Source organism: Xyrauchen texanus, chromosome 28 (assembly GCF_025860055.1).
Source record: "Xyrauchen texanus isolate HMW12.3.18 chromosome 28, RBS_HiC_50CHRs, whole genome shotgun sequence".
Lineage (NCBI taxonomy): Eukaryota > Metazoa > Chordata > Actinopteri > Cypriniformes > Catostomidae > Xyrauchen > Xyrauchen texanus.
In genome coordinates this window covers 16706150-16850328 of record NC_068303.1, presented here as the reverse complement: position 1 = coordinate 16850328, position 144179 = coordinate 16706150, and the positions used below count along the sequence as shown (strand labels likewise).

Sequence of the window (144179 nt, the reverse complement as noted above, 5' to 3'; positions counted from 1 at the left end):
GAGTTTTAGATGAATGAATCAGAGGGGAGGGTAGCTTTAGAGCTCTGTAAACAATTTAAGCAGGCATGACCTTGCTTTTAACATGAGCAGGATGTAAGCAATCATGTTTCCATCTTTTTATTGTAAGATGTTGTACTACCTCAAAATGTGATTCATGGAAATACATACAATCAACTGATTTTAGATACTATATATTTATTTGGATACAGGGGAAGGGGAAGTTTTGTTACATAGGCAGTTGTTTAGTCATTTAAGATGCTTGCGCTTAAGTCCTGGGCCTGTGGCATAGCTGAAGGGCTTATCACAGTATGGGGCCATACCTTCAGTAAACAACAGAACAACATTCTGAACATTCTGGGCCTTTGATGAAAGTTTAACATTTGTTTCAAATTCATTCAACAGGAGCAAGATTGAGAAAGAAAAGCGGGAGCATGCCAAACAACACGGGCTGATCAGGACAGAGATCAGTGGAGGAGAGATTGCGGAAGAGATGGAGAAAGAGAGACGCCTCTTTCAGCTTCAGATGTGTGAGGTGAGGAATATACTTTATTTCTCTACAACCCTGGTCAGTGTGCTTTTAGTAAAGCTTAGTGTCATCAGCGGCATTACTAAGGCAGTCAGACTAGTGGGTTCTCCTTCATAATTATGGTTTGTTTTGGTCCGGAGAGGCGTCAGTAGTTTCAGGGTTGTGGGGAGTGTGGGTGTTACAAGGACAATCTAGGGAAGGATGGACGCATAGATGATAGAAGGGTGGATGGATGGAAGATAGAAATAAATAAAGAAAGAAATGTTTTGTTTCAGATTAGGGATTTTGAAAACCCCTAACCCAAGATTGTACAATAAAAGTGTACAAGGTGTTTCATGCTGTATTTGACTTTTTTTTTCACAGTATCTGATTAAAGTGAATGAAATTAAAGTCAAGAAGGGGGTTGATCTGCTCCACAACCTCATCAAATACTTTCATGCCCAGTGCAAGTATGTTTGTTCATGATATTTTCCTAGTAACGATACTTAATTTCAAGTGAATTTCAAAAATAGTGTCCTATATTTTTTTTTATCTCCTTACAGTTTCTTTCAGGATGGGTTAAAAGTTGTGGACAATCTTAAACCTTTCATGGAAAAACTTGCTACGGACTTGACAACAGTGAGTGTCTTATATTACTCTTTTAAAAAAATTTGCTATGAGGGTCTTTAAAGACTGGCAGGTTCCAATGGGCCTCGCAGGACCATGATCCGGCCCTGTGTATTATGTTTATTTATTTATTTAGACAAAGCACTATAGTTAATTTCCCCTGTTTGTCTGTTTATGTGAATGGCAGAACAAGCAGACTCAGGATGTAGAGAGGAAACAGCTGCTGCAGCTCAGAGATATTCTGAAATCTGCCTTACAGTCAGAATCTAAGGAGGTGAGCCATGACTGGAAATTGACAAGAATTACACATTTCTCCAAGCAATTCAAAATTGTTTTTTAGTCATGCAGTACTATCTTTCATGCAATACTATTGGTTAATCCAACTGTTGTTTGCTTGTATTTTTATTACAAAATTATGACATATTATTTTAAAAGTTTGGCAACAATTTACAATAAGATTGTATTCGGTTTTTAAACCGTACTATGAACAATCATTTTTTACAGCATTTATTAATCTTGAATGCTATATGAAGTATTGTCCATTGTTAGTCAATGTAAACTAATGCTTTATCAAATGTTAACAAATGCAACTTTACTGTAAGGTGTTACCAAAATTGTAATGAATTATTTCTGTGAGTGTAATCAAAACACTTAAAACAATTATTAATTACAATTCGAAATATTACACATTTTTTAGATTAATACGCTGATTGCTTCATTATTATATGGTAACTCTTGATGTGCACTGAAAAAATGTTAACCTAAAAAATATGCTTTATGTCGTAACATCTAAATATCTAAAATCACTGAATCAACCTGAATACATAAAATTTCTATACAACAATTGTAATCACTTTTTTACAGTGTGTTTTTTATTATTATTTTGGTGAAAGGATTGTCAGTCAAAACAGAATCCAGGCTACAGTCTCCACCAGCTACAGGGCAATAAAGCTCACGGCACCGAGCGCTCTGGAATGCTCCTCAAACGCAGTGAGGGGTGAGCTTGCCTAGTGCTTAAATGATGTTCACATCTGTAAACAGTCCAACACTTCTTTCATAACAACCAGACATCTGTCCCAGTATGCCTTTTGAATCATGATTTGGGCATTGTAAATGTATGTAAAGTTATATTTAAATAAAATAAAGCTTCTATCCTCATGGTGGTTTCAGGCTGAGGAAGGTCTGGCTGAAAAGAAAGTGCTCTGTGAAAAATGGATTATTGACCATTTCTCATGGAATGGTAAGGAACGACCAAAACAGCCACAGTGTTGCAATCATTTCTTTTAGAATTATGTTTTAGTTGCCCCAAATTCCTCTCTCCATTTCTCTTGTCCTTCTAGGCCAATGCTCCTCCTGCAAACCTCAACCTCTTAACTTGCCAAGTGAAGCGCAACCCTGATGAGAAAAAATGCTTTGATCTCATTTCTCGTAATATTCTTAATTATACTCTCGCAATTTCAAAACCCAAGTCATGTTGCATATGGTTGGTTGGCCATCTAGATTTGCTAATTGTTTTTTTCTGTCTTCTAGATGACCGAACGTATCACTTTCAGGCAGAGGACGAGGCAGAGTGTCAAATGTGAGTGTGGATGTGCTCTTATGTTAAGAATCATTTTAATTGATGTCAGTGACCTCTTCTCTTTTCATCTTTTCATGCAAATCTCTCCATGTCAGCTGGGTGTCTGTGCTCCAGAACTGTAAAGACGAGGCATTGAACAACGCCTTTAAGGATGATCAGAATGAGGGCGAGAACAACATTGTACGGGAGTTGACTAAGGCCATTGTGGGAGAGGTGAAGAAGATGAGCGGCAATGATGTGTGCTGTGACTGTGGAGCTTCCAGTAAGTAATATGGAAGAGGTGTAATCTTGTTGTGGTCAAAGGTTGCTGGTGATTGGAAGGTTGCAAGTTTGAATCCCACAAGGGCTGATCCTTGAGCTATCGTTATTGTGCACTTGGGCAAGGCAATGTCACTGCAATTAACATGGCAAAGTCACAGTTCTTTGGTGATTCTAAATATAAAGATTATATTCTGTTCAGTTACACTCTCTTGGCTCAAAAATGTGATGCTCAGTGGGAATGTGGCTTATGGTACACCCTGTGCTTCCTGTGTGTCAACATCTCTTTATACATTCTATGAGACAGTTATTCCAGTAGAACTTGTTTTATTGTTATTTAGAAGAGCTATTCTGGGTGTAATTCAGATTACATGTCATTTGTTGCCACTGCAGATCCAACTTGGCTCTCCACAAACCTGGGTGTGTTAATTTGCATTGAATGTTCTGGAATCCATCGGGAAATGGGTGTGCACTACTCCAGAATACAGTCTCTAACACTGGATGTCTTGGGCACATCAGAACTTCTGGTAAACTCTCATGTCAACTCTGTCTTAGTCCATAATCCAGCAAAAAAATGTAACATACAGGTTGTGACATTATTTAATCTCTTGCAGCTTGCTAACAGTGTGGGCAATGCAGGTTTCAATGAAATCATGGAGGCAAACCTGTCAGCAGAGATACCCAAACCAAACCCTTCTAGTGACATGTGAGTGACAGATCTTTGTACAAGTGTTTACTAATTGTGCCTTGAATTAAAAGTGTCATGTACGGTGGCCGAGTGGTGCACAGCACAACCAAATTAGCAAAGCAAATAAAAGCTGAAAACACGATGGGTTAGGCCACAACACAACTAAACTAATCCACAACACAATTAAATTAAACTACAACACCATGAAATTAAACTACAACACAATGAAATTAAACTACAACACAATGAAATTAAGTCAAAACACAACAGAAAAATCACAACAGAAATAAGTCTCAAAATAACAGAAATAAGCCACAATACAACTAAATTAAAGAAGACCTATTATGCCCCTTTTTACAAGATGTAATATAAGTCTCGGGTGTCCCCAGAATGTGTCTGTGAAGTTTCAGCACAAAATACCCCCCAGATAATTTATTATACCATGTTATAAATGCCTCTTTTTGGGTGGAATCAAAAACACACTGTTTTCGTGTGTGTCTCTTTAAACGCAAATGAGCTGCTGCTCCCCGCCGACATAGCTCTGTTCTCTGAGAATACAATCAGATACAGTGGTATCTTTAGCTGCATTAGCCGTGGAATCAGCTAACAATGTAGTGGTGGTGGCATAGTGGGCTAAAGCACTAAACTGTTAAGCAGAAGGTTGTCGGTTCAATCCCCACAGCCACCACCATTGTGTCCTTGAGTAAGGCACTAAACTCCAGGTTGCTCCAGGGGGATTGTCCCTGTAATTAATGCACTGTAAGTCGCTTTGGATAAAAGCGTCTGCCAAATGCATAAATGTAACAAGCACATTCAGAAAGGCGATTTGCAAACATTCACAAAATATAAAGTATGATACTTACATCTTCAGGATATAAAGCTGGAATATGAACAGTTGGTACTGATCCATGCTTGAGAATAAAACAAATGGAAAATTCTGCTTTATATTGACACATTCACAAAGCAGTCCGGTGTAAAATGATTTGCACAAACATACACACATTTTTTTTGTGTTTTGTGGCACATTTCCTTCAAAAACAAAACTTGTCCTCTGCGTCTTCAGTGGCACTGATGTCTGGAGTACATGAAGATTCTTATGTTCACTTTTACAGCCAACAACAAGAACACTTATGATGCTTACAAAGCTGAAACATTATTCTTCTCACTGCATCTGCTCCAGCGCAGAAAAAAATGGTGACCTGTGTGTAGATCACTCAGGGGAGGATCTAGGATAATAGGGTAGAGTCCCTCACTAATCGTGGGTGAGGCCTGCTCTAACATGACGCCATGTTAGAGCCATTCAAACCATTAAATTTGACACAATGTTTTTGATTAATAGAAATATAAGAAAGAGGATTGGGTGGACTTTTAACATTGTAGGGTGGTTGTGTACACACATTGCCAACTCACATTTATGTACAAACTATGAATTTTGCATAATAGGTCCCCTTTAAGTCAAAACACAATGGAAATGAGCCACAACACAGTGAAATTAAGTCACAACACAATGGAAAAATCACAACACAACAAATATGCCACAAAATAACGGAAATGAGCCACAACACCGAAATTAAGTCACAACACAACGGAAAAGTCACAACTCAACAGAATTAAGTCACAACAAAACGGAAAAAACACTACAAAATGGAAATGACAGAGCACAATGGGAAATAAGCCACAACACAGTGAAATGATTAAGCCTCAATATGAAGAAATCAATAAATTACAACATTGTGTTTCTACAAGAACTTAATGCACATTAATTCATCAACATTTGCTTGAATCCTTGCAATGATGTGAAAATAACTTCACAGTATCTGCAGCTATTCTTGCATACAAGCAGCTCTTACAAGGTGTCCGGCTCTCACGAAAATGGGCTGTATGCAGGCTGTAGCCACCCTTCGGATGCCGGAGCACTCAGGGGAAATGCTCAGTTCCCCGGTCAACGCTCTCTTGTGATGAGTTGACCGGGGATAAGCAGCTCTCTGCATCTTCTTAGCAGCTGTAATGATCTTACATGTATTAAGTCAGACTGCCACACTGCATAAAATACAGTGCTTAAATAATAGTTAATTTCATGGTGTTGTGGCTTAATTCCATTGTGGTATGGCTTTTCCGTTGTGTTTTTTAGATTTTATTTCTCTCTCAATTGTCCTTTAGGCAGGTACGAAAAGACTTCATCACAGCCAAATACACAGAGAAACGCTTTGCACAGCGGAAGTATGCAGACAATGCAGCCCGCCTACGCACACTGTGTGATGCGATAAAGACCCGGGATATTTTCACCTTGATCCAGGTGTATGCTGAAGGTGTGGACCTTATGGAAACCATTCACCAGACTAATGAACATGTAAGTTGTGTTTTGGAGTAGCTGTGATATCTTGCGCTTAATAGTGCACTTTACACGTTTATGTAAAATTGACATATATTGCAATTCTATTTCTATGCATATCTTAGATCTTCAATATGTATTTTTATTCATCTCCCCTTCCATAAATAAAGTAGACTATATGTTACAAATAAACAGTTGTGCTGACTTAGTGTGCCAGACCTTTTGGCTTTGCAAATTTACTTCTTTGATTCTGGCTTCCACTGACAGGAACCAGGTGAGACAGCGCTCCACCTTGCAGTACGAATGGTGGACCGGAACTCACTTCATATTGTGGATTTCCTCGTACAAAACAGGTGCTCAATTAAAAACATTTTTTTCTATATCCATCTAAAATACAGAATCTCATCAAACATATATATATAATTTTTTATTTTTGCTTTTTACTTGAGACATTTTTATATGCATTTGTGTGTGCCTGTGTTTGTGTGTGTGTAGTGGGAATTTAGACAAACAGACTGCCAAAGGAAGCACAGCTCTGCACTACTGCTGCTTGACTGACAATAGTGAATGCATGAAGCTGCTACTACGGGGAAAGGTGTCAGTGACCATTTGTAAGAATTTATATAATCTGCTGCTTTAGAATCTCTGACAGTCTACATGAAATACTGCATTGTGTGTGGATGAACCAAGTAAAATCCAGATCAAAGTATACCTTAACATTCTTAACCTCCTTTGAATTGTAACTAGTAGCACCTAATAAATAAGCCAAAGAAATAAACAAATAAAATAAAATTCTAGAGCAAATAGTTTTCCTAAAAACACATATATGTGGACAGTGGGACAATAATACCAATCTATAGAAAGTCTGTTTCCACGTATGTGGACATCATTTTTATCAGGACGCTGACATGTGAAAAATGTATGGAATTTTTAAAGCAGCATATCAAACTAAACTAGAGACTCTACTCTTTACACCCAAATAGGTTTCAGTGAAAAACTTAAAGAGATTTCTTACCAGTGGCACTTTTGTTGGCGCTGCATCCATAGAAGTGCTTCAAGGAAATCGACTTAATGCTTTTGTATCATGTGACTCAGTCCGGCAGAAGTTAACCCTTTAAAACAGTTTTTATTAATTTAAATTAGGCATTTCATATATTGAAGCCAAATTACAAAATCTATGCATGTGGATGCAGGATCCACAAGGTTAAAAAGGCAAATTGTTGCTGTATACATTCCTTATTTGTCTCATGTCCTGTTTTCTCCAGCTAATGATGCAGGAGAAACTCCCCTGGATCTGGCCCGGCGTCTCAGACACTCCAAATGTGAAGAGCTGGTGGGTATATTTGTCATCTCCAGCTCTGTGTTTAATACTAACAGCAATCCTGAAGTTCTGCTTTTTGAACTTACACTGTCTCTAAATGTGTGCAAGCTAATCCCCTCCATTGTGTTTTTCTGTGTTGTGTGATTGCAGCTGACCCAGGCACAGACAGGGAAGTTTAATGTCCATGTGCATGTGGAGTATGACTGGCGTCTCCATAACGATGATCTGGATGAGAGTGAGGATGAGATGGAGGACAAGGTTATAATTATTTATACATGTACACAAAGACACCTGGTATTAAGATACGTCAAGAGTGACCTTTTTATGCTTTATCAACATGCAGTGGCATTGTACTGTGCAAAAGTTTGATGTTTCACAAAAACATTTGCCTTAAGATTTGATATCTTCTGCTTTACTGTTTCAATAGGCAATATCAATTTTAGACTGCCAAACATTCCTTTTGCAAATAGAATAGAATGGAACAAGAAGTCCTGAAAAAGATTGCATGGCCCCCACAGAGCCTTGATCTCAACATTATTGAGTCCGTCTTGGATTGCATGAAGTGACAGAATTAATTGAGACAGCCTAAATACATAGAACTGTGGAAGTTTTCCAAGAGGCTTGGAACAGCCTATCTGCCAACTACCTTGAAAAACTGTGCGCATGTGTATCTAGGAGAATTTGTGCTGTTTTAACCTAATGTCAAATAATCTTTACTGTTTTGATATAGAGTCATTCTTAATGACCAATTCAAGTGCTCCTATAAATATTTCACATAATAAATTTGATAACTTGATCCATACATCTAATACTGTCAGTACTGGGGTTTTCTTAGTTAGTGGATAAATACATGGATCAGTAACATTTCAGCTAAACATTTTAGTACTGTTTGGTCTCATGGTAAAGTTTTTGCCTCTAGTACAAGACGTTCTGGGATCAAATCCGCCCTAATATAACTATTTAATTGAATAAACGAAGATTACATCTGTACGTCAATGGATGTATATCATGAGCACATCTGGACACATCTGTTTGCATTTGGTTTTGCGATTTAACTGGAAAGCTGCCACTCAACACCCCTGATAACAGTCGCAACGGGGTCTAATCATGAAATTAAAAATAACAAAATCCAGTGCTGGATCAGCTCTTATTATAAAACACATAAAAAATATTAAACTCATGTCCAAGAACTGGTGATGTTTCTTCTACATTAGACACTTACCTGACGAAAGCTATTTCAAAAAGTGGTGGGGACAAAATTGGCACAGGCAAAAAGTGGTAGGAACATGTAACACCCATCCCACCCATCAATGACACCTATGCATCTCTCTGACCTGTCCACTTGTGATCACATCACCCAAGACAGCTCATAATATCAGGTGTAAACTGGGCCAAAAGGTCCAGTTATATAAAATATTGGTAAAACTAGACAATAAGGGTCCATTTGTTAACATTAGTTAACATTAACCAAGATTAATAAATGCTATAGAAGGATTCTTCATTGTTAGTTCATGTTAATTTCAACATAAAGTAATACATTTTTTGGATCAAACATTTTATGTTAACATTAGTTATTGCACTATGAACTAACATGAACTAACTATGAACAATTCTATTTTTATTATGCAACATTAAAAAAGATTAATAAATGCTGGTAAATAGATATTGTTCATTGTTAGTTTATTATGGCTATTGCATTAATTATAACTAATGGAACCTTATTGTAAAGTGTTACTAAAATATTATTACTATATACTGTATACAGTACATTGATGGAATGCAATTATAACCACACAAATGACCACATTTAAAGTTCCTCAAAGGCTCATTTTGACCACAAATGTCTTTCCAAGATTATCGGAACAGATACAGTCTGGCTCATTGTCATTATCTGTGATTTTGTCTTTTAGCCCATCCCCACCAGGCGAGATGAACGTCCAATTAGCTGCATTGTTCCAGGCAGTGGCTCCATGATGCCCAACATGAGTGCACTGGCACGGGATGTGGTTAACGCCATCAAAGACAAGCAGAGGCCTTTCATTTCTAGCATGATTTGCAATGAGACTTACGGAACCATGCTTGACATTAGTTCTCCGCCACTAGGTTTACCAGGAATTCCCACACTGCCCCCTCGTACCTTGGGAAGGGGTGAGCACCATCCCGCACTAATGAGATGTCTCTGATTTTCTCAAATGGAATTCTGAAAGATTTAATCCCAAAGTAGCTTGCTGACAAATGTACGATAGATTCAGTATGAAGTTTTTGTTTACACTGACTGTATGTGTTTGTGTGTGTTTACATGTTTTTTTGTTGAGAAATTGCATGATATGAAACTATGTTAAGTGCAGTTTTCTACACATTTTACTACAAAGCAAAAAAAAAAACACAGAGAGAAAAACAAAACAAGGAATGTATATAAAGAGACAGTAAAATAAAATGCCTGTAAATACTGCCAAACATTCCTCCTACCCATAACCCACTCAAACCCACATAAAGAATGCTATCTATTCATGTAGAATGAAGCATATATAAAATTAGTCACCATGTTTATCAAAATATAAAAGGATACAAAATATCTTCAAATGCAGAGAGCGTGTCCTTCAGGGTATACCTAATCCTTTCTAGATGTAAAGTACTGGTCAGTTCAGTGAGCCATACTTTTACTGGTGGGACTTCTACCTTCTTCCAAAACATAAGAATAATTTTTTTAGCTGTAATTATCGCATAGGAGACAAATTGTTGCTGAGCCAGTCTAAATCTCATATGCTTTTTGGAATCTCCAAATATGAATAGAATTTGATCCGGTTCAAGATGATTGTCAAGGGCTCCTGACGAAATGTGAAGTATATTTATTTATGCGTGTTTGTGATGTCAGGGTGGAGTCCTCCTATGGAAGTGGTGGGTAGGCAGAGATCTTCTTCAGACCCTCAGACTCCAGAGAGAAACAGTTCAGTGTATGGTGAGTCTGAGTTCAGTAGAGCTCAACACAACAAGGGAATTTGTTGCTTTTTTTGTGTTTTTTTTATTTTTTTTTTTCTCAGTCAGAAAGCTTGGTCCCACATTAGATTAGGTATCTTTAACTACTATATACTATCATTAAAATCCATACTTATGTAAATGTACTTATTGTGTAACTACATGTATTTCTGCAGAATGTCTCACAAGATTTACATATTCTGCTACTGAGGTTGAGGCATGGGTAATTGTACGAGTAGGGGTAAGGGTAAGGGTTTAGAATTACGTTTAGGGTAAGTGTAATCAAATGCTTAATTGCATAGTAGTTAAAGACACCTAATAGTAAGTGGGGCAGAGAGCTTTAAAATGAACTAAATTGCAGTAGTTTTATAGTTAATACTGTTAATGAATTACTAATATTCTGTGCTATTATCTATCAAGCAAACAAGCTGTTAGTTGCTTTAGATGTATTTAGGTGAACAAAGGTGTATTTGTTGTATAATTAGGCTTCTAGCTGCTGGAAAATCCAACTAAAACCATTTTAAGGTGGCACTGTAGCTTGTTTTTGTAACTAACCTGTTTCTAGCTGGTCCAAACTAGTCATTGGTTGATCCAAAGGCCCAATCTGGTTACATGAATGATCAGCTGGACAAGTGGTCAAAGTTTTTGGAATTTGGTAGCTGATTTGTTGATTGACCGTTAAGGTCTACCAACTTCACCTGCTGATCATACAACTAAATCCAGTTTAGACCAGTTAACGAGATCCAAAAACTAGCACCTTAATGACCAATTCACCTTAATCTGGTTTTAGCTGGATTTTCCAGCATTTAGAAGATGTCTTGACTTAGAAGAGGTCTTGTCTCTCCTGTAGTGCTCCCCCCTGCTCCTCCGCCTCCTCCTCCTGTAAAGAGGCCACCGCCTTCAGATCCTAAAGCGACTCTACCCCAAGTGCCTCTAATCCCACCTGCACCCCCAATTATACCACCTGCCCCAGCTAGACCACCGCCTGCAGTGCCCCCAAATCTAGTGTTGCCCCCTTCATTTTCATATAAACTCACACCACCTCCACCTCCACCACAGCCAAAAGCCCCTGCACCCAAACCAACTAAAACCCCCTCTAGGTAAGACAGCACCACCCAGCTTCATTCAATATAACATTAAACTGAGATTATGTTTTTAAATTGACTTCTGTTGTTAAGATCAAGTAGTCCGCATTGGCTACACAGCTGAACTGTATTGTGTTTTTCTCAGGAATCCTGTTGGCCCTTTAAGTAAAGATATAAATTTAAATAAAGCAACACCCAGTGTGCCTCGCCCAAGTGACAATACAGGTGAAGCTCACATACATTATATAGATATGACCACTAAAGCCAGAAACAACTGCATGATATATTTTGTATTAATGAATCTAAAAGGTGATTTCATTAATGCATTTCTCCAGATTCTGGGCCATCAGTTGCCTCCGCCCCAGCTTCAGCTCCTGCTCCCAAACCCAGAATAGCCCCTACTGTAAGTGACCATGAAATTAGAATTTTTTGTTATCTCTAAAATATATTTAATGCTCTTACTAAATCAAATGGCAAAATTGGACACACGACTTTGTTTCGAAACGTAAAATTCCATGATCAAACAAGATTGAATGTGTACCATTGAGTATTTTTTGACAATGACTGTGTTCAGAATAGAATACCAGTTTTCTACTTACCGAATACACACACAAAAAACAGCTCTTTGGCTGAAATTTATTTAATCATTAATTCTTTACTTAAAATTCCTATGTAATCTCAACACAAAGACTTTGTGTAGAAAGAACCTAGTTGAATTGAGTAAACCCAACAAAATTAGACATGTCAGTGTAAATCAAATAAATCTCTTTACATACTAACTAGTGCTAAATACATGCTGGTCAGAAGCACTACAGAGTGTAGTTTAGTAACTGTGTAAAGGTAGTAAGAGTTGTACTGTATGTTAGTGTGCTTTTTTCAAACATAGCCAACTTTCAACTGGGTCTCATAGTGAAAAATGACGCCATATACATTCTTGTAAAACTTGTTATACGTCTCTCCAGGTACAATTCCCAGCAGTTTCCAGGTGAAATGAACACAAGAGGTGCTACAACTGTGTCTTTTATTCCGTTTAACTCATATCATGACTTCATTGCCTGATTATGACTTTCTATAACATTTATTTTTCTCTCTATTACTCAGACCCGCTATGTTATGATATCGAGACACTTTTACTCTAACGCATCTTTTGAAAAATTATGCATTTTAATGCTTGTATTACAGACCCACCTACATATGTACACTTATTCCAATATGATTAGCTTGTAGCAGTACTTAGCTGATTAGCAGTAGCGCACCTTATAGGTTGGACTTTGGACTCGGAGGAACCAAACAAGAAATCAAGCTGACACGTGACAGGACAAGAAACATAGAAGAGACACAATTGACGTGGCTGATCCAGAAAATTTGCATTTCATTTAGCTTCTGCCTTTAAAACACTATCAGTTAAGGTTAGGTGTTGGTTAAGGGTAAGGATGTCTGTTTTGTTAAACTCTTATTTCTCTTTTCGGATACTATTGGTTAATTTTTGGGTAAAGTTTTAGGTTAGGGTAGTACGTTTTATTAAAATCTCCATCTAAAATTCACCTTAAACTTTTATCTGATTAAAACCTCATTTCGCCCAGTTTTGGTGCCCTCCTGCTTGACATTTCACTTGAAAAGTGCAGCCAAACGTGTTATGAAGCACCTAATTTCAGTTTTCAAAAAACTTTGCAATGCTCGCATACATTATGTGATCAGACTGCAATGTTTGTCTTGTATGCATTTCAGAAACAGAGACATAAGAGGGTAAAGGCCCTCTATAACTGTCAGGCTGATAACCCAGATGAACTGTCCTTCTCTGAGGGAGAGGTGATAATAGTGGATGGAGAGGAGGACAAAGAGTGGTGGGTGAGTACAGCCTTTCTCATAAATGAACAGATCAACTGAATGAATCATGTGTGATCTAACAAAAAACTTTGATGACTCTGCCATCTGTCCTGCAGGTGGGCCACATTGACGGGGAGCCAAACAGGAAGGGAGTCTTCCCTGTCTCATTTGTTCACGTCAGCACTGACTGATGTAATACACAGCTGCTTTACTAAAGCCACAGGCTTATTAGACTTTTTGTTGGGCAAAAACACAGAGCCACACATTATTTAAGAATGGATTCATCATCCGCCATCTTCATGGATGAATGGACATTTTCCATTGTACATGTTTACTAAATGGTAGCAAATGGGACATTCAGAAAAACGCTATCTGAAAAATGCATTACACGCATTATATGATGAATGACCTCATGACTGCAATGCAATTATCTTGATCAATGTCATGTTTAAAGAGACCGTTCTCTCAAAAAAGAAAATTATATTGTCATTCACTCACCCTCATGACATTCTGAATAACATCTCCTTTTGTGTTTCATAAAAGAAAGTCAAATGGGTTTGGAACAAAATGAGGGTGAGTAAATAATAACAGAATTTTTTTTTTTTGGTGAACATAACCTATACATAACTAGATAGGAAAGAGTAAAGTTCACCTCTTGTTGACAGTCATCCAAATTCCAAGTGCAATAGACTCTAACGTGAATGCAGAAATCATATGTGAACTTTGATGAGTGCTATGTATTACACGGAACTGTTATTGATAAAGCTTAATATAGTTGGATTATTACTGCTGTTTTAATAGAGCATCAGATATTGTTTGCAGAGCAACTCTTACTACATTAAGCCTAGTGAAGTGACATGAGAAACCATGCAGCTCACATCCAGGTATTTTCACTGTGTTCTGGTACTGGACAAGCCATTAAACCTTTTATGCTATACTTTTGAAAAGGATGGGATTCATTTCTAGCATAGAAATATTTGTACAAATATAATTGTCAAAATATGTAAAAGTAGTAGCTCTGAAAAGGTTCACAGTAACGTCATTAATTTTAGTAATGTTACAAGTTACTTTAATTTAATGAATTTAATTTACACATCCTTATATCGTTTCAAACTTGTATGACTTTTTCTTATTCGGAACACAATAGGATGTTTTCATGAATATCGCATTCTTCCATTACAAAGGCAGTGTGAATTGTGTCTTACGAGAGAATTTGCATTGTTTTTTGCACCAAACAACACTAGTTCTTTGTAAGCAATGTTATTGCACTAAATCATTCTTACACGCATACTGTTTACATCTTTTAACTATACTTTTGAAACAGTGAGTATTTTAACGTTTATGGATTAGCTTCATTCACTTTCACTGTTAGTGCCTCACTGTAACCCAGATTTTCACTGTAACCCCTGTAAACTTCACTGTAAAAGGAAGAACAAGTAGAAATACATTTTTATGATAATAATCAATGTTACACCACAAATGCTGTCGATCTCGCTCTACTTCTATTGAACCTGGAATATTCCTTTAAACTTAATGCTTTGGAGAGTGAATGTGGACGATGGGCTCTCCAGGCCAGCAAAGTCTGTTGAGATGGGATAATTTGTCTCAAAGAAACAAAGGCTCTCCATGTATAGCTTCTGTCCTTATGCACTATGTACAGCTGCTACAGTGCTTGAAACATCTGATAAAAAAAGCAATAAGTATTACAGAGAATAAACAATATATTTTTACTATGTACAGTCAATCAGAAATCAAAATGCATTTCTCAAAAGCAATGATCCATAAAAATATTAAACAAATGTTATGTTTGTGGAAATTAGTATTTATAGAATTATAATTCCCATAATCTTTAATATCTATGTGAGCTAACCTGATATAAGTGGTTTTGTGTCTATACGGCCCTCCTCTAGCATTAGAAAGCAGCCAGGTCTGACAAGTTTTGATTCTGCGTTTGCTGGATTCACAGAATCACTAAGCCCCTCTGTCTCACAGGTCAGTATATGGATGGGGCCCCGGCAACCCTTCAAGTGGACCTTGATGAGTCCTAAAGCAGGACATAGGTGCACATAAACAGAAGGTCATATAATACATATTACACTCTTGATTTCTAGACACATAAAAAATCAGATTGGTGTTCAAAGATTCCTTATATTAAAGGACTGCAGCTTTCCATCATGTCTCTGAGTGGGCACCACTAGCTTGGTCTCGTCAGGGGCCCTGATGGCTATAATAGTCTGATACTTGATGACTCCAAACTGACAGATGTCCTCGTATGTGACATAAGCTGAAGTACAACTACAGTCAAGGCAAAAAACTTCTAAAAGAACAAACAGTCTTGAGGACTACCTAAACTACTACTTCCACATTTCTACACAGTGATCATGCTTGTTGATTCAGGGTTACAAAAACTGAATATATGCAGTAACCTAAATCATATCTTAGATTAGACACATCTTTAAACAGAGTAAAAGTCCTTTGATATAATACCATCTGTATAAAGGAAACTGTTAGAAATATGAGCGGATATTCAGCATTGTCTTTGAGGTCAGCCGGGGCAAAGAGCTGTTGGGCGCAGGCTTTGATGAGTCAAGGGCCTCCTCAGTTGATTTCAGATGAAGTATGTCAGCTTTTGTCTTGGTGGTCAACTGGCTTCCAGAGTTGCTAATTGGTGATGGACTCCTTGGAAATGTAGACAGATTTCAGAATGTGCAGCCAAGCCAACTGAGCCATAACTTTGAGAGTCTGTTGTTGTAAACTTACACCCATTGGATCTTGTTTTTGGATGTCTTTTTGATTAGATGGATGCTATTTAGCATGTTGGTGATATCATACACCTGCTTCTTTTGGGAGCCCAGTTTCTGTGAAGCCTCAATAAGGTCAAGGATTCCTTTTGGCACTGTGTGATGTAACTGCATGAAACCTTTGGTCAGCACAGAAGCCCAAGAGCTACGTTAAAGTGAGTCTTGACTGGAGACGAAAACGGATACATAAGGGTGCCTTGTCAACTTTTGTGAATGTACTATAAATGAATGATTCACATTTTATGTGCATCATCAGAACTGAAGCACTGACCATAAGTCTACTTATCAGAACCTCCTTGTTTGGTGAATGCACCTTTTGTTGCTTGACCTTATTGATGTTGTTATTTACAGTTAAAGCAAAAGAGAAACCAGTTGATATACCACATTCACAAAGCCAGATTCCTTAAATTTAAACCTAACTGTAAAGTATTTGCTTTAGATTTATGGCTACCATCTTCATCGCTTTAAAAAATCTTCAATTAAAAAAGCTTAAAGGGTAACTAAACCCTAAACCAACTTTTTTTAGTTAATGATCTGTAAGCATGGGGCTTTATTAGTACTGGTCATTGATTCAAGTAATTTTTTTTTACATTTGTGTATAAAGTGTTTTAATTCTACAATATATGGTGTAAAAACGTCTGAGTGCTGCCCTCTTCAGGTTGAACGGTGGATACTGCAGTTGAATTTTCCTATTGGCTGTTGTGGTACTTCGTGACGTAAGCGGTGACAGCTGACGTAAGCAGGTTCCAGCTCACCACGCCAGATTCATGTACATGTCGTCTTGCGACCGTGTGAGGAATAATAATAATAACATAGAGTCTGACAGCAGCTGTCAATTAATCCGTCACTACGAGTCTCAGGTGCCCCGCCCCGCACTCGGTTCGTTCCCTCTATCCCCGCCGGGGTCTGCCCACTTTTCCTGCATTTTCAAATATTTCTAGTGGGTGGAGTCAGACTCTGAGCAGGTGTTTAGTCACCCTTTAAAAAACATTCCGCATTATTGAACAATTTATTACAAATTGGAACAAATTTAAAACAAATTGTGTTTTTTCTTTCTTTCTTTCTCTCTCCGTAGTCCCCACTTGTTCTCTGTAATGTTACTGCTTTTGGAATTTAAGTCTTGCTAAATTAATAATATAATAAACCTATATATTTTTCACAGACTGTGATTATTATTTTCTAATATTGAGTGTAAGTTTATAACATAATGATTTGTGTTATATTACCCTGGAATTATTATTTTATATATATATATATATATATATATATATATATATATATATATATATATATATATATATATATATATATATATATATAAATTACAACAGCTGTGAGGGGGTTTCTAATATAGATGCTGAGAGAGTGACAGTAAACTTTTACTGTCTTAATCCACCACTCTCTATTTTTATTCCTTCCGGAAAGTCATTCAAATGTAATAGCGGATTTTTTTTTATTTTGCTCTTGGAGCAAATGGGTAAGTGAAAATAATATTTGCTGTGGTCTCTCATTCACCGCTGTCGAGGTTTATCCTGCAGTCGTTTACTTCCGCATTCCAAAAACCCGGGGTGTAAAAAAAAAAAGGTCTATTGGCTAATTGCACTTAGTGGCACCTAGTGGACTGGAAGAGTAAACGTGATAGTTTTCATTTCTTTGTTAAGCGATTTCAATGACGAATGAATGTGCTGGAGTGGATACCAGCACATAGCCTACATGAGTGAATGTGAATGAGGAGGCAGATCAGCTTGCCAAGAAGGCTGTTAGAAGAAGTGCAGAAGATATACAGGTGTCATTGGATAAAGGAGAAGAAAAATCAATAATAAAAAAGAGGTGATCAATGAATTTCAAATAAGATGGAATATATGTAAAAAGGGAAGACATTATTACAGGATTCAGCCAGCAGTGAGTAGAGTGCAAGGTAACATAGGACGTTATAGGAAAGAGGAATAATGATATCTAGAATGAGACTCGGACATACCCATCAGACACAAAGTAGTCTTAATACATATATGTGTATATTACATATACTATGCGTCACTTTACGGAGAGCTACAAGTTAAGTCTTGCCTAACAGGTAGTGCAGCCAAATTAAGCACTGAATTAGTTACAAATTAATTAGTAGTTACTAGCCCTTAGTGTGAACTTTACATCCTAACTTACGTGAGAACTTACGCACAGCTTGTAAAACCCTACCCAGGTCCCTGTTAGCACCTGTTGGTAGATGCTGGAACTGCAACACTCGATGGCAAAATAAAATATGTTTCGCATAGACAGCCATTCAAAAGTACCCGCGTTTTATGACGAAATAAAAATATTTCCAAGGACCATTTCAGTAAATAATATTTCATTACATTATAAAACATCGTCACCCGGTGACGGGTTGTTTTTAAAGGGCTCTTAAAAGCGTGAAATTGAAGTATATATTTTCCCTATCTATTCCCATTCACGAGTAATCAGTCACGTGTCATTAGATCCCGGAACTGAGCGCCCATGAGCAAAAATGGCAGCATCTATTTCGCTCGCTTTCTGGGAACCTTGCGCTAGCTGAGCACATTCATAGAGATGAATGGGAATGCTAACGAATAGCTTTCTACATGTATTTTATAGGTCCAAGGGATGAACATGCAGCCACCTAGGCCTCTTAAGGGATGTTTGGAATTTGGAATGTGTTAGACTACATTGCCCATGCTGAGTGCACTAAGCACGGTAGGTTGCGGTATACAACAACATTGTTATACGCATACAAACTACTGAAGAAGAATGACCGTCACTTTTTTTTTTAACAGCAATAAATCCTGATTTTGCTTGCACTGTCTTCGTTTTTGCCATACAGCTATCATTTATTCATAATAATATACGTAAAAGTTTGTATGTTTTATACATTTGTACTTGACATATCAGAAATATGAAAAATCAGAAATCAGAAAAAGCTTTATTGCCAAGTACTTTTTTTTTAGGCATACAAGGATAATATAAGCAATATAAATATGGAGTGGTGGTGGCGTAGTGGGCTAAAGCACATAACTGTTAATCAGAAGGTTGCTGGTTCGATCCCCACAGCCACCACCATTGTGTCCTTGAGCAAGGGATTTAACTCCAGGTTGTTCCAGGGGGATTGTCCTTGTTATATATGCACTGTAAGTCGCTTTGTATAAAAGCGTCTGCCAAATGCATAAATGTAAATATAAATATAAATATGTCCACACACAGTATAAATTAAAAGTAAGAATAAAATAAAAGAGAGCAGATAAGTACAGTGGAAATAACATATATACACATATAATATAAATATAAATATGTCCACACACAGTATAAATTAAAAGTAAGAATAAAATAAAAGAGAGCAGATAAGTACAGTGGAATGTAGAGCCAGAGGTGGAGTGTGGAGAGTGTCAGGGTGGGTACCGGGCCTTGTTGATAAGGCTAGTGGTGGATGGGAAGAAACTGTTCTTGTGGCGTGAGGTTTTTGTCTTGATGGACCTCAGCCTTCTGCCAGAGGGGAGTGACTAAAAGAGATTGTGGCCAGGGTGGGAGAGATCAGCCACAATCTTTCCAGCACGCTTCAGGGTCCTGGAGGCGTACAGGTCCTGGAGCGGCGGCAGATTGCAGCCAATCACCTTCTCTGCAGACTGGATGACACGCTGCAGTCTGCCCTTGTCCTTGGTAGTAGTAGCAGCGTACCAGATAGTGATGGAGGATGTGAAGATGGACTCGATGATGGCTGTGTAGAAGTGCACCATCATTGACTTTGGCAGGTAGAATTTCTTCAGCTGCCGCAGGAAGTACATTCTCTGTTGTGCTTTCTTGATGAGGGCACTGATGTTCAGCTCCCACTTAAGGTCCTGGCAGATGATAGTTCCCAGGAAGCGGAAAGACTCCACAGTGTCAATTGTGGAGTCGCAGAGGGTGATGGGGGTAGGTGCAGGTGAGGCTGAGTTCTTCCTGAAGTCCACAACCATCTCCACTGTCTTTAGCGCGTTGAGCTCAATAATATGTATGCAAGTGTTTCATTTATGTGTAATGAAACCTTGTTTTATGAGTACAAACATGCACAATCCATTTAGGAGGATCTGTGTTCTTACACTCAAAACACATTTTAGCCTAATTTTAAGATTCAAGTAACCGGTCCTGCTAGACATGAACCGGCGTCTCAGATATGAGAGGCGGGTGTGCTAAGAAGGAGGCTTGAGGCTACAGCCTCTAGCATCAGTCAGTGTGTGCCTCTTGAGGCCAAGGGAGTGATATTTACATACACTGAACATCACGTACCAGCTGGTTACTGTTACACACACACACACATTTCAATTTCATAACATATTTATGTGTTATGAGTAGCTTTAATACTGCAGTGTTTAATACCCGTCATTGGGTCTTCACCTCACCACTGGGTTACCACTTTGTTCCCTCTGGCAGTCTCTGAGAATTGGGTTTAATAAAGATATATTCTCTTTTGTTTCGGGGAGTATCACTTGAGAACCATCACCGCCAATGGAACCATCTACAACTGCTTAAATATGGAGACATTTCAAAACATGGAAGCTAACTCACTCTCTATCTTCAAAAAACGGCTAAAAACACATCTTTTCCAAAAGCACTTAACCGGTCACTAATAAAAAATTAAATAAAAAATAAATAAAATAAAATTTACATTTCTTGTTGCACTTAAATCTGTTTTGTATACTATTCTGATGATAGTGAAACTTTGTAATATGGCACTTTTTGTACCACTGTCTCCCTAAGATGATTCGCTGATGTTCTTCCTCTTTTGTAAGTCGCTTTGGATAAAAGCGTCTGCCAAATGAATAAATGTAAATGTAAATGTAAATTCACAAATCATCATTAAAAATAAAAAAAAACGTATTAAAAATTTCCAAAATAAAAGTGAAATAACAATGCTAAAATTGAACTCATTAACATTAATTTCCATTCAGGGCGTCTTTCTGCTACCTTCACTGGTCTTGTGTTTAGTGGATGCTTATCAAACTTAGATACACTGAGTGTGAGAGGGAGGGGAATATATTTTCCCCCACTCTCTCACTCTGTTTCTAATCGAAAAATGTAAAGCCTCAATTACTGTTGTTCCTTCTTTTCATTTTGTAATCTCACAATAATAAATTTAAGTTATACTTGAACACATAGGAAAATCAAAAACAACTAATTCTCTAAACAATTAAGCATTGTAACCTTCATTTAGATATCAAGACTTTGCAGGGTTTGATTTAAGATTACTAAATTCTGTCCTCAAAATGTCCAAAGTAAGGATCAATTTAATTTTGAAACAAAAATACTTTACTCAAATCTTTGCTAAACTCAAAATCGCTGGAATTTGACCAAACACCATTTCCATAATAAAGAGATAAATTATCATAAATAGTGTAATATAAACATCGTCAACATATAATGTTGACACTATGGATCCCATAAACTGGACAGACAGAACATACACCACAACAGACACATGAATGTGAAGTTTTCACATTAAGGTTTGCTTTTCATACTCGAGTTAAAAGATAGAATTGGGTCTAGACACATTTTTTTTTTTTTGTATAATTATTAGTTGGTTTCATTTAAAAATATATATATATTTTTTACTAGTTTCTCTTTTATGTCTTTCAGTTACACTGATGGGAGTTTTTTTTGATGAAGCACATATCTGTTGGCTCTTTCAACAGGATAAAGACAAGCACAGTAATTTTCATGAGCCATGGTTAGTTCCAGCTAAGTGAGCTGAAATTACTCTCGAACACATCCAATCTTTTTTTATTCTCCTACCAGCCTTTCTGTAATATGAGGGTACTCTCTGGAAAATTTGGGGAGTGACCAAGCCAATAGGTCACTGTGCTATTGCCGTCCAAACGATAATGTTTCTGTTTCCCATTAGGCCCTAGGAAAGATTGATATAGTGCTGGATTTAGTTTTAGACCCTCTTAAAAATTTAGTCATGGATATCTGACCTATGATGGATGGCTTTCTAAAACCTCACAGTCCCAATTCGCTGTAAATGCATGAAGTTGACCCGTCCAGAGAGAAATTTGAATCCACATGAGAAATGATAATGCAATCATGATTACCAGCACAAGTGAGAGTGGGATGACCAATCAGATAAAAGCCTGTCTTATTTTTTCAGCCTTCTTTCTCTTTGAACTTCTTGCAGGATTAGCAATTTCAGTAAGTCTTCTGAGTCAGCATCTGTATCAGTACAAGAGACTGGTTCCAGAATCAGATTAGTAAAACACCCAAATATAAGACACACGAATGCATTTTAACATTCAAGGCTGACTTATGAAGTATGGTAGATGTTTGGTTGTGACCTTTCTTGATAGGTTTCATCTGTGACCAATGTATCCACACTGTACTGTATTTATTGTCAATAACACCTGGTAAAGCCCATAAAAAATTTACTTAGAGGAGAGAACATTTCTTGTTGTAGCATCACAGTGTTTCCTACTTCAGGAAGGGCTGGCATGTTTAGGTAGCCTTTATTATTTTTGTCAGCTTGACACTGACACTAATGTCTTTTCAGGCAGTCATCTAACGCTCTTAAATAATTTTCCAATGGACCTGATGGTCCCTAATGCTGTAAAGGAGCATCCCTAGGTAGACACATGTATCTGTCAGTCATTCTCTAAAGGACTGATATGAGTTGTTTTGTTTGGGCTGGCTCTCATGCTAAAAAGAATCATGGGCATGGCCGAGTGCCATCCCCTCCCTTTTTGCTGATTAAAGAATAAGCACATATAGCTAGAAATTTTTATTTTTCTGACTCTTTCTTTCTTTGTGGCCAATCGAGTTGTTGTTCAACTTTCCAATCAGGACCCTGACTAACAATTCTTTTAATGAGCTCATAGATTTGCTTTGAGGTAAGAGCTTCAGAGCAGAACTGTTTACAGAGCTTGCTTTGCTCTGTTTCGTTACCTAGGTTCGGGCCGACATTGCTACCTATTTTGGCAGACATTCCTTAGTCACAGTTGAAACCCAGAAGAAATGACCAACACCAGAAGCAAAAAAGAAAATATGGCTCTAATCTTTAATAAACACCGCTTGACTTCTGCACAGTGAAAAAGCAAAGAACACAGCCATTTTCTGTACACTGGTCTGTTTGTATTAGGGCCAAATTTTACCTCAGGTCGTTCTTGATGTCTCAATGATCAATCATCCCTATCATATGTATTTTTGGTTTTGAGATAGGACATAATCCCTGAATGAATAATCACTAGATTCATGGCGCCCCTATCTGAGTGGAAGATTTTGAGGAGTTGACGGCAGCGGACATGCACCTGCAGGTGCCTTTAAGAGCTCTGAACACCCATGTTCCCTCGATAGTTAAGTGAATAACACTTATGAGTGGCATGGAACTTTCAGTTATAAGCTGAGAGCTGCACCCACTCCTGAAACGAATTACGACGGAAACAGAGCAACATCCACGTCCCCTGTAAAGTGAATTGAAAAAAACACATGTGAGCAGCGTGGGACTCTCTGTTTTTAGCTGAAAGCAGCACCCACCCCTGAAACAAATGACTACAAAATACGTACATCAGTGGGTCTGTTACTGTCCACACAACTTCCCATTCAACCTCTTCCACCAGATAGCATTAAGAATTAAAAATCTGCCTATATTGTTGGTTGATCAGAGGTTACACCAAAGAAGATGCCAGCACATCTCCACCATTTACTGTAGGGGAATGGTTCTTCTCATGTTCTTCAATCGATGGATAAAGACTCTATATTCTAAAGTAAACTAAAATGCTTCTATTTGTGATATTTGGCCATCATCCTCAAACCCGTAATCATTAACAGATAGGGGGGAAGAACAATATTGCCTCGCTATAATTCTGTGATCATTTGATCTCAAGTTTCTGTAATTTTTATTGCTGATAGTACATAACATAATGATTGTTTATGCTTAACCTGAAGTTCCACCCACATCGCCCGCAAGGCATCATGGGACTCAGATATATTGTGGATTGTTAAGACTGGTCCAGCTAATGTGCACGTGCTCTCTTAAGTTGACAGACAAGGCGATGACTGTCTCTAAAAGGTCACTTTTAACTGTAAGGCCATTTCTACATCCGCCATATTGGGCGTTTCGATTTCTCCAGTCATCTTAATTGAAGTGGTCCATCTCGCACTAAACAGTCTGTGATGAAACCCACTAAGCAAACGTGACGTCACGTTCCGTAATTCATGAGCCAAGCCTTCACTGTAGTAGGGTTCGCAAATCCGATTGGCAGACTGTGTCGTGTAGGTGTGTTGTAATGTCGCTTTTTTACCAGCAGTAGACAGCAGTAAGCAGCAACAGTCACTCTCCAGCGGTGAATGTGTTCTGTGTGTGGGGCGGATCGGGCTGCCACTGTTATAGCTATAGAGAACATTACCGAACTCATACAATAGCGAAACATGGCTACTGAGGCGCTATCAGCGTGCACTGGATCTAACTTACTCCAGCCCATAAGCGAGATAACCAACCTTCCGTTAGATCAGGTACATGCATGTGAAAGTCCTGTGTTTTTCTGTTATTTGTATGTTGTGAATTGAGAATTGGAGGCACAAAACCCTCATAACAGCTCTCATTGGCACCCAGGTCCTTCTGCCAATCCTTTGCGGGCTATGCTTAGAAATATTTGGTTAGGACCGTGAAAACGTTGTATTTTTAATGTTCTCCTCACGAAATTCATAATTTATAGCTTAATTCCGTCGGATACATTGTGATATCGTGTTATTTGCATGACAATTTTCGAGGATGTGCAAATATAAACATAGCGAAATTAATTTATATTAAAATGGGCATAGATCATCATGTTATGGAAGAGAAGAAATAGAAACGCTAGTTAGTGTCAGGCACTTTTTATTTTGGAAACGACCTGATTTGGATGCGGTTTGTCTTTTTACCTCATCTTTTTTCTCTCATAGCTACCACGTCATTTCAGACAAGGTCTCACAAATCTAGTGAGCTGTCTACCTAGACAGAATATTAGGGCATCCCATAATGATGTTTAGATATATAGGCAGTTCACTTTTCCATGGCACTGCATGTACCACAGAGAATGAGATTTCGGATAATTGTGATTGCCTTGTTTTGAATGTGTTTCCAAAGAGACTTGGGAGAATAGAATAAGTAAATCATACTCCACGGCCTACAGGCCATAGTATGAGTTTTACCCAAAAGTACTGGAGTAATCCTAAAATGATGCTCTGAGTGATATGATTTACTCTACATTAACAAAAATAATTTCAAAATATATCGGGTAGTTTAAATGTTTATTTTAATGATAGACATTGAAATAAAATTTCAAGAATGTTACACATATCTTCCACTGTGGTGATAATCTATAGCTATATCTTTATTGATTTGTAAATCACTATACCTGTTAAAGGGATAGGTCACCCACAAATACAAATTCTCTCATTGTTTAATCACCCTCATTCCATCCCAGATGTGTATGACTTTCTTTCTTCTATGATTGATCGAAGAATATTTCAGCTCTCTAGGTCCATACAATGCAAGTGAATGATGACCAACATTTTAAGACAAAATGCACAAAATGGCAGCATAAAAGTAATCCAATAGATACATTTTTAAGTCCTTTTCACTATAAATTCTCCTTCCTACCCAGTAGATGGCAATATGCACAAAGAATGTGAATAGTCATTAACAGAAGAAAAATGTGAAAGTGCAGATTTATAGTAAAAAAGGACTTATATATTTATCTGTTTCTCACCCACACCTATCATACCCCTTCTGAAGACATGAATTTAACCACTTGAGTCGTATGGTTTATTTTTATGCTGCTTAATGTGCTTTTTGGAGCTTCAAAATGTTGGTCACCATTCACTTGCATTGTGAGGAACAGAGCTGAAATATTCTTAAAAAAATTATTTGTTTGTGTTCAGCAGAAAAAATACAGCCATAGACATCTGGGATGGCATGAGGGTGAGTAAATGATGAGAGAATTTTCATTTTTGGGTGAACTATCCCTTTAATACTGTATATTAATATTTTAAGTGAGATCCCAAATAAATCAAAACCGTTGACATTAACCCTCCCATAAGTGAGACATTTTATGGAGGATAAGGTAATACCATGAAGTACTTATTGCCTTTGTTAATTAAATATTGTACAACAACTAGGTATGCACAAATGTTATATTAGGCTGTTCATTTTTTGAAGCCTCTCAGGTCAAAATGCTGTGGGTGAACACTAGGGATGTTCAAAACTACAATTTTTTTCTTAATCGACTAGTCAGTAGGTTGTTTGAACGATTAGTCGACTAGTCAGTGTTAAGAATAATGTTTAAATAGGCTCCATTATGTTCACATGACCCCAAACAGAAACCTCATTTTAGAGGGATGTACCAGGGCGATCCTGGCTGCGCATTCAAAAGCACAGAACTTTGTTATTATAAACACAGATAATATTGTGGGTATTAGTGTTGTCATGGTACCAAAATGTCTGTGGTCAGTACTGATACCAGTGAAATTTCACAGTTCTCGATACCAACTTCGATACCAGAGCAAAAATATGCTAATATTATAATGTGCTACTGAATACACCATTTTAGTTATTTTAAATTATTTAATAATTATTTTCCAAAACTTTCCAGATTTATTTTTAAAGATTTAATATATGTCATTGCCCCCCAACCTTTATTCAGCAGCTGTCTTGCTTGTGATATTTTGGTGAATTATTATTATTACTACTACAGTGAATATTACATTTTACTGTACAGTTGTAATATTGTTTTGTCACAATTTCTTCAATTTCAGTTTTGAATCGTGCTTTTATTATGTGTTTTTTGCCGGATGCTTCACTTTTCCAGATAAACCGTTTTCATCATGTTTGAAATCTCTTTACACTGGCCTTTGAGTTTGACAAATTAAATGTAGGACACAGTTTTGTAGTGTTTGTATTTTGTGTTTTAGATTACTGTTGTTTATGTATGTGAATGATTCTCAATGTCTGTGGAGTTTCTAGTGGATGAGTGGTCAGATTTATTTAAAGTACGCAGTTTATCCACAGTAAGATTGCAGCCTTTAGCAGTTTAATAAATCACACTAGGACATGTTACTATTTTAATTTGATTAATTGTCCATTTCAGAGTTAAAAGAGCACGTGTTCAAAATAAGGCTGTGAGCATTTTAAAGCAGTCGTGTGTCAGACATATTGGGCGATGGTACCGGATTGAGTCAGTGCTCGGTACTACTGGTACTGTAGAAACACTGGTATCGTTACATCTTTTTTATTTTAGTATCGACTTGGTACCGAAGTACTGGTACTTTTAACACTAGTGTGTAGACATGTAGTTCACAACATCAAGCAGTTAAAACCTTTTTTTTATTGCAACTATTTATTTAAGCAGTGTCAGACAGAATCAGCAAAAGACTTTAATCTCTCCACATCACCTCACAAATATGGTAACATCGCTCACAGCTGAGGATTTAATGTCCGACAGTAAGCTATAATCCAACAAAATATCTCTCTAAGAAGTCGTGCCTCCTATTAAAACCACCGGCACTAAAAATATGAATGTTAGTAGTCGACCCCCCCTAGTCGAATTGTCAGTGGTTGGGGACCCCGTCATGCTAAATATGGATATGTCTCCTTGTTTTCTCTTAATAAACTTCTGTGGTAGAATTTGACAAATTATTTCCAATTTTCTCAGTGAAATTTATAGAATTTCTGATTTTGAAAAATTACATGGCACATGTTAGACATGGAGATTATGTGGATTGTTCAGACACTGATTATGTGAATCCATGGAACAAAAATGGAACACAATTGGTGAAAGTAGTGATTTATTTGATGTCTGTATATAAACATCAGTTTTGAATTAGTAAAGACTAATATCAGTGTATTTGGTGTTGTCTGGGCCCATATTTTTTTATGTGAAAAGAAGGTTGTATGTTTTCATTTACTGACACAATAAATTTAGTTTTTGTAGAATTGTAAACTCTTCTGTCCTGTTGAAGGAGAATAACTCTTGAGGTGAGAAGACTGTAATGTGATCAGGACTTAGCAAGCATTGCCCTCCCTCTGCCAGACACTGGACTCTGGTTACACTTTTGCCAAAGTCTCTAATGCCTTTTGTCTCTTGCACCTTTTGTGGCTGGTGTGGATCAGACAGCTTTCCTTTTTCCCTCAGCGAAATAATGTCTTGTTCATTTTGTACTGTTTTGTTCAGATTATAACCACATTCTTCAAATGACAGTGCATTTCATCTGTGTTGTGAGGTCACAGGAGATGACCAGCTTCAGTGTTTTTAATATTCACACGAAGAACATGTCATTCCGTAGCCGTGTAAGGTCACAAAGGTCAAAGCCTGAAGCAAGAATCTGTTAAATAAGTGTTTTTTTGATGCTCTTTTGTAAAATATTTTTTTAAAATATAATATTTATTATTTATGTAACATGAGAGGATATTATTACATATAGGGCTGGGATAAACGATTATTTTTTAAACGATTAATCTAGCGATTTTTTTTTTTTCCGATGCATCGATTAATCTAACGATTCATTTTTTTCCAGTTCGATTCGATAAATCGACTTGTGACAACAAGTTTCATCGGGGGTGGGGGTGTATAAAATGTAAAAAAAAAAAAAAACATTTGCCGGGAGTTTGATTGACTGGCGATCTGATCAATCAATCATAATACGCCGTTTTTGTCCGACAAAGTAGTCAGGAGAGAGAAGATTAACGTCGGTGGATTTGAATTTGAATAATGGATTGTAGGCTACTGTACTGACATCTTTCCACGGTTAAAACAACAGTCCTTCTGATGTAGGCTACATTCATGTTTAGCCTATTTGATGCTATAAATTAACCAAGGAAAAGATGATCGGTTCACGAGCAGCTTTAACTGAGGCAATCTGTCACGACACATTAAAGAGCCACAAAATAGTAGGCCTATTTATGGTTTAATTTTCTTTGAATGACCAAATTTGAAAGTTGAGACTTTATTAAATGTTACCTGCTTGGTCCTGTCTGTCAGCGCATTGTCAGTGTCCTGTATGTAATTTTCACGACATTCATAGCTATAAGCGCATTATTAATAGCTATAAGCGAAAACTTTAGGTGTCGACAACGTATTATAGCCTACTCCAACATCGAGTGCAAAGTGGGGAGTTGAAAAAAAGCTTACGGTGCTCTGTCATCTGCAGCTGCAACCGGGTGGCTCCTCTTCAGATGCTGGTGCATTGCCGTGGTGCTAGAATGGAAGGCCATCTCCATTTTGCAAAGACGACATATCACGGAATTGTTTCCTTTTAAATTAAACAATTCCCATACTTTAGAGGAACGATTGCATGCCGCCTTGCACTTCTGATAGTCTGAGGAGCCACTCGTGTTTCTGCTACTCGCAGGCGCCGCCATCTTTGTTTTGGGTCCGACGAATCGACGCGCATATTTTGCATCCCAGCCCTAATTACATACATTTTATTTAACAGCTATAGCAGTATCATTTGTTCATGCGACTTTCGAATTGTAAAAAGAAATGGCTGTGTGCAAAACCACACCGTGGTCAATAAAAAAGGTGCAGACGTTCCTCTTGTTAGCCACTAATGAAACGTCACGAAACGAAAAAATCTTTCAGGAAGTGTCTCAGCTGTTGGCCCCACACAGCTACCAGCGGACCTACCAACAGTGTAGGGAAAAGTAAAAAAAAAAACCTTAAAAGTGACTACAGAACCATCAAGGAAAAGTGGAAGTGGCTCGACCAAATGGATGCTATCTAGACCCGCGAGCAATGGGAGGGAGAGTGCCCTGGACTCAGCCACGATGTTGTTGGATTCCACGACGGAGGATGGTACGTTAACTCTATACTCTGCTTGAAAGCTTCACTTTATTTAGTTGACCAGCTACTGGAAAGCTTGCTTCTAAAACAACCAGGACAATTTAACTGTTACACTTGTGTAAAATCACCATGCAACAACTGCTTTATGCAGCACAATGAGCTAGTAGCTAACAGCTAGCGGTCATGTTATTGTTTATGGTCAGTAATATTTGTGTTGCATTTAAAATGATGTCACGGCAGTAGAGGCGGAGCAACTATGACGATCAGCCTATAATCCCACCCACTCTGAGGCGGCACTAAACTGCAGTGGAAAAGCAAGCTCAGAAAAGTAATTTGAGTAGAGTCGAGTCGAACCGTAACGCGCAGTGGAAAAGTGCCATTTGATTGAGTTCTGGGCTTGAGTTCTGGGAATCTTGATCTCAGAGCATCACTCGCTACATGTGAAGTAAAATGGCTAGTCTGAGGGGCCGTTCACATGTAACAAATTTTTGCATCCGTCTGCACTGTTTTTCAATGGAAACAGTGCTAGATGGTTATCTTTTACCATTGCTCTTTGTCTTGCTGGGTTTTTGTTTTTTGTGCAGGAGTCTGATATTTTTTTAGACACTGTATCAAGCTAAATAGTCTATAACAGAATGCAGGTGTCTCGGGTCATGTATTTAAAGGTTAATGTTCATTTTAACTTGACACGGAATCTATACATTGCAGCAGTCCATTAAAAAAATTATACACGCACACACCCGTCCTCCAAAAGTCATATACTTTCATTAACATGTAAAATCTGTAAAAATATATATTTGTAATTTTTTTTTTAAATAAGAATTTAATATGGTCTGTTGTATTGTTTGTCCCATATGAACTTACTAAATGTTTGTCAGGGTAATACTTTAAGTTTCTTGATGGTATGGTGTATATTATAGTACTAAATACCATAGTAGGGTTACTTGATGTCACATACCTACTTAAAGTAATAGGATTTATTAACTGTTCTTTTTATTACTAGTAAAATGGGTAACACTTTATAATTATTCTAATTAATAGATTAAAACATACATAACCTAATTCAAAATAAATGTTAAGCATTAATGTTAAGCATTGTTTTGTTAAAACGAGTGTAGTAATGTTCACATTAACTTATATTACTATATACTAGAATTAATGACTATTTGTTTTATTTATGTACTACAATGTGCTTATATGTGTATAGTGAAATTGTTTTCCTAAGGAAATTATTTGATATCATGGGAAATAAAAGCACAACTGTTGGCAATGAAAGGCAGAAAAAAAGACATTTGATATAGGCTAATCAAATTATGGGACAACTCTGTTAACTTGTCCAGCATCTGTGACGAGCATTAAAAACTAGCACGGATGCTCGGACGCAAAGTAAATGTATTTATAATGCAAATTATAGTGACTTCATGGTTTCTGTGAATCAGCATTTCACTGTAGACACTAAAAATGTCAGGGTACTGAAATGGACAATATGATTGGTTTGCAAATATCTAATCGCAACTGAAACAAATGTCCTGATTGGTTCTTTAGCTGAGTAAGAATGTCTATCCGTGCCTTCAGTCAGAGGCTGTTTAGCAGAGATGGGCCACTTCTATTAAAAAGAATGGGAGAAATTGGAATGCCCAACGGTAAACAGATATAGAAAGGAAGTGTCACCTTACAGGTAAAAGAGCCAATCATCTTTTAGCTATAAAATTGGCTGTCAATCAACTAGAGTTTGCGCATGTTAGCTATACAAGCCAGGATTTTAGCGTAATCTGAGGTAAAGCACAATTTATGATTCCAGGGTTGGCAGATTTTACGGACCATTCCAACCATTTTGGAGATTTATCTGTTTTTCTCCATTCAAGTAAATATTGGAAATATTTCCCAGGAGCATTCCATTGGACTGACTTGCTAGAAAGACTTTGCTTCAGTTCAGCGCTTCCACCTCCTGTTGCTCCGTTCGCTTTAAGAGAGAATCTCTGTACACTTAAAAAATGTCACAATTCACTTAATGGTGCTGTGGCAACACTTCAGTGGATTGAAAAGTTATGGTTCAAAAGCCTGCTCATAATTCTTGCAGCCATACAGCTCATCAGTGTTGGTAAGTTACTCCAAAAAAGTTATTAATTACTACATTGTAATTAATCTACATTGTAATTAGATTACTTTATTATCACTCTCTGAAATGTAATTAAATTACTCATTACTAATTACTTTTCTAAAATCCTTATAGAGCGGCCCCTCAGCCAACCAGAGCAGAAGGGAAAAATATTGGCTTACTGTTTATCATGTCCTGAAACTTTATTTGGACTGAAACTTTACCATTTGGAATGATGTGAAACAGTCACATGAAGTCCTCTTTGACACCTGACACAATGTTTTGACAACTTCTTCAGAACATCGAATCTAAATGACAACTGTGTTAAAATCAAGATAGATGCAAAGGTGTATATCTCAAAGGTGTATATCTATGTTGTCGTGTCAAGTGCTTCGGATCTGCATTTGTCTTATCTACATTTGTCATAAACTCGTAGTAATGGGGATATTTCCATTTAGTAAACAGCGACTCATATCTTCTGACATCTTTTCACTTGAGTTATTTCTCAACATAGTGGCGCGAGCTCACGCGCACAGGCATATTGCCAATGCATTTAAAGGGGCAGCGTTGAATTCGAAAACAAATGTTTTCATTAGACGTTAAATAAAAATTTTCAATATTGTTTTATATAGAATTGTTGAAAGTCTATACAATATGTACCACAAGTACATCATAAGTAACTTTTAATTAAATTACGAAAAATGAAGAGTAATGCGTTACTTTACTTTTTCAAGGAAAAGTAATTTAATTACAGTAATACTTTGTAACGTGTTACACCCAACACTGCAATCATTATTCATTTTAGGTGAATATATGCAAAATCCTTAGAAAGATCGTTGGGCATACAATGCATGCTTGCATATGCATTATGCCCCCGTTCACACCGGAAGTGACACAGAGCTACAAAGAGACACAATCTCATACACTTACAAAGAGCGCAGAGTGACTTACTGCGACACGAGCAACAGTGACCGTGTTGTCAAATCTTGTGCAGCCACTTTGGAGCAACTGTGATGGCTGTGCCAGATGGCTGGTCTCGAAACACTCTTGCGGTACTTTGAAGGCACACGCCGTAAATTACATGCACAGCTTCAAGTCTGCTGCCGATTTGTCTACTCAGTGCTTCGTGAAGTTGAACACACCTGATAATTTCTCCTCTGTCTTGCGTGCAGTCCACACACCATTGTCCACTGCCTTCTCTCTCATTGGTTGTCACTCCCAAATGTCTCTCGTTATTTGCATTAAGTTAAACTTTTCTCAACTTTGTCTTGTCGCTTGCCACGCCCACATCTTGTTGATAACGGCTTCTTCACGATGAGCTAGACTCACAATGTGACAAAAGTGACATGTTTTTCATGGGCTGAGTTCTCAATTGCATAATACACATACTACTTTAACTACTTCCGCTGTGTCAGTTTATGGCAGAGATAAGAGTAGTATGCCATTACCAAAGTGTTTATTCTGATACCTTCTGTTCTGCTGAACTCTCTCAAATCTGTGTTCTTTTAACAGTAAATCATGTTTTATATTATCGTTACATGTTCACTCATTTGTTTAGCATTAGAATAATATAGTATTTTATTGGGCTTTCTACGTGTACACACAGTAGACACTGTATAAAGCAGCACATAACCTTTTCAAATGAATAATTTTTCTGGCGATTATATGTAAAATTCAAACCTGAAATCCACTAAGTCTGCAATAAAGAAAGCAAACATTGGTGACAAATGTTGGTATAGCACATGATGGGAAGTGCAAAGTGTCATGGCGCAATGGTCAAAGATGGCCGTCTAGAGCATGTTTACATAGAAAAACAATTCAAATACAGTGCAGACAGACACAAAAACATGTTCGGTGTGAACGGCTTCTTTAAGTTGAATTTGATTTTATGTGCTCCAGGGCACTACTTTAAATAGATGGCCCTGACAAAGAGCTTTATGAACAGTACTGCTTCTATGGGAGGTGAGACTGTATTTTGGTCTCCCAGAGGAAGAAGCATTAATGCATTTTGCTAATCAGGAGGAGAAAAATACTCCCATCCATTGGTGGCCTATTGATTTAAACCGATTAACTGATTTAGTGGTAGATTTCATTAGTTGTCAAGGTAGGAAACAAATAAGTTAAAGTTATTCAATTTTAGGCTATTGAGTGATATGTTTCTTTTGATCCGAAAAATGGCAATATGCTCACTCGATTTGGAATGTGCTATAATAGATCATTTTTCTTTGAGTAATGTGGTAGAGTAGGCTCTCTGTGGGCTAAGTCTCTCACATGAACATGCAGATTCATTTAACAAGTCTCCGGAGGATAATAATTCTAGTGAGGAAGTTAGGCTGTTACTCAGTTTTTTTTGCTTGTGCTGGAGGATAACAAATCACTACATTGCTGTATTATAGATTACATAACTTCAGGCTTCCACCGCGGCATCCACGCACAAAGCACCACACGCCCCACCGAGAGCAAACCACATTGTAGCGACCATAAGGAAGTTACCCCACGTGACTCTACCCTCACTAGCAACCAGATCTGGTTGGAGTCACTCAGCACGCCCTGGGATTCAACATTTTTCAGTGTTAAAATTCTTTCTCCTTTTCTAGTTTATTATGCAGTAAGCCACTTGTTGGTTGATTTCCGTGAAAATATTTCAAATGATTGCTCTGTTTATTTGAGCATCCTGACCAGCCCAACACAGCAACATTGTCTCAACTAATTACAGTTAGGGGAAAAAAAGTATTTGATCCTCTGCTGATATTGTACGTTTGCCCACTGACAAACAAATGATCAGTCTATAATTTTAATGGTAGGTTAATTTGAATAGTAAGAGACAGAATAACAACAAAAATGTTATAAATTGAATTGCATTTTAATGAGGGAAATAAGTATTCGACCCCTTTGCAAAACATGATTTAGTACTTTGTGGCAAAACCCTTGTTGGCAATCACAGAGGTCAGACGTTTCTTGTAGTTGGTCAACAGGTTTGCACACATCTCAGGAGGGATTTTGTCCCACTCCTCTTTGCAGATCTTCTCCAAGTCATTAAGGTTTCATGGCTAACGTTTGGCAACTCGAACCTTCAGCTCCCTCCACAGATTTTCTATGGGATTTAGGTCTGGAGACCGGATAGGCCAGTGCTTCTTTTTGAGCCACTCCTTTGTTGCCTTGGCCGTGTGTTTTGGGTCATTGTCATGCTGGAATACCCACCCCATTTTCAATGCCCTGGCCATTGGGTTCTCACCCAAGATTTGACGGTACGTGGCCCGTCCATTTGATGCGGTGAAGTTGTCCTGTCCCCTTAGCAGAAAAACACCCCCAAAGCATAATGTTTCCACCTCCATGTTTGATGGTGGGGATGGTGTTCTTTGGGTCGGATCTCATCAATCCCTGGGGCTTTGCCACTGCGGAGTTGTTTGACTACCTCAAGTGACCTCCCCCAGGGAAATAGAATCTGATCCCCCATCAGCCTACGGCTCTGTCTCTATTATAGAGGGCATGTTGGGATTTAGGAGTTCTTCAAAGTGTTCCTTCCACCGCCCAATAACCTCCTCGGTTGAGGTCAACAGCGTCCCACCTTTGCTGTATACAGCTTGGATGGTTCCCCCTTTCCCCGTCTTAAGGTGGTGGACGGTTTTCCAGAAGCACTTTGGTGCGGACCGAAAGTCCTTCTCCGAACTTTCCCCACACCCACTGCTTTGCCTCCCTCACGGATGAGGCCGCAGCCCTTCGGGCCTGTCGGTACCTTGCAACTGCCTACGGAGACCTCCGGGACAACAAACCCCGGAAGGCCTCTTTCTTCAGTCGGATGGCTTCCCTGACCACCAGTGTCCACCACGGTGTTTGAGGGTTACCACCCCTTGCGGCACCTAAAACCTTGAGGCCGCAGCTCTCCACCGCGGCTTCGGCAATGGAAGCTTTGAACATTGCCCACTCCAGTTCAATGTCCTCTACCTCCACAGGGATGCCTGAAAAGCTCAGCCGGAGTGTGTGAGTTGAAGATCTCGCGGACAGGGACCTCCTCCAAACATTCCCAGTTCACCCGCACTACTCGCTTGGGCTTCCCAGGTCTGTCCAGAGTCTTTCCCCACCCCCTTACCCAACTCACCACCAGATGGTGATCGGTTGACAGCTCTGCCCCTCTCTTCACCCGAGTGTGCAAAACATATGGCCTCAGATCCGACAACACGATTACAAAATCGATCATCGACCTTCAGCCTAGGGTGCTCTGGTACTATGTACACTTATGAGCATCCTTATGTTCGAACATGGTGTTTGTTATAGATAATCCATGACTAGCACAAAAGTCTAATAACAAACATCCACTTGAGTTCAGATCGGGGAGGCCGTTCCTCCCAATCACGCCTTTCCAGGTGTCCCTGTAATTTCCCACGTGTGCGTTGAAGTCATGCAGCATCACTATGGAGTCCCCTACTGGGGCCCTATTCAGGACTCCATTCAGGGTCTCCAAGAAGGCAGAATACTTTGAACTGCTGTTCAGTGCATATGCACAGACAACAGTCAGAGTTCCTCCCCCACAACCCGTAGGCGTAGGGAGGCGACCCTCTCGTCCACCGGGATAAACTCCAACGTAGCGGCTCTCAGCCGGGGGCTCGTGAGTATTCCCACACCCGCCCGTCGCCTCACAGCCTGGGAAACTCCAGAGAAGAGTAGAGTCCCTCCCCTATCCAGGAGTACGGATCCAGAGCCAAAACTGTGCGTCGAAGTAAGCCCCACCAGATCCAACTGGTAACGCTCCACCTCCCTCACCAGTTCCAGCTCCTTCCCCCCCAGTGAGGTGACATTCCATGTCCCTAGAGCTAGCCTTTGCTGCGTGGGTCTGGTCCGTCGAGGCCCACGGCCTTCACTGCCACCCATATGGCAGCGCACCCGACTCCTGGGGTTTCTCCAATGGGTGGTGGGCCCAAGGGATATTGCATATAGCACTTTTAATTCTTTGTGTAAGAGCAGAGGTTAAATTGTGGCAGAATGGTCTGGAACAAAATATTTGCTCAAATACCTTTAAAGTTCTTTAAAGTGAATTACATAAGCATTATGCTTCTTTCTACTTTATGTTGGACCCTGGTTCGCAATATTAGATGTTAGGGTTTCTTCTTCTCAAAAATCCCATTTAACCCCTGAGTAACAGGTAAAAATATTCTTCATCTTCAGAATTTGTATGAATTAATTTATTCAATTGATGTATATGACAATTGGATGAAATCGTTTATGTTTCAAATGATTAGAAAAAAATGCCGTAATAAAGGTTAAAAAAAATGCCCCTGAAAATCAAATCCAGGGGGAAATATTGCCCTTTAATAGGTTTGGTAAACCTATTTGAATTATCATTTTTGCAGTTCTGCTAGGTGGCATCGGTGGCGCTTCAATTTAGAGACATAAAGTAAAAAAAAAACTTTCACAAAAGTTTTTGTGGCCAATCCAGAATCCATCTAAATTTTATGAAAATATGATCTATTCTGATGCTAAGTGCAAGCAAGGATAACTGATATTCTATCAATTCCAGTCCATTTCTAGAAATAATTAACTACTGTCAACTTTTGCATGCCTTAGTCAGTATCTCAATTCAGTCTTCCTTTTACTTTGTTTTTTGAATTCTAATTTGAGTGATCCATCTCCTCCAGATTTTACTGTAGCATTAAGGGCTGAGTATTATTGGTTGTTATCCTTACCTGCTCCGTACATGAGTGCACCATGTGCATTAGCAGCAAAGATAAATAATTGAGTATCTAATGCACTGTTTGGAAGGAGCACTTAGTGCTCAAGAGTGATTTAATCATTGGCTAACTGCTCGGCATGTAATTCCAATGCCATAGCCAAGGTCGGCTTTGGTTTGGTCAGGGAGATTAATGGGTTAAGTGTTATAGAGCTGCTACAGATGTCTCTTACTCAGCTAGCATGGCCTTAGACCTTTATGGCTACGGAGCTGGTTTGATTGGGATAAAAAGGTGGATTGGGATGTTGGATCTGGATGATGGAGAGAAAGTGGAAATATGAAATCACAGCTGAAAGCACAAGAAAGAAAATCAAAAGTGTTATGTTTACTGTTTTGGAGGTTAACATGAGCGCATTTTACACCTGGTATTAAAATGTGTCTCGGGTGATCCAGTCACATGTGGTCAGGTGAGACACATCACTGTTACAACTGATCACTTAAATGTGTTGCCTGTGACCACTTGTGTTCGGATTTGGAGGGGAGGGTCTCAAGACGGCATACATCAATCACTATGTCAGAGATGCTGCATGATAATAAAGTGCATCAAAGTCATCAAGTATGATATTTTAAGTATTAAAGGTCATTATCCTCTTGAGGCCCAGCAATTAATTTTGTGTAGGACATTTGTTTTTTAAGTTTGTCTTACCCCATACATGCTACAGTTGTAAATCTTGTAGTATTATCAGAGGACTCCCTGGGGTTTTCAGAGATAACTAGGGCTCTATTTTTGTGAGTTTGCAAAGAGCAACACTTCAACCGAGCGCTAATGTGTGTGTAGGTTGGGAGTGTTTGCGCTACTGTGGGTGTAGGTTTGCAATATGTGGGTGTACTGGTGTAATAAAGTGGCGCAAAGAGCAATTCGCCATTTTCCTAAGAGTTTGGTTTGCGCTAAGACGTTTCAATATCATCTCTTTTCTCTGCGCAAAGTCCAAATTTAGTTCCTGCTTTTGCAGTTTGGAGATTGCACCAGCAGGTGGTAATAAAATGTATGTACAAATACTTAAAATATAGTGGAACATCAAATTAAGTCCCTGACAATCACTGTTGTAGCCATTTTGAGAAAGAAAAAATATTATGAGTTTGTGTTGAACTATCTTTGGTCATGGGTTATTTTTATATTTACATGGATTTGGTATGATTTTTTTTTGTTACCACTTATATTTTCATTTAGTTTGAAGTGTAATTTGAATTTAGAAATATATTTGGTTAACTTTTTCGTGTTTCAATAAATTAATGTGTTTTTCAAAATCGACCTGTAGAAGTGAAGTGTGTTCCAGTACGATCACTTTTAATATCAGCCATGATTTGTGTGTCAGTAGATGAAATTGATTAATAAAACTTTCATTCTCTATAATTTAAATGAGCATACATCCAAATTCTGACAGAAATCACATTTTCTATGCATTTAAAAGAAGTGTGTCGCTGTCATTGAAATATGCCTGGCGTTCACCAAGGACACAATTAATGCACAAGACAGTAAGTCTATATTTCTAATTCATTGCATACAGTTCATTTATTAATGTGCTGTCTTTGTTTAAATAATTGATGCTTGAGGGAGTGGACTATATAATAGAATACAGATGGCGTAATAACCAGAGAAGAACCTCAAAATTAAATTGCACTTTGTCCAGTGCTTTCGCATGTTGAGCGCTTGACCCACTTGCGCCTAGACTTAGTGCATGCTTGCATGAAAATACCAAAACTTCATGGCCATGCCCACTGACTTAAAATAGGGCCCCAAATGTTGGAGTTTAGCCATGACAAATTCCTCTGCTACATTTCAATCCATATCTATAGACCAAGCACAGTTCAGTTCAGTACATCAAATACAATATGAATAAAATTTAATTTTTTCAATAAAAAGTTTCATCATATGTATTTTATTCACCAAACACTGTATTGACATTTAAAAAAGGGAAATTGTAAAACTTTTTCACCTTGCCTCAGGACTTCTGATAACACCATAATAGCTTGTAATGTTAAATAATGAGATCTTTATAATAACAGAACAGACTGCATATATGAAAATACACAGAACTATTAGTTCACACTAAATATATCTTCTAAAATGTAAATGTCAGAATTTTCAAAACTCTACGATTTTTGTTGTTGTTTTTGTTTTGGGCATGAATGCAATGAAATGGGGATTGAGAGATATGCTTCAAAAGCTTACTGTATAGTATTTGATCCATGAATTTCAAAGGGGGGTTCTCAATAAAATAATATTCAATATTTTAGCCAACCACAAGTTGTTTATATTCAGCAAATACAAATTTTAAAGGTGAAGTATTTAAGATTCAGAAACCCTTGTTATTAATGACACTTGTGGCCGTTAAGTGAACTGCAGCCAGCTACCTGTTGCTCATGCTCATGCACACACTCAATAGGGACGCGAGCGAGCATCGACCAAAACAGTGACGTAACATACAGAGACAACGTGATTCACTGGCATCACGCTGACAGATGCATAATTAAAATTGCACAGTTATGATTGTTTTACTGCAAACTGTGAGACTGTATATTATATTTGACTCTCCAGTGCTGGAACTGGGCTAAAACAAAGTGTGTGTATAGGTCTGGCTATGCGAGACTGTAGTTTGAAGTAATCACTTTTCTTTGCATGATACAATAACTGCATTTATACAATAGCTAGGGCTGGCCAATAAAAAGATATCGATATTTATCACAATAAAACAAATCCACGATAAGCTTTTGAGGAATTATTATCGATATTTACTGCGTGTCGCTAAAACGCAAGCAGTTCAGTTTCTCAGGCAGCGTTCCCACTGGGGCGGACGAAATCCGCTCAAAGGCGCTCACAGCGCTAGGAGAGAGCTTGCTCCGCACCGCTGCCACTCCTACGATCCACCTTGTAAGCATGTCGCTCGGCTTTCATAGGAATTAAATTAAAACACTCTCAGCTTCACTCACAACGTGCCAATGGTAACGTAGGATCAGACTAGATAAACTTGCAAACACTAGCTGCCTTGCTAACAATTAGGTTACGTCGGACACCGGATTAATTCCATCCGCACCGCAAGACTTCATGACAACGGTCGCGCCCTCTCATCGTCTCTAGTGAAGAGTGCGACATAACAACAGTGATGTGGACAACAGCTCTGATCTTTCTGTGCTGTAATTTTGAATATTGTTCTCTGGCACAAAACATGCATCATTTATGCCCTGTCCCACTCCGCACGCGTTGCCTCTTTTCCCTGCATGTGTGTAGACATGAAGCACCGCATGAGTTAATGTGGTTTCAAAGCACCTTTTTAGACCAAAAATTTTTCCCCTTCTAAATGTATATTTATTAATCAGCATGTTACAAGCCTTTAATAATAAACAAAACAAATCAATTTCTGTTCTAATTTTGTGAAAATTTGATTTCAATTGATACACGGTTAAAGACGGTAAAATTGGTCAAAGATCCCGCAGACATCACTGCTTTGGCCATCTCTGGACCCCCTGGGCAGTTTTGTAGAGACTATTTTGACTGTTTCGAATTTATTTTTTCTTGTTTTCTTCCGTCAACTTTGAAATAAAAAAAAGAAAGTGCAATGTGTAAATGTATATCATGATAAATATCGATATCAAACAATATGAAAAAGATTATCGTGATAACAATTTTGGCCATATCGCCCAGCCCTAACAATAGCCTATGCCTGCGCTAGCTAGCTAGCCAGCTTTATCAATAGCTGTTAGCTAAATTAGGTGGAAGATGACAGTAGCTGTTTATAAAATAGACTGTACATTATAAATATGTTGACACAATTCAATACTGATGTGATTCCACCACAAATGTCATTTTGATATATTGATGCGCTATTGTTTTATAATAATAGATTGTATAAATTTTCTGTATAACAAAGTTACGTTACACTAATGAATGTTTCTTTTTGCATTATCTTGAACATTGTCAAGCATTCATTTAATGTTTAATGTAGTTTAGCAAAAATTATACAGATCAATCCTTATGGCACTATATTTCACATCCTTTGAAGTTATGTAAGCTTACCTGTCCAATAAGAAGAATGCCAATTCATGGTCTGTTTTGACCCCCAAAACCGAATGAAGGTCCCTCCTGGAATCAAATGCCCTGCCAATGTTCACTATAGTTATCGCTCCACCACGATCACGTTCCCGTTCCCGCTTAGCCAAATGGGATTCAGTAAATAAAGTTTTTTTTTTGTAGTTTGTGTAGGAGTCTGTGTTGTACTGGGAGCCGGACGTTTGCTGGATTCCATCTCTAAGATAATGTTACCTAGTGTTGCAGTTTGTTGTCGCTGTTCAATAGCAGAAGAGAAGCACTGAGGTAAGGCTCTCGGGAGCGCGCATAAACGTCACATACTTAAGATATTCCTGGAAAAAGCGACCCGCTCCCTTCGCATGAAAATCAGTCTACAGGCTTTAATAGGCAACCTAGGAAGTTCAGGAGGGGCTCATTTTTTAAGTTGCATTATAAGCCTTTCACACATTGGCCAAAAAAGGGTGAATATTACATGAAATTTGTTACATATTGCACCTTTAAAATATCAGTAAAAATAGAATAATTTGTCACTTTTACTTTATTAAAATAAGATGTAATTTATCCCAACATAAGTCACTTTTTGTGTAAGTCTACCACCAGTTTAAATAGATCGATATAAACATTGAAACCACTTTTTTCACAAATAACCACTAGATGGTGCCATAAACATGTGAAACGTACATACCATAAGTTGTTTGGCTTATCAGTAAGTACAAGTACAAATACAAGTAAATAAAGGCTGGTATATGTGACTGGGTTAGAGGGAAAAATGTCCTTGTTCTAATTCACATTATAGCCCATACAGAATTAAAAGGTAATTGGCTTTCAGCTGAAAGGTTCAATTGCATCTTACTGCAAGAAATATGAATAAAGTTACTTTGCTTTGATCTCTATAGAAGAGCTTGGATTGTAAAGCAAATCAGTCAGGCCAGGTGTGTGGCCTGTGACAGCTGAAAGGACTTATGACTGCACCTCCATTCTGCACCTCAGTGCACTCCTTTATTTTTAGGAGGGCTGTGTCCTAGCAACAGGCTTCTCAAGGATTGCCACTAAAAGCCAGAATTTAAACTGCTTTCTTATTGATTAGAAACATAGTATGCATAGTCCTGGTAATCTGGAGTTTTATGGGTGGATTTAACTTGATATTCAGTGAGATGCCTGGAAAGGAGCTTTCATTTGGAAGGCAACTGTATATTAGTATATTAAAGTATAGCTCTGTATGAAGGTTGTCATGGGATGAGCAGGAATATTATCCTTAACTTTTCCACTAATGCCCTTAAATGAAGTGATAATGCTTCCATTATTATAAAATGAACATTGATTTCTGTGCTTAGTTTCTCATTATCACATGCAGGCCACATGCAAAGAACATATAATTATGACTTGGGATGCAAAGCTTGGCTGACTGTAGTAATTTTACTTAACCATATTAAATTAGACATAGTTTTAAGATAAATGTGTGTCTTTGTAGGACCTAGTTTTAATCTACATACATACATACATCAGCCCATATGTTTTTGCCAAAGTGGATGTAGACATTTTTTTTATCATTATATTCTCTGCCAGTTAAATGCCTTTTAGTAATAGAGGGAAGTGCATTTTAATTACTTATAAATGGCGGCAGTGCTGTTACTGTAAGATCATCGCGTGACCTACTGTGGAACTGTGACACTGTTAGATACTTGTCAAAAACTCACTGTCTTGATTATCTGGAACTAAGTGATTTTGCAGTGGAGAGCAGGGAGGAATATTTAGGCCTAGCTTTGCCTTTCAGCAGTACTTTTTTTTACAAAACTAGTGACATTTTATGGATCACTGTTCTTTGCATAACTCTTATATGATGCAGAATACTTTGACACTACATTTGCTGTTTTGTTTGTTGAGTGGGAAGTAAAACAAGTGCAAGGTACTTATTTTTTAAGTCAATAAATCAAGAATGACCCTATTTACTTAAAGTTGTGCACACACTATTTTGTCATCAGATCAGTGTTTTGCCAGAAATTATGTTTTAAAAAATATACAAAGAGGTTAGTGCTGGACGACAGGACGATGTAATTGGATATCGACAATGTCTTACAAGGATCCCGATTGTGAACAGACGATGATCGAAAATATTGGGCAAAACCATGGATCTGGGAAGTCGACAAATATATTAAACAGTGGCCAGGGTGTGAAACTAGCATTAACCAAATATTTTCCATCATTTACCAAATTTTTTAAACATTGATGGATAATTCCAAATGCTGTCCATCATTTTGACCTATAAATAAGAAGATCGTTTTTGCCTAGAGCATACGTTTTGACTTCACTATCTCTTTCACGTACACTCCCACTGTGTGTGCACCCCGTTTATTGCCTGGTATTAAGATGTACATTTAGAGGGGCCATCACCATTAACACCTGCAATGTGCGGCGTCTCTTTTGACCAACGGATTGGCAGGTAGAACAAAAAAAAATATTATTTAAGCCTTTCCACTGTTATGTATATGCCATTATAATGGATTCTACGCCTCTGAACGTTGTAGACTCTGACGGGTAAAAATAGACCATGACGGAAATTTTACAACTCAACCCGTCGAAATGATGGATAAAGATTTTTTGCCACATGCAAAATGCAACGAGGCTGAATCCAGTTCGCAAGCAAATGCATTTCATGCACGGGTAATTTTGCTCATCTACTCGCAACAGGTGAGCACCCTTTAAGACGTCTCAAGAAATTCTGTAAGTCACAAACACATGCGCTTGAAGAAGCATATTATTGATTCAAAAATGGGATTACACAATGATCAAAAAATGGGATTACGCAAACAAAACATACACACACACACACACACACACACACACACACACACACACACACACGTTGTGTTTCCATGTTTTATGGGGACTTTCCATAGACATAATGGTTTTTATACTGTACAAACTTTATATTCTATCCCCTAAACCTAACCCTACCCCTAAACCTAACCCTCACAGAAAACATTCTGCATTTTTAAATTTTCAAAAAACATAATTTAGTATGATTTATAAGCTGTTTTCCTCATGGGGACCGACAAAATGTCCCCACAAGGTCAAAAATTTCGGGTTTTACTGTCCTTATGGGGACATTTGGTCCCCACAAAGTGATAAATACACGCTCACACACACACACACACACACACACACACACAATCAAATTATAAAATGATATGTCCTTCCCCCTGAACACCCCCCACTACAAACATCCAGTGGTCTGAAACAAAATGAAAGTAAATACACATACAAATACAAATTATTTTTTAAATAAAACGGACAAGAGGAAACACTTAAGAATATATATAAAAAAATTTAATTCAACAAATACATACCCAAACAAATATATACCCAAACAAAATGTCTCTCTCCACTGCCCGTCACTTGAGCACCCTCTAAAAAGGCCAAATACGTGGCCCATTTCTTGTCATATGACATCCCTTCAAATGATGCTACCTTGCCCAATTCAGTGCACCATTCATAAAATGAGGGAGCGCCTGCTGATTACCATCCCCTCAGAATTATCTGTCTCCCAATCATCATGCTGGTGAGCACCTTTTTACATATTTATTGGTCATATCAACAACCACCCCATCAACCCAACACACAAAGTCTGGGACAGAAAAGAATTTGAGTGCCCAGGACCTCACAAACAAAATTCTGGATTTTCCAAAACTCCTGAATCCAAGCACAAGACCAGAAAGCATGGGTTGTATCCCCATCCTCCAAATGGCATAGCTAGCAGGTGGGTGTATCTTTTAGACCAAGCCTAAATAATCTGGAAGGAGTCCAGTAGAAACTGTTTAATATCTTAAATTGCATAAGGCGAACCCTTGCATCTCTGGACATGATCTTAAAATTTTTCTTCCAATATCAAATTCAAATCTTTTTCCCATAACCTCTTAAGAGATGTTAGTGCCCCATCCCCAAGGCTCTGGATCAGTAAGGAATAATACACTGAAGCTTCGTGACCTTTTCTAAAAGCAGCAAGCACCACCTCAAGGGTATCTACCGCTTTAGGGGGCTGCATACTACTCCCAAAGGTGATACAGAGTAGATGGCACAACAGTAAGTTCCTGAAGAATTGAAATCTGGTAATCCCAAAATGTTGAACCATATTTTCAAAGGATCTCAACACTCCACTGTCATATAGGTCACAGAGAGTATTAACTAGGGATGCACTGATCCGATACCTGGATAGGTATTGGCCCTGATACTGAAGCTTTTAGACCGATTTGATATTGGTCTGACGAGCCCGATCCAAATCCGATACTGTGTGTTAGTCATGTTCGTTACTGTCACGCTCCAAAAATGACATAAAATAACCATAAAGACACCATTAAAGCAGTTTATATGACTCGTGCATTTTATTCTTGAAGACTTGCAATAGTACTATGAATCACAAAAGCCTGTGTTTAATAAGTAAATATATAGTATGCACAGCACCAGTGTGTTGGTGAATGGTGCTGCTCTATTGACACAAATTCACGCACAGGCTGGTGATGCACTCGCAACTATTTTTAGCCTTCACAGCAGTGAGCAATATTTGAGTGCTACTCAAGAACAGCATCTCAGATGTAGATGCTCAATAGTTTGTTTCACTTATAATATGCATTTAGAACGGCACCAGAGGTGCATTTGACCAGAATTTGAATAAGAAGCGAATTAAACTACTGTGAACTTGCCTACAAACAGACACATATAGGACTTCCTGGAGAGTTTAAAATGTCAAAATAAAAGCGAGAGGGTTTAAAAAGTGCACAATTTAAATATATTACTGTATTTAAAAGTCAATAATATTTATACAAATGTATTATTATTATTATTATTATTGTCATCATTAGTATTTGTTTACAATTTATAACATTATTTAAGTTGAATGGGTTCAAAAAAATAACTGTGGAATGTCCAGATGCATGTTGAAACAAAAGGCAAAAATGAAACTGGTTTATTTAAAACTGGAATTACTGTTAATTTTGTTGCTACTTTATCCAGTATACTAGTTAATAATTAAGTGTTTCTTAATAAGCTATACATTTATATTGAAATAATGTGTAGTTAATGGTTTGTGTTTTTTTATATATTAAAGAGTACTCGCAATTAGTTCCACACAATAATGTAAAGATATTCTAAACTGATTATGCAAAAAAACAACACTGTTATCGGCTTTGGATCAGTATCGGCTGATACTGAGATTGCAGATTTCGGATCGGAAGAGAAAAAGTGGTATCTGTGCAACCCTTGTACTAACCTCCCTCACAATCTACTCTGTCCAGCAGAAAGGGGACTTCTTAATACATAATTTTGGGTTCAGCCATATGCTCGAAGCAACATTTAAATAAATATCCGAATTAAACACTCGGATAAATTTTTGTCCATACCACATGCAAATGCGAGATAACGGGGTGCACCTTAACTTCTTTGATTAGTTTGATAGAAAGGCTTTGCAATGGTAAAATAGGGGCAAGAACTTCCTGTTCAATTCAAAACCAGGGAGGGGCTCTCTCAGGTGGAATCGACCAATGAGCCAAATGCATGGTAATAAAACCAAATCTTGGGTAGACTAGCCCATCTTTGTCAATCGGCCTATGTACTTTACTGAAGTGTAATCTGGGATGTTTAACATTCCAAATAAAGGACTTCCCTATGCTAAAAAATTGCTTGAAATTGGAGAGAGGGATGTCTACAGGGAGAGATTGTAGCAGGTAGTTGAATTTTGGAATACAGTTCATTTTAATAACATTAACCTTCCCAATCATAGATAAATGCCCACCTGCCTACATCACTCGAGAAATGTTTTATTAAAGGGTCAAAATTAACTCTTATATAAAACTTGCTGTGAATTAAATACCCAAATACCTAATGCCCTGTTTGGGCCACTGGAAGGCGCCCTGCTGAAAAGCCATTACTGGGCAGTATGCTGTCAGAGCCAAAGCTTTGGATTTAGACCAATTCACTCTGTATCCTGAGAATTTAGAAAAGGAATGAATAATTCTGTGGAGGAAAGACATAGATCTTGTAGGGTTGGAGACAAATAATAAAATATAATCTGCATAAAGTGAAAGCATATGCGCCATACCTCCCACCACCACCCCTGGAAAATCATTTTCCTTTCTTATCGCGGCTGCTAATGGTTCCAGGGCAAGAGAGACCAATAACGGGGAAAGAGGGCAACCCTGCCAGGTGCCCTTATCCAGAGTAAAATAATCTGAAAATAATCCATTCGTTTGCACCGCAGCTACCAGGTGTCTATAAAGTAACTTAATCCACCCAATAAAAGTATTCCCGAACCTATACATTTCCAAAATCTTAAAAAGATAATCCCATTCTACCATATCAAACGCCTTTTCGCCGTCAAGCGAGATGACAGCGACCATAGTCTGATCATTCGCAGGAGGAATAAGCACAAAGACAATGTAGATTCATCCATAAATCTGTCCTGAAGGTGTTTTATTCTACAAAATAAACTCCATCCGCTAGGCGGAACCAGTACCAAAAAAACGCTCATATTCCTCAAACAGTCAAGCAAACGTTCAGTGAGCTGGTCCACTCGGCTGCAATGTGAGAACAACGAGATGACTTACTCACTTCAATGACTTTATGAAGGACATTGCTTGCTGTGGGCATGTGAATGTTTTCCGGCCATCCTTAGCATCTATTCTCAATTTGGCCAAGAATATCAGTGCCAAAGCGACCTTCCATTGATGTAAAAGTTTCTTGCATTCCTGGAATTGATCATATTTCTCTCTTGTCAAATTCGCCAAGTCTGGGAACAAGAAAATGCTGAGGTTCTTCCAAGAATGCCTTCCTTTACTCCTCGCATCGCGTAGCACAATATCTTTATCGGATGATCTCAGAGCTCATTTGATTTCCAGCTTATGGCCTGCTATTTCAAGCAGATTCTGAAGGAGCCCATCCAGGAATTTCACCATATCCTGTCCCTCTTTGGCCTCAGGAACTCCAACGATACAGGCATTATTCTGCCAGCTACGGTTCTCCATGTCCTCCAACGTCTCCCAGACATGCTCCAAATCCACCTTGATCGCTAGCATATAATTCCCTCTCTGATGACTCCTGGTAATCGATCCGTTTCTTGACATCCCCACTCTTGAAACCACATCAGTGAACTTCGCCTCCATGGCAGTGATCACATATCACAGCAAGATCCAAGTCTGCAACGGACTTAGTCAGCATTGCTGACATGTTCACATCTCTCACCGCATTTCCTGCACCTCCCTGACTAGGTCGACTCCCAGGCTTGCGGCCTGCTTGGGGCATCAGCTTAAGCACGTAAGTGTCTTTTAATGTCTCCAGAGCCCAAGGATTTTTAATTCTTTGATATATTGTCCTCCTAGAACAGTTATGGGACAGAATGTATCGTATCTCACCGGTTTATGTCATTAAAAGTATTCAAACTAGCAAAGTGCACAAAGCTCGCTGTTCATACTTCTGATCCTCGCATGGCATCACGTAACTCAGAAACACACTTTATAATATTTTTAAGAACAGATAAAAGAAAAGTCACCAATGCTCATGTCTGATTCGCTGTTTGTTCAGAGGTGTGCAGCTCGAGCCTGTCATGTGGAACACATGCATGTCGGTGTGCAGCGCAAGCCTGTCTCGTTGAACGAGCATATGCAAAGAGTTTTTCCTCTTTTTCTTTTTTCTTTTTTTTCTTTTTCCTTCTTTTTTCTGTTTCATTTGTCTTGCAAGAATAATGGCATCTGTGAGAATGCTGCAAATTATCTCCAATTGTCTCGGGAGGTGCTAGTTTGCTTTATTTCCACATGGTTGGCATGCCTTGCGAAGTCATGCAGGTTCAGTAATATATATCTTTGTATTAAATAAACAAAGATGAAAGTGTTTAAATCATGAAATAATACAAGACACATTCACCTTGAAACTAAAATTTTGTTCTATGTCGTTTTCTTTAAGTAGCATTAACTGTATTACAAAAGCACAATGCAAACACAAATTCGATTAGAACACACATTTGGCAGCATTATTTTGGGAACACGAGGGAATTTATTAATCTTTATTATTATGATCATTATTATCTTTACATTTATGATTGTCTTTTAGGCTATTATTAATTTTCCATCTGGTGTCGTTCACGGATGCTTGCTTGATGGCAAATGGAGCCGTTGGAGACAGTAAATGTTTTTGTGGTTAAATAAGATTTTTTTGATCATTTTAGAAATGTCTTTTGTTTATGTTTTTTGTGTTTCAATAAAATAATTACATTTTTAAAGCAAAATCAATAAGGCAAAAAAAAAAAATTCACCTACCCTCGTCAGGGGGGCAGCCCTAAAAGAGGTACAAAAGGTTTTTATTGTTCTAAAAATAAATAATTTCCTTTGAACATGGATTGGATCTGTTGAACACATGATAGGCCAAACATTTGTTTAAGAGAGCCACAATGAAAGATTAATAAAAGATAAATATTGAACAATAACTAAATATCAAAGCATGATGATTGATGTGAGAAAATATTATTTTGTGCAGACATTTTTGAACGTTTTGTTTTGCAGTTTAAAACAACAGAACTAAAATTGTTCATGTTTGTACTGTCTATACTAGAACATCACAAATTCATGTTATGCATATGATAACCGGCATTTCCACAGAAATGTCACACATCATGGAAATGTCCACATCATGATGAATAAAAAGTTACCAAAGGAACAAAATGGCCTTTTAAGTTCTATTGTGGAATAATGGATAATGTCATACACACCTCTAGAGTGTGCCGCTTGCTTACACAATGCTGACTGAATTACTGAATGCAGACTATTTTTAAACTTTTAAGGTTTAGTAATTGTGCAAGACCAAATTGTGATTTCAGTCTTAACTCAGTCAATTGTGTAGCCTTAATAGATACCATACAAATGTGTAAGAAGTCAAAGTTTGCTGGTTTCAAAGCGTTTTGGATGGTTTTACATCACCATGTAGGTAAGTGCTGCTTCCACAACTGTCAAGTTGTTTTTTTCCTCATTAATGTGAGAACAAGAATAATTATACATTAAATATTGCATGTTCTTTGGCGTGCCAACCCCGCTACATTCTATGGCAGTACTTTTTTTCTGGGTTGTGCATTTGAGTTGAGTTTTACAAAGTGTGATGAAAGTGTTATAAATAAAACATTGGGGGTTTTTTATCAAGCGTTTTCATGGGCAATAAATATTGGCAGCCAATACATTGGTGCATCCCTTCTTTTCGTCATACCAATTCACAGGTTAAAAACTTGAACTTGCGTGTGCAGCAGGATGCAAAATTTCTTTGCATGAGCTTGCATTTCAGTTCTCTCACACATGGATTCCGTTCTCTCACATATGGGTTTGCATGTGAGTGAATAGAGTACAAAGTGTTGTGTGACCATGGCATAAAACAAATTCCTGGTCTTTATTGTGAACAATTCATTGGTGCATTTTATTCTAAATAAAATAAATAATTGTCTTGGTAATCTTTCATCAAAATATAAAAGCTTGCTCTGCCTCTGAAACACTTGCTGATGTCATCAAGCCTTCTTATATTTTTTAACCCCTTCCCTGTCCACCCACCTGTCACAGAGACCACACCAAGCTAGCTGCACTTGTCTGCTCTGGTATGTTTAATGCCCACTTTTCAGGATCCTGTCAATCTTTTTAATGGATAAAATCAAAGTCTTTCTAGCAAGTCAGTCTTCTCTGTGTTATCTTTGGAATGCTCCTGGGCAGCTATCTTTCTATGTAAACAAGCAGCATACAAGTCATCTCTTATTGCGTTCTCGAGTTGATTGACAGGCGATGTCTGTATCTAAAAGGTGATTGACTCTTTATCATGTAAGGCGGGACTTACTTTGTAAGTCCTTTGACCGTTAATTAATTTTACCAGAAGAGGCCCATCTCTGCTAAATAGTTTCTGATTAAATCAAGTCCTGCCCTACGTCCTTTAATAAATGAGCAATAGTAAGTACTCTTAAAAAAAAAAACCTTTGGCCTTTGTACTTTGAATAGCCATAATAAGCAGAATTTTTATCAACAAGCAAAGAGTTTGATATTCTTTTTTTTTTCATCATATTTTAGCTGTTCTGACAAATGCCGCATTTAACATTTTAGCGATGACATTCACCTGCTGATGAAGTGAAGTGGTCTTTCACTTTTTCCTGACTCAGCTGACCTTGATATATCTTTAGGGCATTTCAGCCAAGCCCCATCACTCCCTAGCCCGGACATGGTGCACTGCCTATGAGTCGCTCATCCAGAAAAAAATCTGATTTATCTGATGCTTCTCAGAATCTGTATGTTTGGCAAATTCTCAGATGTAGTTTTATGCCCAGCTCTTTGCAGCCAGGTTCAGTCTGAGCACTGTGGTGAAGGAAACCTCTGCTCAAGTTCCTCTGCTCTGACACAGGAGATGAAGCACCAGGTAACCTGGACATAAAGGAGACTTGGAATTTAATGAGACACATCAAGGATCATTAATTAAAGAAGATAAAGAGAGGGCAAGAAAGAAAGAGAGGCCCAACTTTGCTGGATAGCCTGCCTCACAGACACGTACACCTGCTGTGTAATTCAAAGTTGGTGAGCAAGTTCAAGGCTGTAATTTGAGTTCCTGATGTCACTTGGATACTGGATATATGCTATAATCTTCAGCCATAATTTCCCAAAATTACAAGATATACCAATACTGTAAATATTTGCTACAAGGTGGAAGTGATTGAGAATATACACCCACCGAGCACTTTATGAGGAACACTATGGTCCTATTAAAGTGCCTGATGTGGTCGTCTGCTGTTGTAGCCCATCTGCCTCAAGGTTCGACGTGTTGTGCATTCTGAGATGCTATTCTGCTCACTACAATTGTACAGGGAGGTTATCTGAGTTACCGTAGCCTTTCTGTCAGCTCGAACCAGTCTGGCCATTCTCCGCTGACCTCTCTCTTCAATGAGGCATTTCCATCTGCAGAACTGCTGCTCACTGGATGTTTTTTGTTTTTTGTGTGTGAAAATCCCAGAGAGCAGCAGTTACAGAAATACTCAAACCAGCCCGTCTGGCACCAACAATCATGCCACATTCGAAAATACTGAGATACATTTTTTCCTCATTCTGATGGTTGATGTGAACACTAATAAAGTGCTAAGTGAGTGTAGTGCTGAGTTTTGAGATATAACAAACAATAAAAACTCTTGATCGGTTCCCCATAACCTAAAAGGAAAAGGTAATTATTGTTTTCAACAACATGTTGGTCAAATGTCTCCACAAGAAGTTGTACAGTGTATTTGGGTTCAAGTCTTCAATTGAATTCCTCACAAATAATGTTTTGTTATTGAGTGGAGATTCATAAGCTTTCTACAAGTTTTATCTGGTAAATGTTTCATAAAACAGTAGTTTTTGTCATTCTGAATTACAGTATGTGTCATCAAATATTTCGAGATTGGTCTGCTTCATGACCACAATTAGACTGCTTGCTGACAGGTGGTTGCTTACATAAAAGCCCTGCTAAGTAAAATGTTTGCGTTTAAGAGCATTTTTATAACAAACATCCTGCTCATGCTATGTCTTCCTGCACACAAATGTCTTGCTCTTATTATGAGCACATGCTTTGTGATCTGACTGTATTGATGTATTGAGTTAGTATAACGTCTCATTGTATCTAAATCTCGGTTTATTGGTCAGTGAGAATCTGAACAAGATGGTAAAAGAGTAAAACTGACCTCTAAGGGGAACATATTGCAATCTTCTTCTGTAAAGTAAAGTGAAATGAAGATGAGCTTTCTTTTGGAGACACTAGATGAATAAATTGATTGTATTATCCTATTAATCCCATAAGATTCTCTGGTGTGCCTTGTGGCCTCCTGACATCATGATATCTGACACATGTGGGTTGTGTGGCACAGCAACTAAAGCTCAGGACAGGTGATAGACAAATATATTAGCAAAGCCAATTAATTGGCCAATATTTGGCCATTTTGCGATTTATTGTCACATTGGTCGGTTATTGTACCGCCTTGGCTGATTAACTAAAATGGTCATTCCACCAAGTGTCAGTTCCTATGGTCTTGCCAGCTTACAATGCTCATTTTCTATTTTTAATTATTATTATTATTATTTTAAATTGAGTAAATATTGTGTAAAATAAGTATTAAATGAATAGTTCACCCAAAAATGATAATTCTCTCATCATTTACTCACCCTTATGGCATCTCAAACTAGTATGACATTCGTTCTTCTGCAAAACATAAACAAGTATATTTCCATAGATCTTTGATGTGTCTATATCCATACAATGCAAGTGAAGACTTTCAAGCCTCAAAAAGAACAAATTCAGCATAAAAGTAATCCATATAACTCAAGTGGTTTAATCCACATCTTCTGAAGCAATATGGATGGATTTTGGGTGAGAAATAGACCAAAATCTAAATGTAGCTCCTTTTTCACATAGGAGAAAGTGTAATCAATTGCTTCAAATCACGATCGCACAAAGGAGACTGAAGATGTCAAGATATATAGTGAAAAATAAGTAACTTATGGTCTGATTATATCGCTTCAAAAGACATGAATTAAACTTGAGTCATGGATTACATTTATTCTGACTTTGTTCTTTTTGAGGCTTGAAAGTCTTGCATTGTATGGAATTGACAGCTTAAAAGTTTTTGCAGCTTAAAAGTGTTGGACCCTGTTGGCTTGCATTGTATGGATAGAAACACATACATTTATGAAAATATCTTTGTTTGTGTTCTGCAGAGGAAAGAAAGTTATTCAAGTTTGAGACAGCATAAGGAAGAGTATAGTTCTTTGGTTGAACTATTCCTTTAATGCTAATTTCAGCATTTTTTTTGTGTACTTATTTGCTTTCAGTAAATTATTATATATCAGAATGAATTTGGCCACCCTGCTCTTCAGATGTAAGTATTGGAACCAGTAACTGTTACTTACAGTCCTTGTAAAAAGTGTATTGTAAATCAGTAGAATAAAAGCACCTGCTAAGTTCTTACTAACAGCTAACACTTTGAGCTGAAATGGTCTGAGATGTTCCCTATAACAAATGAATCATACAGTTCGGTTGCATAACACTCAATACACATAAAGGTATTTATTTAGCAAAGATTTAGCTTTATGCATGCATCAAGCATTCAAAAGAAAAATAATGGGTATTTTCCTAACTTTCAGTAGCATTCAGTGTAACATTTAGATGTGTAGATATTTTCGTACTGCTTCACAGCTAAAAAAAATTATGACAGTGTTTTTTATGTGGTGTGCTAAGTGCTTTATGATTGCTGGAAGTGTTTAGGAAAGATTTAACTTTTTTTTTAATTGTGAGAGCAAGAGGAAGTCTGCAACGAAAGCGTTAGAGCCTTGCAAATGAGCCTCTGTCAAACCTGACTGATAATCTTTAATCTGTCTGTGATTATTTATGTTGTGACTGAGAACCATGCGGCTGGAGAAACATTATCTGAGCCTTCATAATTCTAGCCTAAACGTATGATGAGATCAGTGTTTCATAGTCTTAGACTGTTCAAGCCATGGACTGTTTGATGCATATTGCACACAAAAATGGCAATAAATTGATGTACTGTTATGGTGTTGTATTGTAGTATCATCAATTTCAGATGAACTTGACAATAAACTTCATGTAAATTGTGGTAGGATGTTTTGCATGTCAGTCAGATGAAACATGGGTATTTCTTGGCTGGAATAAGCTGCAAAGTGCACCAGACTTTATGCCAGTACACTGAACTGAAAATATGAGATGCAGAACAAGAAACCCGGTGTGAATGCCTTCTAATAGTTTTATTACTGTACCAAGCAAAGTTCTTTTTTGTGAACATGACAGGTCAGAATTGTCTTAATGTATCATTTCAAGTTCATCAGCTGCCCCTAATTTCTGGAACACACTTTGAAAAACTGCAGATGTAATGTTTATAGTTCCTTTGAATTGCTTGAGGGATTTTTAAAAGGCCAGTGTCTTGTGTTTTAGTGTAATTTTTTATTTTCATACTTTCGATTGTTTTCTATTTATTGTGTTCATTGTTGTAATGTTTTATGTCATTTTGACCAGGTCTCACTCTTAAAAAAAAGATTTAAATCATAAAGGACTAACCTGATAAAATAAATGTTCAGCTAATAAAAAGGAGCACCTCAAAATTAGTGATAAAACATTTCTTCTTACATTTCTTCTTTATTTTCTGCTTCACGACTTTATTCTCTCTTTTTCTGTCTCGTTTTCCTCATTCTTCATGGTCTTCTTTTAGCCAGACAACACACAGCCTGGGATGGAAGTGGTTGTTGAGCAGAGGGTTACAGCATGCTGCCAAAAATCTCCCATAATCCCCTTTGGTCTGGTCTGCAGGCCACACTGGGCACTTGACAGATGTATTGGATGTCACAAAACAAGTGGCTGCCTTATTGTGTTGGATTTATTAAGTGCTGCTACTCTACAGGCGTTGAATGCAGATGGGGTAGACATACTGTGAACTGAAGCAAGCATCCTCACACATTGTGAGAATTTTTTTTAATATTTGTTAATCCAGATTTACATTTTAGAAGACTTTCGAGATGGGCCCGCCTTAAACCACCCATGTTCGTTTCACTACAGGAAGCTTAGCAAAGTTATCTGTTTTTTTTCCCCCCTTTGATGTGCCTCATATGCCAAAATTGTATCTTTTCAACAGATTACTGATAAAGGCTGTTTGTATAAAGTGTTGAATAAAGTTGTTTAGAGATGTCAGACCTTTACAGTTTGGTTGAAGTTAAATTCCTGCCTTCAAATTACTTAAAGCTGAAATTCCGCAGCTGTGTCCATTCTAAAAACAAATTTATCAGGCAGAGTCATGATGTTCATGTCATTGGTTTTCAGAAGAAGCATGTCAGAGTGAAGCTCAGGACACCACTACCCCCCTCCCCTCCCTTTTGGGCAAGTTTCAATGGAAAATCCAGGGCTGATTTTTCTTCCCAGTCTGCCCCTGCTGAAGCTCAATGCATTGTCTTCTTAATAGGTCACAAGGCTTGAAAGGTTCCGAAACACTGCAGGAACCTCACCGGGAGTGCCTTCTGCTCTTCACTGTCTAACTCCTTGAATCGTGTCAAATCATTACTCTTTGACCCTGTTTGTTGTTTGTTTCATAGTATTTATCACTGCTTTATTCAGTGTTTAATTTCTCTGTGCACTATTAAACCTAGAGAGCTGCCTTGCTGTTTAGTGTTTACTGTACGGCGTACATGTTCAGCCGCCTTCTAAATAGGGATGCACTTTTTCTCTTCCGATTCCAATATTGGAAATCTCAGTATCGGCCGATACCAATCCCAAGCTGATAACAGTGTTGTTTTTTTTGCATAATCAGTTTACATTATTGTGTGGAACTAGTTGGGAGTACTCTTTAATATGTAAAAAAACACAAACCTCTTTCTTCCTCACTGCCGTCAGCGCTCACTCTCTCCTGAGTTCTGATTACATGCACCTGCATATCATTAGTGGCTAATCAAGGACTGCATTTATACCCCGCTTTCAACCATCTGTTCTCATTGATAGTATCTCTGAGACTCCACACCTTTCTACTATGTAAAACATACCTGTGTCTTCATTATTGCCTGCAAGTATCATAAGACTATTGTGAGTTATCTGTTCATCGCGTCAATACCCTGTCAGAATATTACTCACCTGCTGTTTGCTCAACTGGATTCACTCACAATGTTTACATCACTGTTTCAATCATCTGTTCGATAAACCCTGCTTCTGAGTTCATATCGCTGCCTCCGTGAGTCTCTCTGTGACACCTTTAACTTTTAAACCCTCACGCTTTTATTTAGAAATTCTCAACTCCCCAGGAAGTCATGAATGTGTCTGTCTGTAGGCAAGTTCACAGTAGTTTAATTCGCTTCTTATTCAAATTCTGGTAAAATGCACCTCTGGTGCCGTTCTAAATGCATATTATAAGTGAACCGAACTTTTGAGCATCTACATCTGAGATGTTGTTCGTGAGTACTGCTCAAATATTGCGCACCGCTGTGAAGGCTAAAAATAGGCAGGCGTGTGTGTAAACATACAGTATCGGATTTGGATCATAAAAATACATAGCTCACAATCATTTGGTAAAATTTTTTTAGGTAGATTGAATAGTTTTTTTTAATGGATAATTGTTTTATTATTTTTATTTTATGGATTGTACGTATAGGCTATTTATAATATTTTTTCTTGCTTTGTAGTTTGTCTTGGATATATGTTTTAGCTGCCTTAGAATTTAGCCAAAGCAAGGTATCTTTGAAGGCAGTGCCTAGGTTGCCTTAATATGCTATCTATGTAGGCAGCTCACAGTTTTGGCAGAGAGCAGTAGGGGTAAAGTGACAAGTGCTGAAACACAAGCAATCAGAATATATTTAAAGTTTAATTTACAACTATGTTGAGCAGTATTTGGGACAATGGGGATTAATTGGGGGCAGGCTACCCAGCATGAGACAACAGAATTAGAAACCAAACAACTAAAAACATATTTTGATGGTTGTCACTTTGTTGTTTTGTACATAGTTACTAGGCAACACACTGTATGGGTCTCATATTTATACTTTATGAATGCCTGTTATGTGATGTTGCTTTTGTTTTTTCAGCCAAAAGAATTATCAGGCCCAGATGGAATCAGTGTGCACATAACTCCTTTTTTGCAACATCTGTCAGTTGATTTCCCAATGCACCGCAATCTTCATTTGATCGATATTGATTGTGCAACCCTCTTATACAATGAGAGGAAATCAATTGCATTTGCAACCACATTTCACGCTATGCGACTAAAATGTATATATTTGTCAACTGGCTGGTAAATGTTTACATTTAATTTACCGGTAATTATGTAGTATAGTGGTGGAGATTTCAGCAGTAGGATCTTTTCACTGCGTTTTAAGAGGAAAAAGTTGTTCAGAATATTGTCTCTTTTTATACCCTTTCTGTTCTCCACAGTCAGTTGTTGATCAAAAACAGCAAAAAATAAACATTTAATTCTAATCTCTCTCGTCAACATGCACATATCTACAGATGTTTTGTACAGAAATTACGGTTTTATTAAAAGAGAGAGTACCGGTTTTACTTTCACTTTGGATCAATTCTCAAATGAGAATAATTTTTTCAAAACAAGTTCAAATCTCTGAACAATTAGTTTCTTGTTCACACCAGATTTGAATTTCTTAAGCAAATTGCACGTGTTTTGGCACATGTGTTCCAATGAGCAAGTACAATTGTCTACAATTTGCACAATAACTAATTGCACATGGCTTGCTGATCAAAACTGATGAGTTGATTCTCAGTGAAATAATCATACTCTTCAAAACTTCTAAACATTCTTTCATCGTGTGAGCCATCATATAAAAAAAAGATCCATTCAGTTACCAAAATCTGTCAGAAATACATGTATATTCCATAAATCCATTTTTATTTTTATTTTGCATGGATGTCATTTTGTGGCTATTTTCTATTCACTATATGACTTTACATGTAAGAATTTTCTGTTTACATGTAACACATTGCTACAAATATAAATTTACTGTATACATACAAAAGTGCATATCTTTCTTCTGTGTTCTACAGTATTGTACAGTATTGACTTTTACCTAGCGTTGAAATCGGTATCTAAAAATCTTATTTTACACAATATCATTCAGCTAGACAAAACTGATATTCTTGTACAGTACAGTAAGCAGTCAGTGTCAACAAAAAAGTAGAAGATTTTTTTTTTTTATATAACTACATGGTGAAAAAACGTCTAAACATTTTGACCAGTATGTCTCACACTGTGACATTTTGGTGGCATTGGCCAATCTACTGACACAATAACTTTCATTCTGGAGCATGAATTAAATATTTTGTTTGAGTTACTACATTTTGCAGACATGCAATAGAGTTGTGATGTCCCATAAAACAGTTGTAACAATTGCACTTACAGTTTAGAGAATGTGAAGACTGTTTAAAAAAATTAGCCAAAGCTACTGAGAAAAACTGTAAACAATAAACATGTAACAAAAAAAGAATGCATGCAGTATAATATAATTTATTGATTAAACATGGATTTGTTGGTTTTTAAAAAAAGCTAAATTGTTACCAAAATGATGAAAAACTAGGCCTGTCAGTTGCAAATGTTTTTTTAATTGCAATGAATAAAATTTTTCTTTTTGTGTGATCGCAAATTTTGAAATATGTATATATATACTTCTTTTCCTGTCAGAATGCATTTATTTACATCTTAGGAAAGAAAATAAAACGATATGTAAAAACCTTTTCCACACAAAACGTTCCATAGTATCAAGATAGAAATGCACTAAAATGGCTCCAATTCAAGGAACTTCATATGTTTTCCAAAGTCTAAATGGGAGGTTGACTTATTAAAATAATTAGTCCCCTTAGGTTGATTATTCATTCATATTTCATTCATTTAATATTTCTATATTCATAATTTTACATTTGAAAATATGAATCTCATAATATTATTTATGCATTTGCAACTGCATTGTAAATGGATTTATTCCTGCTCTGTGAAATAACACATTTCAGATGCTGCTTCTGTGCCACCTTTGCTGGGTAAAGATGACTTTAGTCCCCATAGGTTTAGTATTCATTGCAATGGGCATTAAATCTCTTAAACTCTCATCCTCCACAATATTAATCTGCCGGTAGACTGTGACTATCCACTTTCCTACAGCACTTCAGCGGTAATTCAAATGTATCTAGTCTAGTCTAAATCTAGTCCTAATAAGGCTTGTTTTGTACATGAAATAATTGCGCTAAGAGTTCCATTCTCCATCTTTTTATCACTGACAGGGAAGCGCTGTTGTGGTGTGTCCCTCACTGTAATGACTCTGGGCTGGACACATTACAATTACAATCAAGCATAGTACTCTCCATTTATCACATTTTAAAAATCCCTTCTGCTGAATTACCGCAGATTTTCCTTCAAAATGTGCGCAGTAAATGTGAAAAAGTCAACAGATTCTGTCTCTGCCTTGATGAGCTCTAAAGCAAATACATTATGCTTGATCAAAGTATTGGCCATAATGAGATGTTCATTAATGATTAGTTGTTTCTCTCTTTGTATCCCTTCCAGGTGAATTTTGTTGTATGTCAGCTGTGTGCCCTGCTTACAGCCGTGTGGTTCCGGCTTTATCTGCACCCCAGCAAGACCAGTCCGTTTGTGCGACACGTGGTAGCCACACTGCTGGGTATCTACTTTGCCCTCTTCTGCTTTGGCTGGTGAGTCTTTGCCATTGACATAATGAGTGCAAAATAAACTTTTTTTGCCCACCAGCCACAGTGGCTAGTGAATATTTATGGGAAATTAAACAAGCTTGCAAGAAGAAAAAAAAGTCCCTCTTTGCATTTACCCACCTTGACAGTGATCTCTTTTTGGTCCACTTTACTTTTTTATTACAAAAAATACCATTTGCCAAGTGGCAGATGTTCATTTCATACACAATTGTGATACATTCACCTCTGTGTCAACAAGGAAATCCAAACCCTTCTTTCCTTATACCACCCTGCTGCTGTACTGCAGGATATGTGCTGGTGTGACATTCCAGAAAGATACGATGAATGCCAGTCGATAGGAAATGTAGTAGTCTGTGAAACGACTGACACACACAGACATTTAATACAGAATAAACAAACAGCTTTTAGTGGGCAATAAAGGGAGCTGAAGCTGACATTGGTTTTATACTTGTGGTTTGTTGCAGTTGAAAATAAACTTGTATCACTTCCCCAAAACATTGCAAAGAGCACAACAGTGAATACCTGGTTTGTCAAAGGCCTTAGCTCTGAAAGTACTTTTGGCCCCACTTTATATTAGGTGTCTCTAACTACTATGTACTTACATTAAAATACGTATAATACAATATACTTATTTTGTATCTATATTTTTCTGCAACATTCTCACAAGATTCACATTTGGTGCTACTGAGGTTAAGGTACAGGCAAGTTTAGGGTTAGGGTATACATCAGGGTAGGGGTTGGGTTAGGGTAAATTTACAGATAAAATTAAATGCAGATACTTTAAATTAGTACAATGCAACAACACATATTTACATAATAAGTACATTGCATTAAATGCTTAAGTAACTAAGTAAAAAGTGGGTCCATACTTTTCCAATTCACTGTCAGTTCTGAGATAAATCACATTACGTTTGATTCCAAGGAAGAAAGGATTTCATCTCATAAAACATTTGTAATTATGTTACTGAAATGAAACTTTAAGATTTAAAAATGCAGTATATAAGAAGTTTATTACTAAGCATACAAATATATTCAAAAACTGTAGTTCTTGTGGAGATGGGCGACCTGAAAAGTTTATCAAGAGGCTTAATGGAAGTGGATGGTCCCAGTTGAGCTCTAATAACCCGTTTCCATGGTGGATTTTGATTCAGGATGTGGGTAGTGTAATACTTTATGGGTAATTGCTAAATCACACTGATTTATGTCTTGGACAGGTGCATATATTATCGCTTAACAAACTAGGAGCTCATGATAGGTCTTTCCTTTTGAAAAAAGTTTGTGTTTTACTACTGGATATTCATAGCTTCCTTCCTGCCCTTAAAATGCCCATGAATGACCAGTGATTTAAAAAGTCCAATAAAAGCTAAACTTCTCCATTTTAAAAAGGTTGTCTAAAGATCAGTTTTGCTTTTAAGCAGATATTGCCTCAGACAGGTATAGATCCTCTATTCCAGTGTACTTTGAGAAAACCTCCCAAGAGAGAGAACAAGTTTGCACACCAGCAATAAATTCCTAATGCTATTAATAGAATTTTAACAGTATTAACATAGTTTTAGATCCATTAGTGTTTGTTTTTTATTAGCTTGTATTGATGTGATGGCTGAAGTCTCAAACTCATTAGCATCTCTTTTAATAAGACAAAGAAATCAATAGGCCACTCTCATGATAATAAAAGACTAGATAGATATCTAGCTTCTTTGCTGTCTCTGCTAATTAGTGACATGTTTTCAAACCCTCATTAAAGTGACGTGTGTGTGTGTGTTATGCTTTTGAGCTTGATTTGGTGAAGATAAGGTAATATAGTTTACTCGGTTGCCATCTTGGTAACGTATATGGGCAGCTATGTTATAGCTAGGCATTGGGCATACAAGTATAGCTCCTAGCTACCTGAATGGGGAAAGACCAAAATGTCCAAAACTGTTTTTCAAGATAATGTTTCCATAACATGACAAATTAGCAAAAAAATTAAATATTATTTAAATCTAACAATGGTATTAAACATATTACAGCTTTAGTTCAAATCATGTAAACACATTTTTCAGGCTTATCCAACTAATGCACATTCTAGAGTAAACATACATGCGATGCCTCCTATTAAAAAGGTTGAAATGTGGGGCTTCCATTTCTAAAGCCACCCTATCCACCTTATTTTGCATCGCGGAAGCAAGCGGTTGCATTTCTGGCAAGTGTGACAAAGTTCCATTGTCATTAACCACAATGTAAATAACTAGAAGGATTATGACACCAGACTTTAGTGATGCGTGCTTCTAAACTATCACACATCCACAGGATGTACAGCAGACTAATATGCTAATGTAGGATAATTTTCTAATGTCTGCATTTATTATAAAACGGTAAGTAGATAATTCACTTGTTGCTATGTGTTGTATTGTTGAGACAATCATAAAATATGTTTCTAACTTTATCGAGAGTGTGACGCTGCAGTATTTTCATGTAAGGCTGGGTATTGATAAATATTTTCTGATTCGTTTTGAATCCGATTCAGAGCTCTCGTTTCGATTCTGATTCGATATTGATTAATATGGTATACACCAGGGGTCGGCAACCTTTTTGACACGGAGTGCCATTTTTTAAATTCTCTTGTCAATGGCTGTGCCTAAGCCTATTGAACACAAATTAAACATGGAATATAGGCTGTCATCAGTGCAGCCTGACCGAAGGAAAGCAGGTGCATTTACTTGCGCGATTAACCAAACGTAATTCGCTGATCGCTTGCAAGCCTTGCACGAGTCTGTTGGGTAAACTGCAGTCACTACCCATTTAACTTTTTGTTTAGCCTCCCATTCAGCTTATGAAAACACACTGTGTGATCATGAGGGCGCTTGACACCAAGTTGTAGATTGGAATGCAGGTGCGAGGAACTTCATATAATTTAAATAGTCTATTCCTCTCTCGTCGTTTCTGGCATGCCAGTGATTACACCTCCGTGTTCCAATGTTGGCACGCATGCCGTAGGTTGCCGACACCTGGTGTACACTCACTGAGCACTTTATTAGGAACTCTATTTTATTCCAGCTGCTCTCTGGTCTCTTTCTCCCTCTCTCTCTCTCTCTCTCCTGGTTGTGTAGTTTTTGTTTAGGTGTTGTTTTGGTTGTGGAGGTTTGTGTTAGCTGTAATACTAGACTGTTTGTTTCAGCACCTGATCTCTCATTCATTGATAGTTCCCACAGTCTAGAAGTCGTCTGCCTGTGCAACAAACAGTGGCAAAATGCAATAAACAGTAAAACCATATGCACTCCGAACCAATGTGTTTATTTGAATAAATATTGAATGATAATAATATGATGACATAAATTGTAATTCTGCAAGATAAAGCAGCATAATTATGTATTTTTGTATCGCTGAAATAGCTTCAAGTGTTATATATTGGAAGAGGTCCACATTCAAGCTTGATGATGTCCGCGCCCTATTATGCATGTTTTACATGCGTCTCGACAGTTTCGCAGCAAACAACGTATGTGCTTTTACACCAGCAGCATTTCTGCTGCAGAAACGTCTGTGCTCTATCCAGAAAATAAAGTTATAAAATAATTATCAGGAGTGAGCTATTGATAAGTGTTACAAGCTTGATCATCGTGAAATCTTATTTACATGATGCTGGTTTTATCTAATGCAGTCTTGTAGAATTATTTCATTTAGTGACCGCCAACACAATAAGCTCTGGTCATTTTTAAACATCACTATTTAGTGGATTGGGAGGACAATGAGCCTGATTGTTGATTTGCACAACAGAGGATAGTTTGATCACTCGGTTTGGCTCAAACACACTTAATAAAATAGCATAAAAATATAGTCAGAAAAAGTAATTATGCACAACAACTGAATAGTGACATCTCTTTGTTCAAATATTTAAGTGTTGAGTACTTTCCTCACGACAAGGACAGAATTCCAGAATGACAACTCGCCATCTTCACCAACAGCCAGTTACATCCCACGTTTTTTTCCTTTGTTAATTAATCCTCATGAGGGCAGTAGAGTATTTTAATAATAAGTGTCTTTCAATACAAGACATGAGATAAGTTCTGAATTTACAGATAACACACAGTGTTGCCAACTATTTCTCATGGGAAGTCTCCAAAGGCTTGCTGAAATTTCACTAAAAGTAGCTAAATCACATGATGACGTCATTTATTATGCAAGATGGCAAATTTACATATGTAAATGAATTGGTGTAAAGAGCTACGGCAATTTCTTAAAGGTGTAGTGTTGAAGAACCCTCATACTTTTTTTTTTTTTTTTTTTTTTCTTTTTTTAAATGAACTAATCATTTAACAATTAGTATTTAACTACTAATAATTTTGTGATCACTAATTGAACATGTGAAACATTGAGAAAGTTGTGGTGGCCAGAGGGATAGATGATTTTTCGTGTTTTATAAGAACATTTTGAATGAACAAGCTGGCCAAAATAAGCATATCAAACAATTTATTGCAAGCAGGGGAAGACAGTGGGTTATTACTATTTTAAATTTTTATTATTGTTATTTCTTTTCTTTTCTTACTGAAAGGTAGGCAGTGGTGTTGTGTTGGGGATGTATTTTTATTATTATTTCGTTTTAAACATAAATCTATATGCCTAATGATGCCTCACGTGGAGCTTTTTTTTTTTTTTTTGGTGTTTTGGAGATAATATGTAATATATGGTGTGTGATGCTGAACCATAAGTGTGTATTACTTGTGCCAGTGTTACTGTCACAATTACTTTTAGACAGTTACGCCTCATCTGTTCATATCAATTATCTTCACACTTTATTATAGATCAGGGGTTCATATCCATTCTCTCTCTCTCTTTCTCTCTCTCGCCCTGCTAGATAATTTCTCAATACACTTCTATCGCTGTAGGCTGACTTTTCTTCTCTAAACGGAGAGCATGCACGTGAATTGAGGTTGAGACTGTCACAACAAATACCAACAACACGAAAGCTTGTAAGTCATTCGATTTATAGAACATCCGTTTGCACGTAAGTCCAACTGCTGATGTCATAAAGGTCAGTCATATTACTTTAAACATAAGGGGGTGTTAGAACCCCCAAATTTGACATCATTCACAATAGAGCTGATGTTTTTTTCTGTCGCCAGATGTGGAAGAATGTCGCTAAAGCACACTACAAAAGTCGCTAAATTGATGCTAGTAGCTAGATGGCTCTTTTACTCGCTAAGGGGGTCAAAATTTACAAAATATAGCAACTAAGTCGCTAGTTGATTTCACGTGCTCCTGTGTGCATTTGTTTACATTTGGAAGTACACTCGGCTGTATTTGAGTATTGCTGTTAACCCTTTAGAATTTCTCTCAATGTAATAGTTTTTTAAATGGAAGTTTTAGTTTGTTTGTTTAAGGCTATGTATGACTTGTAGTATACTGTAATTTTAAATTATAAAATCTTATTTGTGATCAAGCGAAATAATTAAAATAATTACATTTTGTTTTTGTGTCATTTGTTTTGTTTTTATACGCGCTGTAATTAAAATAAAAATACATGCTTAATCTGTGCAATATCTACTTTTTTGACAACTCGTCTTCATGATATCCATCAACATTGCACTTTCAATTTAATTCAGTTTGAGCAGCGCAGCAAAAATAGACTCAACGCCGAAACTCCCGCTGCAGTGCAGCTCACCCGCTGCTTTCTTCCTCGCTCTGATATGCTGCTGCTGTTTCCAATGTAAATACACTAATTTGTTAACATGGATGCTGAGAAATATACGCACTGCTTCTGTCCTGCTTCAGCTTGCAGACTTTCTGGCCCAGAGCGGCCAACCAAACCAGGCCCGCAACACACCAAACCATAACACAGCAGCTCATTGATTTCATTTTCTGGCTCAATTTAAAATTTTTGTGTTGAAAAAAGACATTTCTTTTGACTGCTAGTCATGAAAACGGGCCCCAGCATTGGAAAAAATGGTCATAACTTCAGAACTTATAAAACCCCTGTAAATTTGATTAGTGGATTTTTTTAGAGAAAGCACTAAAAATAAGCAAGTTATAGTTCAGACAAATAACATGTTAGGAAACTTTTTTCCCAACATGCAGAAGTTAGGTTAAAATTTTAATGGAAGTTCAAGGGATAATTTGTATTTTATGTGCTGTGACAAGTTTTAAAGATATTAATCTCCTTTCAGCTTTTTTCTAGAACTGGAAATAATCTATAGTCTTAGTTAATATGAGATTGTGGAAACAGCAAGTATAATACAAATATATATTATGTATGTATATATAGATCAATATATAGATCATAAAAAGTGTCACTCAGTAGGACACCGATAACAATGCTTAAAATTTCATGTCAATTACTCACATAACTGTGTGTAAATGTTTATTTAAAAAAAATCTATGAAAACTAAGTTGGCCAGAATATGTACATATAAATATGTGAAACAAAATAAACATTCCTCTTAAAGTTTAGAACTTTGCAGATATTTTACAGATTAATTGTCATATTTTCACTCTATGTGAGTTTGTTGCATCTTTATATCTGCAGTGTTTTAATTCCTTCCCCACATTGTTCTTGAAAAAAGTCAAAAGCCTTATGCTTTGACAGCTTTTTTTTGCTGTCTTTTATACAAAGACTCAAATAGTAACAAAGTAATATTTATAATGACTAATTTTCTGCATTTAATGAGGTGTGAGCATTATCAGCAAGCCACACTTCAGCTCCCAATAATGCTTTATGGTATGAATAAATTATGCAAATCACCATGCACTACTCATAGCTTTACTGTTTGCTGTTTTTATATACACTGCTGTTTAGGGTTGGGCGATGTCCCCTAAATTGGCAGTTGACGATGTTGACAGTAAAACATCGCGATGGACGATGATATTGTGGGTGGGTGGGTGGGGGGTTATATAATTTCATATAATTTTCAAAAATTATATGACAAATTATAATTTCGTTATTTTACTAACCCAACTAATGACTCGTCTGCGCTTTATCAGTAGGTTGCACGACACGTGAAGCATTTTTTTTTTAGCTTTCACTTAAGAAGAGTTGTGCACTTTTTATTTTAATATATATCTTTACATAAATACTATTTTCCACTTAAAAACTATAATTTCGTTATTTTACTATCCCAACTGACTCATCCGCGCTTTCCAATAGGTTGCACGTAAGGGGGAAAAATATTTCTTCCACTTAAGAGTTGTGCACTTTTTATTTTAATATATCTCTTTACATAGATATTGTTTTTCTACTGAACAACTATAATTTCGTTATTTTACTAGCCCAACTAATTAGTAGCCTACTCAGCCGGGCTTTTTAACATATTGCGCCTAAGAAAAAAAAAGTCGTCTTTGGGCAGCCTTCTTGCGAAGAGAGCAGCCACAGCCACGCTCACTGATGAGCAAAAGGTCGAGGCAGAAATGACCATGTACCTGCAGGGAATGGCCATTGATGGGGAAGAGGACCGGCTGACTTGGTGGAAAACGAACGACAAAAGGTTTCCGTTCATGGCAAGATTAGCACGGAAATATCTGTGCATATGTGCTACCAGTAGGCTACTCCATCAGAGCGGGTCTTCAGCACAGCGGGTAGTGTAGTTACTCCAATCCGCAGCTTATTAAAACCAGATAAAGTGAATATGTTGGTATTTCTGGCCAGAAACATCGAAATTTAAACATGGTCTATGGTGAAAGATATTAGACTTCTTTACGCATTTTTCGCCATCCGTTGCGGAGCTATTCGATTTTGCATATTATTTTTTAAACGTTCATTTGTGTAGTTCATATGACCACTTTACAATATTTCAATAACATAATTTATTTTGTAGCCTGTGCTGAAGTTAATTGTGCTGCTAATTATAAGTGAAATGTTAATGCCGAGTTTCGGTCTGAGTGTTGTACCCGTTTCATTTGTTGTTCTTCTATGTTTTAATAAATGTGTGTTATTCATATTCACCTTGTTTCTTTCATTTGATTTGACATTATGGATTTATGGCCAAGGAAATTTTTCTTTAAAAGTATTAACCAGACAAAAGTTATTTGACGTTCGCTGGTCTGGGTTTATCTTAAACTGCCGCTTCAGTGTATACAAGAGCAGGCCTATGTGACAATGAGCAAGATTTTCTGAGACACTACAACTACTAATAATTAATTAATAAAGGCTATTTTCTTGTAGCCTACAACATAAAATATTTTAATCTAAATGTACAGTGTAAGACATGTAAAAAAAAAAAGACAAGAAGCTAACAATGTCAAGATCAATATTTGTGTAGCCTGCCTGACACGGTATTTTCACAGACTAACACGTCACGTCTCTGGCATATACTACAGTATTTAAAATAGCATATATGCATTAGTTATATTCTCAATTTAATTTACAGAGCAATCCCTGCAAAGTTTTTAGGTTAACTATAGAAGAGACTAGGATTAGTGAGTCACACTAGCAAGACTCGCAAAAGGGGGCGTGGCATCACGATGGTGGCTGTACATCGTGATGTTTGTCAGCCATCAGGATGGACGATGATAAACCATTGTATAGGCTTTACCTTACAGAGCTTATTGAATTCACTCTGTAATTGGGTAAATGCATGTTGGGCCCAGGCGTACACCAATATTGCCTTTAGGACAGGCCAGTTCTAGCGCAGCAGCAGGTAGGCCTAAATTACTCAACGGCCCACCGGGTAAACGCCTGGTGCTCCTGATGTCCAGTCTGCCCCTGACGTTCGGTGTAAACCAGGTGTTGCGTTGAAAAATAAGGTGGATAGGCCCTGTCTCAAATGGAATTTAAGCCTCTCTTTATGTTTGATCATGCTGAAATAAGCAACACTGAAGCAAGTGTGTAAGGAATGAAAGTCATCATTTGAAAGTTTCTACACAATGAGACACATACAGTACAACAATGGCTCCATTCTGTCCTAGTGTCCACTCTATTGATTAAAAAAACATTTGCAGCCCATGACAAGTCCCCCATCTCATTTCCTGTAAAGTGTGTGTGTGTGAGAGAGAGGGAGGGACATGAAGCATGAATATTGTGCATGTATGTAATGTGTGTGCATATTTTTTTATTCTCTTCTATAGGTATGCTCTTCATTTCCTGCTCCAGAGTGGTATTACTTACGGCATAATGATTCTGACTGGAGTTGAGCACATGCACAAGTGAGTCCATCTTTTCTGAACAACATTAGCAGCATTAAGAGTGCACAATAATGTTTTGAAGTTGCTTTATTTAAATATATATATTTTTCTCCAAATAATGCAACTTCTATAGCATTAGTCAACATGAAATCAAAACTGACCACATTTACTTGAAGACTTTTCAAGCACTGATGTATTTCCTATTGAAATAGGAAGTTGGGGCTGGACATACTAAAAGGGAATTTTGTTTTAAAAAGAGTTTATAGCTTTTAGATTATGTAAAATGAACCATGTGTCCAGCGGTATCTGGCATTAGGGGAAGGGACATTCTCGTGCCCTTCCCATTTTTTTCAAGAAATTATTAATTAATTATACAATTAATTATAGGGAATGGTGGTGGCGTAGTGGGCTAAAGCACATAACTGTTAATCAGAAGGTCGCTGGTTCGATCCCCACAGCCACCACCATTGCGTCCTTGAGCAATCACTTAACTCCAGGTTGCTCCGGGGGGATTGTCCTTATAATAAGGCCTCTGTAAGTCGCTTTGGATAAAAGCGTATGCCAAATGCATAAATGTAAATGTAAATTTATTTTGTCAATATTTAAGAATGCACAAGCATAGATGGCATCAGAGTTAAAAGACATGAATTAAAAGCCCCAAAACTCAACAAAAATCTAATGCTTAATACATCTTCCTGGTTTTATTGTGCACAATTCACCGGTGCATGATATTCTAAAGAAAACCTTCCAACCACATTGGAGACAACTTTTCACTGTATTATCAGTTCATACTGGATAAATTCAAATCTTGCTCTACTTCCTTTTTCCCTAGAAAATACGTCACATTATGAAAATAAAAGGGGTAAAATTGTCATATCAATTATATGTCGACCTATATAGTGGATTTTGCAGATTCCGATACCTATAGTGATATGAGGCCGATAATCAATTAATCGGCTGATCATTTTTTAGAATTTCATGTTATTTCCTTACTATGACAGGCTGAGACGTAGAGGCCACAAGAGTCTAAAATGAATAAAATCCCAGGTGCAGTTTATTGTTCAACCAAAATCCAAATATTAACTAGAAACAATGAAGATTTTGTGAATAACACAGAACTTTTGCAAATATTACAAGCTCAAAACACACAGGGGACTCAGAAATGATACTTGAGGCCCTATTATGCTTTTTGGATTTACCTTTGCTTTAGTGTGTAATATAGCTGTTTGTATATGTAAAACATCTGCAAAGTTACAAAGCACAAAGTCCACGCCAAAGGGAGTAACTCTCTCCCACACAAAACACTGCTCCTGAACTGCCTGAAATGCCTGGTTTGCTGTACAGCCATTACTTCCGTGACTAAGTTATATCACTAAGTAATACATTTGCATAATGCCCACCTAAGGGCTACTTCAAGCTGAAAGTCGGTTATGGTAAGGGAAGTTACATTTCTGACACACACTCGAATCGGTTGACCAATCACAACAGACTGGGCCAGCTGACCAATCAGAGCAGACTGGGCTTTTCGGAAAGGGGGGCTTTAAAGAGACAGGAGCTAAAACAGAGTGTTTCAGACAGAGGGTGAAAAGAGGTGCTGCAGCAATGTACGGTATGAGAAAAAAAAAGAGAGTGTTTTTTAACATTAAAGCATGTAAACCTATTCTAGTATACCCCAGAAATAAAATTATTAAACTGTAAATGAGCATAAAATATGCTTTTTAAGTGAAAGTACTAAATCTTTCACTTTACTGAGTGAAAATTGTCTCCATTTACATGCTTGTTTACTCAAGTATTTTTTTGGCTAGATACTTGTACTTTTAATTGAATTCAAGTATCTAGCCAAAAAAAATACTTTGTACTTGAGTATTAAAAAAGTTAAAAGTAACTTTTGTTCTAGCTAGAATGAAATCAAGAGAGGAGATTGTGTGAGAGATGTTATTACATTTGATTGGTTTGCTTTTTACTGTCTCTGTCATATTTCTCCCCCAGTGGAATTCACAACCTGGTCAAAGAATCATGTTGCAATAACAAAATGTTTGCAAAATAATTTTTATGTGGCCTGTTGTATGTAACACAACAATTTTCTGGTGAAATGAACACTAGAGGCTCTACAACAATGACTTTTATTCACTTTCCCACAAACCATGAGCAAAACAGCAGATTATCAGTTCATAAATATTTACTTTTCATCCTGTTCCTCAAACAATTCTATCTTATGATATCAAAACACTTTTTCTATAGTGATTTCTCATTTTAATATTTGCATCAACTCATAGAGTGTTGCATATGCGATACAAAAGAACAGGGTACGAGTCCTGAAGAGCACACGGATCCACACGTGAGCACAAAGTGTCATAGAAACACCACAGAATGATGTGGTTGCTTCAGAAATTGTGTTTCTCATGTCACATTTGCTTTTTATGACACTATCAGTAAGGTTTAGGTTTTGTTTATTTAAATCTCAATAGAATATTAATCTTAAAAACCTCATCTGTTTTCATTTCCCTTTGGAACTGCCTTTAGATATAATGAACGACATAATTTTATTTTGCAAAAACATTGCCACAGTCACGCAATGTTCGTTGCATGGGAGAGGGCCTCACAAATTGCAATGTCAGAGCACCCAGCCCTTTAAGACATAGAGATGGATAAAAAAGGCATTTAAAATAAAGTTTAGGACAAAAACCATCAGTGTTTCTTACTTCGTACATCATATTTTTGAATTAATATTTCACATTCAGTCTGGAGGTCACATACGGTCTAGTTGCTCAAATATTTCAACGGATCCGGAGTTTAAATCAGATCCACAATTGAGCCTCTGTAGATGGTCGAAACTTAACACAGCCTCATTGCAACACTCAATTTGAAATGACTGACCTCTGGTCTGTCATCTGTCAGATACAGTGAAAAGGCAGCTTCGGTCCAGTAAGATGAAAGAAAATTAGCTGCAAAAATGTAGAGAATACTTTTCAAGTTTAAATAGAATTGTAAGTATTAAAAAGTACTGTTTTGGAAATGTACTTAAGGAAAAGTGCAAGTATTCTGTTTAAATTGCACTCGAGTAAAGTACAAATCCCCCAAAATTATACTTAAGTAGAAGTATTTTTACTCAATTACTTTACATCTCTGGGTAAAGGATTGCTTAAATTGCAGTGCTTTAAATTGGATTTGCAACCCATTTTTTTTTTTTTTGGAAAGAAGAAATTTTGTCCTTATCTTCCTGAGTATGGTGAAAGAAGGTATCATCTCTGTTAGAGTCAGTTTCTTCTGATGAAAGTGTTTAAAACTAACCCAGAGATAATTATAACAAGAAAGAGATCATTCCCTTCACCGATTGACCATCAGTCACTGTCTTCCTCAAGGCTGTAATAAAATCTTCCATTATTCTCCTGCTGCCGTCTCCTACCAACTGGCAAAAACTTTTTACCAGGAGTTAAATATAAAACTGCCTCCATGTCCTGCCAAATGGCCCTTTAGGGACATTTAGTTTCATATAGGGTGATATCACTGACTTAAGAAGATTCAGGGGCAGTTGAGGTCAACAATTCTTCCTGCCTTCTTTTGTGTCTTTATTGGTGGATTACATTAGAAAAGGTGGATGTGATTGGTTGTGTCCTTTTGTAAAACATGCAGTGGTTGTGAATTTAAAATTTTTGGGCTACTTTAGAATTAATTTTTCTCCCCAGTTTGGAATGCCTAATTCCCAATGCGCTCTAATGGTGCGTTCACATACAACACAAAGATAATTTTTGCCTCACATTGCTCGTGCGAGTTTGACAGCTGGATTATAAATGTGTGTTTAAACTCGCGTTCATGCGAGTAACGTGAACCCATGAGTATTCCCCCTTCTCTTCCGGAAAAGGACAGGAGGAGGGGCTTCTAGAACTTGGTTCATATTAAAGTACAACCAATAGCTGGAATCAAGTAGACGCACATTTTTTCAGGATTTACCAGGTAGTCCAAATTCCTCGCTCACTTTCCTCCAAGCGATGTCTTTTTTTTGTCCGGTCTCTGTACATGTATGACGTTGTGTCATACAATTCTTGGTGCCAACCACAATTTTTTCATCCATTTTTCCAGATTTCTTCTGCTACTATGTCAGTACGTTAGTGACATCCAGACAATCTCAATGCTGATAGGCTTTCACGACAACGCGGCACGCAAATACACGAATGAAGCGATTTTGCGTGTTCGAGTCGCTCCATTTGCTTCATTCGCGCCGCCCGGTGCAAATTCGCATCTATTCGCATCTTTGCATTGACTTTGTATGTAATTGCACCACGCGAAACACTTGCTTTGCGTTGTATGTGAACGCACCATAAGTCCTTGTGGTGGTGAAGTGACTCGCCTCAATCTGGGTGGTGGAGGACGAACCTCAATTGCCTCCATGCCTGGGACCGTCAATCCACGCATCTTATCACGTGGCTTGTTGAGTGCATTGTGACCCCATGTGACTCTAACCTCCCTAGTAACCAGGCCAATTTGGTTGCTTAGGAGACCTGGCTGGCCACCTCCAGGGGTGGTAGCCAGCGTCTTTACTCGCTGAGCTACCCAGGCCCCCACTTTAGAATGACTTTGAAAATGATATTTGTAGACAATAGCAGCCTGTGTGGAGAGATTGCATTATGGGTTATTCGAGGAGACGAGGCAGACTTCAAGTCCTGCATATCACACTCTTGGATTGTTGAATGGAAAGCACTCACACCACACACACACACACACACACACACACACGCACACACACATTATCTATCTTTATACTTGCACCTGCAGTCTTTAGGACCTGAGCTGAATATTTCATCATTATAGTGTGTTTGTGTGTGTGCTTGTTTGTGTAAGCAAGAATGAATCGGAGACTGAGAGCTTCTGTTTTATCCCTTCAAGGTTAATCAACTTTTCTGTACCTCTGTCAGGGAGATTAATAGGGGCAGCAGGAGTATTTGTCATTTACTGAATATATCTTGCTTTTTAAAATCAGGCATGGCTGACTAACAGAACTTTTCTTGTCTTGTTACTGTTTGGTGTAAATAATGCAACAGATGCAGTAAAAAAGATTGTAAATTTAAATGCATTTATATACAGAAAAGAGATTATCTGACCAACATGTGAAGGGACCAACCATAGTTTTGTTTTAATTATACTACTTTTTGAATAGACTGTGGGTAGCTCAGGGTCATGTACAGTCAGCAGTCAGAGTTTATTTTGCCGATTGACCATGCATTTATCTATACATGGCTCCTTGCCAAATAAATATATGGAAATGAAATGTTGATTTAAGTTAAATTATTTTATTATGTGATTTGGGCTGGGTATTGATACAGATTTCCTGATTCAATTCCAATTCACAAGCTCTAGCTTTGATTCGATTCAATTCTGTTCCAGTTCTTTTGGGTATATTTCGGTGTAAAGGGATCAATGGAAAGGAGGCGAGAACCGGCTTGACGATACAAATAATAGTTTAATTTTAAACTCAAACAAAAGACAAACACACATATGACGGACATGTCCGTAAACGATCTCTCTCTCCCACACGATCCTCTGCAGTCGACCTTTATCCCTCTCGGGAGGCTTGATTAGCCTAATACGGGACCGGGTGTGTAGGATCACTACCCGGCCCGCCCTCCGCCCTACCACATTCAGTTATGATGTCCATTTTTGTTACATATGAAATAAATTCTCTGTCACAAAAATTTACATTTTATACATGTTAGTTTAGTAACAAATATTAGTTTAGCATTATTTTGGTCAGATTTTAGCTTTTTAAATTTATTTACAAATTCTGTATATTCAATCAATAAATATTATGTCTTGAAATTGCATATATACTGTATATATAATCTCTGAGCACTTTATTAGGAACACTTGTACACCTACCACATGCGATTATCTAATCAGCCAAACATGTGGCAGCAGTGCAATGCATAAAATCATGCAGATACGGGTCAGGCGCTTCAGTTAAAGTTCACATCAACCATCAGTATGGGTGAAAAAAAAGTGTTCTTAGTGATTTCGACCATGGCATGATTGTTCTTGCCAGACATGCTAGTTTGAGTATTTCTGTAACTGCTGATCTCCTGGGATTTTCACAAAAAAATGGTGCCAAATACCAAAAACACTGGTTACTGTGGAAGGAAATGCCTTGTTGATGAGAGAGGTCAACAGAGAATGGCCAGACTGGTTCAAACTGACAGAAATGGTATGGTACCTCAGATAACTCCTCTGTACAATTTTAGTCTCAGAATGCACAATACGTTGAACCTTGAGTTTGATGAGCTACAACAGCAGATGACCTTGTCGGGCACTTTATTAGGACCATAGTGTTCCTAATAATGTGCTCAAGAGTTGGTGACATGCATAATTTGTACTATTTACCAGTATTTACATTGACAAGTATCCATTAAAGAACCAACAACCGTGGCACAGGGATTACGAGCCATTCACTGTGTCTCTAAATTATAATTTAATAGTTGCCTTCACAACCACGATTGCTAAAACTGGCTTTGGTGCTATTTCCCTGATCTCTCTTTCTCGTACTAACCACACGCACACGACAACTCACAAAAATACCTGCAAACACATTTGGCGAGTAGATAACTTAGATAACCCCAAGTTCTTATACCAGCAGAGACATGCGGAGACACACAGTCTCTCCGCCCACATTCGTCAGTTTTAACCACCAGGCAAAAGTTGGTGTGATCATTTAGAAATAAAATAGCACTGCTCTCCACAACAAGCAGCACAATTTGAGGTATCGTTCATGTGTGCAGCTTAAATGGTCCAGGACAATTTACACGCTGAAGTTTACTATTGTAAAGTTATTCGTTTGTTCAAATCCCAAACTTTAGTATGAGCAATTGTAATATTGAGTGCAATTGATTACAAATAGTGACAGTAACATTAATAGTCCAGCCATTTTGATGAAATATTGATAACTAATGAAAACTATTTATATATTTGTTGAATTGCAATTCGTTACCATGTTGAAGTGCTGTGGTTGGCGTCCGTTAAAACAACCAACTGACTAGTCGATTATGAAAATTGGTAGTTTTGCACACCCCTAATAAAAATTACATTAATTTATTTGAAATTCTTGAAAAGTAAATATGCTCTTTGGTCCACTTTGCAGATACTGTTTGGTTGTTGCTCTGGGTTATCTTAGCTTCTGCCAAATCACACGTGTTTACGTCTTTGATTATGGAATGTACTCTGCTGATTTCACTGGGTAAGTGTTTTTTATTATTTTTCATTATTGCTGGATTGCATTGTTATTGTTCGGATGTTGTTGTCCTCTACCCACATCTCTCTCTCTCTTTTTTTTTCTTTTTTCTCCCTGACAGACCCATGATGGTCATCACACAGAAGATAACCAGTGTGGCTTTTGAGATCCATGATGGTGAGGAGTGTGTTTGTGTGTTTGTTTTCAAGCAGGTTTCCCAAACAATCCCCTCGTAGTCCTTTGGTCATCCAAACACACACACAAAAAAAAGATCTCACAGCTCATTGGTTGAGCAGGATTGCCGTGTCGAGCTTTTTGGGATGCTTAAGTGGCAAATGTGTAAATTTTTTGGTTAAATCAACCCAAAAATTACTTATGAAATATCTAAAAATGACGCACTTAAGCTTTAAGGCTTAGAATATATGCTAACAGAAATGATACAGGAAAATGGCGCTTGCTGTTGTGATTGTCAAATGTGCTGTTGAATGGCCCGAGAAATTAATTACAGAAATGGACGGCAGAGGAATTAAATGAAAGCAACCAAAAACAAGCCTCCCACCTCCACTCCACCCCTCTTTTGTTCCACAGGGTGACAAATAACCTTGGTGATGTGTGTGTGTGTGTGTGGTCCCCACACTGTACTTCTTAATATTACAGTTGTCACTAAATAATTTCCTTTTCTGCTCAATTTAGCTGCTGTCCCGCAAGCCTTTGTTAAAGAGATGCTTCAGAACCAAGCAGAACCCCTGTTCACTTTTGTCATCTCTTCTTTAACATCAGTGGATGTCTAGTGTAAGAATTGGGCTGGGTGATATGATGATGTGTACCATGTGACAGTAGACATTTTTTAAATGGTACAGATTTTGCTGTAGTAGATATATTTGCGCAGCTATCAAAGGACTGCTTTTTATAGGGATGATTTACATGTGGGAGCGACAAAGAAACATGAAGTAATGCAGAAATACAGAGTGGAACTTGTCCCCAACAAGTTCAGACGAAACAGAACTTATTACTAAGGTGTTGTTAGGCACAATATAAGGCAGATAATTTTTTTAGTTTTTTGTATCTGAGCAAACATGAATGTCACAACATTAAAATTCTCTCATCGTTTACTCACCCATATACCATCCCAGAACACAAACAAAGATTTTTAGAAGAATATCTCAGCTCTGTAGGTCATACAATGCAAGTGAATGGTGGCCAGAACTTTGAAGGTCCAAAAAGCACATAAAGGCAACATAAAAGTGGTTAAATCCATATCTTTAGAAGAGATATGAGGTATTGGTAAGAAATAGATCAATATTTAAGTCCTTTTAACTATACATTTGCCTCCCTGCAAAGGTGGTGGTGAAATGCACAAAGAATGTAAATCATAATTACTTTTATGCTGCCTTTATGTGCTTTTTGGACCTCCAAATTTCTGGCCACCGTTCACTTGCATTGAATGGACCTACAGAGCTGAGGTATTCTTCTAAAAATCTTCATTTTTGGTCAGAGTACGAAAGTCATACACATCTGGGATGGCATGAGGGTGAGTAAATGATGTCTCGGAATCTATAGTCCAAACGTTGCATTTTATCAAATTAGTTGTACGTGTACCTTATTGCTTCATCATAAAATCGTATACGATTTTGGTCACACCGCCCAGCTCTATGTAAGAATAAAATCAAGATTTCTGATTGGACTCATGTCATGTATCCCATTGCAATAAATAAACTGTCATTAATATACCCAATGGTCTGTAAGACACTAAAGGTACCAAGTGTCCCATAAAAGTCCTTACTGACCTTCATCACTTGCTGTCGGACATGGTGGTGCTTCTCTGTGTGTGTAGTGTGAGCTGTGGCTTGTCTCTCGACTGCATCTGCTGCTGGCTGCGTCAGTCATAAACTCTAATGAAAATATTTTAAGTAGCTAATTTTGTTATGTGCAAAAGGATGGCAATACATCAACAAGAAATTATTCAAGCCACTTATCCTGGGTTGCCTTACATTGTCTTATCATGCAGGAAGACAAAGCACTAAGGTAGAGGAGTCTCACAATTTGACCGCATGAACTCTGAGCCAAGTCAATTTATAGCACCTATCTTTCCTATCTAATTACTTCTGTAAATCAGGCCGGGTGGAGTTAGACAAAAAACACTTCTCACTAGCTCAAGCTTTGTGGGTTTCTACACTGAAATATTTGCCATTAAATTGTATGTGATTGTGATACAGTTTACCGACATAACAGCTATACTGTACAGTGGAAGAAAATGTATGTGAACCCTTTGGAATTAGCTGATTTTCTGCATTAATCACTCTTAGAATGTGATATCTTCATTGAAGTCACTAATATAGTCAAAGCACAATGTGCTTAAGCTAACAACACACAAACAATTATAATCTGTCATGTCTTTATTGAACACATACCATTTAACATTAACAATGCTGTGGAACAAGTAAGTGAATCCATAGCTAAAGATTCAGGAGTTGGCAAATCTGGCAACCAATTTATAAAACTAGATTGAATGTGTGGGTTAGAGCTAGTTTGACTTATAAAAATCACTCAACCATTTTGATTTTGCAATTTAAGCAAAACAAGAAGCATCTGTTGACATGGGCCATGCTTCACAAAAAAGAGAGGACCTACAATCAAGAATTGTTGCTTTTCCTAAAGCTGAAAAGGATTTAAAAGTTATCTTGAAGAGCTTAGATATTCAGCTGTCCACAGTTAGACAAATTTTCTATAATTGAAGATGATTTAGTACTGTGGATACTCTCCCTTGAAGTGGCCATCCAGCCAAGATGACTTAAAGGGTACACCACAGAATGCTTAATGAGGTAAAAAAAAGAATCCTAGAGTGACAGCTCAAGAATTGAACGAATCACTGGAACTGGTTAACATTTCTGTTCATGATTCTACTATACATTAAACAGGTATTGTGTCCATGGCAGGACACCACAAAGGAAGCTTCTGCATTCCAACAAAAACATAGATGTGTGCCTGAAGTTTGCAAAAGACATCCTTGACACTTGACAACACTACTGGGAAAATGTTTTGTGGACTGATGAAACTAAGGTTGAATTGTTTTGGAAGGACACACAGCACTACGTATGGCAGAAAAAGGGCACCACATACCAACATAAAAACATCATCATCACACTGGTGAAGGTGGAGGCAGCATCATGATTTGTGGCTGCTTTTTGCTTCGGGGCCTGGACCACTTGCCATCATCAAGGGAAAAATGAATTCAAAAGGTTAATCAAGATATCCTACAGGATAATGTTTGGGTGGTTGTATGCGAGCTGAAGAAGAGTAGAAGATGGGTGATGCAGCAGGACAATGACCCTAAACAATGAAGAAAATCCACTACAGAATGGCTTTAAAAAAAGAAAATCCACATTTTGGAGTGGCCCAGACCTTGATCCAATAGAGATGCTGTGGAGTGACCTCGAAAGCTGTTTACACCAGATATCCTAAATAAGTTGAAGCAGCTTTGTAACGAAGAATGGTCCGAAATACTTTCTGAATAATGTGCAGGTCTAATCTGCAGCTACCAGAAACACTTGGTTGAAGTTATTGCTGCCAAACGAGGATTGGCAAATTATTAAATCCTATGGATTACTTAATTTTTCCACAACACTGTGAATGTTTAATGGTGCTATATAAAGACATAAAATATTATAATTGTTTGTGTGTTGGTAGCTTAAGCACGTTGTGTATCTATACTTGTGACTTCGATGAAAATTATATCACATTTTATGACCAGTTAATGCAGAAATCTATCTAATTCCAAAGGGTTCACATACATTTTCTTGCCACTGTATGTAGATGATATGTAATGTCTGCCTATCACCTCCCATTTCCCTCTTTCAATTCAACTTCTCACTCAAATTGTTACATTGGTAGGATCATTTTTCATTTGTAATGGAAACATTTTATTAAGGAATGTTCAAGGGTCAATACAACTCAAGCTCAGTTTGTGGCATAATGTTTATTACCACAGAAAATAATTTAGATTTGTCACTCGTTTATTTAAAGGTGTAACCATTTTCATGTCATTTTCGCCCTTTTTTTGCCAATATGTGAACGGCTTGTAACAGAACTTTAAAAATTAGCCCTTCCCGGACTTCCTAGGTTGCCTATTAAAGCCTGTAGGCTGATTTTCATGCAAAGGGAGCGGGTCACTTTTGCCGGGAAAATCCAAAGGATGTGAAGTTTATGCACGCTCCCAAGAGCCTTGCTTCAGTGCTTCTCTTCTGCTTTTCAACAGCAAACTGCAGCACTAGGTAACATTATCTTAGAGATGGAATTCAGCAAATGTCGGGCTCCCAGTACAACACAGACACCAACACAATCTCAGAGTAAACAAACAAAAAAAATGTATCTACTGAATCCTGTCTGACTCAGTTGAAACTTGATCATGGTAAAAATTATATGGGTTCACATGATTTAAGTGTGATAAAATCTGTTTTTTGTGATTTTGGTGTGAAAATAATTGCTTAGATGATTTACTGGTGTTGCATCACCATGGCAACAAATTTGTAATATTAGATAGAATTTTACACAGATAAGGTTAGTAAGCAATTTTTATCATATTAAAATCAAATTTCACTAAGATCGACTTGTGACTATACTTCTGAAACCATGTGCATTTTAACGTTTATGGACTGGCCCCATTTACTTACATTGTAAACTCTTTACTGTTACCGACAATAGTTTTATTTTTTTATCCGTTAAATTGGGTAATTTTTCTTCATCGCCAGCCAAACTCTCATGTGGAGTGCCGCAGGGGTCTATTCTCGCACCCATTCTTTTTTCCCTATATTTACTTCCTCTAGGCTCCATTTTCAGAAAGCATGGTGTATCATTTCACTGCTATGCAGATGATACACAAATTTATTTGCCTCTGAAACGCAACAAAGATACTGCACGGAAATCTCTTTTTGTATGCCTAGAAGAAGTAAAAATGTGGTTCTCTCAAAATTTCTTATTTCTGAATGAATCCAAAACCGAGGTTATAGTTTTTGGCCCCCATGACAACTTTAATAGCAGTAACATTGATCTGGATTATCTTCATCCAACTTCATCTTGCATTAAGAACTTAGGTGTTCTCTGGGATCAGAACCTCAAATTTGATAAACAAATAAATGCGGTGATCAGTTCTTGTTTTTTCCAGCTACGTCTTCTCTCTAAGATTAAATCCTCTCTTTCTGAGAAAACCGTAGAGATTGCTATCCATGCGCTCATTACATCGCGGTTGGATTATTGCAACTCTCTTTACTATGGCATACCCAAAAACTCTATTGCTCGTCTCCAATTAGTACAGAATGCTGCTGCAAAGTTCCTCAAAAGAAAACGTAAATTCGATCATGTTTCACCTATTTTAAAATCACTGCATTGGCTACCTGTGAATCTTAGAATTGAGTTTAAAATTCTTCTCTTTGTTTTTAAATCCGTAAATAATCTGGCACCGAGTTATTTCTCTGAGCTACTCTGTACACACAATCCCACACGAAACATGAGGTCTGGTAATCAGAGACTTTTGTTTGTCCCCAGATCACGGTTAAAGAATATAGGGGACAGAGCCTTTCGGGTCGCTGGCCCTAGGCTGTGGAACAGCCTTCCGATTTACATCAGAGCAACTCAATCGCTAACTGTTTTTAAATCCTCTCTTAAAACTTATTTTTTTAACTAGAGTTTATTTTTAAAACTAGAGTTTTTTTTTTTTTTTTGTCATGAATGTGTGCTTTGTCCTTGTTCCTTACTTTGTGTACTGTTCAGCACTTTGGTCAGCCTTGTTTGCGGTTTTTAAATGTGCTATATAAATAAAAACAAACTTGAAACTTGAAACTTTTATAAATGAGGGATAAGACTAAACATTTTTTTGTGGTAATCTGCATTATGCCACAAATGCTTTTAATTAATCTTAACATGTATTGAACCCTGTAACATTCATTTAAATTAGAACGATACAAAAAATAAAAGCATTTTCAAAAGTCGTCTCAGACTTTTAGACCCCACTCTATCTCTGCCATCTGGAAATCATGTGCTACGGTTTCACCAGTGGAAGAGAGAGATGAAAGATAGATCAACACTGGTTATGGATTTAATGTTTGGAAAGTGATATATTAATAATTTTTACTTTGTTAACAGGTATTGCAAGAAAGGAAGAGCAGCTCAATAAGAGTCAAAAACTGTTGGCAATAAGGTACAGTGTGCAGACCAGAAAGAGGGTTTAAAATTAAATTATATAGTCAAGGCACTAAGTTATATGGATAATTTTGGATATTAATATTCTACATATAATCTCTTATTTAAGGTATATGGTTGTGATGTCAAACAATAGTTGCTCTATTTGGGAATCATTATACAATTTGCACACTTTTATGGATTTCAGTTTTGCCTTTTGACCTTGTGTCAACTACAATCTTTTATTTTTATAATTTTCACTAGATGTGACTTTCCAAATGCACTTTTAAAATGAATTCCACTTTTCCTCTGTGTTTGTGTTTCACCCAGGCGGATGCCCAGTTTATTGGAGTACTTCAGTTATAACTGTAATTTCATGGGCATTTTGGCTGGTCCCACCTGTTCCTATAACGATTACATTGCCTTCATTGAGGGCACCCCCTGTCGCCACAGAGACCAAGAGACCAAGGGAAAAGTGAATGGCAAGAGCAGGCTGAACGACCCTTCACCAGATGTTCGTTTCTGTTTTTAGGACTACAGATTATACACCAAGTCACGTCTCAAGTTGCACAAAAGCTGAGAAGTCACACGCAATGTCATACATTATCTTGATTTTATTCCAAATTATATAATCTTGTCCTCTGGATCTAAATCTACTCTCTAAATGGTCTTCAAATGTAGATCTTGAATTTGAAAATAATGAAAATGTATCCTACTTGAGACCATACTAGCACAGAGTGTACATTTAGGGCTAAACATGCCATTAGCTTTGAATAGTTGCGCAGAATAATGTATGAAATTGAGTATAGACTACCACCTTTTTCCACTGTTAAATTTAAAACAGACTAAATATTGTCATGTTAAATGACACCAAAGGTCTTGAGCATCATTTTGTTCCTCTGAATTTTATCAAGCTGTTTTTTCATGTTTGTCATTTTCAACAAGATTTAATTTTTTTTAATAGTCACCCAAAAATGAAAATTTAGTTATATTTTGCTCACCCTAATCATTTGTTCCAAACCTGTATGACTTTCTTTCTTCCATGAAACACAAAAAGAGATGTTAGGCATAATGTGACAGCCTCAGTCCCCAATCTACGGAGCCCTTTAGAGGACAGGGTGGAAATAAATTTTTTCTGAAATAGTTTTGCATGCCTTAGCAGTACGTTTTGCATTCCCTCTCAATAAACTTACCATGGGTTTACTATAGTAACCATATTTGAACCTTGATATTCATAGTAAAATCATAGTAATACAGGAAAATGAAAACTATGTTAAGAAAAATAAAGATGTTGTGGTTATTATGGTTTTAACACCATAGTAAAACCATAGTACCCACAAGAATTACCATGGTTAATCTATAGTAAAAATCAAAACATGGTTAGGCTACAACAGTCATGGTTACTAATATTACTATTGTAAAACCATGATTTTCACCCAAAAAACAAAACAAAACCTGGTTATCATGGTATCATAGTCATGGTTACTACAATATTACTGTAGAAAAATGACTTCCACCAAAAACTGTGGTTGTTACAGTCTACTATATTACTATAGTAAAACCATAGTTAAACTATGGTATTTCTATAGTAAAACCATAATAACCACAAAATTATGGTTTTTAATTACCATAGTTTTCATTTATTATCTCACTCTGAATATCATGGTATGGTTACTAGGGCTGTCAATTGGGAAGAAAAACTAAATTAATATATTTACCTTAAATATTGAAAAAATTTGAACAGTATTGAAATGTTAAAGTCAGCTGTTTTTTAAATTTACATTGTTTCCTTAGTCCACAAGTCCAGGGCATATTACATACATAAACCATACTGGACCATTATATTATTGCAAAGAATATTCCTGGCTGATAAATAAGTGCATTTCATTTTTAACTAATGTGCATAAAATTAAATAAATAAAGTTTTGGTCCATATTTTCAAATGTTAATTCAAAAATAAAATGAGCTGGATAAATGCTTCAATAGGCAGTCCACATGGTGCTAACACTGGCACTGATGCCACAGTATACTACCCTAGACTCAAGTTTCAACAGCGAAATACCACTTTGTTTTTTTTATTCATTACAGTTGTATGTAGGGTAGCGGTATTCGGCTTAACTCGGTGGTGAAGTGGCTCAGACTATGAGCATAGGCCAGGGGTTGTTCAAATAGACACATTTCCAAATCGAACATCTTTCTGGACAAAGCATTTAAAAAATTATTGCTTAATCTGAGAAACACTTATAAGAGATCAAGACGCAACTGCCAAGTACCTCCACCTACTGTAAGGGGCTTTTCACACCGAAAACTTTGCAACCATCAATTTGTTTTTCTATGTAAACTGCGCTAGACAAACATCTTCGTTTCGCTTTGTTTTTGTTTATTCAATGTCTCGTGCAGGAGTGCTGTTTTTAGATGGTGTCTAATTAAAAAGAACTTTAAAAAGCATCTTGAGACACCTGCTTTCTGCTTTCTAACCATTTTTAGCACAATAATTCAATCGTTCTGAAGTAATCCGTGCTTGGCACACAACCAAAATTCGAATGCACCATTTTTAGCATATGAATGTGATTTTTTTTTTCTTAAATTTGAAGTATATTCAAATTTTTATTTGACAGCCCTAATAGTTACTTCTGTAAAACTATGGAACATTTTTTGTGAGGGCATGCTAAACTATTTCAGAAAAAAACAAATTCCCGTCCTGTCCTCTAAGGGGCTCCCTACTATTCACTTTTCAGTGTATGAAAAAAAAAAGAACAGCATCAACATTTTTCAGAATTTATCTTATATTTCACAGAAGAAATTCACATGAGTTTTGAATGAGGGTGAGTAAATAATGACCGAATTTTCGTTTTTGGGTAAACTAACCCTCAAAGACATAAAAAATCTGAAACTTTAGTACTAGTGTCTAAAAGTATTTGCAGATTTCTCATCATGATCTGCTGAACCGTATGAATGCCATATGAATGACATATAATTGACTCCTTCCAAGCTCATATGAGTTTGTGCATTTCTGTCTCTGTTTATTACAGACTGAGGTCATCCGAAAGCTGTCCACCTGCTTCTTCTCTCTTCTGGTCTTCCTCTCCGTCTGTAAAGTCTTTCCTGTGGAGCGCAACATTGATGATGATTTTATTGCCACCACGCCCTTCTATGCTCAGGTGGTCTACCTGTATTTGTCCATGCTGACCACCCGGCCTAAATACTACTTTGTTTGGACTCTGGGTGCGTGGACTTCCTGCCTCTCCTTCTCTTTCCATCTTTCAAGCTTTTTTCTCCTTTACTTTTTTTTTTATCATTGTTTATATATATTGGGGAGGATTCACTTAGAATAAATTGTGATCACCCATAGAGCTATTTTTGTGCATGCACTGTTCTGATGTTTTAGCACCCGATTCACCAAAGACATTTTTGGTTCTTTGTGGAGTATGCAGAAGTCTAACTTGATCTTTCATACTTTACTGTGACTGCACAGCATCAGTCCAACAACTCAACTGCACTGCGTGTCTGCATATATGCTCGGTTAAAGCTCTTCACCATCATATGATAAATTACTACTGCCATGAGCACTAGAAAATGTGCACAAACATCTCTTTTTAATCGAACTCTGTTTAAACTGGATTGTGGGTGGTATGTTTTTGAGCTGAAATACCATGCGCAAAGTAGGTTTAGTGTTTAGTGAATTCAAACCATTATTTTGCCTAATTTCATTCTCTTCTTCTCTCAATTCTTACATTGGATATTATGTTCTAATTTCTTTTTCTGTGTCCATTAGATTATTTTCCTGTTTCCAAGTTGTCCTTTCTGTCCTACTAATGTGTGTCTGATGAACCATACTTGACATAATGAATTTATCTGTCACATGTTATAGTTTTTCTTTCATTATCATTTATGCTTCACCTCAGGTGTGATTAATTGCACGTTAGGGCACATCATCCATCATCTGTTGTGAGGATTGCTTGTGCAACCCATTTGAATTGGGATCAACATCTTACACAACACTTGGTCCTACTGGCTTGTATTTTAGTGCCCCCATCAGACCAAAGATGAAAATGTTTTGCAATGATACCTCAACTCAAATTTTTGTACAATAATACATAATGACAGAGTAGGAACAGAATACCTCTATTAATATTACTCATATCACACACATACTTAAAAAAATAAAAATGAAAATAATCTCATCTAATTTCCTTGAATGCCCACCTACATTGTTTAAAAATTAAACATTTGATGCATGATGTCCAAAATGGACAGACCTTTAAAAGGCATTTTGGAACATTTTGTGTGTGATGTTACACCCAAACAATTATAGGTGATTACATTTGACCCCTATTTCAATGGACGGATAACTCTCATAATAAATTATTTGGGGGTAAAATATTTGGAAGCCATGGGGATATTCTTGTTTTTACCTAAAAATAAGCATGATGATTTTCCCTCTTTGGGATTTTAATAATTCACACTGCACATCAGAGGGTTAAAAAAAAATAGGCTTCGTTGAATTTGACAAATATCAGATTTCTTCAAAATAACCTTATTTCACCTTGTATAAAGGTGGAAACAAACTTGAGGCTATGAATTCTACATTTCACAACATTAATGAATAATGAAGTGTGGTGACAAAAATCATGACTTATTTGAGAATACTATGTTGATACTGTGATCTTGCTGTGATTTTAATAGCTGATGCCATCAACAACGCAGCAGGATTTGGCTTTAATGGCTATGACAGTGAAGGCTTGCCACGATGGGATCTCATTTCTAACCTGAGAATCATGAATATAGAGGTCAGTTAAGCTACTGTTCAATTTTGAATTAATGTATCAAAATTGTCATAATCAGTCAAGGCAGCTTATTTTTTTTATTTATTTTTTTTAGTTTGCAACCAGTTTTAAAGTGTTCCTGGATAACTGGAATATCCAAACAGCACATTGGCTAAAAAGGTAAGAACAGGAAGTGGGTGGATCATGTTATCATTGTGCACTGAATTGTATACCTTTCATTCATCTACCTTCATAACTACACACATGCTTGTGTAAAATAATGCTTGACCTAGATTGCATGAATATCACCAAAGAATTCCAGTAATCTGAAAAATGTGAGACAGTGCCATCTACTGGTGCTAAAGGCCAATCAGATTTTTCACAATTATATTGTGATTATCACAAATTAAAGGGATAGGTCACCCAAAAAAATGCTAATTCTGTCATGAGTTACCTCATGAGGTTCCAAACACATATGCCTTTGGTTTTAATGGTAAGGATACTAAGGTTCAAATGTTCCATGCTAACATGATTATTTCATTCTGCTTCCTCAGACAGCACAAAGTTGTATTATCAGTATTGGAAGTTAAGTTTGTAAGGTGTTGATGATTGGCTGCACACTTTATAGGACAAATAAAATGTTTTATTTTGTGTGACACTAACTGTATGTTACCTTGTGTAGGGTGTGTTATGAGCGGTGTCCATACAACCCCACAGCTGCCACCTTCCTGCTGTCAGCCATGTGGCATGGGGCTTACCCTGGCTACTACCTTACCTTTCTCACCGGCATCGTTATCACTCTTGCAGCCAGAGCTGTGAGTGCCATCACATTCTACCAAACATAAAGCACATTTCAGAACTGATATTCATTTCACTAAAATGTGATGTAACCTAGCTGTTTACTTCAGTTTTGTAAATGATAGATATGTTACTGTAATGCAGGGTACGTGTTTGTAATTGGTTTAAAGGAGAGAAGTACAGAGGCAAAGTGTAACTCTAAATGCTCAATAGGTTCACTAGCACAAGTGGCTTTTCAGTGGCTTTTTTAATGGATTCCGGTTTTAAGCAGTGCTATGCTGTAGGCCTATTATTTTTCCAGAATCACAAATGTCTTTTAGCAGCAGACTAGAGAGGTGAAAAGGAGGACAGAGAATGAGATTAACAAATGAAGCCGTTACTTATTAAATCTGCTGGCTCTCACCACAATTTTAAATGCATGGCTTATGGTAATACATTAGTGTTTGTCTTGTGAAACTCTTAATTTAGAGCTCCCCTTTCTTCTTCAGGTGAGGCACAATGTAAGGCCATACTTCTTGGGTTCACCAACTCACAAGTTTGTGTATAATGTCATCACGTGGGCAGCTACACAGATTGCTATTTGTTACACAGTGGTACCCTTTGTGCTGCTTTCTGTGGGCCCCTCACTCAAGTTCTACAGGTGGGTTACAAACAAGAAAAAAATACTTAGTTTATTTAAGATGTCAATTAAATTTGTATATTTGTTCCACTGATAATGTTTATTAAGGTTTATTGCACTGAAAATGTCCTTAATTGACTTTAACATGACCATATTAACCCTCTCTCTGACCCTGAACGGGACAATTTATTTTTTGTTACTTTGCCTTAACTATGAAAGCACTCTTGGTGGGGTTGGAAACCGAGAACCGGTTCTTGTCCATTAAAAAAAATAAAAAATACCACTATGATTTGATGTCTCTGTGGAACAATAATGGGCTATTCCCAGTCTGTGGGTGTTTTCAAATTCGGGATGGGCATTTTTAAACTAAAGTAGGGAATCACAATGTAGTTATAAATGGCCATTTTGTAAACCAGGATGGGCGTTTTTCAACTATCCAGTGAATTTAGGGAATCTCAATATAGTAGGCAAATCCTGTAAAGCAGTTGAAAAACGCTTTTACAATGATTGGGAAATACCCAGTTTTGTTCTAGAGAGAATTTCGGATTCATTAACGGTTATCTGACCAAAAACTTGTAAAATACTCTGACATTGGGTGCTTCTCATTTCTTAAAATTGTGCAAACTTTAACAGTGCATCTTAAATTAAGATTTCTTGAATCACCAGCTTTCTGACAGACAGGCAGCAGCTAGTGAGAATGCGGAAATTCACCTCCAGCACATGTACAATCTGAACTGGTGCCCCCCAGGGATGTGTTCTCTCCCCACTACTCTTTTCCCTCTAAACAAATGACTGCACTGCCAAGGACCCATCTGTTAAGCTCCTAAAGTTTGCAGACGACACTACCGTCATCAGCCTCATCCAAGATGACGATGAGTCTGCATAGTGGGGAGGTTGATCAGCTGGCCGTCTGGTGCATTCAAAACAACCTGGAGCTGAACATGCTTAAAACAATGGAGATGATATTGGATTTAAGTGGGAACACCCTAACATTAACCCCGCCAATCTGAACAGCACTGTGGCAGCAGTGGAGTCATTCAGGTTCTACGGCACTACCATGTCACAGGACCTGAAGTGGGAGACCCACATTGACTCTTTTTGAAAAAGGCCCAGCAGAGGTTTTACTTCCTTCACCAGTTGAGGAAGTTCAATGTGCCACAGGTGCTGCCGATACAGTTCTACTCTGCAGTAATTGAGTCTGTCCTCTTCACTTCTATAACTGTGTGGTTTGGTTCAGCTACCAAGTTAGACATCAGAGGACTGCTAGAACTGTACACATCCAGAGTGACGAAAAGGGCTGGTAAAATCACTTTTTTCAATTTGGAATGACCAATTCCCAATGCGCTCCAAGTCATCATGGTGGAGTAGTGACTCACCTCAATCCGGGTGGCGGAGAATGAATCTCAGTTGCCTCCGCATCTGAGACCGTCAATCCGCGCATCTTATCACGTGGCTTGTTGAGCATGTTACCCCGGAGACATAGCGCTTGTGGAAGCTTCACGCTATTCTCTGCAGCATCATGCACAACTCATCACGCACCCCCACCAAGAGCGAGCCACATTATTGCGATCACGTGGAGGTTACCCTATGTGACTCTACCCTCCCTAGCAACTGGGCCAATTTGGGTGCTTAGGAGACCTGGCTGGAGTCATTCAGCACCCTGGATTCGAACTTGTGACTCCAGGTGTGGTAGTCAGTGTCTTTACTAGCTGAGCTACCCAGGCCCCTTGGTAAAATCACTCTTGACCCCATTCACCCAGCATACTTCCTCTTTGAACAGTTGCCCTCTGGCTGGTGCTACAGAGCACTGAGCATCAGAACAGCCAGGCACAGGAACAGTTTTTTTCCCTCAGGCCATTCACCTCATGAACAGTTAAAACTTCCCCCAAGTACTTTCTTTGGTTAATCATATTTATCATATTAATTATCATATTTATTATGTCATTATATGTATATATGTTTCAATGTATATGGTTGTGTTTATGTGTGTGTGTGTGTGTGTGTGTGTGTGTGTGTGTGTGTGTGTGTGTGTGTGTGTGTATATATATATATATATATATATATATTTAGTTTTAACACCATGTCAGCAACCAGGCTATTCACATGGCAAACAAAGGTTCGAAAACTGTTTTGAAAACATTGTTTATTTTTGCGATTCTGTTCAGTGGCACTAGTGTTGTGAAGACCAGATTGCTGTACACAAAAAATAATTAAAATGTGGGTAGACACATTAATGTAGCCAAACTTTTTCTGACATTAGAAATCCAACAATTTAGAAACGAGATGTTTTTGCAGCCTAGTTTCAATTTATGGTGGTTTTGGACCATAAAATGGAGTACCTTTATAGTACTGAAACTTACAATTTACATAATACATCAAACATTTTTATTTAAAAAAATAATCAAGGAAAAATATATTTTCTATTTCTTTGCATAATTTTCACAAATATATTACAATATTGTTTTAATATTTTCATAATATTCATACCCCTTCAAAACGTTTTGCATTTGCTTAATGAATGGGTTAACATAGCTGCTGTGCTACAGTTATGGATCTCAAACACAAAGTTCAGATCAGGATAGATAAAATGAATACATTTTTTATTTGTCTGAGTAATTCCTTTCTTTCTTCTCTCTTCAACACTCTGTAGGTCATGGTACTTCTCCATCCACATAGGCTGTGTACTGTTGGCCATTGCTCTACCTGTGAAACCACGCCACCTGCGGCTGAAAGAACAACAGTCTGCCCTCCAGCCAAGCCAAGATACTACAGACAGCAACAGCAACCAGAAGCAAAAAGCCACATGAGTCCTGGGACACTTCACCACATCTATAGATACACACAGACTGGGCAAATGTACCTATTCTCCAGCCACACATGAATAGAGTCAGACAAACTAAAGCTCACAAATAAACCAACCAGCCTGGACTGTGATAGAGTGAGTCAGCCCTTGGCTCATTATAGTGCTCCTGGGATGCAACAGTGATTTGAGATAATGGAATCAAATCTGTCCGCTTTAAGGAGGAGTTCTCGATGACTTGCCAAGAAAAAATAGTTTGTAATCTTTCGTTGCCTTTGTAATCCAGTATTAGTGTCCTAACCTGTTTATCTTGTATTGGGCTGTACAGTAAATAGGAGTTTCTTGCAGGGCATAAGGTATTTACCACTTGAAGAAAGCTGGCAATATGATCTTTAAAACAACATTATTAAACTAACAATGAAAATAATAAAGAAAATATTTGAAAGGGGAAGAGATAAAGGGATTTATACAGTATAAAGTTGTCCACAAAATTTAAAGGAATATTCCGGATTCAATATGTGCTTAATCGACAGAATTTGTGGCATAATGATGATTACCACAACAAATTATTTCGACTTTTCTTCTAAAATCTGGGTTACAGTGGGGCACTTACATTGGAAGTGAATGGGGCCAATTTCTGAAGGGTTTAAAGGCAGAAATGTGAAGCTTATAAAAGCACTTACATTAATTCTTCTGTTAAAACTTGTGCATTATTTAAGCTGTAAAATTGTTTAATTAGATTGCAGTTACTGACTTTAAATTAATTTAATTACTTTTAAGTAAATAATAGGGTTATGCAGTACTATTTATGTAGAATTTTGGCCCCATAACGAGTCATTGTGAGGGACAAATGTGAAGTGCTGAGTGCATGACTTGTGTGTAACAATAAACTAGAAATTATTGTTGAACATTATTATGAATTTGTTATTATGAATTCATTATGAATTTGTTGAGCAGAAAATGTTTTAGAAAGTAACCTAAAAGTAAAGTAATTGGTAATGTGAGTACTTTTTCAATGAAGTAATTAGTAAAGTAATCTGATTAAAATGTTTGAGAAATAATTATTAATAATTATTAGAGGATTAGTATTTTTAAGTAACTTACCCAACACTGGTCGGCATTACTTCGTTATGGCAATGAAGTTGTAAAATTGGTTATAACTTTATACAGAAAAAGTTAGTAAGTGATTTTATCACACTAAAGTCATGTTAACATGCATTCTGTTTACGTCTTTTGGCTATAATTTTGAAATAGTGAGTATTTTAATGTTTATGGATTGCCTCCATTCACTTCCATTGTAAGTGCCTCACTTTAACCCAGATTTTTTTCTTTTTTAAAGAAAAGGAGAGACAAGTCAAAATAATGGTTTGTGGTTTTCAAAATTATGCCACAAATGCTGTCGATTGAGCTTAACTTGTATTGAACCCAGAATATTCCTTTTAAAGAAGAGTTGTTCTGTTCATAGACACAGCAAAGACTTGCAATTTGAGTCCATGGCTGCACCAGTAAAACAGGGCTCTTTGCCCTTTGTCCATGTTATGTATGTTGTGGTCTGTTGTAACGTCTTGTCCTTGTAGTCTTCGCATAAAGCTCTGAAAGTTTTATGTACATATCCATTCCACTCTAAATACCAGAAATTATTTTCTCATTTAAATGAAAGTATTTCTCAGACAAAGTCTAAACTGGAAATGTTGAACCTGTATTGAAATGTTAAGGTAACATCCTGCAAGTGTTAAGGTCAATGAGGCAGTAATTCTGTATGCACAATAATGATAATTTTGGATTTCCTTACTGAAGGTTAGAAATGAAGTGTCAGTGTTAAATAAAAAATAAATAAAATAAAATAGAGGATGACCAATGGATCAGTTTGAACCATACTACATTCTCTGTGTGGACCTGGAATTATTATTATTAATTTTTTGTGTGTGTGCAAATAATGTCATTAAAAGAAGTCTTTTTACAACTCCTTTGTAGTTTGTACTGCTGAACCATTATGTAATGTTACCACTATTCTCACAAATCCATAAATCGGTATAGAAATGTTAAATCACGCTTCAACCTGAGTAATACAACTTCAACAGCATGCTCTTTGCCCTACAGACATAAAACATGCATTTTGCAACTACAAGTTACATGATTTTGCTGTCATTTATGAAGACTTACCATGATAGGCCTCATGATACGATGATTCCAAATGTATAAGTCTCCGTATACAAACGTCAGGCATATGAGTTATCATTTAAAAGCTTAGAATCTGAACTATCAGGGATAACCATCACTTCTTGTGTTACTTCAAATAACAAGCCCCAAATAACTAAAGTTCATATCTGCTTTTACCAGGAAGTTCTTGTCTGTGAGTTTGCTTGGCTGAAAAATCCTATATTATATCTTAGATGTCCAGAACAAAATATACCATTCAAAGAAGGAAAATCGTGCAATCATGCATGGTTCTCTGAAAACTAATACCATTTTTTATTATTTATATTTGCAAGTTGTCCTAATTAGGTGTGAATGGTAAGTTTTGAAAAATGAGAGTGAAAAATTGTGGGCACCAGTCCACAAAATGCACCAGAGTTTAAGGAAATATAGTATATAGGGTGAAATGCAAGTAGGCTACTGCATTCTATATAATGACTATATAGTGGTTGTGGAGTATGTAGCTTACTTATCGAGTTAACTCCCAAATATCAGAGAAAATTGTAATCTATTTATTTGAATAAGAATTACTTTAATTTAAATATTTTAAAATACGTTCTCATATAAATTTGACCGAAGCCTACTCTACAGTAGAATACAGCATGTAATGACGTCACGCAGTGCGTTGTCAATGGCTCTTCTCCGGGAAGCACACAGCGCTTTACTTCTTCAAAATGGCAGTTGGTGAAGATGGTGAATAGGGAGAAACAAGCGCCACAGATCGAGATTTCTGGAGAAATACGCCTTTCTAAACGACCTCCCAGAGAGCACAGCTTTTCAAAGGTTTTCTTCTGTGAGGTACGGCTGTTAATATAGTGGATGCGGTTTTAATTAGCGTGAAATGGGTTGATGCCGCGTATGATTGACAGCTCAAAGATTGTAAATCCTGGCAATTTTAATGCCTATGAAGACCATCAAGCTTTCGCCACAGTTAAACATTAACAGGGATTGTAGTTTGGTTTGTAATGTATATGTATCAATATACCGATATTAGTTCATCTGTTCATGGTTGTTTTGATGAAGACTAATCGTTTCCCATAGGGATAAAGTCAGTGCATCAGCACGCAGACATGTCGACCTTGTCATGAGACACTCAGCCTGTCCTGTTTATTTCCAGAAATACATTCTTTAGTATCGAATTACAATAATATTTAGACAACCAGATATATCAGAATAAATAGGAACCTTAACACCATGCATTCATACATCACCATGCTTTATCACCCATTTATCTCATAACTTTATTTTTCACATAGGCTACATTTATATTAATTTAATATAATTTTTAATCTTGTAGTATGTTAAAAGGCACACTGTATTACATCCAGTATAAATCACAAAAGATAGATGGATGGATGGATAGATATAAATAATAGTTTTTGCTGTAGAACTTGGCTCCCCATCTCACAGTGGACACTAGGCGTTAACCATTCTTGATCACTATAAATAATGCTTGATGTCATTTCAGAGCAGACAGACAGCAGTCACAGGCTGCATAGACAAAAGCAGATGACAGTTTGATATTGAGGGAGCTGGGTGTCACACAGGGGTTTAAAAGAATAACTTTGGTGTCAGATTTCATAGATTGAGCAGTAGAGAGCTGCTTGGATTCTTCATTGAGCTGACATATCCTCTTTGTTGTTGTCCATCATTGTGTGGCTGCAGACAGCGTATTCTGTTTTTTTTTTTACAGCTATGAAACCATTTTTATACAATGTCAGTTGCAGATCTGTGCAGACAGTGCAGATCAGATTGAGGTGAAATGCTGTAACATATCATTATTAAATATTTATTTGCATTGGTTTGTGGGTTCAGTTTTGCCATACAGGGCAATTTAGGTTGGTGAATGTATTGTCCTAATATTTAAATACTTTTAAAGAAATAGTTCACACAAAAATGAAAATTCTCTCATCATTTACTCACTTTCATGCCATCCCAGATGTAAACGACTTTCTTCTGCAGAACACAAATAAAGATTTTTAGAAGAATATCTCAGCTATGTAGGTCCATACAATGCAAGTGAATGGTGACCAGAACTTTGAAACTCCAATAAGCACACAAAAGTAATCCATAAAACTCATGCATGGTTTAATCCGATGTCTTCTGGAGGGATCCAATCAGTTTTGGTTGAGAACAGAACAAAATATAACTCCTTTTTCACTGCACTTCTTGTCTTTGCAATCTAGGCATAATCATGATTTCAAGCTTTTCTGATTTTTCCGATCAATATGAATTTGTGTTTTGACATTTTTATTAAATGTTTTTATTGAGAAATCGAGATTTTGCAAAAAATATTGCAAAACGCTTTAGTTAGAAACAATTGTAAATTCACTAAAGGCTGAATATGTCATGGTTCCGGTGAGTTTGTTGGTCTGTTCTGTTTGTTTTGTTATTTCTCTCAGTCTTATGTGTCTCTGGTGCTGTCGCCATGCATGCACCTGTCTCTCCACTAATTCACTGCCCATTTAAGCCCTTCTTTGTGTCATGTTCTTTGCTAAATGGTTGTTTGGTGTAGAAGTAACTCACTTCGCTCTCTCTGCCTAGTTGTCTCGTGTTTGTTTTGGTCGCCCGTCTCTATGCAAATGTCGGGAGTGTGGTTGCCTTCCAGTTTGCTGTATGCCTGTTCTCTTCGTCCACATCTCTTCAACGGAGGATTCCTCACGAATCTGCTCCTGTCTACCACAACGCTTACGCTCACCTACAAACACACTGTTCACTGCGTGGTTGGCGCACACTCATAGACAAACACACCCATCACCTTCTACTGCAGTCAGTCCCAGGATTGTGCCAGGATCTGATCAGCTGCACGTGTATGGTGCTCCAAGTGAATGTGACAGGTTAATAACACGGAGACTGATATTAAAGACAGCGGTAATATTCTCAGTACAGTTGTACGTAGTGTGATTGTAGCTCAGCTTCGTCCATCATGCAGGTATACATCGGCTTAAGACCATAGCTGGCCTTGGCATGCGCATGTCGATGAACGGTCTCCTTTCTTTTCTTTTTACCCATAAAAATGTTTAGTTACCTGACAGTACGGGCACTTCATTTCAAATCATGGAGAGGCTATATATGGGAGAATCAAACATCCACCACTCCTTTTGCCATGATGATTCAGGCCGCTAATAATTGTTGCTTTGTTCTGTGACGTGTTTCAAGTGTACTGCATCTATAGCCAACATTTGGCAAGCAATTATTTTGACAAACTTTGCTAGTTAAAATATAATGATAAAATATTTAATATTGCTGCGCTGCTCAGCATAAACCGCTAGAGGGCTCATCTCTATCTGCAGGGGATTATGAATATACACACAAATTGTTTGATATACAATGAGTACGTTCTAGATTAACATAATAATGTATAGATACTGATTTCTAGATAACTTTCTAGATAGACTTGGTTTAGATCAAATGAATACCTACACTGGCTAAGAATTATTTAGCAGTTTTCTTATTCTATTATTCCTGAACATCTGGGTTTATTACATTTTAATTAATTTTACATTTACACTGTTGACAACTTCACCCTGTGGCATATTTGTACATTTTCCTTGCACAGCTATGTTTCCTAGAATGACAAGAACTTGGGTTTCTCTAACCAGGTTGCCTTACATTCTAATGAAGAACATCCAATTTGAATCATGTTGGAGTACATTTAAAAGTTGAAAAAAAATAATCGAAACGTGAATCGTTCATAAGTTTGATAAAAATCAAGATTACATTGTTTTGCCCAGCCCTATTTCAAGCTCGATTACTCTTCCTAATGCAGGAGTCAGCAACCTTTTTGACATGGAGTACCATTTTTTATAATAATGGTCATGGCTGTGCCGATGCCACCCCCCAGTAGTTTTTCCAAAATATGAGTCCACTTGTGAACATTTTTCTATTTTGAATTTTCCTAATTTAATAGTTTATTTTTGATTAGAAATGATATTATCAGCATAACAGTTTGAGTGAGAATTTTGTACAAAACCCGATGATTATGATATAATCATGATCCTGCCTGTGAAGTTTCAAAGAGCATATTAAGTGCTTTATTGAAAGAAAACCTGTCCTTTTGTTCAAAATGAAACAAATTTGCTTATTTGATAACTGTTCACGAAATTGTGTGGAATCTTAAATATTTCTTATATTATGTCATTATAATTATGTAATCACTAGCACGTAAGCAACAGCAAGAGAGGAGCAGTCTATTTTATTTATATGAAAATTTTCGCACCTGTATTCCAATTTACATCTTGATGTAATCCTTCCTCATGATCAAGTAGGCTATCAGATACATGGGAAGCAATACACGATTAAAATGTGATGAGACTTGCGCTGCACATGCAAGACATTTGAGCATCACATTTACATTTACGCATTTGGCAGACACTTTTATCCAAAGTGACGTACAGTGCGCTTATTACAGGGACAATTCCCCTGGAGCAACCTGGAGTTAAGGACACAATGGTGGTGACTGTGGGGATCGAACCAGCAATCTTCTGATTACCAGTTATGTGCTTTAGCCCACTACGCCACCATCGCAAAATCCTAAAACTTTATTTCCAGATTTCATTTATATTTTGAATAGAGTTGAAAATATTTTTTAACACTGAAGAAACATCTCCTGACACTTGAAAAGAAGCCGTAGAACAAGAGCGAAAAGCACTTTGTAAATATTTTGGATTCATTGTATATTGCACCGCTCGCTAGAATGTAGATGTTAAATACACTGTAAATGAGCAACACGACAAAACTAAAACGATCCCGTTCTAATCAAGGCACAGACACAGTGTAAACAATTTATTTATTATGCTGATTAGAAAGCTTTGTTTTTAATGAGAGCATTCGCGAGAGTGCATAACATTGTGCGGAGTGTCACTGAGCTTGCATCGAAATGCAGGTCTCAACAGTGTAAACCTGCAGTGAGTGACAGCAATCATTGTAATGGGAGAATTTGTCGCATTGCTCGATTTCTGTGTACAATTTATTAAAAATGTAATAACAGATTTGTTTTGTCATGTTAATAAATTGGCCAACGTGAATTTGATTTGTACAAAATAGCAATAAAGTAATTCAGCTTAACTGTTCTAAGTGTGTTTTGGAGGTGTAGCCAACATAAAGAATATGGCATGAATAGCATATTTCAGGAATCACTGTCTTTGTTATCACGTCTGTCTTATAAGACCCATTTGCCACGCAGCTGGTATTGGTAGATTTAACATTTTCATGAATCGTACAAACTCTGATCGCAAATGACTGTTTTTAATTTCCAAAGTGCAACCACTGAGGCCAAAAATTATCTAAAGATGATCTTACATGAACAAGATCACCATTGAAGATCTAACGGAATGAATGGTCCCCTGTCGAGCCACCTAAGGGCTTACTGAACGCAATAAATTGGTCCAATTAAATCAGCTGTTAATAAGTTTGAATATTGAATATTCCATATTGTTTACTGTACATGGACTAATAATTTAGCAGAAATTTATTCTATACCATAGATATCAATTTACAATAATTTTCATTTGCCTTACCTTAACAAACATTATTACAATATAAAATACCACACAATATAATGCTTAAAAGATGCTTAAAAGAAACTGGAGTGCAGTTCGTATCCACCACTGAAATCTGATACTCAACAATTGTAATCAACATTAATAATCGCAATTACAATATCAAGAGCAATAATCGACAATTATGATTTTTGCTATAATCGTGCAGATCTATTGCGCAGAGAGCTAGATGGTGCTAGGAAGTGTAATCGAGCTTGAAATCATGAAAGACTGCAGTCAAGATTTATAGTGAAAAAGGAGCTATGTTTTGTTCTGTTTTCACCCAAAATTCTTCAGAAGACATGGATTAAAACACTGGCATCTTATGGATTGCTTTTATAGTGTCTTTATGTGATTTTTGGAGCTTCAAAGTTTTGGTCATTATTCAATTGCATTGTATGGACCTACATATTCTTCTTAAAATCTTTGTGTTTAGCAGAAGAAAGAAAGTCTTACACATCTTAGGTGGTACGAGGGTAAATGATGAGAACATTTTTTATTTTTGGGTGAACTACCCCTTTAAATAAATGTATTGTCAACCTAATGTAAGCTTCTTGTTTATTTATTCATTTAGGACATTTTAAAATTCAATAAGTAATCTAATCTGTCTGTTCACTAGCAAATGAACCTGGTTATTTGCACTAATTAGCTGTGGAGGAATGAAAAAGAGATTGGAGTGGCCTGTTAGAATGTGTATCTATGGAGATGTTCAGAGAAAACAAGTATCTTATCTAGGATTGGCACTAAGAAAACACGACTATCTCGGTTTAACATTTTGCTATGCCAGCCTCCTCTTTCCTGGCATTTAAAGTCAGTTGCCTCTGTGTTTTCTCACCTGTTGGGAACAAATGCTCTGTTAACACCTGTCACTCAAACTAACCAGCAATGTGATACTTTAATCTCTCAAAGGGTTTTCTATCCATATCTAAATTTTTGCTTTCGGTCAGCAACTTTTTAGGGTATACAGAACATACTTTGACAAGTCAACTTTTCTGTGTCCTGGAAGTGACTGAGTTTAATCTCTTCTCAGGGTATCCCAGTATTGAGTGGCAATCATGGACACCACAACCTCCATCAAGATGACCACTCTGGCCATCCAAAACCTCTTCAGCTATGTAGAGGAAGAGAACCTGACTGCTGTAAAAACCCATCTGGACAAGTTCAAAGAGGTGGATGGTCGAAGTGATGTAAGTTAATTCGTTTACATTTATGAAAGTGAAACATAATTTAAGATGGGCTGCTAAAATGTTGAAAAATATTGACCTTTCTCTCTCCCTCTTTTTTCTGTCTCATTGTGTCTTTCCCAGAATGGACAGACTCCTCTAATGTTAGCCTCAGAGCAGGGCAGTCTTGAGATTATTCAAGAGCTTATCCGAAGGGGAGCAAATGTCAACTTGGATGATGTGGTGAGAAAACTCACTTTAGCTTAATAAGAATGTTTGCTGGTAATGCCTCTTGTTTCAGTTCAGACACTGTAGATATTCACATAAAACTTACCAACCAGAAGTGGTGCAAGTATTCTAAATTATCTGTATATCCTGTTTGAATTTTATGAAAGTATTGCCATGTATCAGCAGCATATTACATTCTCATTATAAGCTTACAATATGGAGTAAATAAATTGGGGCTGCTGCAATCTAAAGTAGCCTACTCTTACTATAATTAAATTATTACATTATACTTAGGATCATTTAGTAATTCAAAGAAATTCTGAACATATTTCATCAAATATTTTTGTCAGATTTTAAAGGGCACCTATTATGGCATTTAAAATGTTCCTAATATTGTTTTGGGAGTCCCCAACAACAGTTTTACATGCATGCAATGACAAAAAACACTTTTGTTGTCTTATAATATGCATTTATGTTTACCTGATTTGCTCACCGACTCCCAAATGATTCGTTCAACGACTCATTTTTCCAAACCCCTCCTTTGCATGACGCTAATCTGCGGTGATTGGTCAGATGACCCAGTCAGTTGTGAATGGTATACTCTGTGCAGAGATTGTCGGAAACGGAACGCCCATCACCGCTTTGTAGTAAAAAAATCAAAATCAGAGAAGGAATTTGAGTTGATTTATGTTAGCGATCATAGCCCAAAGTTCGGTGGTAAACACCCAATCAGTTATTGTTTGCGTTAGCCCAACGCTTAAACATATTGATAAAGCACTGCATTACTACAAGTTATTGCTCTATTCTTTATGACAACTCCAATAACATCGACAAACATTTCACATATTTAAAAAAAATTGACATTGGAGACCTAGAAGCTGCGCTGAGCGTAACGTACACAACACACACAAATACTTATTAAGCATGCTAAAAAACACATAAAAGCAACAATTATTAATAATACTTACAGGTTGTGATTTGGAGGACGAAGCTGATCCAAATAAACTTGGTACTGAACCTTCCTTCAGTATCAACCGGCTCGCAAATCCACACTTGAAAGCATTCATGTTCGTAAAGCAATCGTCATTAAAATGACGCGAACACAGCACAAGGTTCGGGCTATACTTGTGTGGTATAGTTGTAAATATAAACTCTAGCCACTGATTCTTCACATGCTCGTCCCTGGGCAGTGAAAAAAAGGTTGCTTTTGATATGCACTTCAGAACACAGCGTCTTGTTGTCGACATGATATTTTCAAGTTTTCCCTGGTGTCTGCGCGCGCAATGAGTGGGCGCGGCCAATTTGATAATTTTTCGTCTTGACGTCACAACGAAAAGGAAAATGACTCATTGGAAAAACGATTCATTAAATTGACTCAGAGTCGACTCCTACTTTTGAGAGACAATAACTTTTTTTACGGTGAACTTTCATATATAAAACTTTGCAGGATGTTTTTGTTCACTTAAATCTATGTTACACACTACATGAAAGGTAATTTTCAAAATTCCATAATAGGTGCCCTTTAATAACCTGTATTTGGAATGGTGCCCATTATAACTCTGCCTGAGGCCTTTTCTTTTAAGTACAGCTACTGCACACTCCATCACTGTTCCCATGACAACATTTGCAATTGGTTCAATAGTTTCCATAGCGACCCATCTCTGTGCTTTTTCCTGATAGGACTGCTGGTCCGCTCTAATATCTGCTGCTAAGGAGGGGCATTTGGAGGTGGTGAAAGAGCTTCTGGAAAACAGTGCTTACATTGAGCACAGAGACATGGTGAGACTGACAGTACACTAGAATTAAAGGGATAGTTCAGCCATCATTTGCTCACCCTCATGTTGCTCAAAATCCATATGAAATCCATATTCAGGTAGGCAAACTTTTCACCTTTCCGCTAGACACCATTTCTGAAGCAAGTTTTTCCAAATTGTTTGGTAACAGTTTCTAAATCTTCCTTATTAAAATCACTTGAAAGGGTTAATAAGCTTAAATGGATATTTCAACCAAAATTTTAAATTCTCTCATTATTTCCTAACTCCCATCCCAGATGTTTATGACTTTCTTCTGTTTAACACAAAAAAGATTTTTAGAAGAATATCTCAACTCTATAGGTCCTCATAATGCAAGTGAATCCAAAATGCACATAAAGGCAGCATAAAAGTAATCCATAAGACGCCAGTGGTTAAATCTATATCTTCAGAAGTGATATGATTGGTGTGGGTGAGAAACAGATCAATATTTAAGTGTGTTTTTGCTATAAATTCTCCTCCCTGCCCAGTAGGTGGTGATATGCACAAATAATGCAAATCGCCATAAACAAAAGAAGAACAATGTGAAAGTGGATATTGATATTAAAAAGGACTTAAATAGTGATCTGTTTCTCAGATATAGATTTCACCACTTGTTTCATGTAGATAAATTGTATGCTGCCTTTAAATGTTTTTTGGACCTTCAAAGTTCTCGTCATCATTCACTTGCATTGTATGGACCTACAGAGCTGAAATATTCTTCTAAAAATCTTTGTTTATGTTCAGCAGAAGAAAGAAATTCACACATCTGGGATGGCATGAGTAACTTATGAGATCATTTTTATTTTTGGGTGAACTTTTCTTTTAAAAAGCTTTAAATACAACAAACAAATCAGCTGAAAAAATACACTTGATCACCTGCTATGACTTTCTCACCTCTTGTGAGTTTCCTTCCTGCATATTTCTTCTGTGGAACACAAAAGGAGACAGTCACTGCCCAGTCACTGCCCCAGTCACTCTTTCGTTTCATTGTATATTTTTTTTCATGCAATGAAAGTGAATGGGAACGGAGGCTATCATTCTTTCTAACATCTCTTTTTGTGTTCTAAGTTAGAAAGAAATTCACACGGGTGACTAAATAATGACAGAATTGTATTTTATTAAACTGTTCCTTTAAAAATCAATCAAATGTTTATGTCAAAAGCAATGCATGTCTTTTTCTTTTTGTAATTCAATTTGAAAAAGTAGCACACATGCTATCATGTTAAATGGAATGGCTTTGTGTCACGCAGGGGGGTTGGACCGCCCTTACATGGGCTTCATATAAAGGAAGAGTTGAGGTGGCTAAGATCCTGCTGGAAAGTGGGGCAAACCCAAACACCACTGGACAGGTAAATAGGGGCAACCTTTCTAATGACCTTTTCCAAATATGAGATAAGCAATTACAAAAAAATATTTTTACATTTAGCTTTGAAAGAAGTGCTTCCTATACTAGTCAACTAAACCTAATTACAATTATATTACAATCTAGTGAAAATAAACAAGCCAATCAATGCAAGTACTCTGTTGCCAAATATTACGTTTATATTATAAGTTTAATATATGTGTACACTGATTAAAATATTATTTTTATTTTTTGTGGACTACTAGCAATACAGTGTGTACCCCATTATCTGGGCAGCCGGTAGAGGTCATGCAGACATTGTTAAGCTCTTGCTAGAGCATGGAGCCAAAGTCAACTGCTCTGATAAGGTAAGCTCTATGCTGCTTAACCACACCTCACAAACTGTGCTTAATGATAACAGAAGGTAAAGACCTGTATATTTACCTTAATTTTATTCTGTCATTCTATACCTTTAGTACGGTACTACCCCACTAATATGGGCGGCAAGAAAGGGACACTACGACTGTGTGATGCACCTTTTGGAGAATGGAGCTGATGTTGACCAGGAGGGGGCGGTATGTACTCAGCATTTGTCAGGCATCATTTAGCAGCAAAATAGCAGAAGCCCTCAGTGACTACGTTTACATGGACACCAGAAAGCGTGTTGATGTGCTTCAATAGTGGGGTTTCACTTAACAGAAAACTCCAGGATTCCCTCAATGTATGAGCGCGCATATGCGAACGTGAGGGATAGTTTATATTTTGCAGCTGTATTTTATAAATGGGTATAGTTTATAGTGTTTGTGGTTTTCCCACTGTATTCCAAGAAATGTTTTGTTGACTTGTTGTTGGGCTCCATCCTATGATGTTTGTTATTTGGTCTGTTCCACGCACATACGTACTCTTCAAAAACCTGTTAGAACACTGCATATGTGTTTGCATGGCCACATAAGCAGCTTTCTCCAGGAGAAACCTATGTGTGTTAAAGCGCTTTCTCTTAATCCCTTAAACGGCATAAAGAAATTGGCATTCTCATATACATGATGTTTCAGAATGCCGCTTTCTGCTAAAACCCTGGAATAACCTGCTTTCTTAAGTGTATGTAAACATGGTCAGAATGTTTTTCTTAAATGTTTTATTTTTTTTTACTTTTTCCATTTAGAACTCAATGACAGCACTGATTGTGGCTGTGAAGGGAGGATTTACAGAGGTGGTTAAAGAACTTCTGAAGAGGAACCCTAATGTAAACATGACTGATAAGGATGGCAACACAGCCCTGATGATCGCAGCTAAAGAGGGTTACACTGAGATTGTGCAGGACCTGCTAGATGCCGGCACATATGTCAACATCCCTGACAGGGTGGGTTGAACCTCTTAGTCTTCTTTTGTTAGAAATCAGAAAGAAATTGTATTGTAAACTGATGTATAAGCATTTAATGGGTTGTGATGTATTTTGAATGGATGTGTTGTTTTGTGCTGTGCTGTAAACCTGTAGAGTGGTGACACAGTGCTGATTGGAGCTGTGAGAGGGGGGCATGTTGAGATTGTAAGAGCTCTGCTGCATAAGTATGCGGATATCGACATCCGAGGACAGGTAACTTACCTGCAATGTCATAAAGATATCTAATCGTTTGTATAAAGATTACACCAAGTGATTGAAATGAGGTTGTCAGAGATGTTTAAAAGGAAATTGAAATGACTACTGTTAATTTGTTACAGGAAAACAAGACTGCTCTGTACTGGGCTGTAGAGAAAGGCAATGCAACCATGGTCAGAGACATACTGCAGTGTAACCCGGACACAGAGACCACCACTAAGGTAAAGGTCAGCAAAACTCAGACCATGTTAACCCTTTAAGGTCGGATGGGGCCCGTGAGAAAAAAAAAAGAATGATCAAAATATCAGTAACTATAGTCTTGACCAACACAAATTAGGTATGATTGAAAGCTTAGAAGCTCTATTTTACAGTGCATGTAGGAATTATGACCAAAACTGATCAAGAGCCTTAAAGTTTGCAGAGAAACCAGAAGTGATCCATTTTGAAAATATATGAATAATTTTACATGTATATATTATTGTAATCAGAAAAAAAACACATCAAATAGCCATGTTGTTGGAAAGCTAAGAGTAGAATATAACCAGCATATTTCTCACAGACAAAAATACAGCAAGTAATAGCTAAGTATATGTCTTTGACATTTATGATTCATGTCAACATTTGTTGCTCATATGCCGTGCTTTCTCTTATATCTTACCGAAAAATAAACAGAACATAAAATATCACATAAAGTTACTTAAAGGAGGGGATTACCTATGAGCACACACAAGGTAATCGGATGCATAGATCATTGACACAAAGCACAATGTGCACAGTGCACACAAAATTTGGCTATCTGGCATCTTGCAACCTGGCTGAAAACACATTAGCTTTCTTGGATCAGATGACATCATCAGAAATAAAGTAGCATCATGGAATTCTAAACCAATCGGATTGTGTTCAGATCAGTGCAAAAGTCATCTATATTTGGGCAGAGAGACTTGTGATTGGTGACTGTTACCAACAGTCCATGGCCATCAGGAGAAGGCGCCAAATACATGTAATAGAGTCCATGATGACTAAAATGGCACAGAATGAAACTTGTTCTGTGAAATCTCATTTCTTAAATAATGTCTCCTGCATGTGTAATTAGTTTTTATGTACAATTATTATGTTTTATTTGTTTGGAGAAGCTTTTAGAAACTTAGAGATGTTTTTGGACACTAGGATAAATAATGTTTGTAATGCAATAACTTTTAATTGATTTGTCACATCAACACAAATTTTGTTGATATGTTGATATGATTGGGAACAAAACAAAAGCAGTTTTTCTAAACCACCTTATCTACACCCTGAGGTATATTAATGTCAAATCAGAAAAATAAGAATACAATTTAAGGCTCAAGATATTTTGTGATTTTCCAGCAGTTTCTTTGGCTGAGAGTTTCAGAATTCTTTACAGTGATACCAAAGAGTTGACCCTTCTTGTTTAGTTTATTTTTTTTGGTTGAGTTATAAGCCTTTAATTTTAGGTATGCCACTGAAACAGGAAATCTTTAAAAACACCCTCTGATCTTAAAGGGTTTAAGAGATGCTTTCACTGTTATGAGCCTGTCTTGATTCTGAATTTGTGTGTATAGGATTCTGAAACTCCTCTAATCAAAGCAACCAAGATGAGAAACATAGAAATAGTGGAGCTACTTCTGGACAAAGGGGCCAAAGTGTCTGCAGTGGACAAGGTAAGACTTCTTTCACAAGTTCATTGACATACAGTAATTGAATGCCATGGTGCGACTTTTAATAGATTATACCCAACATTGAAACGTGGCGCTCTGTGCTTGCAGAAAGGGGACACACCTCTTCATATTGCAATTCGTGGCCGGAGCCGCAGGCTGGCTGAACTGCTCCTTCGTAATCCTAAAGATGGCCGTCTGCTCTACCGCCCCAACAAGGCTGGAGAGACACCCTACAACATTGACTGCAGCCACCAGAAGAGCATCCTCACCCAGATTTTTGGAGCCCGTAAGTCTGTAACTGGTCAAGCTCTAGTCACGAGCTTGACTATTGACCAACACTCTTCATGTTAATCTAAAATAATCAGAGACTTGCACTTTGCAATTCCTTATGTAAATAAGTAAACATACACTAAAGTACATGGCCAAAAGTATGTGGACACCCCCTTCTAAATAACGGGTTTACTAATAGGTGTATAAGATCAAGCATACAACCATCCAGTCTACTTGGACAAACGTATGACCTGTGTGTATTTCTGCCCCTCTCTGTATTGTCCCCTTTAGGACATCTGTCCCCCACAGAGTCAGACGGGGACATGCTTGGCTATGACCTGTATAGCAGTGCTTTGGCTGACATCCTGAGCGAGCCCACTATGCAGCCGCCCATCTGTGTGGGTCTGTATGCCCAGTGGGGGAGTGGCAAATCCTTCCTGCTCAAGAAACTAGAGGGTGAGTGTTATTTAGAGTTGCTCAGCTTAAACTAGGAAAGTGACCTGAAAAGGATATTTTAAAGCACAGTTTACCCGTGTTCAGCATGTACCAAGCTTTTTTAACTATTTCTGAGCTTGAAATGTTTAGTTCAGCTCCATTCTCTGCAACTGGTGTATATTTATCGGTGGCATATTTCTTTCTCAGATGAGATGAAGACATTTGCAGGTCAGCAGGTGGAACCTTTGTTCCAGTTTTCCTGGCTGGTTGTGTTGTTATCACTTTTGCTGTGTGGATCTGTAGCTCTGGTGCTCGGCTTCACTGTGGATCCCAAGCTGGCTATCGCCATCTCTCTCAGCATCCTGGCACTGCTTTACGTATTCTTCGGTAAGAAACAGTCTCATTATTCATTGTCCTAATGCAAATTCTGTGCTCATGATACTTTCAAAACATGATCTGTTGCTGTGATTCTAAACAGTTTTTTCTTCAAGACCAAGATTTCACATTGGACATTGGACAAATGTCAGCCCAACACAATACCAAAATGGTTTATTGTATAAAATTGAACCGAAAACACTCTTAAAATCAAACATTGAAATTTATTAATATTGCCATGAATTGTATATTCCTAACAATATGTACAATTATTAATATAATAAAAATGTCTGAAAAGGGAAAATTGGCAATATTATTTCTTAAAGAGATTGTTCACCCAATAATTAAAATTCTCTCATCATTTACGCACTCTCATGCCATCCCAGATGTGTATGACTTGCTTTCTTCTGCAGAAGACTTTCTTTTAGAAGAATATCTCAGCTCTGTAGGTCCATACAATGCAAGTAAATAGTGGCCAGAACTTAAAGCCCAAAAAGCATATAATGGCAGCATAAAAGTAAGAACTTTTAAATGTCAATTTTTCTCCCTGCCCAGTAGGTAGTGAAATGCACAAATAATGCAAATTTACAAAAATAAAATAAGAAGACTGTGGAAGTGAAAGTTGACATTTATAGTAAAAAAGGAATTATCTTGCATTGTATGGACCTACAAAATTGAGATATTTTTCTAATTTGTTTAGGTTCATCAGAAGAAGGAAAGTCAAACACATCTGGGATGGCTTGTGAATGAGTAAATAATGAGAGAATTAACATTTTTGTGTGAACTATTCCTTTAATGTCTCAGCAAACAATAATTCTAAACTATCCCATGCATTTTCTCCACCCTTTCCTATTTAATTCTCCACACTTGCCTGTTTAATTTGCTGTCCTAACTATGCACGATTGTATGGCTGCATTTGTTATTTAAAATAGCAATATTTTTCCCTGCTGTCCATGACCCTATCAAACCTGAAGCCCATGTTTTGGTCACGACCCACCAGTTCACCCACCACTGGTCCATACTGTATCTCTTGCTGTTCCTTGTACTCTATAATGCTGTAGCTTTTTAGGTAAAGTGAATGTATGTGTAAATTCTCCATCACTTCACAGTGGTTGTGTACTTTGGGAGCAGACGTGAGGGTGAGAGCTGGAACTGGTCATGGGTCATTAGCACCCGTCTGGCCCGACACATCGGATACCTGGAGCTTCTGCTTAAACTCATGTTCGTCAACCCACCTGAACTGCCGGAACAGACTACCCGTGCACTGCCGGTCAGGTAGATATGTAAACCAACATAAACTGAACTAAAACTAACAAGGCATAGAGTAAAAACTAAAATGATTTTATTAGAAGAAAGCCAAAAAAAATCAGGCTTGCTTTGATTGTGACTGTTAAGATTTAACTGATTGCCTCTTTTTTTTACATTTTCTGTCGACAGGTTTCTTTTTACAGATTATAACAGGTTATCCAGTGTGGGTGGGGAGACGTCCATGGCTGAAATGATCGCTACTCTTTCAGATGCCTGTGAGAGAGAGTTTGGCTTCTTGGCCACCAGACTTTTCAGAGTCTTTAAAACTGAGGACACTCAAGGTACAGGCAAGTTAACCATCTTTGAATATACCAGAGCTAATTCTCAGGTTGAACATGTTTGATTTTTTTCAATCTCTCATTTAAAAATGTGACCATGTCTACTCCCAGGTAAAAAGAAGTGGAAGAAGACATGTTGCATCCCATCCTTTGTCATCTTCCTCTTCATCCTGGCCTGCTTGATCATGGGGATGGCCCTACTGGCACTATTCAAGGTGGATGGCCTAAATCAGACAGTGAACGCAGTGCTGGTTTCCATGGCGAGTGTAGTTGGGTTGGCACTGTTGCTTAACTGTCGCACCTGGTGGCAGGTGACAGACTCGGTCCTTAACTCTCAGAGGAAAAGGCTGCACAGTGCCGCCAACAAGATGCACAAGCTGAAGAGTGAGGGCTTTATGAAGGTTCGTTTTACACTGGCTTTTACCCTTCTGCAGTTCATTTGGGTAACATATATATCTACCGGTACATAGAATCATACACAAGTGGTATTCATACACAGGATCAAATAATTTGTTATCATTTAATAGCTAAATTGTTTCAACATTAAAACGATAACCTACTTCATACATTTTGGTCCTCGTGATACTTCTCAGGTCTTAAAGACTGAAGTGGAGCTCATGGCAAAGATGGCCAAGACTATAGATGGCTTCACCCAGAACCAAACACGTCTAGTCGTCATCATCGATGGTCTGGACTCCTGCGAACAGGACAAAGTACTACAGATGCTAGACACGGTGAGAACATTTGCGGAGCCAGTTGCTATCTAGCCAATTGTGTTCCTCTAGCTCAACTGGTAGAGCATGGCGCTTGCAACACCATTCCCACTAAACGCATGGACTGATACAAAATGTATACCACAAATGTACTGTTAAGTCAGTTTGGATTATAGCTTTTGCCACAGTCTGTTACACTTTCATTTTCTGTAAATGGAACAGTCTATGTCTCCCTTACAAGCTTTGAAATCTCTTGCTGCTATATATATCACAAAAAATGAATTATTATGAGTTATTTAGAGAGAATGGTCTCTTAGAGCTGTCTTTGCAGATTGTCTAACAAAGACTGGCCTTCCTCCACTTAATGAACAGACCCATTGTTTGGCAGTATTATTCATTTAGTCAGTTGCATTGAGACACTGATCAGACTGGCATTTTCTTTTCCATTCTTTGTGTTCTTAGTGGTCTTTTTGCCCTAAATGTGATTATAACAAAAAAAAAAACTTTCTAATATACTGATTATGGAACTAGCTCATGTCAAGTGAGTGTTATCTTAAGTATGTTCTTAAGATGACTGCTGTGTTTGTATAAAAAGCACAAAAGTTTGATTATGTTGAATTTTAGACTTTTAGTTATTTGTAATTTTTGTGGCCTGCAACAACAAAGATCATTATTCGTAATTCTCCTCCTGATCAGGTGAGGGTGCTGTTCTCCAAAGGTCCCTTCATCTCCGTCTTTGCCAGTGACCCTCACATCATCATCAAAGCCATAAACCAGAACCTCAACAGCGTGCTGCGTGACTCCAACATCAACGGCCATGACTACATGCGCAACATAGTCCACCTGCCCGTGTTCCTCAACAGCCGAGGCCTCAGCAGTGCAAAGAAGATGTGTGCGCCCACTCCTGCTAATGGAGAGACTGGAACCTCTGAGGGTTTGTCTCTTATTCTGAAAAGCAAATATTAGGTTTCCTGCTATTTTAAATACAATGGACCTTATTTAGAGTAGTGCCATATTTAATATTTGATGGAAATAAAAATTAGGCGCTGAGAGATGGAAGTACAGTCTGTTCAAGGTTGTACTGTTCTTTCAGTTACAGTTGATGTTTACTATTTCAGTAGGCAAAAAACTCCAGAAAGCAAGTATGATCTGTGACCTTTATACAGCGCATGCCATTGAAGAGACTAAGTCTACCCCTCACAGCCTTGTTTTGTCATCTACCACCTGATCTATTAGCCAATAATATCAAAGCTGTTTCTTCCATATGCATTTGATTTATAAAGTGTAGCCAGATATTTGATATACTCTGTCTTTCTTGAAAACTTATAAACAACATAACTGAAGAGCAATGATGTGTTATATTATTTTGTTTCATTATGCTATAGGCTGGCACGAGGAGTTGGACAGAAAACTGTCTCAGAACAGCCTGGGTGAACAGACAAAATTTGGCAGTAAGACCACTCTAAACCGCAGGGTAAGTTGAATGAAAATGCTACTTTTTTCAGTCAACCGAAGGCCAAGTCTGCTGAAGGGCAAGCAACTGTCTACAGCTCTGTTCAGAGGGCCGTGTACAGTATATGACTTTATTAATAACCTAACATTAAGTGATCGTTCACCCAAAAATGAAAATTCATTATTTACTCTCCCTCATGCCATCCTAGATGTGTTTGATTTTCTTTATTCTGCTAAACACAAACTATAAATTCTCCTCCCTGCCCAGTAGTTGGCAATATGCACAAAGTATGCGGATCACCAAAAACAAGATTTATAGTAAAAAAGGACTTAAATATTGATCTGTTTATCACCACACCTATCATATCGCTTCTGAAGTTATGTATTTAACCACTGGAGTCGTGTTGATTACTATTATGCTGCCATTATGTGCTTTTTGGACCTTCAAAGTTCTGGACACCATTCAAGTGTGTTGTATGGACCTACAGAGGTGAGATATTTTTCTAAAAATATTTGTTTTTGTTCAGCATAATAAAGAAATTCATACATGTGATGGCATGAGGGTGAGGAAATTATGAGAGAATTTTCATTTTGGTTGAACTATCTCTTTTATAGTCATGTGAAATTTGTCTGGCTTTTGTAGTTGTACCATTTGGACAAACTTCAAAGCCAAAATTAATAGTTCTCAGCCTTTCGTATTTGCCAGTTTGATCCCCTCATTAGGTTAAGTGTCTGCAACACAGCTTGGTGTGCACTTGTTTTGCACTTTGTCTTACTGTAGTGTAATCCAATGACGCTAATATAATAACATGTTCTGCCATGTGATGTGGTAATACCACACAAAATTACTCCCTTGAATTTTTCCCACTATTTATTCCATAAAGTCTTTGATTTCAATGATAAACATTATTTAAATGTAACCTAGCTCATGTCTCTTCAGGACACTTACCGGCGTAGACAGATGCAGAGGTCAGTCACACGTCAGATGTCCTTTGACCTCACCAAACTGCTAGTAACTGAGGACTGGTTCAGTGACATCAGCCCTCAGACTATGAGGAGACTTCTCAACATTGTGTCTGTCACAGGTCAGTGATTCAAGCTTTAAGGGTTTTGATGGATTGCAAAAATTTGGGGTTTTTGGGAGTTCTCAAATTAGGTAATCACTAAAATCAAGGTGTTCCTACGGTCTTGGAAAACCTGTAAATATCAGGCAATTATAAAATCATGTTTTCCTGGCTTGGAAATTAAATAAAATCTTAGAAATGACAGAAAGGTTATGGATATCTCTATATCGATTACACAGTATACATACTATTATACTGTATGTACTCTTATGTAGAGTAAAACTTGATCACACGCTGTAGTAGTATCCTATTTGTGAGCGAATTGTTCTTTTGTGTCTGTTATTTTAAACGAATAGGTCAAACCGTTTCACAACTGAATTAAATAATTAATTTGTGAATCTGTCTGAATATTGATGATTTCTAATCATTCTTATCCCATAATTCCAAACAACTAGAAAAGTCATGGATGGTGCCTGTTCCTGTCAAAAAGGTGTACTTTTAAAAAATGAAATCAAAAAGTCTAAATATTGCTCATGATATGTCCTCTTGTTTAGGCCGCTTGCTGAGGGCCAACCAGATAAGTTTTAATTGGGACCGGCTTGCATCTTGGATCAATTTAACTGAGCAGTGGCCATATCGCACATCCTGGCTCATTCTTTACCTAGAGGAGACGGACGGCATTCCAGATCAAACTACACTGAAAACCATCTATGAAAGGTAATGTGATTTAAAGAAGCAGTATCATCACATGATGCTAAAGCTTAAAATATTCTTCAGTTAGACGTGAACGCTAGGCGTCTGCATACAGGATGCATCACATACATTTCATCATCAGCAAAGTGAATGTGCGCTGTACGAATTTTAAAACCATGAAGGCACATGTACTCTATACTCGCAAATATGTGCCTGGAATTATTTGCACTAATTAGTGGGTCCACAATGTGGCAACACTCACTGTTTGGCTGTTGCTTTTACAAAGAAGTGCCAGAATATGTAAACACCAGTGAACAACAAGATGAAAATGTAAACAACATCAACAGTGGATGTACATGTCAAGATGCAAAAAAAAAAAGGCTGAGCGTTTTAAAGTATAATCTGGCTGAGGGACATTGAAATTGATTGACATTTAAGTAATCACCACAGTTTTATTTCAAATTTGTTTGATATATATTTTAAAATTCCAGTAACATTTCTGTAAACTATAACTCACTTTGTTTTAAACCAAAGATCAAGAAACCAGATCATGGTGAAACTTCCAAAACTTGCAAAAAGTGTTTTGTCAATGTAATCTTGCATAATGCTTTTAGTCCTGAACAATTGTTGCATGTTTTTGCATGTAGTTCATTAGATAACACATTAGGGTCTTAGAAAAATTTCTCCATTGGGAGGCTTCCTGGAAACCAATAATGGTAGGCCACAGAATTTTGGATTAAGCCAAGGAAAGCAGCCCCAGATCATTAGATAGGCTTCCCTATGGTGATTAGTCAGATGATGCTATTCATGCAAGACTGGTCTCATTGCACAGATGCTATCATATCATTATGGGAAAAATTACCCTTGGAATGTACTGACATTGTTTACTTATTTACATACACTATGTACCATCCCAACAATGAAAAACATTTTATGACCTTATTGTACCCAAACATTAAGAGAGAAGTCAGTGTATCTGCAGGGTGTATTCTGACATTTTGAGGGGTTTATAGAGCATTTCTTAAAACTCTTAGGTCTGTTTAAGTGGAAACATGTGAATTTCGTGGTTTTATTAGGAGGTTTGGCCTCCAAAACATCGGTAATATTGCAGTATTGTGTTGACACTGGCTGTCTACACACTCCTTCCACTCTTAAAGCACTCCATGCACCAGTAACACAATATAAAATGAAGATATTGTGCTGCTCATGCTGAGTTATATTAGCATCATTTTCATTTTCAGTAAAACCATCACTGTCATTGTTTTATCTGGCAAGGCTTAATATAATTTATGCCAGGTTATATAAATACCAATCGTTCTCACAAAACCTTCATTGTTTTAGTAAAAGCATCAAGGCTGCACCACATATGCAAAAGTAACTTTAACAAACCTTAAATTATTAGTATTGTCTCATGTTTTTATACACTCGTTGACAGAATCTCCAACAATATTCCTACCACTAAAGATGTGGAGCCATTGCTGGAGATAGATGGAGATGCACGAAGCTTTGAAGTGTTCCTTTCTTCCCGTACACCAGTGCTTGCAGCTCGAGACGTCCGCACCTTTCTCCCTTGCACGGTTAATTTAGATCCCAAACTCAGAGAGATCATTGCAGGTAAATGTCTCTCTTTAAAAATATTTTGTTTGTTTATACACATGCACAGTAGCTAGAACAATACTGACTCCCATTTGTATTGCAAAATGAACACAAAGTTAATGTAAATCATATAGTATTACCAAACAGAATTGCAGAAATATTTACTTTTCTTACGAACATTATCTCCATCTTCCACTGATTGGTCTAACAGATAGTCCTGCCCAAAACTCACACCATTGGTTGAGCCCACCTTGTAATGTTAAAGGAATATTCCAGGCTCAATACAAGTTAAGCTCAATCGACATCATTTGTGGCATAATGTTGATTACCAAAAAAATTATTTCGAATTGTCTATCCTTTTTTTCATCCTTTTTTCATCTTTACATTTTTTTTTTTAATTTTTTAATTTTTTTTAAAGCAAATATCGGGGTTACAGTGATCAACTTACAGTGGAAGTGTATGGGCTCAATACGTTAACATTAAAATACTCACTGTTTCAAAAGTAGTCACACAATGTAAAAAAATCATGTCTTAACATGATTTTGGTGCAATGAAATCACTTATTAAGCTTTTTTGTTTAAAGTTATATACAATATTACAACTTTGTTGTCATGACAACGTACCGCTGTAAACTCCAAAGCGACAATTTAATCAACTTTACAGCTCAAATAATACATGCATTTTAACAGAAGAATTTGCTTTTATGCTTCACATTTCTGCCTTTAAACCCTCCAAAAATTGGCCCCATTTACTTACATTGTGTCTCATAGTAATCTTCTTTTTTTTAAAGGATGGGCAAGTTTTTTGTGGTAATCAGAATTATGCCCCAAATTTTGTCGATTGTATCGAACCTGGAATATTTCTTTTAGTTGGTCAATCAGAGCCACAGTTTTTACACTTTATGGGGAAATCAACCTACGAATGGTGTACTTATAGTTTTCTCTCCATCTTAAGATGCGATTGGAGAAAGTATTTAACTGTAGAAATTGCTCACTTCACCTTTAAGTAAAACTGACACTAACATTAACATTTTTGGTACATTTTTAATGTTTTTTTTTTGTGGCTATCATATAGTTTTATTTTTAATCTGGTCAGAAAACAGTGTTTATATTGTGTGTCTTGTACCAAATTAATGACAGCTGCTCATTACTGCTTTATTCCCTATCGAAAAGCATGTATTTCATGTACATATTTTATCTGTGTATTCTCTGCTCTCCTCATAGATGTGCGTGCTGCCCGGGAGCAGGTGAACATGAGTGGTGTCACCTATCCCACACTGCCTTTGCAGGATGGCCGCCCAGTATCGGTCTACAGCCAGCAGTCCTCGGCCTGCTCCCCTACTGCCTCCTACAATGGCCCGTATAATGTACCGGGTGTATCTCCTCAGCCCCACAGCGCCTATTTCAGCGGCATGGCTGGGCCACAACATCCATTCTACAACAGGGTGAGTATGCCCATACTGATAATGTAAGAGGGCATCCATTTTTGCAAAACATGCCTCTTATTCTTGCATTCTGATAACATTCATTTTCTTCAAAAGGCTTAAACTTAATCAGAAACGTCATGGTTACTGTTCTAACCTCCGTTCCGTGATGGAGGGAACGAGACCTTGTGTCGAATGTAGTGACACAAGGTGTCTTTATTGAGAGCCTCGCATACCTCTGAACTTGAGAAAAGGCCAATGAGAAATTGGCAGACAGAATTTGCATTTCCGTCTTTTTTTGCGTCTGTCAGTCAGGTTTTTGCACTGAGGAGCCGAGAATAAGGTACGGCCATTTACAGTGGTAGGTCTAGTGTCGTGGCAAGGGGGACACAATGTCTTGTTCCCTCCATCAGGGTACGGAGGTTACAAAAGTAACCATGACGTTCCAATTCTGTCACTCACTCGACGGTGTGTCGAATGTAGTGATACAAGGTGTCCCATTTAAAAGCGCCATGCACTGGCTCTGTAATCCAGTTCCAATCAAAATTAAAAAACTTGGGAGTAATTTTCGATTCTAATTTAACATTCGATCTTCACGTATGTAATACTGTTAGAGTTTCTTTTTTTCATCTTAGAAGTATATCCAGATTACGGCCCATGCTGTCCTTTCCTGTAGCTGAAAAATTAATTAATACTCTTAGTATTAATTAATACTAATACTGATTAAAAAATTAATCAGTTTTTTCTCGAATTGATTATTGCAATGCCTTGTTAGCAGGAGCATCAAAATCTATTCTGAACAAACTTCAGTGGGTACAAAACTCTGCCGCACGTATTCTGACTAGGACAAGACAAAGTGATCATATAAAACCCATTTTAGAGATCTTGCATTGGTTACCGGTTAAATTTCATGTTGATTTTAAGATTCTGATGTTGACGTACAAGGCATTGAATGGACTCGCTCCTCAATATCTCGCCGAGATTTTAATGCCCTACATCCCAACACGTAATCTTCGCTCTGCTGATGTCGGTCTTTTAGCTGTTCCGGTAACGAAGCTAAAAACAATGGGTGATAGGGCATTCTCTTCAGTCGCCCCAAAGTTATGGAACTCCTTGCCTTCCGAAATAACATTTGCACCATCTTTGAAAAGGTTTAAAACATCCCTTAAAACTCATTATTTTACGGAAGCATTTGGGTAGAGGTGATATTGGTGGCTGTTAATGAGATGTATATTATGGTCTTAATCTGTCTTGATATTTATTTATAATTTGTTTTTAGGTTTGTAATCTTGTGTGAAATATTTTGTATTGTGTGATCATGCCTTTTTATGTGTTTTTTTACTATTAATTTTGCTTATGTAAAGCGCTCTGAGAATTAACTTTTAAAAGCGCTATACAAAATAAAGTTATTATTATTATTATTATTATTACTAGACATGCACTGTTACGTGAACTGCTGACACGGGTGCAAGCAAGCTACAGCGTGCTAGAAGCAACTGTATCGGCTGCACAATCCTCCCCAACACCCCCAGAAAAGGTGTCATATATAGACCTTAGGTTCTCGGCACCCCTAAGGGGGGAACAGGCGACATGACTATCATGGGAGCAAGCCAGCCAGCCGTGGCCTTTTCTCTCTCTATGTTTCTCGTCATAGAGCATAAAGCCGAGATTCCATACGCCCAAGGAGCCTCTGGAACTGTTTTAGAGGAATCGCAGTGCCGGGCTCGAAGAAAGTTAAGCACCTGAGCACCGACTGTACACGCTCGTTTGTGAGGAGTCTAACTCCATGCAGAGAAAAGAGATGCTCTGAACCGGGGTGAGCTTGCTCTTTTCCCAGTTGACCTGAAGCTCTAGACGGCTGAGGTGCCTGAGCACCTGGTCCCTGTGAGCACATAGTATCTCTAGAGAGTGAGCTAGAATGAGCCAGTCGTTGAGGTAGTTGAGTATGCAGATGCCCGCTTCTCGTAGCGGGGCAAGGGCTGTCACCTTCATAAATACGTGAGCGGACAGAGACCTTGCATTGATATGCCTGGCCGTCGATCATGAACCGTAGGAAGGGCCGGTGTTGAGGCAAGATGGAGACTTGGTAGACAGTCTACCGCCGTGAAACAATCTTGATGCCGAACGCAGGTTAAAATCTGTTTCTGCGTGAGCATTTTGAATGGGAGTTTGTTTAAAGCCCGGATGAGAACTCGCAAGTCTAAGATTAGCCACAACCCACCGCTTTTTTGGGTACGATGAAGTAAGGGCTGTAGAAACCCTTCTTCATCTCGGCTGGAGGGACGGGCTCTATCGCATCCTTGAGTAGCAGAGTTGTAATCTCTGCCGTAAGGCGCTGGCGTTTTTTCCGCGCATTGAGATGGAGATAATACCGCTGAAATGAGGCGGGAGCCTTGCGAATTGAATCACGTAGCCGAGTCAGATGGTCCTGACCAGCCAACTCGACGGGTCGGATAGCGAAAGCCATCATCCAAGCTTCGTGTGAGGGGCACTAGATCGACGATCATTTTTGAAGTACTGTGTGGGGCTTCGCAGCGGCGGGGAGCAGGTAATAATGCGTTGGGAGGCAAAAGTGCGTCCCAAGGCTTGGGTGCTGAGAAATACTCAAAGCACTTACCTTGCTCTGCGCACCCGGCAGGGGGCGGGTTAGTGACTGAGGAAGAGGTCCTGGAGAAGCATCTTCGGAAGTCTTCGTCTTTGGGGATGGACAGTCATGGCTCCGGAGGTGAGGTAACTGCATCCGGGGAACTGGGCCTGTAGGATTTTGATGCCGGGGTGCTGCGGCACACACCGGCTGGCTGACCTAGGGTCAGGAGCGAAAAGAAAATAAGGAAAATTAAGATTTTCCTCCCGGCCCTCCACCGAAGGACGGAATTGTCCTGATACCAGCTCCGGAGCGAACATTTCACTGCATGGGTCTTCCATCTCAGGAGCACTTAGGAGCTTTCCGGGTCCTAGAGGGGGTCCTGGAGATGGGGAGCATACGCCACCTGCGAGGCGCTCGACGCTGGGGCTGAGAGCTGGGCCAGAGTTGAGGCAGAGCTGCGTGTTGCTTGGGCGGATGGGGACGCCCTCGGCGGGCAGACGGGGCACAGGCTGCACTGGGGCAGTGCCGCGGCACACAAGGGGTGGCCATTGCCCGCCGGAGTGCCCGCGCTTTGACCTTTATGGCTCTGAGAGCGAGGTCGGTGGCAAAGCGCATTTCCTGCAGCACATCGGGGTCCGGACTACCCAGGTGCAGTTCTTTAAGTGCCTTGGCTTGGTGGACCTGCAGGAGAGCCATGACATGCAGGGCGGAGGCGGCCTGTCCAGTGGCACTGTAGCCTTTGGAGGTCAGCGACGACGTCATCCTACAGGCCTTGAAGGGGAATATCGGGCGATCCCGCTAGGTGGCGGAGTTCTCGGGGCACAGGTGGAGTGAGAGCGAACGAGTGAGGAGGCCGGTTCCGGGCAGTAAAAAGGCGCCCTCCACGACCTCTGTGTCAGACGCCTGAACGCTCTCCGATGCAGCGGCAACGTCATCATCCAACTCCGGGGGCTCAAGGGAGAATGCGGGCTGGCCGTGAGGAAGCAAGCGAGCATGCCGGGGGCGAGGGATCATGGGGATTTTTATTGCTCTTTTGTGAGTGAAAACTAACTCTTTTAGAGGGGAAAATACTCTTTTAGAAGTAAGCACTCTTTTAGACATAAGCGCTGTCGAAGCGCCCAGGGGCGTCGACTGCACAGCGTGCAGAGAAGGAGAAAGCCGCTGGTAACACGCCGTAGGTCCAACAGCAGTGCTCTGCCAACAGAGGTGAGTGGAACAGTAGTGAAATTCAACTTGCTGCTGCACAACTGCTCGGCAAACAATCTGACTGACAGACGCACCCTTTATATGGGTATTCCCTTTATACCCGTATGTCCGTGTGCGGAACATGCTAATTCTGTCTGCCAATTTCTCATTGGCCTTTTCTCAAGTTCAGAGGTACGCGAGCCTATCAAGAAAGACCCCTTGTGTCACCACATTCGACACAATGTCGAGTGAGTGACAGAAGGGGAACTGTGTTTTTGTTGTAATCATTTTCAGTTATTAGGAGCTCTGTTTCTTTGCTCTTTGGGGGACATTGAGGTGGAATGTGTCCATTTAAAACTGATAAATAGTGTCAAGCGTGGATTGATTGCTCAGCTTTGTTTTAGTCTTAACTTTCCTTAGGGAGATTTACCAGGCATGCTGGCTCATTTAATAGATGAGGGAAGTCCCTTAAACAAGCACACACCTCAAAGTATTCCAGTCACCATGCCAAACATTTTCCACATGCCCACCCAGACTATTTTTCATTCATCTCCCTATTCTCGTGTTCCAGCTATTTTCTTCATTTTACTGTCATTTATTTATGATTTGTGTTCAGCCTTGTTTTCTTAAGTTAAGCCCCTGATGTAACAAAATGAGATGTTTATGTGGGATTACTACATGCTTGTCATCATTTACTCATCCTCATGTTGTTCCACACCCATGAATTTCTTCTGTGGAACACAAAAAGAGATGTTAGGAAGAATGTTAACCTCAGTCATCATTCACTTCTATTGAATGGAAAAAAGATGCATTACAAGTAAGTGGTGGTAACTGAAGGTAACAATCTGCTATTTGCACACTACAGAAGAAAGTCTTATGGGTTTTGAACAGCATGAGGGTGAGTAAATGTTGACAGAACTTTATTTCTGGTGGAATTATCCTTTTAAGTGTTTGTGCATGTAGAGAGAGCATGTTTGTTTGTGTTTGTGTTTGTGTGTGTGTGTGTGTGTGTGAGCGTGTATTTATCACTTTTATCACATAAAAAGTGATATATTTATCACATAAGGATAGTAAAACCCGAAATTTTTGACCTTGTGGGGACATTTTGTCGGTCCCCATGAGGAAAACAGCTTATAAATCATACTAAATTATGTTTTTTGAAAATGTAAAAATGCAGAATGTTTTCTGTGAGGTTTAGGTTTAGGGGTAGGGTTAGGTTTAGGGGATAGAATATAAAGTTTGTACAGTATAAAAACCATTATGTCTATGGAAAGTCCCCATAAAACATGGAAACACAACGTGTGTGTGTGTGTGTGTGTGTGTGTGTGTGTGTGTGTGTGTGTGTGTGTGTGTGTGTGTGTATGTGTGCGTGTATTTATCACTTTGTGGGGACCAAATGTCCCCATAAGGATAGTAAAACCGAAATTTTTGACCTTGTGGGGACATTTTGTCGGTCCCCATGAGGAAAACAGCTTATAAATCATACTAAATTATGTTTTTTGAAAAGGTAAAAATGCAGAAAGTTTTCTGTGAGGGTTAGGTTTAGGGGTAGGGTTAGGTTTAGGGGATAGAATATAAAGTTTGTACAGTATAAAAACCATTATGTCTATGGAAAGTCCCCATAAAACATGGAAACACAACAGTGTGTGTGTGTGTGTGTGTGTGTGTGTGTGTGTGTGTGTGTGTGTGTGTGTGTGTGTGTGTGTGTGTGTGTGTGTGTGTGTGAAAGAGTGAGTGTGAATGAGTGCTAGACACCTCATAATTTCACAGGTTTGTAGTTATTATTTTTTGTTATGTTTTCATTCCCTAAACATTTTTGTTTCCTCCACACTTGGTCTCCCAGCCATATTTCCCCCATCATCTATGTCAACTGCCGTGGCAGTACGCTGGCAGCTCTCTCCCTGCTCATGTTCCTCCACGTCCATTCATTAAAACCGGCTATCCCAGGGACCCTAGCAATGGACCTGTAAGTACTAGTCATGAGTAATAGCTGCAAGGTATTGTGCTTTTAGAAGATCGTAGGATTAGTGTTAGATATTATTGCAAGAGTGCTGATATACTTTTCTTCCACTGCTAATGTTTATTTTTTTGCCCTGAAAATAATGTTTCCTTTTTAAACATAAATTTAAAGTTTCTCTACCTCTCTTAAAAATTTTAAATGTGTCATTATTAGGGATGGGTGATATATTCACATTCCGTGCTCCTGAAATGTACTTTTTCTGGTGATATAAAATTAAGCAACATCATAAATATCACAATGATTTAATGATTTTGTTTGGTCATTAAGTTACCTAAAGACATGCTAGACTAGTTTGCAATCCTTCATTGTTAAGACAGAGATGTTTTAATTGTGTCTCTGATCAGTAGTAAAAAGAATTTTGTTTCATTTCAATAAATCTGTTCAAAAAACTTATTCAGCTATTCTTTTGCATCATCATTGAAAAATCCAGTGACAATTTGCATATATATAAAAAAATATGAAATAAATATTAAATTACAATTTTTTTTTAAATCTATTAAAATAATTAAATAATAATTTAAATAAAATCTTCATTTAAAATAATACAAAATCAAATTATTGTCCAAAAATATATGTAGTTAATTATTGCTGTTTATTAGCATTTATTGATATACTGTATTGGTGTATATAAATGAAAATTATTAAATATCTGTCTTTCTTGATTTAAGTGTGAAAGACATACTTTGATTATTTTTAACTAGATTTTACCATATTTGTCTTCTTGCAGTACACATTTTGAATTTACTTGGCTTCAGTGACTGTTTGATTGAAATTATGGTTTCTCTGATTAAAAAAAAATCACACTTTTAAGCAATTTCAGAGAAACTTACATTAATATACAACAAGAAATACATATTCAAAAAGATGAAAAATGTTGATTTATATATTAGCTACTGTTTATCACCCAGCCCTAGTCATTATCATTTTGTTTTTACAGTTTTTTTATGTTGTTGTTCCAGATATAGTCAAATGATAGAATGCTGCCAATGCTTGTTCTCAGAGTTTAATGTGTGACATGAAAATATGATCATATTCTTTATACATAACATATAGAGACAGTATTCTGTATTTGGTATATTTAAGCTCCATTTGTGTGAGAATAGCAGCAACTTGCCAATGTTCACACATTCACTGCACTATTGATGTCAATCACCAGCTGCCTTAATGTTCCCTTTATAAACTCTCTCTTCATCTTTCTTTCATCAACATGATTTTAATGTTGTTCCCTCATAATTTCCACCTCCTTTGTCTCTTCCTCCTCTCCTCTCTCTCCTCAAGCAGTGTAAGGTACCGTCTTTGAAAAAGAAGCAGGTACTGAATCCTTCTAGACTCGGCTTAAGTTCTGCTGCTCTGCTGATGCTGCCCCTCATCACACGCCTTCGCTAACACACTTATACTCTCTAGAGCTCTGAACACTCACACCCCAGCATGCACAATGTGAAAATACATATGTTCACACTAGGGATGTGTCAGGGTGTTCGGCTAATCGACTAGTCATCTAACAACTGACTCATCGATTAGTGAGGTCGACTACTAACATTAATATTTTTAGTGGTGGTGGTTTTAATGGAAGACTCAATTCTCAAATGTATTAAGAGACAACTTCTTGGAGAATGTTTTTGCGTGATTATAACTAGCTGTGTTTGCAGTGAATAGCAGTCAGCAAAGTTAAACCCTCTGCAAGAAGATTTGTCTCTTTAATGCTTTATGTTTAATGTTTTTATGTGCTGCGGTTACAGTAATCAAAGAACTAATCAAAAATTATATCCCTTTAAAACGTGTTAGATCAAGGTCATGTGAACATAGCAGATCTTAATTACACATTATCTTTAACACCGACTAGTTGTTCAAACAACCAATCGATTATGAAAAATTTTAGTTTTGTACATCCCTAGTTGACAAACAGTGGGGAAGGAGGAAGTAAGGGGTTTTAAGTTGAGGTTAGATGCCGAATGTAAAGTAAAAAGTAAAAGGTCAGTGAACAACAGTGCTCACTAATTAGATGTTACCTCATAGATATACAATGGCCCCAAAGATTATTTCAACATTTTAGTCCATATGTAGGTGTATGAATGTCTTAACATTAACAAAATATGCCAAATGAATCAAATATAAAAAAATATGTTTAACAAAATATATATTATACTATACATTTTTTCAAATAAAACAATAGATCTGGTTGTCACACTTACAGGTAATGTGATAAACTATGACTATGGTTGCTCTGCTAGGACATCTGTGTGAACTTGAGGGGAACTGATGTCGTACATCTGCTAAAAATCACCTTTGCACCAGGTGATTAGATGTAATTGCAAATATGGCTCAGAAAATTTATGTTCTAAGAAAATCTGTAGCATAATTTGATTGAAATATCACTTGGTTTGATGTTTTATCTAATGCTTTGAAATTCAAATATTTTAAGTGTGGCTTAAATGCCCAAATGTGTCCAAATACTTTTTGGGGTCACTGTAACTGCTGACGTGCAACATAATTTAGATGGTCACAAATCAAACTTGGCTCCTTCTCCTTCCCCAGACTTCTCTCTTTCCTCTGCCACATGTTCCAGAAAGATCTTTCAAGCTTATCTCCTCATGAGATTACAAAGTCCAATCTTTGTCCTATCTGTACCCTTTTAGTTGCAGTGTTGCATTTGTTTCAGTGATGCCTTTTTACGCAAATCCATTGAAATAATTAGCTTCTCACACAGCTTGGCCTGGATGCTAAACTTTTTGGGTATACTGTCAAAGATAAATATGAAAAAGAACTTTAAAAAGTAAAGAACACAGGTGCCACTTTTCCTTAGTGGAGTACTGTATTTATAGTCCATGTAGTGAGGTCAAAACTTTTGGTTTAGTTAAAATTGGACATTGCTATTTGAAAGCTGCATAATACTAAATGTTAAGCGATATGGTGATGGATGCAACACTCCATTACTAACAAACTGAGAGTGCAACTACTTGTATTCTTAATACGTTATTTTGTTGACGTAGTATAGGCCTTTTTGAAATCCTAATAATTGCAATACTGTCAAAATGCATTACTTACTTTCCTCTGCAGTCCAACCTCTTTTGATCCCTTGCTTTCTTGAATTTTAATTCAAGGCCTTTCCAACCCCTTGGGTAGTTTGGATTCTTTTCTAACAATCCGCATGGTATTTGAAATCCCTCGTGTTAGCAGTCTTCAGAGAATTCGGAGATCTTATTATGCACACTGTTCTGATGTAGTTTAGTGGTAGTAATGGTTATGTATGGTCTGTTGTATGTATCAGGGTTCTGCTTCTGTGGTGTCAGGGACCCCATCAATTCTACTTGGCTCAATGAGCACAGATGCTGTGTGCGAACGTGTCAGAATTATTGAAGGCATTGACCAGAGCATGATGGCTCAGTATACTGCCACCATTAAGAAGGTAAGATGTGCATATATGTACAGTAAGTGTACATTGAGAACAATATCGTACAAGATTGTTTTGCACTACATTCTCATTTTTTATTTCTCAGGCTAACGTAAATGGTCGAGTTCTGTCTCAATGTAACCTTGATGAGCTTAAGAAAGAGATGAACATGAATTTTGGAGATTGGCAGCTGTTCAGGACAACAGTAAGTAGTTTTTCCTTTTCTTTTTTTTATACCATTTTGTTGTTCAGTTGTTTTGTTGTTTATACTAAATCTATATGCCCATTATTCAGAAAAGCATGTCTGTCCTTATTTTGAAACTTTTGGATTTAGTTCAGAGAGGCTATTTTAAATGTTGCTTAATTTCCAAAATTGTATTCCAAATGCAGTTTGCAACATTATTATAATACTAGGGCAGTCAATATAACACGTAGAGGTGGGACAAATTATCAATATGTTAAAGTATCGTGATATTTTTCCTTATGATATTGTATTGATATTTGCATTCCAAAAATCTATATTATAATTAACTTTTTCCACATTAACATTATAGTGATGGGAAAGTTTTTCTCTTTGCCAAATCAATCTATGAATTAATTCCCTTAGAAGGTGCAGTTATCATGCTTTACACATAACCATTGTTCCTTACTAGCATTTATTATGATTTTACAGTAGTAACATTAACTGAGGTATTTTGACAAAAATGTTAGTATCATAGAAAATAGGCTAACCTTTTTGATAAAATCTATTATACTTTTGTTTGTTGAAACTGTGTTGTAATAAATAATGGGTTTAAAGTGTTTAGGCTACTATTTTATTCATAAATACTATAATTTATTTTTAGAAAGACTAGCTACATTGACCTAACCACAGAAATAGGTAGCCATTATGGTCTTATATGCTTATGGCTTTGTATTGTACATAGACACTGTATTAGGAAATAAACTGGCATTGTTTTGTAAACTGGCACATTTATATTAATTTAACAATGCATTTGGTGATTTTGAATTTTTTCTCTTAAGTCCGATGAAGACAAATGAGAAACATTGTGTGAAATATTGCAATATATCGTAGTTTTGAATCGCAATACTCCAAAAATAAAGAATCGCAATAATATTGTATCGTGACCTAAATATCGATATTGTATTGTATCACCAGTTACCTTGTGATTCCCACCCCTAATAACAGGTTCATTTAGTGTGGGTAATTTAATAAAAATTGTGTGTAAAAAAAAAAATAGCGTAATTATTCATGCCACTTGACCGCACATACATGCTGTAATAAGGAATGTTCCTACCATTGGTGCAATTAAAATATGTACCACCTTCATGTTTTTGCGAATCTGTGGCAGTAGAGGGCAGTAAGCACATCCACACTGTGAAGGAAATGAGCATAGTCTTCATGCCAGGATCTCGAGACACATTTTTGTTTTAGTTTGAAACTGCGTTTTACTTGACACATCGTACTAAAAACACAGCGTTTATGACTAAAGACACTGAAAACTACTGAGACCAACCAAAGCAAAGGCCAAAGTATACTTCAGTTTTCCTTTACTGATCGAACTGCGTACAGTCTGCACGGCCCAGTTTTTCTCAGCATGTGAACATTCCTTGTCTCTGCGCATCGTTTGTGCATGTGCCTGCCATTGACTGCGCTAAAAGTGTATCACAAAACAGTTGTAGTGCGCATGCCTCGAACACGTATACTTTGAAAGGCTGAACTCAACTGTGTGCGAGACAATCTGGCATGTGAAAACAAAGTATACCCGAGCTTAAAGACCCTCTTGAATGCATCCATCTAATGCTTGAGTACATAGACCAACAGTAAAAAATAGGCCAATAAAATATTCAATGATATGGAAATAAAACAAACATTCAGTAAATTTTTGCATTTGGCATATGCTTTTATGTAAAGCAACTTACAGTGCATTCATGCTATACATTATATCAGTATGAGTGTTCCATGTGAATCGAACCCATGATCTTGGCATTATTAGCATCATGCTCTATCATTTGAGCTTCATAATTGAGCCACATAATACAAAAAAAACTCAATGTTCACACTGCAAATAAAATATTTTTGCCTTGTATTCCTTGTAAAAATATCTTGATGTCCTGAAAACAAGAACAATTTACTTGAGATGCCAAATGATGAAAGATCAGAGGAATGTAATACAATTTTGTGAGGTTTATGCTTAAAACAAGAAAGAAAAAAAATTATTCAGATGGGATAAGAAAAATTTATGTGTTTTTCCTTTATTCATTTTTTATTCTTACCCCATTGGCAAATGTGTATAAGCGGGTTAGGTATAAGGTATAAGTGGCACAAAATGTTTATAACTGAAAACAAGACCTAAAATCTTAAACTTTTGTAATTTTGGATGTTTAGATTAGTTAGTTAATGTAGTTTTACTGGAAACTAGAAAATACTAAGAAAATTATTTTTTGCAGTGCAAAAAAACATCTATATTTTGAGGTGCTCAACTAGCCACTGTCAAATTGTGGTTTATTTTAGATATTCCGACAAGGACACATTCTATTGCTAAATGTAAACTGGCAGATACTAGTCTAATGGAGGGGGTGTTACGCAGGTGATGGAGCTCCGTCATGTGGAGAGCCAGATCCTGCATGAGGAGGCTCCAAGTGAGCAGGGCAGCAGCATGGGTGGCCTTGTGGAGCCTTGCAGGCGTACTGGAGCATCCATTCACAGAGGAGCCACCGGTAACCCGGACACCTCACCCATGTACAACTTCAGCATCAGTTTCGAGGAGCTCAGTAATGTGGGCGTGGATGAGCCTCCAAGGCACGCCAACCCCACATGGATGGTAAGCAATTTTTTCCCAGGATCTTGTAAGACTTCTTTCAGAGATTTATTTGGGTATAATATTAGGTATTCCACTATCTTTCGCCCTCTGTAGGCCACCAATCACCGTACGCCTAGCATGTCCAGCCTGAACTCTCAGGAGTCCTCCAATGAAATTTGTAAACTAACAGATAAGCAGCAGGCAGAGTACCGCAATGCCTACCAGGAATACATTGCCTCAATGGCTCAGCTTGAGGTAGGTATGGAGAAGCCAGGCCAGCACACTAACCCTGAGGACAAGAGGAAAGATGGTGACCAGGATGGGCGCAAATCTGTTTCAAAACGAGGGAGCAGCAAGTCAGCAACAGATAATACAGACTACGCTTCAGCAGACACTTTAGATCCCATAACCGAAGAAGACGAGAAGGTTGATCATGGGTCATCAAAGTCGGTACTGGGACGCAAGACCTCTGGAGAGAAGGTGAGCCTCTTTCAGGGTGCCGATCTGAAGTTGAAGGCTGCTGGTGGTTTACGCTACCAGAAACTGACCAGTGATGATGAAGAGTCAGAGGAGTCTGACAATGCCCCTCTGCTTAAAGATGGAAATAAACCTGAGTCTAAAGCCTCTGATGTTAGTGATCGATCTTTGACGAAAGGTAAGGATTACCTTTCAGACAAGAAGGATTCATCTGACTCAGGTGTCCGTTCCAATGAAAGCTCACCCAACCATTCTCTACAAGATGAAGAGGCCGACCTGTCCCAGTCTGAGAGGGCTAACCTAATCGAGCTGGATGAGGAGAATTCAGCCAGAAAGAGAGGACTGCCCAGTAGTTTGAGTGGCCTCCAAGACCCAGCTATCACCCGCATGTCCATCTGCTCAGAGGATCAGTGCAGTCTACTGGCCAGCAGCCCTGAGGAGAGCTGGCCATCGTCCAAGAGCTACAACCTCAACCGAACACCCAGCAACACCACCCTCAATAACAACACCAACACCCAACAAGGAAACAATGTTCGCCACCCCACCGATAGCTCCAACACCACCTCAACAACCAACACTGGCAGTGATGTAATCATAACTCCTGGTTCCAGCACCACTTCCACCACCACCCAAAATGAGAACGTCCGTGTGGTGCATCTGAAGAGAGGGCTTAACCCTGGAGATCCTACTGAGATCCTCAAAGTGTCCTCTGAGACAGTCACCTTCGGAGAGGAGCGAGAGAGCATCCTGTAGGCAACATTTGGATCTATCAGTGTCTGGTCTTTTTAGGCTAATTAATGTTCTCTATTGTGGTGTAATGCTTAAATATGTGTAATGGTTTAGTGTAGTTAAATTGGTGTTTTATTCACATAGTCCATCACCTTGTTATTCATCATCAGTCATAGTTAAGTGCCATTTCCATACAGTATTAATGGCTCAATCACTTATACAAGTCAGCCTCGCTAAATGTAGTTGAATAGACAAACTAAACCATGCCTATAAAGCATTTCGGGATCTCACATAGTACAAGTTTCTGTAGTGTCTCCCAAAAGAATAAAATGGTAACTAATCTAAAGGCATTCAGAGCCATCAAACACTACACAAACTTTGAATATAAGCAGTCATTCTCAAAGTAAATATGGCTTGGAAATGTGCTGTATTAAATTGTGTTTATTGCATGCTTGTACTAGAGTTACAGTAGTAAGCAGTGACAAGCATGTGTCAGACTGCACTGAGGATTAAATTAGGCGGTAGGAACTGCATGCCCTTAAGATTAGTCTTTAGCAGTTAACTGTACTTTTGACAAATGTCTTTAAATGTAAAATGTGTGTTGTGACACTTGTCTTCTAGATGGAATTAAATAAACACACATTGGCCACCTGCATCCTTCTTGAGTCTTTTTTTAAGTGGAACATGTATTGAAATCAATCTTTTGCTCTTCTATGCTAACGGTTTGCTATGAGTAAACTTATTTTAGTACCGCGAATTACAGATGGATGGCACTAGTAGCTCGGGCATTACAATTATGAGATCCCACACCCTGAACCGAGTGGCATTTGCAAAACAAAACAAACTCAATAACGTGAGAGTACCTTAACAGCCACTGAATGTTTAGTTATATGAAAATGGAAAAAATACACAAAAACATGACACCAACATAATACATAGCATTTAATTATGTATAAAAGTGCAATTTATGTTATAATTATAAAATTTCTGTAATATTATAAACACCACACTTCCAGCAGAAAGAGAAAATGGTAGACTTGACAGCCTGTGAGCCTGGGACGGAGATGTTCAAATGCGTGTTTGTTTTGCACAACACCTTAACATACTTTTGCAGCAAAAATCCTGTATATTGCTCGCTTAATTACATTATTCCTTTTCCATTTCTCCATTCTTTTTTAATCTTCCTTTGGAAGAAAGAATATAAAGTTCGTAGTAAGCTCAGAAACTTTTCATGTCCATTTAAGGGTAATCCCTGTCATTCAAGACGAAGTCCAGGCGAACGACACCGGACACAAAAAAAATAACACAAAAAGGCCCTGTTTTTGCTCCATGACCGAAACACCTGCAAAAGATTGGAAGAGAGAGAGAGGCTTGTTTAGAGAAGGCAAAAGGACAGAGATGCTGGCAGATTGGCATCAGGGAGGAAGCCGCAGGACTTCCTCCCTGATGTTCAACATAAGATCATATTTTTGATCTTATGTGGAACTATCAAGCTCAGTGTAGAAGAACATCCAACTTACTATGTCAACGAGATAACGCCATGAGGTCTTCTGTGTTAACATCTCTTTGAGGGAGACTGGGCTGTTAATTAAGAGAGGCAAACAATTATTTCCACAGTAGCAGCCAGCAAAAACTGCATTTAACTTTTGTTCTCTTATACTCATTACTGCTGAGATTACAGTACAGAATTATATTTATATATATATATATATATATATATATATATATATATATATATATATATATATATATATATATATATATATATATATATTCTGTCATCAGTAGGCCCTATTTGCATCACATTGCATTTTCCTGTATTTCAAATCTTATTTTATATAAAAATTAAAAAATCTAAACACATTATGTTTAATTTTCATTATTAGCCTACTTTAAATTACCACTGTGAAATGTATTCTACAACTTTCTTACCTGGAAAGAGATGATGCTGATATCAGCGCCGAGTGATTTGACAGTCTTTTGTGGGGGGGCCTGTCCGAGCGGGTTCTGTTCCAGTGCGATCTGAAGATCCAGAATGTAATCTATGACGTGCTGCAAGATCTCCATTTTACTCACGCTCTTGTTCTGCGGTAGACTAGGCACGAGCTCCTTCAACCTGCTGTAGCAGTTATTCATGTTGTACAGTAGACTGAGCTGGTCGTCCAAGGGGGTCTTGATCCGCGAGATGCCAAGAGTATTATGCTCCGAAAAATATAAAGCAGGTTTCCTTATAGACCGCACAGGACTGACCGCCTTCATAGTGAATATACTGATGTTCTTATTTAATTTTACTGCATGCGATTCTCCCACAGCTCTGTGCTCAAAACCTTACCCAAGCTTGTTGTCAGTGCGTTTATTTAGCAACCGAGCTGGGTTTGTTATAAGGGATAAAGAATTACGCGGATTGGTCAATAAAGTGACGTCCCTCTGTGAACCGCGGCGTCAACATTGGCCAAATTTGCGGCACGTGAGAAACCTCCCACATCCTCGGCATTCTTTCCTCGCGCTGAGTATCTGAGCAACTGTGTGCAGATACTGACAATATAACATCCAGTTCCTTTTCATAGTATTCAATTACAGAACGTGTTGTTTTTGCAAGGGATACATATTTGCATTGTCTCACAACTCTAAAAAAAAATACAAAATTATATTGCATTCAGATTTTGTTGCATTTGTTAAAAAAGATTGTATCTAATTAAAAGCATATTTCACCCAAAAAATATAATTCTCTCATAATTTACTCACCCTCATAACATCCCAGATGTGAATGGATTTGATTGTTTTGCAGAAGGCAAACAAAGATTTTTAGAAGAATATTTCAGCTCTGTAGGTCCTCACAATGCAAGTTAATACCAAAATTATTAAGCTCCATGAAGCACATAAAGGCAGCATAAAAGTAACCCATAAGACTCCGGTGGTTAAATCCATGTCCTCAGAAGTGATATGATAGGTGTGGGTGACAAACAGATCAAAATGTAAGTCCTTTTTTACTATAAATTCTCCTCCCTGCCCAGTAGGTGGCGATATGTATGAAGAATGCAAATCACCATAAACAAAAGAAGAATGTGAAAGTGGAGATTTATAGTAAAAGAAGAAGAAAAAAAAAAAGACTTAAACATTGATCTTCTCACCCTCACCTATTACATTGCTTCTGAAGATGTATATTTAACCACTGCAGTCTTATGGATTATGTTTACGCTGCCTTTTTTGTGCTTTTTTGGGCCTTCAAAATGTTGGTACCCATTCACTTGCACTGAATGGACCTACAGAGCTGATATATTCTTCTTAAAAATGCTGTGTTCAGCAGAAGAAAGTCATACACATCTGGGATGGCATAAGGTTTAATAAATGATGATAGTGTTTTTATTTTTGGGTTAAATATCCCTTTAAGTGCTTTAAAAAGCGGAAGTTTATTTCTTATTTATTACATTTTTTTACCTGACACGGCATCTAATAAACACGTCTCCTGTGCCAGATGCTGAAAAATGGGTCAACCTCAATTTAAATTCAGCTCAGTTTTCTGAGGATAAACAATTTTTATTTTGTTTCACAACAGTGAGAAAATTGACATTATTTTCAATTTGTTTCAATTAGTAATTAGCAATGTGATTACTTTCCAACAAAATAATCAGTAAAGTAATCTGATTACAGTTTTTAGTAGTAGTTTAGTCATTTTTAGTGGATTACTTTTTAGTAATTTACCCAACACTGTTTGTATCACCAGTGACACTTAAAAAAATTATTTGGTGTCAGTCACACTAATCAGACTAAAATCCATAAATCAAACTATTAAATAATTTTAATTATCACATAATTATTAAACACCAATAACACCAATGACATATTTAAATTAACCATGTGAAACAATTTAAATTAATAACTTTTTCAACATGTTGGGAAAACCACTGTGTGCACATTTGAGCAGACTCTTCTTCCTCTGAACTTTGACCTTGGAAGTACTTTTACACAGTTTTGGTATTTTCAAAAGTTTTTAACATTGATACCACCAATGAACTGAAATCAAGGGACAAACATTATTTTTAAATTATTAAAATTTTTAATTACTTCTTTTGTATTGCTTTTTTGCACACTTGTTAGGCCTTGCACTAATGCTTGACCTGAGAAAACAAAATGAGTAAAACTAAACACATAAATAAATGTGTAGTGGTGTACCAAATGATGGGGATAAGAATTTTTTTCAATTACAATATAAAGACAAACCATTTCATATAATTTAATAAAAGGTAAGTTAATAGAATGATGCCTTTTAAATGGGGTTTCTTGACTATTTAAAAACTTTTCCATGACTGAAAAATCAAGGGACATGTTTGTTGCCATATTTTGATAATTACCCAAATCAAATACGTTTGAATTCAACATGCTTTTTCACCCCATTTCTCCCCAATTTGGAATGCCCAATTCCCACTACTCAGTAGGTCCTCGTGGTGGCGTGGTTACTCAACTCATTCCAGGTGGCAGAGGACAAGTCTCAGTTGCCTCCGCTTCTGAGACAGTCAATCCGCGCGTCTTATCACATGGCTCGTTGTGCATAACACCGAGGAGACTCCCAGCATGTGGAGGCTCATGCTACTCTCTGTGATCCACACACAGCTTACCACATGCCCCATTGAGAGGGAGAACCACTAATCGCGGCCACAAGGAGGTTACCCCATGTGACATTTTGGTGCTAAAATGCGTTCGGTGTGAACGACCCCTACGTATACAGGCTGAAACTGTTAAAACAAGCAAAGTATAAAGACACAGGATCTGATTTAGAGCAACTCTCTGAGTTTGTACTTTCAGCACTGCACGACTGATTACCTTCTTTGACTTGCAGAGTTAAAATTAAGTTTTGACTGATACTCCTGCCTTTGCGCACCTGCAGCACATTGAAGCCTGTTCTTTTATCTGCAGTATTGCAGGTTCAGTCCCGCTCAAGTCACTGGGTCAAGTGTGTTGCTTACAGACACAATCCTTTTAATAGCAGGATCAGCAAGTGTTTAGTCTCTGGGTCATCTCAACCTGAGACTAAACCCTCAGTCTTTGTTTTAGAAGTATACAGTCTCAAAGGGATATTGTAAGGTCACATTCTGTTTCAAACCCGTAGGACTTTTATTGTGTGGAACTCAAAAATAGTTATATAATAGAATGTCCAAGCTGCACTTTTCCATTCAATGAAAGTGAACAGTGACCTCAGCTGTCCCTGGCCCCCCTTCACTGTCATTTTAAGGAAACGAGCAGCTTGGACATTCTGCTAGACATCTACAAAACTGAACAAATTAAGCCATGTAGGTTTTGAACAATATGAAGTAAGTAAATGATGACAGAATTTAACTTTTAATCATTAGGCTTCCAGTACCCTACCATAGTTGAGGGCATAATCTGTAAATGCTGTAACAGATTCTGAATATAAGCCAAGTTGACATGCTAAATTTGAAATGTTATTCATCTTTTGGCATGTTTTCTATTTGCGTCATAATGACCTCATCTTTAACTAGCAAAAGCTTAAAAATGTAGAATATTCCTGTAGAGGCAAAGTCGGAAATGTTTACTGGTTTTGTTATGCAAGGAAAAATTCTGTGAGCCATCATGATGTACCAATATCTTAAAAATACACAGCAGTGAGTGTTTTTTGACCTTTTCTTCCAGAGACTAACACTGGAGCAAACACAAAGGAATGTGTCTTGCTTTACATGACTGAATGGCATCCCTTGGACCCTTGGAGCATCACACACAACTAAGAGCTAGCCTTTCTGGCTCTCCCTCTGGCCATTACTGAATTATCCATGCCAAATGGAATAGAATTTCAGGATAATGTTCTTTTCTCAGCTGTTTCAGGGAAATGTGAGCAGAAGAACGTGTTTTCTTAATCCAGAGTACTCCTGAAGTCATGCCAATTTTCAGTCAGTGTGCATTCTGAGAAACAGCCAGTTCCCATATCAACTTATGGCCCCATATTTTGGCTATGTACCCTCTTTTTTTCTTGTTTCTGTGTGTCGGTTTGAAGGAGAAGGCAGAAAGAATTATCGTGATCAATAATTATGTGCTTGCTACTTTCAGCAGAGACCTCTAGAAGTGGCAGTTACATGCTTGTACATCCAGCACATCATACCCAGCCAATGATGGACTAAGGGTGCCCTTTGAGTCTGAGAGATGCCTCAGGCATGACTTCACAGAACAGGTGCTGTTTGCCGTGCTGCCCTAGTACAGTGCCGAAACATCAAAGGTGGAAATCAGAGGGATCGCTGAAGGAGAGGTTTAGATACTACATCTGAAATGACCTCAGACCTGTTCCAGGTAGCCATGTGCTTAAAACACAGATACCATGTGAAGAGAGACTCATGTGGAAATATACTTTCACACTGCAGAGAAGAGGTCACACCCAAATGTTAGTAAAGAATTTAAGAGGAAGCTAATGTAGTTGTGGCTTGCATTGCAGGTAATGAATCTGTGGCAGCAATCTCTCTCCATACCAAAATTAGTGCTGACCTCCAAAGAGAGCAAACAAATAAGACAGCACACACATGCACATGCGTGCACGCACGCGCACACACACACACACACACACCAGGTGTTTTTGCAAATGTAGTGCCAGTTGCACCTTAGGCTCTTTGGGCTTTCCCACCCAAGTCAGCAACAACCCCAAATTGCATCCGGTGTCAAGCTGCATTCCCCAGCACCTGATTGGAAAGCTGAACCTGCTGGGCCTGGACACCTCCCTCTGCAACTGGATCCTGGACTTCCTGACTGGGAGACCTCAGTCAGTCCGGATCGGGAACAGCATCTCCACCACCACCACACTGAGCACTGGGGCCCCCCAGGGCTGTGTGCTCAGTCCACTGCTGTTCACTCTGCTGACTCACGACTGTGCAGCAATGCACAGCTCGAATCACATCATCAAGTTCGCCGATGACATGACCGTGGTGGGTCTCATCAGCAAGAACAACGAGTCAGCATACAGAGAGGAGGTGCAGCGGCTGACGAACTGGTGTAGAGCCAACAACCTGTCCCTGAATGTCGACAAAACAAAAGAGATGGTTGTTGACTTTAGGAGAGCACAAGGTGAACACACTCGCTGAACATCGACGGCTCCTCTGTGGAGATCGTCAAGAGCACCAAATTCCTTGGTGTTCACTTGGCGGAGAGACTCACCTGGTCCCTCAACACCAGCTCTATCACCAAGAAAGCCCAGCAGCGTCTCTACTTTCTTCAAGGCTGAGGAAAGCACATCTCCCAACCCCCATCCTCACTACATTCTATAGAGGGACTATTGAGAGCATCCTGAGCAGCTGCATCACTGCCTGGTTTGGGACTTGCACCGCTTCGGACCGCAAAGCCCTGCAGAGGATAGTGAGGACAGCTGAGAAGATCATTGGGGTCTCTCTTCCCTCCATCAAAGACATTTACAAAAACACTGTATCCGCAAAGCAACCAGCATTGTGGACGACCCCACACACCCCTCACACAAACTCTTTACCCTCCTGCCGTCTGGCAAGAGGTACCGAAGCATTCGGGCCCTCACGGCCAGACTGTGTAACAGCTTCTTCCCCCAAGCCATCAGACTCCTTAATACTCAGAGTCTGGTTTGACACACACTTGTCCTGAGTTGCACTTTAATTACTTTCACTTTATAACTGTCTGCTACCTCAATAACTGCTATGTGCATAGAACACTATCTCATAGTATGTTATGTTTACATTTTTAGAAACTGTCATCTTTTTGCACTACTGAGTACTGGTCGGCGCTGCACTGTCTATTGTCCTGTTCATTGTCAGAAATTTGTTGTACTGTCCTGTACTTTTTGCACATGTTTGCACGTGCACTTTATATAGGTATATATAGGTAGTTTATATAGGTATTTTATTTCGTTGTGTAGTCTCATGTGGTCCTATGTTGGTCCTTTGTTGTTTTTATGTAGCACCATGGTCCTGGAGGAACGTTGTCTCGTTTTGCTGTGTACTGTACTAACTGTATATGGTTGAAACGACAATAAAAACCACTTGACTTGACTTGACTTGACTGTGGGGGTGTGGCAGGGAGACGTCCCTGACCGCTGCCTCACCACCAGGAGATGTTCCGGGATTAATGAGGCGAAACACTGAAGATAGGTGGCTCCCGTCTGATGCCCCCGCAGCTGGTCTGAAGGCAATGGTGGAGGTGTGGCAAGCAACAATGCCTGGCAGATTATTACAGCCACCTGTGCATCTGTCTGAACTTACTTCAAAACCCCAAAGAGTGTAAACAACAACATCTCTCTATTAAGTTCCCAAAGGGAACGTACTTCACTGACATGTTAGAGTGCCCTCTGTCTGCTCGTATGAATGTTACACATTATAGGAAATACAACATTTAAAAATAAATAAAAATACGAAAGTCTTTCAACGCTGTTCAGAGGCACCTTAGATCGCATCATTAAAACATATTAATGTTTTGACTAAATATTAAATGAAACAAACGACAAGAAAATGCAATCTAAATGTCTTTTAAATGTAAAAATTCTGATGACCAACAATTTAAAGTGTAACTTTAGTGGAATACAGTTACTAATATTATGTATTTAAATATGTAATTGTGACGAGCCACATGCAGCTGCATGTGTGTTTATGTTTATGTCTTTTTAAGTTTTCCTCAAACTTTATTTGGACTTTTCAGCCATTTCCCACCTCCTCCTTGCCCATTTTAAACCCTGTTAATGTAATCCTGTTAAATGTATTCTGTTTCTCCCTAACCCTGTATATACATATATATAAACCTACTCTGAATATATATATATATATATATATATATATATATATATATATATATATATATATATATATATATATATATATATATATATGGAGACTTTGATTAGTGTCCACCTGTGGCAAATTCCATTGATTGGACATAATTTGGAAAGTCACTCACCTGTCTATATAAGGTCTCATGGCTGAAAATTCATATATCAGAGCAAAAACTAAGCCTTGAGGTCATAGATCTAAGAGACATGTTTGTGTGGAGGCACAGATCTGGGTAACATTAAAAAATATTTTTGGCTGCATTGAAGGTTCCCAAGAGCACACTGGCCACCATAATTCTTAAATGGAAGAATTTGGAGCAACCAGGACTCTTCCTAGAGCTGGACGCCCAGCCAAACTGAGCACTCCGGGGAGAAGGGCCTTGGTAAGAGGCTTGAGCTCCAGAGATCATGTGTGGAGATGGGAGAAACTTGCAGAAGGACAACCATCACTGCAACACTCCACCAATCAGGGCTTATTGCAGAGTGGCCAGATGGAAGCTTCTCCTCAGTGCAAGAATTTGCAAACAAGCACCTAAAGTACTCCCAGACTGTGAGAAACTCTGGTCTGATGAAATGAAGATTGAACTGTTTGGCCTTAATTCCAAGCGTCATGTCTGGAGAAACCAGGCATGAAACACCTGCACAATACCATCCTAATGGTAAAGCATGGTCAGGGACTGGGGGACTGGTGAGGATTGAAGAAAAGCTAATTGCAGCAAAATACAAAGATATCCTTATTGAAAAACTGGTCCAGAGCACTCAGGACCTCAGATTGTGTAGAAGGTTCACCTTCCAATAGGACAATGACCCTTAGCACACAGCCAAGACAATGCAAAAATGGCTTAGGGACAACTCTGTGAATGTACTTGAGTGAATCAGACAGAACCTGGACTTGAACCCAATCGAGCATCTCTAGAGAGACCTGAAAATGGCTGTCCACCGATGATCCCCATCCAATCTGACAGAACTTGAGAGGATCTGCAGAGAAGAATGGCAGAATATCCCTAAATCCAGGTGTGCAAAGCTTGCCACATCATACCCAAAAAGACTTGAGGCTGTAATCGCTGTCTCAACCAAGGTGCTTCATCCAAATACTGAGTTAAGGGTCTGAAAACGTATGTGATATTTCAGTTTGATCTTTTTAGTAGCTGTGAAAAATTATTAAAAATATGGATTTTGCTGGTCATTATGGGGTATGGAGTGTAGATTGATGTGAAAAAAATAAATAATTTAAAGCATTTTAGCAAAATACTGCAACATAACAAAATGGGAAAAAATTAAGTGGTCTGAATACTTTCTGAATGTGTGTATATATATATATGAGATTTTATGATTATAATAAAACTTTTGAAACTGCTTCATAACACACACTTTTGATTGACATCAGAGCTGTTCAGGTTGTATCAGTTTATCTTTTATCTTTTTCGAGTCATGGGTTCCTTCAGGAATTTCCGAGTAAAATAAGGCCTGTGGTCAAAACTTCTTAGATAGACATTCACATTTTGTTTCAGAACATAAATTACACACAGTCATATCTCAAACATTAATTATGAAGCTACTGTATTTAAAAAAATGCTAAAATCGCATGTTGCAATTAAGGACTACAACTCCCATGAGCATTTAAGCTAAGTGCTTTATGAAATTGATGACTATTGTAGTCCTTATTTTGTAACGGGTTAGCAACATGCATTTTTAAAAGACACAACGGCTTTAAAATCCACAATTGAGGTATGAATGTGTGTAATTTATGTTCTAGAGCAAAAAGTGAAAATGAAAAAAAAAAGTGAATAAAAGTTGCTGCCTTTTTGAGTGAGCTGGAATAGCTGAATTTCTGTTAAATAACACAAAGGCGGCGAGGAGGTGAGTTTATATTTTTTTTATTTGTGTTGATACAATTTTATAATGTTGTCACTTGAAATGTTCATCACATTGACCGTGCTCTGTGAAAGTGACTGCACTAGTTCTGTAAAACATTGAAGAAATCTGTACAGTATATTATTTTTGATGAAATGGACGTTTTTACAACAAGTCTTTATTAGAACCTGTTGTCATACTATGAATTAATTCCCTAGCCAAAGTTAAAGCTTGTGTAACATTGTTCTTGTTAAAATAAATTTATATTTTTGAGCAGATTAATTCAGTGTAAACAAGGAAACTGGCAAACTTGCAGTTATTATTCAAGAGAAGAAATACATTTAAGAAACATTTTAAAAACTTTAGTGCGCTTAAGTTAAAATGTTTGCAAATGCAATTGATGTGAATATAGTTTAAGTTATCTTAACTTGAAAGCGTGAGTTGAAATAGTTAGGAATTGTATGTTTATTTGTGAAGATAAAGTGAGTTTTCTTGAATTGATAATGAAATATAGTAAGTTGTTTTTACTCTGAGTATCATGTTGAAATGTGTGTCCCATTTGTGTCCCATTGATAAATGTTATAAAAAAGAGTTCTGTCGTTTTGGATAAAAGCGTATGTTATATTAATGTTAAGGCATCATGAACATGGATTGGTTTGGACATAAAATTCTAATAGCTAAGACAATTCAGACACAAGGCGACGACTGTAAGTCTGCCGGGATGTGGGACCTGGCATGTAAAATAAGGACTGTCCCTGTTATTGGGACACCTGGCCACCCTATCTCCATAAGTGCGACGTTAATTTCTGCAAGCTGTAGATTGCTGATGAATTGTGCTGCCGACACAGTCGCCACGCCTCAGCCTGGATGAATGTTTAGTAAATGTAAATGTCAAAAATAAATTATTGTGGGCAGATCATATTAAATCCTGGGGCTTTTATACAAAGTGATACAACTCTTTTTATTACATTTATCAATGGGATACAAATACACAGGTACTACAAAATCATACAATGTTATTAAGTATAAAAATAATATTTAATAGACCAACTCCCAGTCAGCATACCCAAGTGATGTGGCTTGCGGTCTTTCACACGTCATCCATTAGATTGCACCTCACAACAACACCAATTATTTACCCAGCAACAAGTTTGCTACATATGACATGCATATTTTACAGTGAGTGGTGTTTCGGGACAATATTTAATGAAAATTTAGACAAACGCAGAGTGATCCCAACTCCAATTCTGGCTGGTAGGATTAGGGCAGTCCAGAAGATGGGGTGGGTTGACCAAACAAGTGAAAGGGCCGTTTCAGTGTTCTAGCGTTCCACATGTGCGTATCAAATATTCAAGCTGAAAAAACTTTTTTAAACAATGATCAATAGAATAGAAAAATCAAGCAGTTTCCACCTTTCTCTTTATTCCTTTTTAAATAGAAAATTAAATGGTCAACAGAAAATGTGTTTGTATCTGCTAATTGTTTTTCGTCAGTGTTAAAACCAATATGTTTTTCATTTTTAGGTTAAAAAAAGAACAAGGAATGGACACAAAAGTACACAAACTGTCCCGTCGCTATTTTTAACTTGAGAATGAAATCAAAATTACGAAAAACAAGTCATTATTTGCTTTTTAATATTGTTTTGTAAACAAATGATGAAGTTATTTTTAGTTTTTCCGAATTTGAATTCCTAATTGAATATGAAATGAACGGGGATACACGGATTGTGCTTGGTTCCGTGTAATGCTTTACAATACATTTTTCAGACCAAACCAATCCGAATACAAAAATAGAGAAAAGGTTTAAAACTTTAATATTTCAACTTTTCCGGTTCCTTCAAGAATGGATAATTGAGTCGCGTTGCGCCATGCGAGGGTCGGACGTGTGAACGGCGAGCTCTGCGCACTTTGCTAGTTTTAATACGTTTTTATGTCATAAACTGGTGAGATTCGATACATTCTGATTCTTAAATGTTCTAGGAAGCAATATGTCAAAGAATTCAAAATACTCTGGAGACATTAAAAGACACTTATGTGCTCAAAATGAAGCCCCTGAGCAAGAGGCCGAAAGCCCGGGACTCAATTTGGCAAGTGAGGTGAAAGAGATTCAGCATCAATTGTTAAACATGTCGGCAATGCTGATGAAGGTTGTTGCTGACTTGGAGGATCTTGCTGTTATATGTTGATCGATCAGTGACATGGAGATGAAATTCATTGAGATGGTTACAAGAATGGTGGATGTTGATAAACTGATCGATTGTCTGGAGTCATCGGAGAGGGAATTAGCTGCTAATCTGCTAGCGTCCAAGACAAACTTGGAGTGCGTTTGGGAAAAGTTGGAAAACATTGAGAATCGTAACCGGTTAAACAACGTCCGATTTGTTGGAATTCCTGTGGATGAAAAATGCCGAGATATGGTGAAATTCCTTGACAGCTCTTCCTGAGCCTGCTCGATATAACAGGCCATAAGCTGGAAATCAATTCAAGGAATGCAAGAAACTCTACATCAACGGAAGTTCGCTCTTGTACTGATGTTCCGGGACAAATTGAGAATAGATACTAAGGATTGCTGCAAAATATTTACATGCCCACAGCAAGCAATGTCCTTAATGAAGTCAATGGAATGAGTAAGTAATTTTGTGATACTCTCTATGCATACTCTCTGACTCACTGAACACTCACTTGACTGTCTGAGGAAACTGAGAATAAAAGAAGGAAGGTTATTTATTTTCTTAAACGTAAGAAATATGATATTGTGTTTCTTCAAGAAACACATCTTTCCCCGCAGGAAGCTGAACATTTTGGGAAGATATGGGGTGGACATGTTTTCTTTAGTGCTGGCACAAGTAAGAGCAGAGGAGTCATTTCATTGATAAG

General features: G+C 37.7%; 5 protein-coding genes across 13 annotated transcripts in view; 3 read left to right on the top strand and 2 right to left on the bottom strand.

Annotated features, from left to right (window-relative positions):
• asap2b (ArfGAP with SH3 domain, ankyrin repeat and PH domain 2b) overlaps positions 1-14135 on the top strand; it is a 25808-nt gene extending 11673 nt beyond the window's left edge. For both annotated transcript variants that reach the window (XM_052095935.1, XM_052095936.1), the window contains 23 exons: positions 403-532; positions 890-975; positions 1069-1144; positions 1320-1406; positions 2026-2129; positions 2303-2372; positions 2473-2560; positions 2663-2711; positions 2807-2973; positions 3363-3496; positions 3584-3675; positions 5818-6007; positions 6257-6342; positions 6485-6600; positions 7255-7322; positions 7461-7568; positions 9221-9458; positions 10186-10269; positions 11137-11386; positions 11517-11596; positions 11707-11774; positions 13100-13219; positions 13315-14135. In XM_052095935.1, the coding sequence (XP_051951895.1) occupies positions 403-532; positions 890-975; positions 1069-1144; positions 1320-1406; positions 2026-2129; positions 2303-2372; positions 2473-2560; positions 2663-2711; positions 2807-2973; positions 3363-3496; positions 3584-3675; positions 5818-6007; positions 6257-6342; positions 6485-6600; positions 7255-7322; positions 7461-7568; positions 9221-9458; positions 10186-10269; positions 11137-11386; positions 11517-11596; positions 11707-11774; positions 13100-13219; positions 13315-13389 (2566 nt within the window). In that variant the 3' untranslated portion in view covers positions 13390-14135. The remainder of the gene's footprint in view (positions 1-402; positions 533-889; positions 976-1068; positions 1145-1319; positions 1407-2025; positions 2130-2302; positions 2373-2472; positions 2561-2662; positions 2712-2806; positions 2974-3362; positions 3497-3583; positions 3676-5817; positions 6008-6256; positions 6343-6484; positions 6601-7254; positions 7323-7460; positions 7569-9220; positions 9459-10185; positions 10270-11136; positions 11387-11516; positions 11597-11706; positions 11775-13099; positions 13220-13314) is intronic.
• Positions 14136-14267: 132 nt separating this feature from the next.
• Positions 14268-17073, bottom strand: e2f6 (E2F transcription factor 6). Its single transcript, XM_052095938.1, is given in 6 exon segments — positions 14268-14879; positions 15069-15241; positions 15371-15487; positions 15726-15783; positions 15786-15877; positions 15959-17073. Coding segments are annotated over 6 exon segments (633 nt in total). The 5' UTR covers positions 16114-17073; the 3' UTR covers positions 14268-14841.
• A 7271-nt stretch (positions 17074-24344) lies between these two features.
• On the top strand, positions 24345-94278 carry mboat2b (membrane bound O-acyltransferase domain containing 2b). Its single transcript, XM_052095971.1, has 13 exons — positions 24345-24480; positions 60712-60857; positions 69906-69983; positions 77089-77184; positions 77300-77355; positions 83317-83371; positions 83683-83866; positions 86385-86577; positions 88039-88142; positions 88234-88298; positions 88801-88933; positions 89405-89556; positions 92186-94278. Exons 1-13 carry the CDS (start codon positions 24397-24399, stop codon positions 92340-92342), a joined length of 1503 nt encoding a protein of 500 aa, XP_051951931.1. The 5' UTR covers positions 24345-24396; the 3' UTR covers positions 92343-94278.
• An 892-nt stretch (positions 94279-95170) lies between these two features.
• Positions 95171-131319, top strand: kidins220b (kinase D-interacting substrate 220b). Of its 8 annotated transcripts, none has more exons than XM_052095760.1 (30): positions 95171-95329; positions 101102-101258; positions 101379-101477; positions 103143-103241; positions 104506-104604; positions 104864-104965; positions 105074-105172; positions 105760-105957; positions 106093-106191; positions 106317-106415; positions 107775-107873; positions 107979-108156; positions 108432-108596; positions 108783-108962; positions 110060-110225; positions 110388-110539; positions 110648-110937; positions 111130-111270; positions 111946-112183; positions 112635-112723; positions 113642-113786; positions 114320-114482; positions 115894-116072; positions 117278-117498; positions 123093-123215; positions 124548-124580; positions 126538-126675; positions 126767-126865; positions 129252-129485; positions 129579-131319. In XM_052095760.1, the coding sequence occupies exons 2-30, from the start codon at positions 101127-101129 to the stop codon at positions 130692-130694; spliced, it is 5175 nt and encodes a 1724-aa protein (XP_051951720.1). In that variant the 5' UTR covers positions 95171-95329; positions 101102-101126; the 3' UTR covers positions 130695-131319. The 8 variants fall into 8 exon arrangements, with proteins under 8 accessions (XP_051951720.1, XP_051951718.1, XP_051951719.1 ...); XM_052095758.1 differs by having other exon boundaries at positions 110388-110545; XM_052095759.1 differs by having other exon boundaries at positions 106317-106421.
• Positions 131320-131591: 272 nt separating this feature from the next.
• On the bottom strand, positions 131592-133008 carry id2b (inhibitor of DNA binding 2b). Its single transcript, XM_052096407.1, has 3 exons — positions 132603-133008; positions 132191-132251; positions 131592-132012 (listed from the first exon to the last, which is right to left on the bottom strand). Exons 1-2 carry the CDS (start codon positions 132927-132929, stop codon positions 132195-132197), a joined length of 384 nt encoding a protein of 127 aa, XP_051952367.1. The 5' UTR covers positions 132930-133008; the 3' UTR covers positions 131592-132012; positions 132191-132194.
• Positions 133009-144179: the final 11171 nt, after the last annotated feature.

What these genes read in the sequence shown, in the direction of transcription:
- mboat2b (XM_052095971.1), top strand. Translation starts at nt 24,397, where the DNA reads ATGGCTACTGAGGCGCTATCAGCGTGCACTGGATCTAACTTACTCCAG. An exon ending in CAAAAACTGTTGGCAATAAG is followed by an intron (nt 83,372 to 83,682) that starts GTACAGTGTGCA and finishes TGTTTCACCCAG; the next exon opens with GCGGATGCCCAGTTTATTGG. An exon ending in TCACTCTTGCAGCCAGAGCT is followed by an intron (nt 88,934 to 89,404) that starts GTGAGTGCCATC and finishes TTTCTTCTTCAG; the next exon opens with GTGAGGCACAATGTAAGGCC.
- kidins220b (XM_052095756.1), top strand. Translation starts at nt 101,127, where the DNA reads ATGGACACCACAACCTCCATCAAGATGACCACTCTGGCCATCCAAAAC. An exon ending in ATGTCAACTTGGATGATGTG is followed by an intron (nt 101,478 to 103,142) that starts GTGAGAAAACTC and finishes TTTTCCTGATAG; the next exon opens with GACTGCTGGTCCGCTCTAAT. An exon ending in TACTACAGATGCTAGACACG is followed by an intron (nt 111,271 to 111,945) that starts GTGAGAACATTT and finishes CCTCCTGATCAG; the next exon opens with GTGAGGGTGCTGTTCTCCAA.
- id2b (XM_052096407.1), bottom strand. Translation starts at nt 132,929, where the DNA reads ATGAAGGCGGTCAGTCCTGTGCGGTCTATAAGGAAACCTGCTTTATAT. An exon ending in TCAGCATCATCTCTTTCCAG is followed by an intron (nt 132,252 to 132,602) that starts GTAAGAAAGTTG and finishes CTTAATTAACAG; the next exon opens with CCCAGTCTCCCTCAAAGAGA.